We start from the raw sequence: 141,131 nt of genomic DNA, 5'->3' as shown, positions 1-141,131 counted from the left end.
AAACTAAAAACTTAGACTTCAAAAATCATTTTGGAGGAAATTACCCAAATTGTAACATCCCAAAATCCGACCTAGAAGTTTAGACCGAATCCTGGAGGTTACATTGGCCACCAAATGTGGCGGAAACAAAAACTTTAATTCAAATCAAGAAAACCTTTTTGTTCATTATATTTGAAACAATATTAAACCGACGTCAAACATTCGGAAATAAAATCCACAGCTTCTAAAGTTCAGTCCAAATAACATCTTATGAAAGTCCACCATAAAAACTTATACCACAGTTTATATAATCGTTTTGCAAACCGACTTATAATTAACCGTATAAAACTTATGAGATTTTACTTAAACCGAATTAAATCATATCTTTATGAAACCTCCAGTATGTTGAGTCTAACTCCAAAACACAGAATGTACGTGATAGGAAAAACACTATAGAGATAAGTTATGCGAGCTCAATGTGAGTCCAAAACATGAACAGATGGCAAAAGACAGAGTGACACAATAAATACTTCAGACAAGCATATGTATAAAAATATCACTTACGAAAGTCTCAATCGGTATGTCAAATACAATATTAAACCACAGAAATGATATTCCAATCATAAGCAATAATCAGAACATATTACATAACATTAACTATATTGTCAATAACCAAAAGTTCACACAAATAGACAAAATGTTCTGGCAAACAGACATATATTCAAATGCGAATGGATGCACAAGTCAAAATCTCACCCCACCAACCATACACCACTTCGTCCATCCAACGCACCACATAAGGGCTATGGTAGGCTCGTCCACCATGCACACCACATAGAACCATAATAGGTTGATCCACCCTACACACCACAACGTGGAACTATGCCACTTGAGTAACTGTATACAGCTGAGTTGATATACGTATAGGATAGTGCGGTAAACTGCTATAAAAAAGTATTACAGTTAAAACTGTTAATTTTGTCTTCCTTCTCTTCATAGTCAAATCCCAAAATTTTCATGCTATGAAACAATACACACATTATGCAGACAACATACAGAAATGAACATTAACATTTCCAGTTGAACAGATTCAGATTTGATTACACTTGTATTCTAATATTCAGTTACGATAATAATAATAAACTCATACTTATTTATCACATAAACGAGCAACAAAATTAAAGTCTATAAACGCACATATATACACGAACCAAACTAAATCGAGTCCCAAACACACTTACCGAGGCTTGACCGAGGGTTGGATTATACAGAAACATAAAACAGATAGTTTATGACTCAAAACAAAAACTCTGCAAAATAGGGCCACATGGCCGTGTGCCCCAACCGTGTAGAGGCCTACACGCCCATGTGGAGCAGACACACGCCTGTATGACCAAGTTACACGGCCATATGAGTACCCCGTGTAACTCACTATCCAAAAGTGCCAAAAAGAAAGAGCAAAGGAGACACGGCTGTATGGAGATCTCACACGCCCGTATGGGGACACAAGCACATATGGCCAGGTCGTGTGGAACCAAAAACCATCAAAAACCCTAATTTCCCAATAGCACATGGTTGTATGGACCTCCCGTGTACAGTACACGCCTGTGTGGCCACCCTGTAGTCATGAAACCACACCAAAATAGACTAAAATTTATGTTTTTGACATCGAAACAATCCCCATCCTTTAGTAACCCAGAAATACACCGAAATATGCAGAATATCATGCAATCCATTAATAACTCAACACTTAAAATCAACAGTTTCGGAGATACACCTTAAATCCAAATTGCAAACAATAAGGATTAATCGTTTCGCCTCCACAATTCTATTCTGACTCACATCCGATTACATGACACACACAAGAGTAATCACCTTTGATAGAACGATAGATAATAAATGCGTAAAACAGAAGAAGCAAGAAATATATGAAATTGAAATTTGGAAAGAACCCTAATTTCCCAATTGCACATGGCTATATGGACCGCCCATGTGCAGCACACGCCTGTATGGCCACCCTGTAGTCACGAAACCACACCAAAATAGACTAAAATTCATGTTTTTGACATCGAAACAATCCCCATCCTTTAGTAACCTAGAAATATACCGAAATATGCAGAATATCATGCAATCCATCAATAACTCAACACTTAAAATCAACAGTTTCGGAGATACACCTTAAATCCGATTACATAAAACACACAAGAGTAATCACCTTTGACGGAACGATAGATAACAAATGCGTAAAACAGAAGAAGCAAGAAACATACGAAATTGAAATTTGGAAAGAACAGAAAAAAGAGGAACAATAGGGAAGAAAAAAAAAGAAGAAGAACGTGAAACTTTATTTTTAAAAAAAATAACTTCCCCTTTTAAAATAAAATAAAAAAATAAATATAAAAAACACTCAAAAGAATTTGAACACAATACCCAAAGATAAGTTAAAACACTCACAACCATTGAACCAGTAAATTCATTTCTAACATTAAAACGCAAAACTAAACCCAAATGTTCAACCCACTCACTAACCCTAACTACAAACCTAAAAACTTCTAACCCCAAATTCCTGGATATTACACAAATAATATGAAATATATATAGTTTTACTAAAGGTGAAAATTTAATTACCCAAATAATATGTTTTCTACGTAAAAAAAATTTTCTTAATGGAGGCCCAAATCAGAATTAGTGATTTCGATTTGTGCCTTAAATTAATTACCCAAATAATTTCCGAACATGGGAAGGGTAGGGCATCCAAATATATGCTCTTCAATTCTGGTAGACCACCTAAATAAAGCCCTTTAAGTTCGAAGATTTGGGCATTTAGGAGTTTTTTTGAGAACTTCAATCTGAGTTTTCATAGCTGACATTCTTTCTGCACCTTCTCATGCCCTAACATTTGGTTCTTCGAATAATTGAACCCCGACTTTGACAAAAATTTTCCTTCTCTTTTGCTTCAAGTTTGTAACGACGTAAAAAAAATTTGGTTTGGGGTCGCTAATTGTGGTGATTTATTGGAAATTTGATAATGGAATCTAGGTTTTATAAAAAGGAGGAGTCGCCACCGATCCTTTTTCTAGGTGTGACCAGACACCTAATAAATTTATATTTTAAAACAAAAAGAAGGCTAAGTTTAGGTCTACGTCAAAATCCAGAGACAAAATTAGGGTTCGGGAGTCGGTTACGCGCGAGGAAGGTATTAGCACCCTCGCGGCGCCCAAAATTGGTAACTTATAAACATGTGTTGTCTTGATTTTCAAAAATACAAGTTCAGCATAAGATTTAATTGTGATCCGATTGAAAAGACGAGAAATTTTAAAATTTCGGTTTTTGAGGAAGATGTTCCACCTTTAACATAAGCCAACAAATTTCATCCAACATAGCGATGAAATTCGATGACTTAATGTTGAATCAGTACATTGCCTCGATTATTGAAATTAATTAGAAAACAAGACTATGATTTTCGAAGTAATATAAAACAAAATTGAGATGAAATAGATGACAGAGCTAGAAATATATTGAAGTGAATATAAGTGTGACAAGTATATTAAAAATCAATGATGATATATGCACAATATATACATATTAAAGATAATAATAAAAAGAAATATTGATAATACTTCACAAATATATATATACATATATATAATATATAAAATTTAACATTAAGAACACATGTATATAATATATGAAATATATATGGATATAATATAATATTGAAATATTTACATAACTTATACATTTTAAAAAAATGACTAATAATGATACTACGTAAGTATATACATAAATATATTAAATATATATACGTATTATAGATATATACATAAATAATGAAACATATACTAATATTCGTATGGTAAGGATAAAATATATATACGTAGATAGTTTGAGAAGAAAAAGAATATATATGCATATATATATAAATATAATGGTATTTAACAACATATACATGAAATAATAAAAGAAATATATAACAAATAATATAAAGATATATGTAATAAATAACATAAAAATATATGAATAGTACGATATTTACAAATATATACATAATATAATTATTTAAAAATAATATAATGAAATATACGAAAATAAGACTATATACACATAAATATATATACATGTATAGTGAGATATATATACTAATATTAATAATAAATAGGAATAAAAATAATATAATAATATATACTCGATACGGTATTAAAAAAATTCGTATATACATATAATAGTATGTACATGAGACAATACAAAATATATACATGGAAGATTATAAGAAAATATAACTAATAATATTGAAAAAATATATATATATAACATAATATTTAAAACACATATATATATATGATATATAAAAATTATATATATAATACACTATATGAGTATATTACATGCGCATACATACATATAATATTATACATTAAGACATATAATAAATATATTTAGTATAATAAATATAAATATTAAAATTAATAAATAACAGAAAATGAAAACAAGTAAATTGAAAATAAAACAGTAAATTAACAAAGAGGACTAAATCGAATTAAAGAATAAAGTTTGGGGTAAATTTTAAAAGAAATAAATGGAAAAGGACTAAATTGCACGTGCAAACAAGCCGAAGGGACCAAATTGGACAATAAACCATCTTCCCAAAACGCAGCGCATGGCAGAGGACCACATCACAAAGCGCAACAAATTTAAGGGCTAGATTAAAAATAAAAATAACTTAATTGTAAAATCATGAGAAAGCGGAGGGGCTGAAAGCGCAATTAGCCCCTCCAATTAAAAACACGCGAATCCTAGCGGTTAGGGTCGCGTTGCGCCAATCCAAGGTGAAACGGCACCATTTCAGCCCTGAATTTTTAATGCCAAAACGGCACCGTTTTGAAAGGCTATAAATAGCCTAAAAATACTTTAAAAAAAACCATTTGAGAGGGGAGAAAGAAAAAAAAAGAAGAGAGAGGGGGAGAGAAAAGAGATCCGGCCAGGGGGGTCGCTCACCGGCCGATCGTCAGCCCGTCGCCAGCGCCGGCGCCGGCCACCGTGCACGGTGGCCGAAGAAGGTAAAAAGTTTAAAATTTTTTATGTATTTTTTAGTTTATAATATGTATATAAATGGAAAAATAGGTTTAAAAATGAAATAAAAAAATAGAAATAAAAATCACCTTGAATACTCGATGTTTGTGTATTTTGGTTGCTGGATTGATGGGGTTTTCAATATTCTTTATGTTTTCTCGGATCTGTTTATATGTATTGAAAATATTCTTTGTTTTTTATTCTGATATCCAACCCTTTTACACGATTTTGAATGGCCTTTTATAGCCCTCTTTTACATGTTGTTTTTCCATTTTATTGTTGATGTTGTGTGCTTTATTTGTTCTGCAGGTATGGCCGGTGCTGGTGGAGCAGGTGGGCATGGCAGACGTGACCGGTGGCAGAAGTAAGTGGGGGATTAGGGGCAGGTGGCTGCTGAGGTGTTCGGGTTAGGGTTAGGGTTTGCTAATGTATGGGTTTGGGCCTCTCGGTTATTGGGTTTATTCTAGGTGGGCTCGGGTTGTAAATGGGTTATTTGGGGTGGTTATTTGGGGTGGTGAGCTGATGGGTTTAGTGGTATATGGGTCTGGTGGGTTTAGTGGTATATGGGTTAGTAGGTATTAGGTCTGATGGAATGTAAGTGGGCTAAATTGGCCTATAACAGCTGCCCCTCTTTGCTCATTGTCGTATAACGAGAATAGAGTAAAGACACAAAGAAAGGCCAATTTTGCCCAGTCTTAACTTCTTTGGTGCTCTTCTTATTCAGATAGTCTCCTTCCAGCCCACTGTATCTTGTAGCTTTGGTTCAATCCACTGCATCTTCTGACATATGCCTTGTAGCTTCAATCTACTCCGATGTAACTTTAAGGATATGAGATTTGTGGCTTTGATCTGCTTCCATGCAGCTTCATAAAGATAAGATTTACAGCTTCAATCTTCTCTAATGTAACTTCAAGGATATGAGATTTGTGGCTTCGATCCACTTCACTTGTAACTTCAGAAAGATAAGATTTGATATCCTTGATCAGCTCCACTGCAACTTCAGGGAGACAAGATTTGTAACTTTGACCTGCTCTACTGCAACTTCAGAGAGACAAGATTTGCAACTTTGACCTGCTCCACTGCAACTTCAGAGAGGCCAAATCTAGTGTCTCTCATCAGCTCCAATCTTTATTCTTTACTTAGCATGTGATCTTGAGCTCAACTCATTTCTTGCAATATGAATTGACTCTTAAAATACAGACATTAAAAACAGAAATTGAAAATAGCTCGAGCACGTGAGCCAAGGCGCAACTCACCTCTAGCAATATGAGTTTTTTTTTTGAAAAATATAAATTGAAAAACATAAATTAAAAGGTTCAACTCACCTCTCGCAATCTGAGTTGATTTTTGAAAAACATAATTTGAAAACATAATTTGAAAATACCTCGGCATGTGACCTGAGGCTCAACTCACCTCTCGCAATATGAGTTGATTTTTGAAAAACAGAAATTTGAAAAACAGAAACTGAAAATACCTCAGCATGTGAGCCAAGCCCAACTCACCTCTCGCAATATAAGTTGATTTTTTTGAAAAGCAGAAATTGAGAAACAGAAATTCAAATTACCTCAGCGTGTCCTGAGGCTTAACTCACCTCTCGCAATATGAGTTGATTTTGGAAAAGTAGAAATTAAAAACAAAATTTGAGCAACAGAATTTGAAAATACCTTGGTATGTGGCCCAAGGCTCAACTTACCTCTCGCAATATGAGTTGATTTTTTTGAAAACATGCATTAAAAAAAACAGGAATTGAAAATACCTCAGCTTGCCCTGAAGCTCAACTCACCTCTCGCAATATGAGTTGATTTTTTGAAAAATAGAAATTGAAAATACCTCAACGTACCTCGAGGCCCAACTCACCTCTCGAACATGAGTTGATTTTTTTGAAAAATATAAATTGAACAGAAATTGAAAATACCTCAGCGCGTCCTGAGGCTCAACTCACCTATCGTAATATGAGTCGATTTTTTAAAACAGAAATGAAACATCCTAATACCAAAACCTGCCATTTGGTAGAACTCAGGTGTCTTTTCCCTTGATTCAGTACAGCTATCATCACATCTTCTTGCGCTGCTGGAGTACCTATATATGGCATGCATGATGTTGTCATGATATGCACATGTTGGTCTTAAATGCCTTTATGCCTACATGATTATGCTATGCGCCTTAAGCATGTTAGTCGTATGTCCTTTTCGTCATGATTTTTGAGGATCTGCGTTCGTTGCTTCGATTCTCAACTTTCTCTTCAAGCCTCGTACCCGTCTCCAAGCTCCACGAGTAATCAACATTTCTCAAATATCACCCTTTTATCCCTAGTTGAACTTTGTCCTTGCTTTGAGGCTCTTGTACTAATCAAATTCTTATTCGGGTGATTCCTAACATTTCTTTTGTTTAGAGTATGTCATTTCACTATTTATCATGTAAATAAACACATAATGAAATGCATGAAAATGGTTAGGTAGGGGCAAAAAGGCTACCTCACAGTTATTTATTTCAAATGTAGCAAACAAAGAAAGTTAATCAATGATAGTAAAAAGTGTCATAAAGAGAAAAGGGATCGCATTCAACGGATACAAATGCCCTAGATATTCAACACATGAACTCTTCCACGTTCCTTCATCAAGAATCTTTTCGAACATGGCTTCTTGCGTAGAAGATTTCGAGCTTTCATAACTGCTTCAAATACTGTAGTCTCGCTGTTTGACCCACCGTTCGAAATGCCTTATTCTTTAAGCCCGAGTTTGCTTCATTAGAATGCCCTTTCGGGTTTTCATCCTAATCTTTTATGTTTAATCAAGACGCCCTTTTTCGGGTTTTCACCTTGATCCCCTTTTTTTTTCTTTTTTTTAAGATGCCCTTTTCGGGTTTTCATCTTGGTTTCCTTTTTCAAGCATAATATTTCTTTACAGCATCTGAGTTCACTGGATTCGGTAACTCCTTCCCATCCATCTCGGTGAGAATCAAAGCTCTGCCCGAGAATGCCTTCTTTACGATGTATGGACCTTCCCAATTTGGTACTCATTTTCCTCAAAAGTCTTTTTGTATTGGGAGAATCTTTCTCAGCACGAGTTCTCCTTCGTGGAATTCTCTTAGCCGTACTTTCTTGTCCTGGGCTGCGATCATTCTCTTCTGGTACATCTGTCCATGGCAGATTGCCTTTAGACGTTTTTCTTCAATAAGGTTTAACTGGTCATATCAAGCTCGAACCCATTCTGCTTATTCTAGTTTTGATTCCATTAATACTCGTAGAGAGGGGATCTCAACTTCGATGGGTAGCACAGCTTCCATTCCATAGACCAGAGAGAAAGGAGTTGCTCCCATAGATGTCCGCACAGATGTGCGATATGCATACAAAGCAAATGGTAGCTTCTCGTGCCAATCTTTATATGTCTCGGTCATTTTCTAAATAATCTTCTTAATATTCTTATTAGTTGCTTCAACAGCCCCGTTCATTTTCGGACGATAGGGTGATGAGTTATGATGCTTTATTTGGAATTGTTCACACACCTCCTTCATCATCTTGTTGTTCAAATTCATGGCGTTATCTGAAATGATTTTTTCAGGCAAACCATATCGACAAATGATTTCCTTTTTCAAAAATCTGCAAACTGCAGTCTTCGTCACATTGCCAAACGAAGCGGCTTCTATCCATTTTGTGAAGTAATCAATAACCACAAAAATGAACTGGTGTCCATTAGAAGCTTTTGGGGAAATTGGCCCTATAACATCCATGCCCCACATAGAAAAAGGCCACAGAGAAGTCATGACATGAAGGGGCGAAGGGGCTACATGAATCTTATCACCATAAATTTGACATTTGTGGCATTTTCTTGCAAAACTAATGCAGTTGCTTTCCATCATCAACCAGTAATAACCGAGTCTCATAATCTTCATGGCCATAGTGAAACCATTGGCATGTGTCCCGGAAACTCCTTCATGGACATCTTCAAGTATTTTTCTAGCTTCAACAGCATCTACGCATCTCAAGAGCACTTGATCTTTTCCTCTTTTATACAGGATGTCCCCGTTAAGAACAAATCCCGTTGCCATTTTTCTGATTGTTCTTTTGTCGTTCTCATTTACTTGCTCGGGATACCTCTGATTTTTTATGTATTCTAAGATATTATGGAACCATGGCTGCCCATCTGGCTCTTTCTCAATGCTGAAACAATGTGCAGGGACTTCATATATGCTCATTTGGAGAGGCATTATTTCTGTTTCTCTGTTTGCTTTGAACATTGAAGCCAAAGTGGTCAGGGCATCAGCCAGTTGGTTTTCTTCTCGTGGGAAGTAATTAAAAGTTATTTCTTTGAATTCTTTGATCAGTCCTACCACTAGATCGCTGTATTTAACTAATTTCGAATCTCTCACTTCCCAATCTCCACGGATTTGGTAAATCACCAATACTGAGTCTCCGTATACCTCTAAAGTTTGTATGTTTCGTTCAATTGCTGCACGAAGTCCCATGATACAGGCCTCATATTTCAGCTATGTTATTGGTACAGAAGAAATTCAGCCTGGAAGTGAATGGATAATGGTTCCCTTCTGGTGATACTAAGACTGCTCCAATCCCGTGCCCCAATGCATTCGACGTACCATCAAAGCTCATCTTCCATGACTTCTCTTTTGGTGATTCGCATTCTTTTTTCGTGATGCGCATCAAGTCTTCATCTGGGAAATCAAATCTCAATGGCTCGTAATCCTCCGTTGTTCGAGTTGCCAAGAAGTCAGCTATTGCACTTCCTTTTATCGACTTTTGGCTCATATAGACGATGTCATATTCTGACAGTAAGATCTGTCATCGTGCCATTCTTCCTGAGAGTGCAGGTGATTCCATCATGTACTTTATTGGATCTAGCTTTGAAATTAACCATGTCGTATGATACAACATATATTGCCTGAGTCTCTGAGCTACCCAAACCAGAGCGCAACAGTATTTTTCTATGGACGAATACTTTGCCTCATATTCAGTGAACTTTTTACTGAGGTAGTAGATCGCCTTTTCTTTCTTTCCTGACTCGTCATGTTGCCCCAGTACGCAACCCATTGAATTTTTGAACACTGTCAGATACAAAATTAATGGTCTGCCTAGAACTGGCGGTACTAGTACCGGGGGATTAGACAAATACTGCTTTATCTTGTCAAAAGCCTCTTGGCATTCCTCGTTCCATTCTCCGGGATTATGTTTTCGGAAGAGTCAAAAAATTGGGTCGCACTGGTTAGTGAGTTGAGCAATGAACCGAGCGATATAGTTCAACCTTCCTAAACATCCTCTAACTTCTTTTTGTGTACGCGGAGGTGGTAACTCTTGAATGGCTTTTATTTTATCTGGATCAACTTCAATGCCTCTTTCGTTGACAATAAAGCCCAGCAATTTTCCCGAGGTAACCCCAAACGTATATTTGGCCGGATTGAGCTTTAGCTAGAACTTTCTCAGTTTGTCGAACAACTTTTTCAAGTTCATTACATGCTCTTCTTCCCATCGGGATTTAGCAATCATATCGTTGACATAGACCTCTATTTCTTTATGCATCATGTCATGGAATAATGTCACCATAGCCCTCTGATATGTTGCCCCAGTATTCTTTAATCCGAACGGTATTACCTTGTAGTAGAATATTCCCCACATTGTTATAAAAGTAGTTTTCTTCATATCCTCGGGGGCCATCTTGATCTGATTATACCCCGAGAATCCATCCATGAAAGAAAACAATGAATGCTTTGCTGTGTTATCCACCAACGTATCAATGTGTGACAAGGGAAAATTATCTTTAGGACTTGCTCGATTTAGGTCACGATAATCCACGCACATTCGTACTTTTCCGTCTTTCTTTGGTACCGGGACTATATTGGCCACCCCCTCTGGATATTTGGAGGCTTGTAGGAAACCAACATCAAATTGCTTCTTGACTTCCTCTTTTATTTTCAATAACATTTCAGGCCTCATTCGTCTTAGCTTTTGTTGAATGGGTTTGCATTCTGGCTTTAATGGGAGCTTATGGACCACTACATCTTCATCCAATCCTGGCATGTCTTGATATAACCATGCGAATACATCTTTGTACTCAAGGAGCAAAGCAATCAAATTATGCCTGGTACCCCCTGAAATGGAGGTCACAATCTTCACCTCTTGCTTCCTTTCTTCAGTTCCCAAATTTATTGTTTCAACAGATTCTTGATGAGGCAAAACCTGTTTATCCTCTTGTTCCACCATTCTTAGCAAGTCAGGAGACGAGACATAGTCTTCAGTATTTTCTTCGGCTTCAAATTCTCCTAAACAAATAGCCTTCTCAAAATCGATTTCAGGACTCGTAACGGGTTTGTTCATGCCATTGATATCTGAGCACCTGAAAGTTGAATGGAAGAGGAAACTATAGAGGGGCATCTAAGTATTGGAATCAACAAACGAAATGCTATGGCATGGCATGAGGCAAATGTAAGGATAGGATATGAAATGAGAAAATGATTATGAAATTAGTGATAATGCGAAAGATAGTGACAAAATGCATTTTCATTGATGTTCATTTAAATGATAAAGAGCAAATCATAAGCTCTTACAAAAGAATCCCTACTATTGCTTAGGGGCACACAAAAAGAATAGTATTTATATTGAGCATTACTCTGGAGAAGATTTAGAAACTACAAGGAGCTCCACAACAGTCCAATTGTTCAAAACAAATCCAGGAAGACAAGGGCGTATCGTTGAAACATCCTTAATTGCATCACTTCCTTTGTCAATGGCATTTATACTGACATTCTGAAGACCCCTTTCAATGATTAACAGTGTGCTTCGTGGATTGTCTTGCTTGGGGTATATCATTCCTACAGATGTAAATGTTTTTGACAAAAGAGGGTACGTCATGGGCTCCCATTCTATTTCTCAGCCTAAGGTTCTTGCGATCCTTCTTTCCTGATCTTTCTTCCACTGTTTTCTTCTTTGGCGCACACCTGGTTGGAACCCTAAACTGTATCGAGCTTTGTGATGTACCGGCTTTAAGGCCCTGACTATTCCGTGCAGATACCTTCCCAAAGCTTTCCTTGCTCGGGCTCCTCTTCCCACAGTGATCTGATACCCATCCTGGTATTTCTTGACAGTTTTGGCGCGGGAATTCTGTTTCCCTCAGTGACAAATATGGCATTGACAAATTCAAGGGATCGGAAGGAACATTCAATAGCATCTTTACTCACTTCAATGTATGGCGCATCAGTAGAGATAGATGCGACAATGTCTTCTTCTCTCTCGACGGTGACCAAACAGCCATCCATGATAAATTTCACCTTTTGATGGAGGGATGATGGGACTGCTCCAGCAGAATGGATCCAAGGTCTTCCCAAGAGACAATTGTATGATGGTGTAATATCCATGACTTGAAATTCAACATCGTATATGTAGGGACCTACTTCTATAGGGATCTCGATTTTACCCATGACTTCACGTCTTGTTCCATCAAATGCACTTACTGTGGAATGACAAGGCCTTAGATAGGACAAATCCATCGGAATTCTAGAAAGTGTGGCCAAAGGCATGACGTTGAGTATCGGTCCATTTTCGATGAGCACGTTCGGTATTATATAGCCCTTACAACAGGTTGTGATATGCAATACTTTCACTGAACCTCTACTATTAGGCTGTATTTCATCATCGCTAAAAGAAATAAAATTATCCGCGTTTAGGTTATTCACCCATCTGTCAAGCTTCTCAACGGATATATTGTTTGCCACGTAAGCTTGATTCAACACCTTTAACAAGGCGTTCCGATGTGGTTCTGAATTTAACAGCAGAGATAATACCGAGATTCGTGTTGGCTGCTTACTCAATTGTTCCACCACGTTGTACTTACTGTGCTTAATAAATTTTAAGAATTCCTGTGCTTCCTCCTCGTCCACAGGCTTTTTAGCTTCTTGCTCAGGCACAGTTTCATGCTCATCTTTGATCACACGCATTAGTGCCTTTCCTTTATGTTTCAAGTCACTATTTTTCTTTGTCGGCTCAATCTCTTTCGAATAACATCTTCCACTACGAGTGAAATGACCTACTTCCCCAACACTTCCAGTCATGGCTTTGGGTTTTTCATCTTCAGGTGTAACGATATTGACGTCGTATTTCCATGGTACTACTTTATTGTCCTTGTAGGGGAAATGAGATGGTACCTCGATTATCACTTTTAGTTTCACCGGCTCTTTCTTCGTATCATAATAAATTATTAACGGTCAGTCGACGCTATACGGGAAACTTGATGATTGATGGTCAGAGGCGCATATTTCTCATCTATCGGCCTCTTCGCCTTTATAAAAAATCCCAATCTCCTTATTGTCCATCATATTTTGCAGTAATCTCCTGAACTCTTCGCAGGATTGAATGTCGTGCTCCTCAATACCATGGAATTCGCAAAAACTTTGATCTTTTGTATTCCTTCCCTCGAATACTCTGTTAAGATGACAGAGCAACCCCTTTTCAACTAGCACCTCCCAGATTTTCTGCAGAGGTGTTCTTATTTCAGAAACCCATATTCTACTTTGTCGTTTGTCCTCCTCTCCCACTGCGCTCATATTCCCTTAGGCGTAGTTTGGGAATGGGTTCCCAGATGTACCACCAGTGCTGTCAAATCGCAAAATACCCACATCGATGAGTCCTTGAACTCTCCTTTTGAAGGCCAGGTAGTTTTTCGTAGAGTGCCCCTGATTCCCGGCATGGTATGCACAACTAGCATTTGGATCGTACCATTTTGGGTATGGAGGCTTAAGGGATGCAATGTAATGGGGAGATATTAATTGCTTCTCCAAGAGTTTTGGGTACAGTTTCCCATACGACCTAGGGATAGGGGTAAATTACGGTCTCTCGGGATTGGGCCTTGTTGGTCTTGGTTCATTCCTTGGTTAGCTTTGAGAGGGTAGAATGTTTTGTGGGAATGTGGTGATGGGCCTTTGGTTGTTTGTGGCGTATACGGGATAGGAAGGAGGTGGTGCTTAGTAGTAAGGGGTCTGAGAAGGATAATAGAAATTCGGAGGTGGATAATTTTGAGGTCAGGGTTGGTTTGGATATGGATTAGGGGTATAACGGCTTCCCATTCCCACCATATGGGTTTCTGGTTCTTTCTTCTTCATGGGCGAAGCCCTTTTTGAACTTTCTGAACCTTCCATCCTCCCACTTTTGATGACATTCTCAATAAGTTCTCTGGATATTACGATATCCGAAAAATCCTTCGTAGCACTTCCCACCAGCTTGTCATAGAATGGTGCTCTCAGAGTATTGATAAAAATGACTGTTATCTCAGTCTTAGTCAGTGGAGGCTCCACTTGGGCTGAAATATCTCTCTACCTTTGCGCGTACTGTCTAAAGGTTTCTGCTGGTTTCTTTTCCATCATTTGTAGGGTCATTCGATCAGGCACCATATCCGATACATGCTTGTACTGCTCACAGAAGGCTGACGTCAAGTCCTTCCAAGATCGAATCTTTTCCCTACTAAGCTGGTTGTACCACCGAAGAGTCGATCTTACTAGACTATCCTGAAAATAATGTATGAGTAGCTTGTCTTCATTCACGTAACCAGTCATTTTTCGGTAAAACATGACAAGATGCGCCTTTGGACATCTCGTGCCATCGTATTTTTCGAAATCTGGTACTTTAAATTTCAGAGGCAGAACCAGATCGGGCACCAAACTGAGCTCTTTGGCACTCAGTGCAGAGAAGGTTTCAGTACCCTCTATTGCTTTAAGTCTTTCCTCTAAGCTCCTATACTTCTCTTGAACCTCGTGATCACCGATTTTTAATTTGGCTATTTCTGCTGAATCGTCCAAATCTAGAACTAGTGGATCAGCAAGACTAGCCCCCGGGTTTGATACAAATATTCCTTGCCCTATGTGAGCAGGTGGCACCACCCGTTGCTCCAGGTCTGTGGGTTCCCATTGGGTGTACCCTCTTTGTGTTGCGTGGGCGTGCGACAGAGTGAATCTTGGGGGATAGAGCGGATCTTGACTGTGATTAACACTTGACTGAGGTTCCTCGACGTCAAGGCTCTGCATGGGTCCCTTTCCCTTAACTAAAGCTGACATCATTTCCATCATCTTAGCCATTTGATCCTTCTGTTCGAGTGATTCTTTTCGAGATCTCACCATTAAATCTCTTGTCTCTTGTTGCGACTTGGCCAACTGCTCTTGTAATTCCCTTTGGACTCTTTCCATTCTTTCGATTCTTTCATTGAATTCAGCCTCCATTGCCCTAGCTTGTCGACGCGTTCTATATGAATGACGTGGTTCCAGGCTTGTGGTATTACAATTGTGAATTGTATATTTTAACCTTAGCGAATGATTATGGGATATGCAATGAATGAATGAATGAATGCATAAATGAATGCCAATCATGAAGGAAATGCAAGAAATTGGTGTTGATTTCAAGATTCATTCATCAAAAGAGTTCATTACAAAACATTTTGCCATTTTCGATTCAGCCATTACACAAACTTCCTAGTTATATCGCCGTATTTCTTTACTCATGCTAAGAACTCTGATATGTTTGATTTTCGACTTGGAGGGAATTGGCAAATGAGAATTTCAGCTTCTTCCGATAATTGTACCACGTACATGGCTACCCCACGAACTTCATTGATCAAATAGCTAAGTTACATTTCTTTTTCTTGGAGGCCCTCTTCGTAAGCACAAACGTCTCTATCATACTGACTATCTTTTTCTTCCAAAGCCTTCAAGAGAGTATCTAGCTGTTGTTGACGATCTTGCAGCATATCTTCTAACTTTCGTATCCTCTCTTTTAGTTCTTGACGTTTAGATCGACTAGTCATTACCTCGGCAGACGCAGCTTCATATTCGGCGTTCTTTTTCCTCAGTTCTATCATAGCCCGCGCAGCCTTTTCCTCCTCTTTCTTCGCTTTTCCTTCCAAAATTCCATCCCGCCTTTAATGTTGCTTATTTCTTCTTTCCATCTGCCGACGACTTGCCCAGCCCACTATTTTTTATTGTGCCTCTTAACTTTTTATTTTCCAAATGGAGGTCCCTTAAGTCATTTCTCACGACTTCAACTTCTTTTTGCACTTTCTCGGTTCTAGATCTTTCAATCTGAACGTCGATCTTCAATTGGTAGTTTTCCTCTTGAAGAGCACTAAGGTCCCGAGACATCTTGGCCTTTTCTCGTTCAAATTCTTGTCTTGCCAGTCTAGCTCAGACGGTATTTCCTCCAAGAAAGGATTCTGGACGGTGTAGTTCATTGACGAGATTTGCTGACTGCTCACCCGTTGCTTTCTCCATATGTCGTAATCTTGAGTAAGGGTATCAACATATAAAGCTAATTCCATGAGATGAATTTTCTTCCAAGACTTTGCAATATCTCGGATCCTCTTTATATACCCTTCACCAGCGAAAGCGAACTCGGACTGTGCTAATCCTCCAGTTGCGGGTATGAATTGTCGCGAAAAAAATTACCTTTGGACTAATAGCGGGACGTATCCAACTCCTCCCCATAACCCGAGTAGTGGTACCCAATCTTGATTTCCAACCTTGTATAATAGAACCGAAGAACGGATCCACGGTGCTCTCTAAGTTACATCTTCTGCTCGAAGGTTCTGAAAAACTGAAGCCCAATGTTATTCGGTGACATCCTTTGGCTATTCTTTCTCAATATAGGCTTCCAATGGGGCGAAAGTTTTTGAAAACATGTGGTACGGTGTGCGCTCTACTTTCTAGAAATGGCTCAAAATCCAAACGTTTAGCAACTGTGCGTATCTGATAATCGTCCTTCCCTTTTTTTTCTGACAACTACTCAGGGATCTGAAGGTCTCGGCTAGGATAGTCGGGACAGGGTTGATTCCTTGCTTTAATTTTTTGAAGAAATCCACCACCGCAACTTCCATGTGTCCAAGGACTTTCGAGAAGATGATCAAACCGTAAATGGCCAAAGCAAATAGATTTACTCTTTTCAACATGGTTCAGAACCAGATCTCGTAGGGAAGACCATGGGATGCAAATGGTTTCATTCTTCTTCTTTATCTGTTTTTCGGCCCATGCGTCAGTCATGTCTGTCAATCTTACTAACTTTTTCTTGAAGGTCATCGGCTTAGGTTCTTTCACATATATCTTATAGGGTTGTACATTATCGACACGAAGTAAAGCAGCGTACTCTTCTATAGTCGGGGTCATATATTCTCGATTGAAGGTAAAATATTGGTAGGCCGGATCCTAAAATCTGATCATGACTTGAATCAAAAGCTCGTCTATGTTGACAGCAATCAAATTGGCTATATCCTCATACCTTTCAGTGAAGATACCCCTAGTGTCTGAGTCCCACTGATTCCAAACCCGAACCAAAACTTCAAGGCTATTCTGGCAAACATTCACAGTTACGTGTTCGGGCAGATTAGTAATACATCCCTCCACTAGACTATCCCCTTTTCCTTTCTGAGTTTTTAGAGACCAGTCTCAAACCACGACATTCTTCTCGGTTGTTTGTATAATTAACTCTTTCATTAGAAACCCGTTTTTTGGCAACCAAATCTCTAGTCAACACATTCCTAATATGATGCTTATAATGCATGATGTAAAATAAGAATGAAAACAAACAAACTTGGTTAGTAACCACAACAATTATAAATTGAGAAACAAATTAAGTTACCCGATTCAGTTCTTTTGCATAAACAGTGTAAATGTAAAGAAAATGAGAGACAAGAGGCGTTTCTCCCGTGTACTTATTTTGGTGACCATTAACGGACGGAGGTTCGGCATGGCTCTAATTAGGTGGCCCGTACGGTTCACTATATGCAGTTTCGATTCTAGATAGGTACTCGAATTGTCCGTACCGTCATCTACTAAGATTAGTACTAAGCCTCGATCGTAGCCCATCACAGGCTCATGAGTTCAATTCGAGGGATTACATTTACTTATGCCTATGCGGAGGGACAAGTTAACTCACGAAAGCATAAGTTATATGTAACCCGAAAGTATTCACTAGCCTGTACGGAGGGACGAGTTAACTCACGAAGGCGTAGCGTTTACTTTCACTTAAACGGACGGAGCCCGGGTATAGAGCTCATGTTATGCAAGAATGCACGTGCACGGTGTGTGGGGAGAAACTCACCAACCTTTACGTTTTATTTAAAAAAACTACAAAACTAAAACCATGAAAGTTAAAGCTGAAAAACAAAAGATAAAACAAATTAGGAGATATTTACAACATAATGCGCATGTATGATTTTTCGAAAACAAAACTTGAGGATCATGATTAAATATTAATTTGAACAAGGAACTTTGAAAATTTTGACAACACGAGTTTAATTCCAGACACGACTCTCAAAAGGTTCCCTAGTGGAGTCGCCAGCTGTAGGGACGTAAAAAAATTTGGTTTGGGGACGCTAATTGTGGCGATTTATTGAAAATTTGAGAATGGAATCTAGGTTTTATAAAAAGGAGGAGTCGCCACCGATCCTTTTTCTAGGTGTGACTGGACACCTAATAAATTTATATTTTAAAACAAAAAGAAGGCTAAGTTTAGGTCTACGTCAAAATCCAGAGACAAAATTAGGGTTCGGGAGTCGGTTACGCGCGAGGAAGGTATTAGCACCCTCGCGACGCCCAAAATTGGTATCTTATAAACATGTGTTGTCTTGATTTTCAAAAATACAAGTTCAGTATAATATTTAATCGTGATCCGATTGAAAAGACGAGAAATTTTAAATTTTCAGTTTTTGAGGAGGATGTTCCGCCTTTAACATAAGCCAACAAATTACATCCAACATAGCGATGAAATTCGATGACTTAATGTTGAATCGGTACATTGCCTCGATTATTGAAATTAATTGGAAAACAAGACTATAATTTTCGAAGTAATATAAAACAAAATTGAAATGAAACAGATGACAGGTGAATATAAGTATGACAAGTATATTAAAAATCAATGATGATATATGCACAATATATACATATTAAAGATAATAATAAAAAGAAATATTGATAATACTTCACAAATATATATATACATATATATAATATATAAAATTTAACATTAAGAACACATGTATATAATATATAAAATATATATGGATATAATATAATATTGAAATATTTACATAACTTATACATTTTAAAAAAATGACTAATAATGATACTACGTAAGTATATACATAAATATATTAAATATATATACGTATTATAGATATATACATAAATAATGAAACATATATTAATATTCGCATGGTAAGGATAAAATATATATACGTAAGATAGTTCGAGAAGAAAAAGAATATATATGCATATATATATATAAATATTATGGTATTTAACAACATATACATGAAATAATAAAAGAAATATATAACAAATAATATAAAGATATATATACGAAATAACATAAAAATATATGAATAGTACGATATTTACAAATATATACATAATATAATTATTTAAAAATAATATAATGAAATATACGAAAATAAGACTATATACACATAAATATATATACATGTATAGTGAAAAATATATACTAATATTAATAATAAATAGGAATAAAAATAATATAATAATATATACTCGATACGGTATTAAAAAAATACGTATATACATATAATAGTATGTACATGAGACAATACAAAATATATACATGGAAGATTATAAGAAAATATAACTAATAATATTGAAAATATATATATAACATAATATTTAAAACACATATATAGATGATATATAAAAATTATATATATAATACACTATATGAGTATATTACATGCGCATACATACATATAATATTATACATTAAGACATATAATAAATATATTTAATATAATAAATATAAATATTAAAATTAATAAATAACAGAAAATGAAAACAAGTAAATTGAAAATAAAGCAGTAAATTAACAAAGAGGACTAAATCGAATTAAAGAATAAAGTTTGGGGTAAATTTTAAAAGAAATAAATGGAAAAGGACTAAATTGCACGTGCAAACAAGCCGAAAGGACCAAATCGGACAATAAACCATCTTCCTAAAATGCAACGCATGGCAGAGGACCACATCACAAAGCGCAACAAATTTAAGGGCTAGATTAAAAATAAAAATAACTTAATTGTAAAATCATGAGAAAGCGGAGGGGCTAAAAGCGCAATTAGCCCCTCCAATTAAAAACACGCGGATCCTAGCGGGTAGGGTCGGGTCGACCCGATCCAAGGTGAAACGGCGCCATTTCAGCCCTGAATTTTTAATGCCAAAACGGCACCGTCTTGAAAGGCTATAAATAGCCTAAAAATCCGAAAAAAAATCATTTGAGAGGGGAGAAAAAAAAAGAAGAGAGAGGGGGAGAGAAAAGAGATCCGGCCAGGGGGGCCGGTCACCGGCCGATCGTCGGCCAGTCGCCGGCGCCGGCTTATTTTATTTTTTATGTATTTTTTAGTTTATAATATGTATATAAATGGAATAATAGGTTTAAAAATGAAATAAAAAAATAGAAATAAAAATCACCTTGAATACTCGATGTTTGTGTATTTTGGTTGCTGGATTGATGGGGTTTTCAATATTCTTTATGTTTTCTCGGATCTGTTTATATGTATTGAAAATATTCTCTGTTTTTGATTCTGATATCCAACCCTTTTACACGATTTTGAATGGCCTTTTATAGTCCTCTTTTACATGTTGTTTTTCCATTTTTTTGTTGATGTTGCGTGTTTTATTTGTTCTGCAGGTATGGCCGGTGCTGGTGGAGCAGGTGGGCATGGCAGACGTGACTGGTGGCAGAAGCAAGTGGGGGGTCAGGGGCAGGTGGCTGCTGAGGTGTTCGGGTTAGGGTTAGGGTTTGCTAATGTATGGGTTTAGGCCTCTCGATTATTGGATTTATTCTAGGTGGGCTCGGGTTGTAAATGGGTTATTTGGGGTGGTTATTTGGGGTGGTGAACTGATGGGTTTAGTGGTATATGGGCCTGGTGGGTTTAGTGGTATATGGGTTAGTAGGTATTAGGTCTGATGGAATGTAAGTGGGCTAAATTGGCCTATAACAAAGTTCACTTACCATCCATAAAGTCGTGTTACGGATCATGTTATATATCTTCGCACAAACTTCTCCATCCCTTTCACCAACTCTTTCCATTAAACATGCACTAAGAAGAGAATTGATAATGTGGTCTCCTTGCATTTAAGCTTCATTAATTCTATCAAATTCATTCAACAACCCTTCACAAAACCAATATTTTACTAATCTCTTTCTAGGAATATAATAATCTTCAATATAAAAGAGAAGATTTCATTATTGTAAGCAAATTATGATAACTAAATTTTTGGGCTAATAATTGAAAATATATCTAACATAAAGTAAACTAATTTTTGGAGAACTTGGCACATAATAATATTTAAATCAAAATAATTAATATGAGAGTAAAAGTAACATTAAAACTTCAAGACCCCATCCTCCGTCAACCCTATTAAAAATAGAAAATGGTGATTAAAGACAAAGTATAGATATGAATCTCGTACCATATAAGGGCTTGGATCATGATCATTTTTAAATTTCTTTAAAACAATACTAATTTGTCAAGTTTATTTCCTCTATTATTTTTATGTTTTTTTATTTTATTTATAAATTTAATCACCATTCAAAAAAATATATAAATTGTAATTATTAGTTGATTGGAATTAATGGAAATTAAAGATCCTTTGTGTTGTATAGGAAGAAAATTACAAAGTTAAGTATACAACTTTTTTTTTTAATCTTTTAGTATATTTTATTTCAGAGCATTGGGCAAAGGTGTTGATTGATAAAGGTGTTGAGTAAATTGTGGAGTTGTGTTGGGTAGCTAAGTGGTGTTTTAGTTTATTTATGATTAATCGGAAATAGGTAGTGAAATGTTTTGTAAAGTTAAAAAAGCTTACCTTTTACTTTATTTAATTTAGCTTTTGTTAATTTGTATTTTATGGTCTTTTTCTTTTGAATGATGGAGACACTATTTCACTACTCCTCATCATTATATTTATATTACCTTGATATATTTTAAATAATCCTTTGGAGTTATCCTTTAAAGTTCAATGAAAAGTATCCTAATATCTAACAATTGGTAAAGTCTTGCCTCTAGGGTTTCTTTCTTTTATAGAGTGCAAGTTATTGTGATGCCATTGTGCATATATAGCAAAGGTTTTAATTGTTTGTTTTCATATTTGCATTGTATTGAGGAAAAAAGAATAGGTCACTCCTGAGGATCTCAAAGGATTATTAACTTTACAATTTTGTTTTCTCTTTGGAGGCCTCTTGAGTGAATGAACATAACAAGCTAATCGGTGTTTTCGATAAATATCCAGGATTTTGACCTTTCAACAACTGTATTTTACTCTTTTGTTAAGATTAAAAATAAATAAATTTTCATAAAATATGAGGATGAATCACAAAACTAATTTCTAAATTTCAAAAGAAGTTAAAAAGGTTAAAGAAGCAAAATTAGGGCGAAACTGGCGGCTCAATCAAAACAGGAAAGAAAAGGGAGTCCCAACATGCAAAGTCTACCAACTTATTATTCCCTTGGCTGATTGAGAAATAGTATGAAATATAGTGTCAAGACTTGTCTCTAAATTTCCAGGAAAGACTGAAACAGACTTGGAAAAATGAAAAAACGTGTCAAAGCTGTCGTCCCCAAGCCACACGTGAGGGGCCAATTTAATTAATTTTCTATCCAAGACTTTGAGTGGAACTTGTATTCATTTGGAAACTGATCAAAGAAGATTTTCATTGAAATTTCTCTGCGGAACTGTGTTTTGCTTGTTTTGATGGAAAAGAATGGGGCTATAGTTTATTGCGACCACCACTGCTTGAAAGTGATATGCCCACGAAATTTAAGACTTTAAGAAATGTTCAATTTTATATCAACATAAACCATAAGAATAAACTATTTACCAATGAGTAAAAAATAAAATGAATTTTCCCAGGTATTTACAGGCGCTACTCTGCTTCTATAGTTTTAATTATTACTTTTCTGGAAACTAAAGTATGTTTCAGAACAATTATTAATTTTTCAAAATAAAAAAATTTTACTTACTCTTGTTATTATCTTAGTAATAAAAGTCTATTCTGGGCTTTTTTATTTGTCTAATAATAAATTTAACCTCTAATATTTACGCATTCTATCAATTTGATCTTGATTCTAAAAAATTCAACATATTTAGCCCACAATATGTTTACAAAAATTGTTATTTTAGAAAGTTATAAAATGAATTTAAAATTATTTTTATATTTACTTTTTCTCATTAACCAAACATGTGAAAATCCCATAAATAAAGCTATTTTTTAGTCTCTTTTGATTTAGTCCCTTTTCCTTTTGCTACATTATTCGTATCAAATGTTTAATTAAAACTCAAAAAGAAACAAATTTATAAACTCAGAAAAATAGTTGTTGACAACACCAGCTTCGACAACGTTACTCTTTGTTACAAAGTTTGCAAGTAAAGGCGACGACATTTGATTTTTTCAATTTAATCAATTGAATGAAATAAAGAACAAAAATCTTAAAAATATTTAACTAATTTTGTTGGAAATTAATTTTGGTACAAAAATCTTAAAAATATTTTTATATTTACTTTTTAAAATTTTAAGATTTTTATATATTTTTTATAATTAAGACTAAAATGATAAATCTTGTAAATAGTAAGAGTTAAATTTGTTATTTTTTTAGATTTAAGATAATATTGCTAAAATACATAAACATTGGAGAACTAAATTTCTTATTAGGTAAATAAAAAAAAAAAGGCCAACGTTAAACTTTCATCATTACTTAAATAAGATAATAACAAAGTTGACTAAAATATTTAATTTTAAAAAATTAAATAATTAAATTAATAATAATAATAATTAAGTGAGTAAAATAAAATAAATAAATTATTGGATCATATTCTTTTACTTTATCCTAAACTATATTCGAAAATAATAATTGATATAATAATCACTTTGGACATTAAAATGATGTTTCAGGAATCCCATTCTAGAATGATGCAAACTTTTTATGGAAGCTTGAATCATTCAATACAGTCAGATTGACCATCGCTATATATTATTTTATTGGCTGATTACAACTTAAATAAATAATAAACGAGCTTTCAATTTTGAGATATGAGTTTATGAAAAGGATACGTCTAATTTATAGTAAAAGTTTACTCAGACAATTAAATATTTTAAAATTATTGACAATAGAAAAAAATAAAAATATTGAATAATAAAATATTAAATAATTAAATAAAATAACTTATCATTTAAATCGGAGTTAAAATTCTACCTAGCTTTTGATATAATATTTCAAAATATAATGGTAAAATTTATTTACAATTATTAAAATATAATAATAGTAAAACTATCTCCTATCAAATTAATAATTAAAAAAACTAGTAATAATCATACTTCTTTTTGTGATGGAAACAAAATCTATTAAATAATATTAAAATATAATTTTTGTTTTCGATAATTCTTTAGATGTTACTTGAATTAAAATAGCTTATTAATGCATATACTAAATATTAGTTTTAATCGGTATATAATTATAACACTAATTAATTAATCTTTAATCTAAAATAATTATAATTATAATTAAGTCTAATTATATTAATAAAGTCTAACTAAGTGATAACAACTGTCACATCCCGAAAATCGGGTTAGGAGGATCGGGTAAGTAAATCGGGGGTTAGTGAAACAAAAATCATAATTAGATTATATAATTAAATAATTGAGAATTAATTATATAAAATATTAGAATAATTAGAATTAATAATTTTAGGTTAGGAAACTAAAATTAGGTGTCCAGGAATTTATTTGATGAAGAATGATTTTTTTTAAAAAAACAAGGTTTGATTTGAAAATAATTTTGAAATTAGTTTTAATTGAAAAGTAAGGACATATTTGAAAAAGGGAAGAAACTGAATGTGATTAAATGGGTAATGGCCCAATTTTTAAAAATGAGTTGGCTATTTAACAACCTCCACGTCTCTTTTTTTTCATCTTCTTCAGAAATTTTTCAAATACCAAATCAAAGCTTTTATCCCGAAATTAGTTTATCCTTTTTGATTCTTAAGCTCTCTAAACACAAAATCTCTTTTCAATTTTAAAGAAAACTCATGTTTTCATCCTTAAAATTCTCAAGAGATCTTCACATGTTTTAGCTCGAATTAGCTCCATACCTTGTCAATTTTGCAAAATTGAAGTAAGATTCTAACTTTTTATGATAAAACTGAGTTGTTATTTCAATTCGAGATTTAAATGATTTAATCAAGATCTCAATATATCACTTGATTTTAAGTTGATTTTTGGCTTGAAAATGGTAGATCTCGTAATTCTTGGCTAAGCTTTGGTTTTAAAGTTATTTCTAACTCATTTTGATCTAATTAAAAGGTATTTCATCTTAATTTAACAAATCCTTGATGAATTTAAGCAAATTGAACATTTTCCCCTTTTTAAAAGATCACACAAGCTTGATTTTTCTGGAAAAATTAAATCCATAAAATTGGGTAAAATTGATGGTTTAGATTTGTAATTAGATGGTATTTAGGATGTATGAAGTTGAAATTTAAGTTTAGAAGTAAGATTTGAGTGGTCAAACACCTATTTCGACAAAACTAGTTAAAATTTCAATATAAAGGTTAATTGGCTTTGATCTAAGATTTTGGAATGATTTAATGGAGTTTGTTGATGTTAGTAATACCTTTGTAATGTGTTCGATGTGTATGAAAAGTGTCAATTCATTTGGGAGCCTCTACAACCATGGACAAAGGCAAATAGAAGCTTACTTAAGCATGGTAGTTGAAGCCATGGTTGCTAAGGTGAGTGGTTTGATGTACTACATTTAAACTCTAGTACACACGCTAAGGTAACATATGCAAACCCCACTTATGGTATACGAACCTTGACATCTTCATTGTGCAAATCCTTACAATTTTGGTTGAATCGTTGAGTAAATACACTATACAATTTTAATGGTGAAAAAAATGCATGAACTTATGATATATATACATGGGCTTTATTTTATATATAGTATATATATTAATGGGTTTTGGCAATATACATATATATAAGTGTGTGGGGTTGTATATATATATTATATGTGTGTTTATAGTTTTTGTATTATCTAATATATATAAATATGAAACTTTTAATGTATGCTAAAATTTGACGAGACAAAGGCCACTAAATAGATATGTATCTATATGTAATATATATTAGTATATGGTTTTGTAATGCTTGCAAACAGATATAAAAAAATAAATAATATAATATAAACTTCTATAATATGCGAATTTTAATGATAATGCACATTTATGCATCCACGAACCGTAAGTGAATTATAAGTTTTACGATATTGCGAGCTTTGATTAGTGCAAAATTATATTATCGTGAAATGCTAAGTGCAAGCTCAACTGTAATGCAAGCCAATTATATTTTTGTATTGTGTTATATTATGAACTATGTTAACTTGGTGAATTATATTATTATGGTGAACTGTGTTAATTTGGTGATTTGTATTAATATGGTGAGATGTATTAATTTGTCAAACTGTGTATTATGAGATTTTGAGTTGTATTGAATGTGAGCTAAGCTATTGCGTGCCCTATGCTAAATAAAATACGCGAACAATGATTTATGTGAGCTATGTCATAAATGATATGTGAACTGTGATTATGAGTGCAATATATGTTGCATGGAAATGATATTATTTGAGAACCATGCTCTATGGCGAATTGTGAATTGCAAACTGTGTTATAATGTGTGAGCTCCGCTTAATTGCGAGTCCTATTATACTGAATATTGTGAATGTGTTAAAGAGATATTTTGACAATGTGACCTTATGGAACCATTGGATATAGTTGGCATGCCATAGGATTGTGAGTACTCACCCTTTTTATTGCGATAGGCATTGTGGCCTAGAGATGCGTTGGAGAGATAAAGGAATGTTGAGCATAGCTCCATTCATCGGAGATAGTGTGGTGTGTTTGGAGAGTGTGAGCATACGTGCTACACTTACATGGAGATAGCGTATGACTTTATGAGTTATGTGGTTTGTTATTTCATATGAACATGTGTTTGGTGCTAATTTGTAACACCCCAAACCCGGCCTAGACTTTATGGCCGTATCTGGCAATGTCACACGATAGTGTTTTTGAAACCTCGTTGTTACGATGAAAACATTCCATGTTATTATCTTTAGTAAACCTTTGTTAGAAATTAGGAAGTCGTCTTTATTCATTTAAAACATTTGTTTTGAAACATCCCTAGTTGCGGAAGCTTTAATAAAACAGTCTAAGTGATTATGCGTTTAGAAAATGCTTTAACTTTTTGAAAACTGAATTTCCTATGACCAGCAGGTATAAATCCATAAAGTAAAATAAATAAATTAAAACCAAATTCCTAGAGGGTCCTTAAATTATAACCCAAATAATCAATAATAATCAAATTATAAATCGTAAATTGAAAACCATGAAGTCCAAGAATTACTGTGATCACCGCTAAGTCCTCCGTCACACTGACCTGTCTAAGTCTGGGGACTACCTGTGCACATTAAACAAAAAGGGTGAGTTTATGTAAACTCAGTGTGTAGTCCACAGAAACAAACAAATAATCAGTATTCACAGTGCACAATTGAACAGTCTTGGGCCTAACCCTTTTTAGTATCAGTGACAGTTTGGGACTTAGCCCATCTCAGTACAGTGTAAAAAATGCAATAGGGCCTTAGCCCATCACAGTATCAATAGCAGTAACAGTTATGCAGTAGCAAAATCCTACCCAACCAGCCTCTATACACCATCTTCGTCCAACCTTACACTCTATATGGGGATATAATCAACCCACCTATCCCTACACTCTAAGTAGTACCGAATGCGGCACAAAACAGTAGTTTGCAGCTGAGCTGCCAATAAATTAGGCTTAAAGCCTTTCAACACACTTCTTCAGAATAACAACCCCTAACCCAATGCAATGCAACATATAATGGATGATATGCTATTATGCAATTTCAGTACATATATTCAGTTCAGATATTAACATGCTCAGTACAAATATCATTCAGTCAATTTCACACATTTAGGGTCTAAGTAATGCTTACTGACCTTACAGTAGGTTCATAGTCGACTTGGGCGACCCGTGCAACCTTAAAAATATTTCGGTAAAAATGGGCTCACACACCCATGTGATATGCCCGTGTGGCCCACTCGGCTCAAAATTGGCCTTGGTTATGTGATCCATTTTTAATGTAACCTATGCTATCTAAATATTCATATATGTTTTCACTATTTACTTATATGTTCATTCAAAGTTGTCTACTTGAGTCATTGTCACTAAATTATTTTTATCTTGAGCTATAGAATTCCAAATTAGATCCGCTTGATGTTTTTGAAACTAGACTCAAATACCTTTCTACCATAAAATTTTCAAAATTTATAGTTTATCAAATAAGTACAGTAAAATCTTCAAATTTATCTCTATTCTACTGTTTGACAGCTTCAACCTTTCCTTACAAAAAATTATTTATCTCTTAGTATGAAATTTGGATGATGTTTCTGTTTGTTTCTATTTAAAATAAACTCATTAAGAATTTAAAAATATGAATTTAAGTGCCTAATGATTTTTTTACAATTTTTTATGATTTTCCAAAGTCAGAACAGAGGAACCCAAAATCATTCTGACCTTGTCTCACAAAATTTATTATATCTTATAATTTACAATTCCATTGCTTACACTGTTTCTTCCATGAAAAAAATAGATTCAATAAACTTTAATTTCATATTTTATTCAACCTCTAACTCATTTTTTAAAATTTTTGATGATTTTTCAAAGTTATACTACTACTGCTGTCTAAAACCATGTTAGTGCAAATGTTAATTTCCAAGTTTATAACACCCTTATTTCCTTTCTCTACAATTTTCTTTGCATCATTTTCTCTTATTTCTCTTATTTCTCAATAGCAAGCAATTTCAGATTTTCGCTGAATCCCGTTTTCTACATTTCGGGTACACACCTGGTATCGTTTCTGATGCGTAAGCACTCATGAGCCTCCAAAACCTAAAAATCGACCAACGTATCTCCAGATTAATCACTTAATTCATTTTTAATCAACCAATTTCAGAAAAAACTTGACTAGAAACCTAACAAAACCTTTACATCACTTGAGTAACCACGACTTCGCATAATCACAGCGTCAATTCAAAACCACCAGCCCCTTGATTAACTTCTAAACATCATTAATCAAAAAAGATTAACAATAGACAAAACTGTTACTTACCGAACACTTGCATCCAACGATGAATAACCGAATCAATTAGAAAAAAAAAAGAAAGAAACGGAAGGGGAAAAACTAATGGAAATTTCGGCAGCAGCTAGGGGAAAGAATCGGCAGAGAAGAGAAAAAAGAAGAAGAAAAAATCAGAAAAAGTTTGGGAAATTGGAGAGAAAATCGAAACTCTATTTTTTTTTGCAACAAAAAGATAATCAGATTATTTTCTGATAACCTCTTCCCAATTATCTCCTAAAATCACTCCATATTAACCCACTAAAACACAACTAATCAAAATTTTTCCCCAACACAATTCTTAGACGAAATTGGAGCAAAAATACTATCTTCACGCCATCACAAAGAATTGAACACAAGACCTCCAACACTCCACTTAACCACCAAATCAGCAAGCCCATTTTGATATAACCTTACCAACAATTAAACTTAAGTCCTTCGCACAAGGTTAAGGCTTTATTTATAAAAATGCCAAAATTTGCCCAAGTAGGGCTTGAACTTAGGACCTCTTACACACACCCAAAACACTTAACCACTGATGCAGACACACTTGTGTGTCACACATACACAAAATCAAAAATTAAAATTTTAGGGCGTTACATAATTGATAATTTATGTTATCTACCCATTTTATGCAAATTACTTATTATATATGCACTTCTTATTACATGAGTAATGTTCTGTTGTGTGAGTTACTATTTTGTGTAGATTGCAATAATATGTGAATCGTTATTGTTTGTCACCTTTTAACCTAATTGATATGTTTATTTGTAGTATGTTTGAGCACTTACTGAGCTTTCATAAGCTCACCCACTCTTTTAATATTTCAATGACTTATCTTGTGAATAGGTGTAGGAGTGAGTCATCCAAGTGATCCAAATCGAGGTTATACCTGGGTATGTCGTTGTGTTCTCAAACCCAGTAAGGAAGGCAATGTGGAACCAAGTTATGGGATTTAGTATTAGACTTATAATTTTCATGTTGTAATTGAACACTACAGACTACTTAATTGTTTGGTTTAAAACTTTTATCATTACGTTAGATAGATGATTGAATGATGGATTATGATTGTTTGACAATTGGTTTTAATAACTATTCGACTAACTGTTCAACTAACTTGTAAGTGCAGGTTGAAGAGTCGCTCGACATCAAGGTAAGCGTTAGATGTTTTATGTGTGATTTTGATATAAACATGTGCTTGGTATGCATGAGATGTAACACAGAATTTGTTTAAGTCATGTAAATTGTTAAATGTCTGCTAACTAATTAATTAATAATGTTATGAGGTTGTGCGAGATGCTTTAATAAAATTTCCAAAATAAGACTTACACGTTAAATCTTACAATACTAATGTTAAACTTTGTGAATTGGAGTTTTTTCCCAACATATTACTATATATTATGTTTTAAATCTAACTATATGTTTTTAAACTAAATGGTTTTTCAAGTCCCTACAAATATAGCCTTTTTAAAAATACCCTACTGCATGTTTGTATGTTTAACTAAAGTTTTTGAGGTAATTGTCTGTTAAATATTAAATTGTGAATTAGTTTTATTATAGATTGTTGATAAGAGTAGCACAACGGAAGCATGGTATTATGTTTTTATTAAATATTCCATGATTAATTTTGTGGTGTAATTGGTCGGTTGGTGTGTTTTATGGTGGTTTAAATGGAGAGTCATTTTGGTGGCTAATGTGACATTTGAAATTCGGGTCGGACCGCCCAACCGAGTTTGGGCACCACAACAATTGTAGCACTTAGTGTTGTTTGATAAACTGAAAAATTAGGTGCTAAAAAAGTAAATGTTAAAAAATTAAGTATTGAAAAATTAAGTACTAAACTTAAGTTATAAAATTTGTTTGTGGTAAGTGTTAAAAGTAATATATTTTATCCTCATTCTTAGTGTAATTTTGGATGATTATGTGGCATTAACTGTGAAATATATACTCCTAATCATTTATATTCATGTTTTGATGCTTAATAGGGTACTTGGAAGCAATCAGAGTGAAAAACTGTGGAAATTAAAACATTGGAGCATTTCAGAAGTTGTACACATGCAGCAGATTCTCACACAGGCAATCTACACAGTCGTGTCAGGGTGTGTTGATCTCAAGAATTGTGTGTGCTAACAGCTGAAAGTTACAATTTTAAGAGTTTTTAGCACTTTAAAAGAATATAAATAAGGAATTAAAATGGAAAAGAAGCAGCCACCAAAAGAAAGCATAAAATTACCTTGAGAACACCATTGAAGCCAATTTTCAAGCAATTTTCCACCAAGATTCTAGAGTTAAAGTTGATTTCCAAGGGAGTTATCATGGATTTCTTTTATTTTAGTGGTTATATTGTATTTTTGGTGTTTACTCTTGCCATTATGATCCATCTCTTAATACTTAGGGGAGATAAACCCTAGGATGAATTCTAGTGTTTGATTTCTATTTTTTTGTAATAAAACTTTAGTCTCCTCATTTTCAATTATGAATGCTTTATTATTCTTGGGTTAGCAATTATAGAGTGTTAATTCATATTTGATATACATAAGTCTAAGGTTGAATAGACCTTTTTGGTGATTAAATCTTGTATAATTGAATGGAGTTGCACGTAATCCTAGAAATAAGACAAGATAAATCGGTCGAATTAGAGTCAAATCTAATAGAGGATCCATAAAATGAATTAATGCAATAATAGATATTTTAATTTAAAATAAAATTCAATTAATCAACGTAGAATTAGTTGCTCTTATGCTTGAAAGAGATATTAGTATAAATTAAAGATATTCTACAGATCAAAGAGCTCAGAAAATAAAATGCATAAATTTTATTAAGAATTATAGATGAAATCTAGGTGGAGTCTTACCTAGCTATTGCTTTGTTACTTGGTTAATACCTAATTGTTTTTGTATTTCATTTTTTGGTGCATTAATTAGTTAATTTATCTAGTTTGATTTAATTTTAATCAATCATTTGAATTTTTAGGTTAAATAATAAAAATGTGATAATTACTAGTAATTGTAATCCTGAGGGAACGATATATGTCCTCATCATAGCTATACTATTAGTATTAATTGATAAGTGCACTTGCCTAAGTCAATTTATTAATTAGTTTAGTGGAGATCAGTTTGATATATTACTTAAAAATAATTACTGAATATAATTATATTGTTTGATAAATATAAATTTTAAATTGTAAAAAAAATATTTTGCATTTTATCCTTATTTTTTAAACATTTCATTTTATTCTAAACAAAAATTAAAATTTTAAATGCAAAATTTCTATAGGATAATATAAAATTAAAATAAAGAAAGTAAAATTGAAATAATTGAATACATTCTCCGTAAAGTGATAAATGGTTGTTATCTACTTATTATTTTTGACACTTTTTTTTAAAAAAATTTCTACCTGTAGCGATGTAAAAATGTTGCTTTTCGGTCGCTAATGGAGATGACTTATTGGAAATTTGAAAATTTATTAAAAATGGGGAGTCGCCACCGATCTTTTTTTAGGTGTGATCGGACACCTAATAAATCATCTTCTTTTTTTTGAAAGAAGATTGATTCTTGAACAAAAATGAAGGCAGAGTTTAGGTCTATCTTAAAAGCCAGAGAAAAAATAGGGTTCGGGAGTCGGTTACGCGCGAGGAAGGTATTAGCACCCTCGCGACGCCCAAAATTGGTATATTGTTAAACACATGTTGTCTTGATTTTCAAAAATACGAGTTCAATGTAACATTTAAACGTAATCCGATTGAAAGAAACGAGAAATCTTATATTTTGGTTTTTTAGAAGGACGTCCCGTTTTTAACACGAGCCGACGAATTTCACCCAACATAACAATGAAATCGATGCCTTAATGTTAAAATCGGCACGTTGCCTCGTTTATTAGAAAATGTTTTTTTTAAATAATAATGATAAAAAAATTGATGATATTATTGTATCAAAAATTCATAAATAAGTAAATGATGCTAGTAATGATATGATTAATGAAAAAGTATTGAAATAAAATATTAGGATATTAGAACAATAATATTTAAAATAAAAAAGGAAAGTAGCAAAAAATAATGTACATAATAATAAATAATAAATAAAAAATATATATATTTACAACAATAATATGATAATAAGTATATAAAAATGTCTACATGTATGTATATGTAAATAATAATAACATTAAAAATAAATAATAGTAGTGAAAATAATAAGTATAATATGATAATGAAAGTATTTATAGAACATATGTACAAATATAATATTGAAAATATATAAACATAAGATAAAGTTAAAAAATGTATACATAGTAATGTTTAAATATACGTAATATATACATATATTAGAAGTAAAAAAGAGCTGTTAATACACTACATAAATTCTTACATATATATATACACATATAAATATTAAGGGATAATTAATACTAATAATAATAATAGTAAAATACTAATAATAATAATGATAATAATAATAGTAGAAAATAAAATAATAATAATAATAATAATAATATTAATAGTGGTAAATATAATAATAGAATACGAAAGGTAAATATGATGTAATAATATTAAAAAGAAATAAATAATGCTGATCAGTATATCGAAAATAATAAATATAATAGTAGATATCATGGCAAAAATATGATATCAACAATAATACTAGTATAATATAATAACAATAATATAAAATAACAATAGTAATAATAATACTAATATGATAAAGATAATATAATTAAGTGCTAAAAATATCTATATATATAGTAGAAAATAATAGCCAGTATAATAATAATATATATAATATTTACCAATATTTAAAATTAAATAAAGTAGCAAAAATAATATAAAACTCAAACAAAAAGGATTAAAATCGAAGTGAAAACGAAGTTTTGGGGCAAAATAAAAGTAAAAAAAAGGAAGAAGGGCCCATTTGCATTCGCGCTGAAAATATTAGGGGTTGAATGAGAAAATTCCCCAGGCATATAAAACGCACAGCATTGAACGGGGTTAAGTTACGAAACGCTATAAACTTTAGGGCCAATTTATAAATAAATATGAACTAAATTGTAAAACTCTTAAAAATCGGAAGGGTCATTCGCGAAATTAGACCCTTCCGCAAAAACACGCGGATCCTAGTCCCAATGGGTCGGGTAATTGGGCTACCCCAAAACGACGCCGTTTTGGGCGCGTTTGGGGGTCTTTTAAAACGGCGCCGTTTTCTTTGTTTATAAAATCAAAAAAAAAAATTTGCTTTTATTAGTTACACTATTTTTAAAAAAAAAAAAGAAAGGAGAATGCTCATTTTTCTCTCTGGGCAAACCTAGAACTCGGCCAGGATGGCCACCGCACACCACCACCGGCGCCGTCGCCGGCCACCGCGAAAGGTAAAAATTTTCTCTTTTTTTTAAAAAAATATGTATATATGTATAACTAGAGAGCAAAAAGAGGAAAAAAAAAGAAAATAAATCCGGTTGAAAAACTAAAAAAATCACCTTGAGTTTCTAACTTTTTTCGGTATTTTGATATTTTAGTTTGGTTTGTTCTTCTGTTTTTGATGTTGTGAAGATCTCTGCCTTTTTGTTTTCAATGTCTAGGTTTATTTCAATAGAAAGAAAAAAGAAAAACCCCCCTCTTTAGTTTCGGTTTTGGCTTTTTAAAGCCAAGTTACAAACTGTTTTTTTTTCTTTCTCTCTTTCTTGCTTGTTTGCTTTGTCTTTGCAAGGTATGGCCGGTAGAGCAGGTGGCGGTGGGTGGTGGCAGAGGCATCAGAGGAGTTGGTGGTGGCGGCTTGACTTAGGAAGATTAGGGTTTCTTTCTTTTTTGTTTTGTTTTTTCTGATGTTGGGCTAGGTCTAGGTTTAGTTGGGTGTTGGGCTAGGTTTAGTTATAATATATTTGGGCTGACGGGTTGGGGTTTTGGTTTGTAAGGGTTTGAGTTTAATTTTTTTGGGGTTATTTGGGTTATTGGTTTAATTTTGGTGGGTTAGTAGGGCTAAATTGGGCTTCTAACACTACCAGATTGCTTTGATTTTGGATTATCAAACACGAGTGAAAAATTAAATCATTGAAAAAAATTAATTTTCAATGAATTTAATTTTTTCAGTAGTTAATCAAACAAGGCCTAATAATGAAAACATAATTAATAAAATAATTAGAATTATTATAATTATTTTATCTATACTATTATTTAAGCTTATAATTGAGTTGGTGTCATGAGTTAACTGAGCACCAACTTGGTTATGGAAATTATAGAAATGCCCTTTCACAATAAAATAAGTTATATTATTCAAGAGTATTTTAGTCTTTTTATTTTAAAAACCAATAAAAATGAAACTGGTGAGATTTGAATCCACCTCAATAAATTATATTAGTAAAAATTTTAATTTACCACTCAACTAAAGCATTAATTTGACGTTTTTATACATTTTAATTTTATTACACACTTTATCACCTCCGTCAATTGTATATTTATATTTACTATTATTTAATCTCTTGATTGAGTTGGTGTCATGAGTTAACCAGGTACCAACTCAGTTATGAGAAATATAGAAATACCTATTCGTAATAAAAGATAAGTTATATTATTCGAGGGTATTTTAATTCTTTTATTTTAAAAAATCAATAAAAATATGAAACTAGTGAGATTTAAACCCACATTCAATCAATTACATTAGCAAAACATTTACTTTATCATTCCGCTAATGCTTCAAGTTGATATTTTTGTAAATTTTAATTTTATTATACATTTTATTATTTTCATCAATTGTATATCTATACTTACAATTATTTAAGCTCTTAAATGATTTGGTGCCTGGTTAAAAGTAAATTACGGAAATGCTATTCTATAATAAAAATAAATTATATTATTCAAGGATACTTTAGTTTTTTTATTTTTAAAAACCAATAAAATTATGAAAATGATAGGATTTAAACCCACCTCAATTGCATTATTAAAACTTTTAATTTACCACTCAACTAATGCTTTATTAATTGATATTTAAAATAATAAAAACTAAATAAATAAAACAACTCTGCTTGTGAAATTAAAATAAATTGACTATCATTGTATCAAATAATTACCCACGTATATAAGTTTATATATGTGGGTAATTATTTGATACATAACTTATGGAGTTTTTAGACTCCACTAACATGGTTGAAAATATGGCAAGTGTCCCATCTAATTATATAATTAAAATTTTTTATTGTTTACTGTATTCCATAAGATACTTGTTATACCTTCAACCCGATTGTGGAACCTAAAAAACTCCACAAGCTGTGTATGGAATGATTTTCCACTTAATATACCATGTATCATGTTTTGACACTTTTCTCTAATATGGTACTTAGATTTTTTTGGCTCAATGTGATACATATATTTGAAAAAAGTTATGTATTTTGGTAGCCAAAGATAATAATGTTATTTTTTTAATGTTTAATTTGAGTTTCAGGGTTAATTTGATATAAGTTAATTGTTAATATTATTAGGGTTTGAAGTTTAATAATTTTGTTAATAGAATAAACTTAGTGTTAATTGTGAATTTATTTAATTTGTTAAATATAAATTAATGGTTGATATTCTTTTTTCGAGTTTTGGTATTGATTCGATAAAAATAAATTCCTATTATTATTAATTAATTATGAACTTTTATCTAAATAATTCTGAAACTCGAATTTAAACACTAAAAATTTGATATTATTACTTTCGGATATTAAAAAAATATATTTTTATTAATTACATGTAAGATATTGAAAATAATTGTAAAAATGGAGTAACCATATATGTATAACACTCATAAACTATATACCCTATTCTTTTCCACAATGTTGCTAAATTTATCATTGGGTCTTCGGCTTCTTACTCTTTGCCTTTCGGAGGACATCTTTGGGTTTCAATTGATGGCTACTTGACGAGACTCTGCTACTTAATATTGGGCCTTGATTGGATTTATGCGCTCTTTGGGTCTAAATATGAACCATGCGAACACCAAGCTTTCATATGCTCGATTGTCTACTAAAGCCACCAACAAGTGAATGTAAATAGAACAACTTTCACTCCGCACCAACATTAAACATTACCACCTTTATGTTACACTTTTTTTTTCCCAATAAAACATCATTTGAAGAAAATCTCAACCTATCAACTCAAAACGTAAATGCAACGGCAATGTCCGTATAAGAAACTCCCATCCATTTCATACAAACTACCAAAATTTTGCACAAAAATATGAATAAAAAACTTACCAAGTCCTTGCATTTTGTTATACTTGCATATTTCACCAACTGCCTGTCCTCAAATTAATCACTCGGTTAAGGAAGATTTGCCTGCACAAAAACTGTAAAATTAATCACTCACTTAATTAAGAGTTCCCATGTTAAGCTATCATAAGGTCATATTAAGATTCCCTTAAAAATTATTCCATCACATTTAGTAAAATTCCACCGCTCTACCATTAGTTATATAATTAGAGTTGGATCATATCCAATCACATTCAAATAAAGCACTCCTTACATCTACCATAGTAGGGTACTTGTTGTGAAGGGTCGATGGCCCCTCATTTATATCCTCCCTCCAAAAAGGCTAAGCCTCTTTACTTCTATCAAAGCAAAAATACATTTTTAGAGAAATAGTTTGAATATCCAAATGCAACTTTATTATTTTATTAATTTAAAACTTGTACAAAAATTAAAAAAAGAAAGTTACACAAGTCTTAAAGTTCAATTTTAGGCCCATGGACATGATGGGCTTGGTTTCCCTCAAGGCCGAGTTGCAAGATTCAAATCTAAGTAATTGAAGTCAAAACTTAACTTATTCGTTCAAGACTCTATCACAAAAAAAATTTCGAGAAGAAATTTTGAAGACCCAAGACGATGGACTTTAGAGTTCAATATGGAGCGAGGATGAATTAAAAGAGACCAATTTTATTCATAGGCTTAAAATCTCAATCCATAATAATAAGCCCATGTGGAAGATGTTAACAAGCTTAGGCGTTACACTTCAAGAATCCCAACCAAGCCCACACGCCTAGCCATGTTATAATCAGTTGACTTGCGGTGCATTTTTGGAAGGGGTCTAAGCATTTTTGGGTCAATATGTCTACTTATCAATTGAAGATTTGTCTATTAGCTTTTTAATGTACTTTAAATCACTCAATTTCGAGTTCAAGAACTCAAGTTATGACCGTTTTAGTAAAGACTGTGTGAGCATAATTTTTGAACAAGCTTCAGGCTTTTTATTCGAGTTTAAATCAGATTGGGTTCGAGTTTTATTATTTTATTATTTATTTATTCCGAATTTTAGATAATTTTTTTTAGTATTTTAAGTTATCTACGAGCTTTATGTCAACAAAAATGTTTAGTTTAAAATTACTTGTTGTTTAGATTAAGTACTTTCAATAAACTTCGGAGTTTTATTTAGATGTACTTAGTTAGCCTATATAAAGGTCTATTCATTTATTATTTATTTTGAGTTAATAAAGTTCTTTTTAAAATTTTTTTAAAGAATTTCTTTGGAGTTTTCTTTTATAAGAATTTTAACAATCTTTTTAGATTGTGGAATCATTTTCAAGCTTTTTCTTACCAAATTTTCTTTCTTAAAAGGAAAATTAAAGCTGTTCGAAAAGGGTTATGAATTTATTAGGTTTCCAAGGCTTTTTAGAACTTCTACGGGCCACTTTCTATCTTTTTCATTTATCTTCTTTATTCTACCTTATTTGTGTTTAATTGTTCAAATATTTAATTTATTTAATTGTTCTTGTTTCTTTTCATCTTAATTATTTATTTTAATTATTGTTTTTTTAATTTGTAGATTTGACTTGGATTTATTTGCGTTTTAAGTTGTGTCAAATTCCAAGTTTTTCTTTCCTTCTTTTAGAGCCTTAAGCCAAATCTGCGACTCAAACAAACTTACAATCTTGTTCCACACATATCTGTATAAAAAAATCTACCACAAAGTCCCTACCTAAACTTTTCCTATATGTCACTAAATTCTCCCTCGTAACTTCACCTAATAATTTTCAACTCCTTTTTGTAAACCATTTGTAGCCTTCTTTACCACATTTTGCATCAACACATCTTTTTTATTTTTTGATTTATTTCTTTTTATGTAAGTATAGTATCACAATTCTTAATCTTTATTTTTTTGATATAATGCCTAAAATTATTTATAATTCCTCCTTAATCCTTAAAAAATAAAATACGCTTCAGTGCACTTAAAGTCACATCGTACTATACTAACCACACATCTTTTTGAATTTTCTATATAATCTAAATTAACAATTTAATTTCTTACCCCTGGTAAGCTTTCCTTTCACTCAAATACTTCAAACTTGAATTTGCTACTTTATATTTGCAAAATCACCAAACCTTTTTTTTTCTTTCTCTAAACTCTCTTAGCTCATAACAAATTGTAACCAAAATATTATTTTGAAAACTAGATTCAAGCACAATGTTGAGCAGGAATGAATGATTCATGCTATGCTCCCCATGATGAAGCTATGCATTTTGTTACATGGAAAGAAGGAGCGCTCATGAGTCAAGTTGAAATGGATTTGGGTTAGATCATTACGTATAATCTATATTTGCTTAGGTCGAATTCCAAAATATAACCTCAAAATTTGTCAAAATTTGTTTATTGTAGAATTAATTTAATCTTATTTTAGGCTCACCTATAATTTTGATAAAAGTTATGCTATCTTTAATTTAATGTTCAATAATTTTATATCTTTTTCTTTTATTAATTAATAAACATAAGTTTTATTTTTTACATTGTAGTATTATATCTTATTATGGATTTAATTTTTAAATAATATAAAATACATAAATTAAAATAATATGTTACAATATAAAAACGAGTTAAACCTATACCTTGAATGTTAGATCTCTAAGCCTAGCCTATATTTGAAATGAGCTTAATTTTTTTTGTCAAACTCATATATTAATTCTTAATAATTTTATCTAAACATTCTCAAATATCGAATTAGATGTTACTCCTAAAATTTTAATTTAAATGAAACAAAATAAAATGATTAAGTTTTAATTTCTGATTTTGTAGCTTGGGGTCATGATGTCCATTTAATCTTTGGATAGAGATAGAAAAGTCATTGGATCATAACAAAACAAGGTTATTGTATGACCACTCTACGTTTCCCACTACTTTTTTCAACCCAAAATGTCAACCGGGAATTTAGAATTAATTGCCTTTGAATACCTTAGGATTTCAAACAACGAAGTTTCGAATTGCATAATAAAATACATTTTAAATCTATCCATTTATTTAATGAAAATTTAGAAATAATCATATGAACTTCATTTTTTATTTAATTTTTTTTTCTAAACACAACTTAATGATGACATGGTGGTGCAAAATGCAAATAAGATAGGACCAAAAGAAAAAGAAGATGGGAAAGTAGGACCAAATATAACAATTTGGGTTGGCTTGACTTCTCTCTAGCCACCCAGCCCCCAATTATGGCCAATCAAATAATATATTTTTATATAATAAAAACTAAAATCAAATAAAAAAATGGGATGTAAATAAAAATAAATATCCACATAATTCATATCAAAATAATAAGTTTGATATATAAAAAAGGAGTTATTAATTTCTCCAACATGTACACGCCTTTGAATCTAGAAATTTCCAAGATAAAAGTCAAAATAGGAAATCCTGTAAAATAAATAAATTGTTTAAGCTTAGATTAAGATATGGTTCACAACCCTTAATTTGTTTTCAGTGACCGACCCACCTTTAATTATTTAGATTTATTTATTCTAATTTGTTTAAACCCTTAATTTGCATTAAAACTAATTGATTTTTCATAATTGTTGACTCAAATAAAATATTATATATTATTTTATTCTCATAAAACTTGGAATATGTTTTATTTAACCAATTTTCTCGTGAGATGGATTAATATTAATGGTTTGGTCACCCAAACCATCATCACAGCCTGTCACAAGGAATTCTTTTTAGGTTTTAACTTAAAAAAACCATTGAAAATTCAGCCTAACCCCTTTCTTCTCCTTCTTCTTCTTCTTCTTCTTCTTCTTCTTCTTTTCTTTTTACTTCTTTCCACAAAATTGACATTAAAAAAAAAAAAACCTAAAGTAAATAAAAAAAGAACAAGTCCAATTTGATTCCAACATGTAGTGACTACCCAATGCCTGACGCAAAGCCAAAATTGAAAAAAGAAAAAAAAAAAAAGCAAAGAAAAATTATCAAAACAAAATAAAAAAGCCTCACGAAAACAAAAGCTGAAAGGTCTTCAACAACGTCCCACGGAAAACGCAGACTAGTTTAAGCTTACTATTAACCCAATTTCTCTCTCTCTCTCTCTCTCTCCCTTCTTCTTATTGGTCGGTTTAGTCAGGCAAAAACCTCAATCCATACCCTTCAAGGATTTCTTTGTTATTTAATTCTTTTTCGGGGTGAAGTGGGTTTTATTGGTTTGATCACTTGGGGTAAGTTAATGTTATTCAAGCTTACTATTTTATTGCAACTACTATCAAATTTGTTGATTTCCTTTCTGGGTTTTTTTTTATTTTTTATTTACTGTCCTGGGTTTTTCTATGATTTGTGGCTTTTAAGGATATATGGATAATTTTGGGGATTCAATTCTTGGTATCCTTTTTATCTACTTTTAAGAAATTTTTTTTCTATACGGACTGTTATTATTCTTTAGAGAGAGTTAGCTATAGTTTCTTTTAATTGCAAAATTGGGTTTATTGATGACCATCGTCTAGAGCTGATTTTGGTGAGCGTTTACCTAGAAATGCGTCTGATCTGCTGTTCATGTTGTTAAACTCGTAATTTTAATTTTCATATTCATGATATTGAATGGTTTTGTGATTGACTTTTTTGTAGGCTGTGCTTATACAATAAACAGGGATTTGTTACTTCACAAGAGAGGCAGATAACATGGCTCATACCGCGGCAGCATGTGCTGAGAGGGCAACCAATGATATGTTGATTGGTCCAGATTGGGCTCTAAACATTGAGCTATGTGACATTATAAACATGGACCCAGGGTATGATTCCTTTTATTTCTATGTTTGGCGGCGTTTTTTTTATCTACTTTCATAATTTCTGTTGTATGATGCATTCTGGTACCTATAATTGTTATTTTGGAATTTTTGTTTGGTTTACTCGGAAGCAGGAGTACTTCTACCTATGCAAATTGTGGTATGAATACTGCAATGGGGATACTTTAATGATTTTTGAACTTGCAATCCTTGTTTGCCGAGAGTACTGTAATCACTATTTAAATTATTTTAGGCCAAATTTTTTATGCCATCCATCTTTGCCTAGTATAATATATCATTAGAAGAGATTGTGATGCACTTTTGGGGGACACTTCAATTTAGTTCAGATGTTCTCCAATAAGGAAAGAGGCAGAGCTTGGAGGGAGATTGCTTGGTTATCTTGATTTGCTCTGCCATTGATGTCGATAAGAGCTAAGCTTTCCAACTTCGATCAAGAGGAGTTTGGCCTGATAATGATAATGGCAAGTTGTCTTGACTTGATTTTTCCAAGAGAGTGTTGAAGGGAGGGAAGGTGGAAGGGAAAGAATTTTGGATCTTTCAAGTATGGCATCCTGTGGGTCTTGTAAGAGTAGAGAGAAAATTTATGCAAGATTTACATGCCATGAATAAGGGGTGAAAGGAGAGATTTTTGTGACTTTGACAAAGGAAGAAGAGGAATTTTAAGGCACATGCATGCTTGTACTCTACTCTTGGATTCCTTTAGCTTGACTGTGTAAGTTAAAATTTTGGAATGTCTGTGAGCAAGATATGAAGACATATCCCGGTTAGAATGTACACTTGACTCCATATTATATTGTAGAATGCCATATGCTACAGACTTGCTATTCTTGAGTTCTGTTGGAAGTATATTGTTTGGTATACATGTCTATGTGTCTCTATTAACTTATCGATCTTTCCTTGGATACTCTCCCCTTTTCTATTATATGTACATATATACACATATGTACATAAGTATATCAGTATATGTACAACATATAGCGATCGCTTTATCTGGCTTCAATGTCTTTCATATGTGTTTTGTATAACTGGGTAGTTTCCTGGGGTTGTATTTATCTCTTTTCTTAGGAAAAGCATTGAAGGATTTGAAGTCTGAATAAGAGTTGAAAATGTTTGAATAAGAAGAAAGATCTATTTAATTGTTTGAAGTATGATTATTGTGTTCCAAGGTTTCGATAGAACCGGAGCACCATCTGTTATGAAAGTTGCATGGTTGTCCTGTGCTTAGGTGTAGTTCATTGCTGCCTTGTTATAACTCCCTAGCCTCTTATTTACATTGCCTGATGCATGGCAGAATCCTAACGTATTTGATTGACATTCTTTATTTTTCTATTGCAGGCAGGCTAAGGATGCGTTGAAAATCATCAAGAAGCGGCTGGGCAGTAAAAATCCAAAAATACAGCTATTAGCTCTTTTTGTGAGTTACATGTTTCCCCATGTTCATATGTCATACATATAGATATCTCTTTTAATTATTTTACTTGAAATCTACTCTATTGGTGTAATAACATTTATAAGTTAGTTTTTGATAACTTACTTTAATCATGTGTTCCCAAGTGACTATTAACTTGGTACTATCCCCCCTTCTCTTAGTGGTGCATGATGATAAGGAGGTAACAGACACAATATATCTGATATCTTGGTTCAGGTATTGGATTCTCTCAGCAAAAATTGTGGCGAGCATGTTTTTCAGCAGATTGTTGAGCGCGATATCTTGCGTGAAATGGTTAAAATAGTAAAGAAGAAGGTGAGTTATCTTCACCTGACTTTTGATACCTGATTTTTCTTGTTAGTTTTCCCCCTTTCTGGTATTTAATACTTGTATTCTTCCTTCTGGATTACTGTGCAGCCTGACTTGAATGTTAGGGAAAAAATACTTATTTTGATAGACACATGGCAAGAAGCCCTTGGAGGATCTAGTGGAAGGTATCCTCAATATTTTGCCGCATATAATGAACTACAGGTAAATGTTTTCTCATGCCTCTGTGTGCCTCTCCCTTCTTTTGTTGGCCCTTCATAAGCTTCTAATTTTCCAAGCATAAATATTATCAAGTCTGTTCTTGTTATTCCTAAATGCATTAGGTTCAAGGGTCGCTGCACTTTGATCCGTGTAATACATCACTTTAATTTCTTCTATATTATGTTTTGAGAGAAACGACTGCTTTTATTGTTTAGTTTTGTTAGTGTGTGATGGAAGACTGGAGGATCGTACTTTTCTCCTTTACCTTGCATTTTCCCTAGATTATCTTTTCTCTAGAGTTGAACCAAATAAGTTTGTTTGCCTAGGGTTCTAGTGACTGCAGGCTATGCTTAACACTCACACACACATCTCTCCATAATTTCTTAAACTTTTCTTTTTTCTTTTTGGTATTTATCAGGCTGCTGGAGTTGAATTTCCTCCTAGAGAAGAGAATACTGTACCATTATTTACTCCACCTCAGACCCACCCAGTAAGTCACCACCCTGCTTCTACATATGAGGATGCTGCTATTGAGGCCTCTCTACAGTCTGATGCTTCTGGCCTCAGGTATTATATGTGCTAAAACTGTTATGTTCTGGTTGTGGATTAGATAGCTGTCTTTGACTTAAAACATGTTTGACAGGATGAGGATTTTGGAACTATTGCTTCACTGAATAGTCCCTTAGATTGAAAGAAGAAGACTTGTTTTGGCTGTCTGCAAAATTGTCATGTTTACTTTTATGTTAGATATATATTGTAAATTATGCTAAATAATAATCATTATAATTTGCATTATTATCTCACAATTTCTATCGCATTTTCCTTGGAATATTTCAGTATATGTATTTTTTATATAAAATCTACAATAATGTATAAATGAAATGTTTGAATTTATTTTCTTTAATAACCCTAAAAATGAAGCAGGGCATTTTCTGAAAACCTTTCTTTAAACCCATTTTCTTCTTTAATAGTTAAGTAAATTGTTCAAGATAATTGGAAGTTAGAAAATTTACTAGATTTTAACTCACTGCGATGATAAAAAAGATCACTTCAGGTTTTACTTCTGATAGATTGTTGTGACCAGCTTATCTTTGCTTCGAAGATAATATTTCCAATTTTAGGACATAAAGTGTAAGCTGTATTTTCTCTTTCCACTTGGTTAAACCATAATAAACCACTGCAAAGTTACTATGTTGCATCTCTCTTCCACCTTTGCTTCTGACGTGTAAACTTCCTGCATAAACCTGCATTGTTTCTGTTACCATAGCCTCTAGAGATTGAAGTTGAAACTCGTGTTTTTCCAGCTTGCCGGAGATTCAAAATGCTTCTGGACTAGCAGAAATATTAATGGAAATGCTTAGTGCATTGGATCCCAAGACTCCTGAGGTAAAAATGTTGCCCTTCAAATGGATCATTATGCTTGTCATTGTGGTCTATGTGTTTTAATTTTCTGCTTGTTTGATTGCTGATAAACATACTGCTTTCACCTTTTTTTTTTTTAGTACAGGGGAAGGTTATTTTTCTAAAAGTTAAGGTGTGCTTGGTTGGGTGGAAAAGTGGAGGGATGGGAGGAGGGAGTGGAAAAGTGCAAAGAAAATGTATTTGGAGTGTGCTTGGTAGTGAAAAACTAATCCTTCCAAATTTGAATGATGAGAGGAGAGAATATGAGAGAGAGGTGTATGTTAGTTCAAAATTATGCATTTTTCAAATGTTTTAGTTTCTTTCCTTACAATTTTCAACTCTACCAAGCACCAGATAGAAAGAAAAAGTAAGATTCCCCCCCCCCCAACAAATTTTTCCCTCTTTCTTATCAAGCTCACAAATGGAAAGATAAATTATATTTTCCAGTTTTCTATTTTTCTATCCCTTCAATCTTCCATCTTTACAATTTTCTTTCCACTCTACCAAGCAATGCTTTAATCTGTTTATATGCGATTAGCTTAATTAATCTTCTTTTTCTGTTGCGCTTTGTGCAATGTGCTTTCTTAAATCTGTGGCAACAGTACCTGTTTGGTTCTTCGTATTATTTTTCTGCCTTCCATTATGATGAATAATTCCTTAATTTCAATTGAATCCAAGTTATCTAACACCCTTGTTAGGTGGTGTTATCCAAGGTCTATTTAAGCATAGGGTTTATATGGTCTTGTATTCAAGTTAGACCCTTTCGCCTGCCAATTAGTGTTAGGTCGGATTAGCATCTTATTGGAGCCCAGGTGTGTTTTGTTGCCTAACTCCATTTGAGGTTTATGACCTTCATGGAGGTTGTCCACTGGTAAGACCTTGTTGAGCTACATGTGTTGGGAGTGTAAGTGGTGTTATACCACATCTATTGAGTATTGGTTTTTCATGTGGTCCTATAGATTCAAGTTGGGTTTAATTGGTTTTAAGTTGATGCATAACACCTCTGCTGCAGACTCTTAAATGGGTTCTCTTTGTTTATTTCTGAAATTATTAGATAAATCTGATTAATTTATGTTCTGCACTCTTTTTTTACACTGGATATTTGTGTCTGTCTGTAGGATCATTCTGTTTCTGAACTTCATTACTTATTCTTCTCTGATTATAGTTTGTAACTGAACAATCCTAATGCATGCGAGGTGATTAAATTAATAACTATTTTTAGCCTGATGCAAGTCAAATGATTACTTCTTCACTGTTTTTGATGTTATACAGGCTGTGAAGCAAGAAGTCATTGTTGACCTTGTTGATCAATGCCGTTCTTACCAAAAGCGTGTGATGCTTCTTGTTAATAATACCACGTGAGAATCTGCTTGTATCTTCACTTGATTTCCTCCTGTTAGAATGATGCTGATGATTGATTTTTCTTTTTCAGAGATGAGGAACTTTTGTGTCAGGGGTTAGCACTAAATGACAGCTTGCAACGTGTTCTTTGCCGGCATGATGACATTCTGAAAGGAAATACTGTTCCGACTGGAGCAGTAGCAGAGACTCCTGTTGTGCCATTTGTTAATATTAACCATGAGGATGATGAGTCGGAAGATGAATTTGCTCAGCTATCTCATAGGTGACTCCATTGTGTTATTCTTCCTCACTCCCTTCTATGTTTGCTTTAAAACATTTTTCTGCTAGTTTTGCCTTAAATATTTCTAGTCCACCAGATTAGCCTTGCGCTTGGAAACCATGAAAGGCCCAAATAAGTTTTACCAGTTGTAATTTATCTACTTAGCACATGGAAATGAACCATGGGCGATTAACCAACTTGTGTCCATGTGTTGCATTCCCTGATCTTCATTGGGATTTTTGTTTCCACTGGAGGAACCCATTATTTATATAATTGAACTTAAGCTTGAAGTTATAGCTGGATTTTATGGATGAAAGTGTAGCAGTTGTCTACTTATTCTCTCTATGCATCCCGTCTTGTTAAACATGCATAAAGACTACTTATTTCTTGCCTATGCTATTTTCGCTTTTGATCTAAATTTAATGAATCTCTGTATTCGCTTATTACAGATCATCAAGGGATAATTCTCAAGGACATGGCAGGAGAGCGCCTAAAAGTGAGACTGGGCGAGTTGATCCATTTCTTCCTCCTCCACCCCCGTCAAAAAGTCTGGTTGCTACAAATTCCGGCATGGTTGATTACCTTAGTGGTGATACCTACAAATCTGAGAATTCCCCTGAAACAAGAGAACCTGCAGCTCATTCTGTTCGCACTCGTACATCATCACCTCCTTACCCTTCAGGTGACTCTGGTTCCTCACCGATGCTCAGTGGGCAGCCTATATACGACAAACCGGCTTCCCTGAGCAAATCTGCTGATTCTGAGTTGCTGCCTCCAGCACCCTGGGACACTGCTGCAGGAAACCTTCCACCACCGCCTTCGAAGTTTAATCAGAGACAGCAGTTCTTTGAACAACAACATGGTTATCCTGGTGGTTCTTCTAACTCCAGTAACGGATCAGGTTCCTCCTATGATGGCTTGGTTGGACAAACTCAAAATCTTTCCCTTAACTCAACGACCCCAACCAAACAAGAAAAACCAGAAGATGCTCTCTTCAAAGACCTGGTTGATTTTGCCAAAGCCAAGTCATCTTCATCATCCAAGCCCAATAACAGGTCATTTTGATCATCTCCAGTAGTCAGCTTGGTTCCAGATGGTACAGCTTGTGAGCAGTTATAGATTATCAGTTTTTGTAGAAGGTTATGAGGTCTCATGTTATTAAATAAACACGGGTTTATACATTGCTTATGCTTTTTCTTTGCTGTTTATTGGTTTAGTTTGTGAGAAACTGCTTATTGGGTATATTCAATGTATTTTGCATATATTAATACTGGGTGCATCATTTCTTCAGTTTGATCTTGCATATATTTTGATGCAAGCAAGCACTTGATTATCATACTTACAAATTGATGCGCATCTTGTCATTTTATTACTGCTAAATTATTTTAGATTCCACAGCAGATGTCTCCATGGTCCGGTCCAGACGAAGTTATCTGATAATAGCTTTACTGTTGATTTACAGAGGAGCAAAGAAAATAGCCTGTCGAAACCATCCCCCGATTTAAAAAAATTTTAAATTAAAAAAAAAAGGAGGGAAATCGACTTTTTGGAAAATAGAAATATGGAGTCGTCACCGATCTTTTTGGTGTGACCGGATCACCTAAGAATGAGGTTAGTTCAATAAAACATTTTTGGTTTATTAATACAGCGATTTTGGTCTACGAACTTTTGAGAAAAAGGATTTGGGAGTCGGTTATGCATGAGGAAGGATTAGCACCCTCACTACGCCCAAAATTGGTACCAAATCGATTAAATACTGTCCTTATGTCTAAATTAAAAGTTTTTTTGAAATGTGGTTCCTTTTATAACGTTTGAGTAATCCGAGTTGGTTGCCAAAATTTCTTGTTTTAATGTCCGAAAGTATATAATTTGAGAATTACAGAAGGATGCTCAACTATTTAGTCTAACGAAAACTCGAAACCCAGTACAGTAGGGTACGATTCTTCGAATTTCTAAATATTGACCATTGCCTTACTTTATAAAATACGTGTGAAAATTTCGAGGAGATATTCGATTATTTTGGGCAAATGAAAAAGCGCAACCCAGCACGATAGGGCTTGATTCTCAAATCGCCAAACATCGAACATCGCCTTCATTTTGAAGGATTTTAAAAAATGTGAGTGAAATTCTGTAGGGATGTTCAATTGTTTCGAACCAATGAAAAAGCGCAACCCAGCACGATAGGGCACGATTCTCAAATCGCCAAACATTGAACATCGTCTTCGTTGTTAAGTAAATTTTTTATAAACATGAATGAAAATATAAATGAATGTTCGATCGTTTTGAGCAAACGAGAAATCACAACCCAGCACGATAGGGCATGATTCTCGAATTGTCAAACGCCAAATATTGCCTTTGTTTTAAATAATTTTTAGAAGATATGAATGAAATTTTGAAGGGATACTCGATTATTTTGAGCAAACGTGAAATTGCAACCCAACACGTTAGGGCACGATTCCGCGAATTGCTAAATATCGAATCTCGTCTTCGTTTTGAAGAATTTTAAAAGACGCGAGTGAAATTTCGAAGTGATATTCGATTATTTTGAGCAAACGCGAAATTACAACCCAACACGTTAGGGCACGATTTCGCGAATTGCCAAACATCGAATCTCGTCTTCGTTTTGAAGAACTTTTGGATGAATACTTAAAAACATATTAATTCGATTTGAAATAAGATGACGTTAATCGTAAAAAAGTTTGAATTTTATAAAAAGAACCATATTTCGCAAACTAAGTGAGGAATGATGGTATAGGATAAAGGGTGTGTACGAGACATGGTCCACTAATAAACTAATAATTAAGCGGGACTAATTTAAAAAGTAATACAATTACAATAAAGCATGGGGAATAAAATGATTAATACAATGACGAAAATGATAACAATCACACAAGCAAAACAATACATACAATAATATGCCACGATAATGTACATAGCGTGATATAGGATAACCAATGCAAGATATAAAAACAACATAACAATTAGAAGCCAATGTGCTATAAAACTGTTTTGAAATAATAACGAATAAATGGACCCATATATATAGGTTGACAAACTTGCACGAAAACTAGGGATAGCTATATGATTTTTGGAATAGATATTATAGAATAAAAGTTTGAATCGACTTGCATGTAAATTTTTTTTAAAAACACAAACATATTTTAAAGTTGACAAACTACATGACGATCTTGAATAATATGTCTAATATAAAAAGGAATAATGAAGACATATGACAAAATATAGTACACAAAGTACGTTCATAAAACGTATGTATATATAGATAGCTTTAAAAATAATCATTAGATTAATAAAAAACTTTAACTTAGTCTAAAAAGTATATACATGCGTTTATATCAAAACGTTTAAATAAGGGACTATATAAAACACAAAGTGGTTTAATACAAAGGAACATCCAAAAATAATAATTACAAAAAAAGTTTCTAAAATTCTTCCATATACATGCATAAAGAAAATACTTGATAACTCATATATCAAAAAAGTTGTAAGTAGGAAAACCTATTAAAGTAATGATATCAATATATATATGTATGTATATATAACTTTTGAAAATAATTACATGTAAAACTACATAAAAGAGATAATATTCATAGAGCTAAATTAATTTTATAATAAATTAACAATAGATAAAAAAACATGCTTTTGTGTAAAGAGAGTGTATATATAAACGTATAGATTTAGAAATATATAGAATATGTGTACTAATATAAATGAGTATAAAAATAATTTAAACTTTACGCAAAATATATGTACAAAACGTGTTAAAATAGTAAAAAAATATACACCAAAATACATGAATAGAGTCAAGTATCATTACATACATGCAAATACATTAACTTTGTTATAACATATGTGTATGTATAATAGTATAAAGGAAATAAATATTTAAAGAGTGTGAAACATGATAATAATATTACACAAAAAAAGAATTTACGAGAACGGAGAAGTAATTACCAAGATTAATTAAAAATGTATAAATAAAATAAAATAAAATAAAAAGGAGATAAAATAAAAGGACTCGATTAAAATTAAACTAGAATACATGAGGTAAGTAGAAAATAAGACTAATAATAAGAAGACCAACACCCAACGCACAAAACATCTAGGGACTAAAGCTGGCAAAATACCAGATCCCCAAAACGTTGTGTTTAGGAGTGGGTCAGATTGCAAACGGATGCAAGTTACAGGGGCAAATTAAAACAAACAAGGTAAGAGCATGGGCTGATTTGAAAATGGCACGAAGGGAGGAGGACTGTGTTGGAAATACGCCATCCACGACCAGATATGCAGACCTTGAGTGTGTATGGGCCAGATTATTGGGTATAGGGCTGCTCCAAAGGGTGTTGTTTTAAGACCATTGACATTGGCCCAAACGTCTTCACCTAATACCCCCCATAAGAGCCTAAACTAGCCTTAGGAAAATGCTCAGCCGCTTATTTTGAAGAAAACAAAAAGAAAAGGGTCAAAACTCCTCCCTCCAACATTCGGCTGACCGATGGTTACCCACGTCCGTTCCTCTGCCCCTCCTTTCAACTTCTAGAACGGTCGATCAAGGCTTCGTGGAACCAAAGAGATTCGTAGGTCTTGCTTACCATTCCCAGATCACCACTGTGTTTCGATAGTGGCGAAACCAGCGAGGACTCGAAGGCCTCGGAACGCAGGTGAGTTCCTTCACTTTCATTTTTCTGATGATAAAATAACAAAGGACTCGAGTAGATAAAAAAAAAGGAAGAGCAGAGAGTTAAAAAAAACGAAGGGAAAATCACCTTATTTCGTCTATTGCCTTTTTGCTTTGCTATTGCATATGTTTTCTGTATATTTTCAAAAGGGGAACCCCTTTACAATCAGAATCCGTAGGCTTTATAGCCAAATGCTAATAAAAATACAATGTTTTTTTTTCTTTCTTTCTATTTGATGTTGTGTCTGTTGTCGTTTTGTCCATTTCTTTACAGGTACAGGTGCGTGGCTGATGTGATCCGGCTCGGGATGATGAGTCGAATTCACTTAGTTGCTCGATCGTCGTTCGAGAGAGTCGTTCGTGCTTCGGGTTTTAGAACTAGAAATGAATGAAAAGATACGGGTAAGCGAAAGGTTTCAAAGTAGGGTGAATTTAGTAATAGGTTCGATTTAGTAGCAAAGATGGATGATGGTTAAATGGCTCGGTTTGGAATAACAAGAAAATAATTCGAAGGATGGGAATGGAAAACGAACTTAACGTCAGGAATGATTCAACACTAAGAAGTGTCACCCCGGTTCCTATATTGTTAAGGTGAAAAGATGGATAGATGGATAGATGAACGCCACACCAAGATTGGTGATAAGTTCAAACAAGACGATTGACGCCACTAGCATATGCCAGATAAGTCTTTCGAAACTTGTACGAGATATGAGAGGAAGCAACCTCACAAGAACAAATGTTCATTAACAATTTTGGCAAAAGTCCTTTACAAATGAAATCAACAAACTATTTATACTAGTTTCTTATGTTAACCGAATAGTCCATTCATGAACTTAACGATTAAGTAATGAACCTAATTAAGACATGAACCTTCTAGAAAAATGACCAATGGTGTCCTTGTCCATGTTCGGCCGAATGGGAGATGAATGGGCAGCTTCATGTATGAGCAAGCTTTGGAAGCCAATGGGATTGTCTAGGTTCGGCCATAGGATGCATAAAACTCCCAAAAGGTGTCTCTTGGCCGAATAGGTGCTTAGGAAACTCCAAGGGTCCTCCCACATGCATCGGTTGTACATGGAACTTGGAAGGGGCCTTGAACCTAGCCGTACATGCACTTGCATTGATTACCCCCCATTCATGCATGTGTGCCGTCCAAGGGAGATGTACCTTTCAATATGCATTAACCTTCCATGTACATGAATGTATGTCCTCCAAACATTGAACCGGTCCATGCATATATCCTCCCGTTCAATGAACTTTCTCGTTCATGCACCTTGCATTAAATGCCATGAATGTATCTTCCAAATTCGGCTAACCTACAAAATTAAATAACATAATTAAATAACACACAACTATTCATATAATTATAATTTAAAATAATAACTAAATAACTTAATATCACTAACTAAATTTGAACACAATAATTATAAGTCAACTTATAATAAATTCAGCTAGCTCAAATAGTCAAAAACACTTAGTGAGCTAAATTGAGCTAGGGAATTCGGCATGAGCTGTAACAAACTTAGTTATAAGCTAGATTAATACTTAATTTATTGAAATGAAAAAGGAATGAGCTGAAACGAGCTAAATTCGAGCTCAAACGAGCTAAAACGAGCTCAAGTGAGCTGATGGGAACTGAATGGTGCATTGGGGAGCTGAAGAGGAGCTGAGGTCAGATTGCAAAATGGTGCATGGAGTCTTCAAGGAGTTATTCTTAGCTCCTCAAACGTTATAGAGCTGGTTATCATCCCAAATGCGCATCACAAAGGTTGATATAGCATCTTGAAGTTGCTTGGTTCGAGCTCGGGTCATGGGACCTTTTGGCAGCTCAATAGATCCTTGGTGTGCATTCGAGGATGCCCCGGGTGTGCTCACATCATTCCCCTCGTCTTCAAAGTGACTTGTCCTCAAGTCGAGCCATTTTTCCGCTGGAAAATACTTTCTCTCACGCGGCTTTCCTCGGTCAAATGGGACAAAGGCTATCACGCAAACTTTTCTGCATTTACTCACCAAATTTGACAATAAAAAGTGCAACGAACTCAAATTCAAATAACACACATAAAATCCAGTCCAAAGATCATATGGTAAAAATTTTATTCGTTCATAACATGGATGCTTCATATTATCGCACAATTTCAATATGCCATCAATATGAACAATTGAACAGAATGAAAACAGGGAATAATTAATCATGCAATTTAGCAAACAAGAATGCATTCCTCGTTTCAACCACAACATTCCAAATGGATCAAAACAAAGGACATATTCACTTGGCTTTTTGATTTGAACAATCTCACCTTGTCGTATTCGATTAAATGGACTTACAGTGGTAGGATGAACAATATGACCACCTTCCACAAAGCCATCATAAAAAACACCGTTTTCTCGTTTGCGCAAAACAAACCTTCGCTCCTTAGCAAGGTAATGTAATCGATACTTTGAACTCGAATAAACCTGAAAAGGTGAAAAATCAAATAAGTAACTCGCGCTCTTCAAAATGAAATTACCACAAAGATGGGAGATGTCAAGGTCACCATGGATAATGTACTTAAAAGGACAAATTGATATGCTATTCACAAGTTGATCGCATGAATCAATGCTGGGTTTAAAAATAAAATTTCCAGAATCAAAGGCTTGATTTTGACTTTGTAAACTAACCACAAGATTTATTTTCAGAAATGAAGATAAAATTCGCAATGGATGAAAAGGTACAACAAATTTATCTACATGGGAATTAGGATGCTTACCTTCTTTTGGTAACAACTTAAAGTGGCTAGCTCCAGGCTTAAACACTCGATTTTGATCACTTATCCCAAAATACAGCAAGAATTTTAATTTCTCAAATAAATCACAAAAATAGATCAAAGAAGGTTTAGGCAGACGAACATGCAAACATTCATACTTCACAAAACTCAATCGAATAGGCAGATCAATACATGGAAACTTCGTACAAAAATTTAAAGATTTCTCTTGAATGACAAAATCAAACGGATTATTCATTGTATGCGAAAACCTTTGAACACATATGTTGAACAAAGAAGTTGTGTACATGTCTCCTTTCAAAAGTTCAAAATCATCACAGACCAATTGAATAGGCATGTTTAAGAAAAAAGGTTTAGTACATATATTCAAAGAGTTTAAGAATTCAAACACATCAAAATTTTTATGTGCTAAACTTTTATCACACACCGCCACGATTTGCATAGGCAAAACCAACTCAATAGAAAGGTTAAACATTCCATAAGACAAATTTTTCGTGGTTCTTCTTGTGACAAGGTCATTAACATCAAAATTTGAACAGTAACTAACCAAATCAAAATTTTGAAACCTTTCAAAAATTGAACCATCAAAACCTTTATTAGCAGTTTTTAAGTCAAATGGTCGTGACTCAATAATCATAGAGTCCTTACCTCTCTTACCTTCGGACAAAAGTGGGCGGTTGTCTTTCTCATTCTTACCTTTCTTATAGAACAAAAATCGCCCCTCGTTGGGAAGGTATTGAAGCTGGAAGTGGTCACACGAATTTTCAAAAACCTGGGAAGAGAAATCGCAAGAAAAACTAATAAGTGGGTTAGTGGAAACAATCCTCACTTACTCACTAACATCTTTTCCACTCGAATCTTTTTCTTTGGAAACTCGTTTCTTTTGTTTCAATTTCTTTCTCTTTAATCTCTTTTTCAATTTCTTTTTCACTCTCAAATTTCTTTTCGTTCTCTTTTTCAATCTCAATCTCATTTTCTTTTCTTTGTTTTTCTCTCTTTTCTTTGTTTCTTCTCTCGATTTCATTCAAAATCCTCTCATTTTCTCTCATAATCTTTTCTTGCCTCTCTTTTCTTTTGATCTCTTTTTGCTTCTCGTCTTCTTATTTTCTCGCTTGCTTTTTACAAGAGGTTACAAAAGATTTAGGAGAAAAATCATTTTGTTCAAAAGAAGAAAAATCATTTACATATGATTCACGAACAATCCTTCGTGAAGATATCTCCGTGGCTATTTTCTTTGGAGCTCTTGAAGAGATGTATCTTTCATCTCCCACATCTTCTCGGAAGGATTCAAAATCAAAATCGGCTTCTCTTCGTCTTGAATTCCTTGATGAAAAAGAATCTCTATCGTAATCTCTTCTTGAGTAGTGTTGGATGTGTATCTCCATGATGCTCTCGAATCCACTTTTTGACTTGATAACATTCGTGCCCGCTGGTCTCTTTTCTCCACACGATCTAATCTCTCGTGCAATTTGTCAAACTTAGTTGTCACCATTCTTCTCATTTCTTGCACCAAATATTGATATTCTGATTCAGCAAATTCTTCGCGAGACATGATGTTATCGCTGAAAGGAAAATTGTTAAGTAAAATAGACACAAAGTCCTCACTACAAAATCCTCACGAGTTCACTCGGAAAGAAAGAATGATGGCACTCACACTCGTGTTTTCGCTCGTTTTTGGCTTTTCAACTCTCGAATGTTCTCACACACTCTAGCCTTTTACCACTCAAGCTTACTCTCGTAACCTCGTATTTTGTTTCTTTCGACTTGTCTGGGTGCCGTGGGGTCGATTTCAAGGTGGTTACAAAGGTTAGAATGTCACGGTGTACGGGTAGGCTAAAAGAAAAATAGTCTTTGGTGTAGTGTGGTGTTTTGGGGGGGTAAAAGTTGCTGGAAAGAAAGATTGAAGGTCGGAACAAAAATGTAAACAAAAGAATAGATCTTGATCACACACTTTTCTTCTTTTTTTTTTTAATTTCGTATATTTTTTTGTCTCTTTTTTTAATACTTCACAATATCACTATTACAAGAGAGAGAACGAAAATTACAACTTGAATTTTTTTTTAATTCGAATTTTTTTTAACTACGAACCTATTTTGATCTTGTTACGAACGTCGGCTCCTCTCGATTTACAAGCTCTGATACCAAATGATGTGATCCAGCTCGGGATGATGAGTCGAATTCACTTAGTTGCCCAATCGTCGTTCGAGAGAGTCGTTCGTGCTTCGGGTTTTAGAACTAGAAGTGAATGAAAAGATACGGGTAAGCGGAATGTTTCAAAGTAAGGTGAATTTAGTAATAGGTTCGATTTAGTAGCAAAGATGGATGATGGTTAAATGGCTCGATTTGGAATAACAAGAAAATAATTCGAAGGATGGGAATGGAAAACGAACTTAACGTCAGGAATGATTCAACACTAAGAAGTGTCACCCTGGTTCCTATATTGCTAAGGTGAAAAGATGGATAGATGGATAGATGAACGCCACACCAAGATTGGTGATAAGTTCAAACAAGACGATTGACGCCACTAGCACAAGCCAGATAAGTCTTTCGAAACTTGTACGAGATATGAGAGGAAGCAACCTCACAAGAACAAATGTTCATTAACAATTTTGGCAAAAGTCCTTTACAAATGAAATCAACAAACTATTTATACTAGTTTCTTATGCTAACCGAATAGTCCATTCATGAACTTAACGATTAAGTAATAAACCTAATTAAGACATGAACCTTCTAGAAAAATGACCAATGGTGTCCTTGTCCATGTTCGGCTGAATGGGAGATGAATGGGCAGCTTCATGTATGAGCAAGCTTTGGAAGCCAATGGGATTGTCTAGGTTCGGCCATGGGATGTATGAAACTCCCAAAGGGTGTCTCTTGGCCGAATAGGTGCTTAGGAAACTCCAAGGGTCCTCCCACATGCATCGGTTGTACATGGAACTTGGAAGGGGCCTTGAACCTAGCCGTACATGCACTTGCATTGATTACCCCCCATTCATGCATGTATGCCGTCCAAGGGAGATGCACCTTTCAATATGTATTAACCTTCTATGTACATGAATGTATGTCCTCCAAACATTGAACCAGTCCATGCATGTATCCTCCCGTTCAATGAACTTTCTCGTTCATGCACCTTGCATTAAATGCCATGAATGTATCTTCCAAATTCGGCTAACCTAAAAAATTAAATAATATAATTAAATAACACACAAATATTCATATAATTATAATTTAAAATAATAACTAAATAACTTAATATCACTAACTAAATTTGAACACAATAATTATAAGTCAACTTATAATAAATTCAGCAAGCTCAAATAGTCAAAAACACTTAGTAAGCTAAATTGAGCTAGGGAATTCGGCATGAGCTGTAACAAACTTAGTTATAAGCTAGATTAATACTTAATTTATTGAAATAAAAAAGGAATGAGCTGAAACAAGGTAAATTCGAGCTCAAACGAGCTAAAACGAGCTCAAGTAAGCTGATGGGAACTGAATGGCGTATTGGGGAGCTGAAGAGGAGCTGAGGTCGGATTGCAAAATGGTGCATGGAGTCTTCAAGGAGTTATTCTTAGCTCCTCCAACGTTATAGAGCTGGTTATCATCCCAAATGCGCATCACAAAGGCTGATATAGCATCTTGAAGTTGCTTGGTTCGAGCTCGGGTCATGGGACCTTTTGGCAGCTCAATAGATCCTTAGTGTGCATTCGAGGATGCCCCGGGTGTGCTCACATCAGTGGCGCTCGGGTACGGGATTGTGTTGGCGTACGGAGGCTGTGCTGGACGATACGGAGGCCAGGGTTGGCGTGGACGGAGGCGCTAAGGGGCTTGGACTGCTGCGGCGCAAGCAGACAGCTAGGGCTCTGTCTAATTTTAGTTTTTTGGGCCTATCGGGCCTTGTAAGTGTGGGTTAGGTTTAGTTGTTGGGTTGGGGTTATGTAACTGGTTTGGGGTTGCTAGTTTGGGCTATTAGTTTCTGTAATTGGACTGTGGTTTTTTATTATTTATTTTATATATAGGTTTGAGATTTTTTAGCGGACCCGGACCAAAATTGGTCACTACAGCTGCCCCTCTTTGCTCATTGTCGTGTAACGAGAATAGAGCAAAGACTATAAATAGGCCAATTTTGCTGAGACCTGCTGAGCCTCGTCTTCTTGGCGCTTCTTTTCTTCAAGTAGCTTCAATATGCTCCACTGCAACTTCAGGGAGACATGGTCCGTGTGTTTTTATCCTGCTCTACTGAAACTTCAGAGAGATAAGGATCGTGACTTTGATTTTGCTCCACTGCAACTTCAGGGAGACAAAATCTTGCAATCTTCAGCCTGTTGCCCTACTACTTAAGGGGTTTAAGGCTTATTTTCTCCGATCTGCTCCACTGGAGACGAGATCTACAATCGTCAGCCTACTCCACTACAACTTTAGGGAGCTAGGACGATAGTCTAAATCTGCTTCACTGTAACATCAGGAAGCCTAGATTCACCGTCTTTGATCTGTTCCACTGCAATCTCAAAGAAACAAAATCTATATTTCTCAGCCTACTCCTCTACAACTTTAGGGAGCTAGGTTAGTGGCTTAAATCTGCCTCATTGCAACTTCAGGAAGCCTAGAGCCGTCGTCTTTGATCTGCTCCACTGCAACTTCAGGGAAACGATATCTATATTTCTTAGCTTACTCCACTACAACTTTAGAGAGCTAGGTTAGTGGCTTAAATCTACCTCACTGCAACTTCAGGAAGTCTAGATTCGCCGTCTTCAATCTGCTCCACTGCAACTTCAGGGAAACGAGACCTAAAATTTTAGCCTACTCCACTACAACTTTAGGGAGCTAGGTTAGTGACTTAAATCTGCTTCACTGCAACTTCCGGGAGTTAAAATTCGTCGTCTTTGATCTGTTCCACTGTAACTTCAGGGAAACGAGATCTATATTTTAGCCTACTCTACTACAACTTTAGGGAGCTAGGTTAGTGACATAAATCTGCTTCACTGCAACTTCAGGAAGTCAAGATTCGTCGTTTTTGATCTGCTCCACTGCAACTTCAGGGAAACGAGATCTAAAATTTCAACCTACTCCACTACAACTTTAGGGAGCTAGGTTAGTGACTTAAATTTGCTTCACTGTAACTTCAGGAAGTCAAGATTCGTCGTCTTCGATCTGCTCTACTGCAACTTCAGGGAAGCAGGATCTGTAGGATTCGCCAATGTCACTACACCGTCTTCCAAAGACATGATTTGTAGAATTGGTTTCCTGTATCAAGTAATTAGGATGCTAGGATCGAGATGAATCAAGTGCTCCTAACTAAATGAATGATTATGAATGTAGAAGTGTTATGAGAATAATTCCTCTTTAAACGCTTAAGGTATCATTGCTCATGATTCATTCGGGTTCTATCTTTGATGTGCTATCGCGTCTTCTTGCTTAGCCGTTATCTTTGACAGAAAATTTGAAGAAATAATCCTAATTTGGGACTACTCTTTTTCCAATGTTTTCCAACTTTGAACCTGGTTAGTTCTAACTAGTGGCCCTGTTTCAGGTCCTTGTACTATTTAGAGACTTTTCCAGTGTAATATGCATAACATCTTGTGTGTAGATATTACATGTTCAAAAATCGTGATTTCAACAAAAATACTCGAAAGAGATTATCATAATGGACAAATGGCATTTTATTAAGCAAAATTTTGATGTGAATACATAGGAATACGAATCTGATAAGGTGCAAAAAATGAGAAAATGTGCCCCAGATATCGCAGCACGAGTTTCACTATTCTAATTTCTCAAAGGCTCCTTTGAACCAAATGTGTATTCAAGAGATCCTGCGCATTTTGTTGATGCTCCAAGGTGTACTGTTCTTCTGTCTTGTTGATTTTGGAAGGACAAGATTACCATATGGCCCATATTCAAAATTTGAGCTGCCTGTTTTCGGGTTTTCAACTCAAAAGCCCATTTGGTTCCAAAGTGCCCTTTGCGGGTTTTCACCTTGGCCTCTCCGGTTTTTTTTTATTTCAGAGCGCCTTTTACGGGTTTTCACTCTGGCCTCTAATTCTTCAGGTAAAATACTTCTTGATCAAATCCGAGTTCACAGGATTGGGCAAGTTTTTACCGTCCATCTTGGCTAGAATCAATGCTCCTCCAAAAAAAGTTTTCTTCACCACGTAAGGCCCTTCCCAATTAGGCATCCATTTCCCTCGAAAATCCTTCTGTATGGGAAGGATCTTTTTCAAAACTAAGTTTCCTTCGTGGAATTCTCTAGGGCGAACCTTTTTGTCATAAGCCCGTATCATTCGCTTTTGGTACATCTGACCATGACGGATCGCTCTTAACCTCTTTTCCTCAATTAGGTTCAATTGATCATATCAAGACTAGATCCACTCGGCTTCTTCTAACTTTAACTCCGACAACACTCGAAGAGACGAGATATCGACTTCGATTTCTGTAGACCAGGGAGAAAGGGGTTACCCCGGTTGAGGTTCTAACTGACGTTCGATAAACAAATAGGGCAAATGGTAATTTCTCATGCCAATCTCTGTAGGTTTCGGTCATCTTTCCTACAATCTTCTTAATGTTTTTATTGGCCGCTTCCACTGCCCCATTCATTTTCGGGCGATATGGTGACGAGTTGTGATGTCTGATCTTAAATTGACTACAGACATCCGCTATCGTACTGTTGTTCAAGTTTAATGCATTGTCAGATATGATCCTCTCCGGCATTCCATATCGACATATAATCTCCTTTTTCAGAAACTTGCTCACTGCCGACTTCGTCACACTAGCATACGAAGCGACTTCTACCCACTTGGTGAAGTAGTCGATAACCATAAAAATGAACCGATGCCTATTGGAAGCTTTCGGCGATATTGGTCCAATCACATCCATGCCCCACATAGAGAATGGCCATGGAGAAATCATGACATGTAGCGGTGAAGGAGGCACATGAATTTTGTCTCCGTAGATTTGGCACTTATAACATCTTTTAGCGTAGTTGACACAGTCTCCTTCCATGGTGGACCAATAGTTCCCGAATCTCATAATTTGCCTGGCCATTGTAAAGCCATTAGCGTGTGTCCCACAGACGCCTTCATGGATTTCTTCCAAGATTTTCTTAGCCTCTACAGTGTCTACACATCTTAGTAGCACTTGATCCTTTCTTCTTTTGTATAGGATATCTCCATCTAAGACATAGTCGATGGCCAATCTTCTTAATGTTTTTTTGTCATTCTCGCTCGCCTAGTCCGAGTACTCACGATTCTTCACGTATTGCAATATATCGTGATACCAAGGGTGATCATCTTTCTCTTCATCTTCTTCAATATTGTAACAGTGGGACAGAATTTCATAAATGCTCATTCGGATGGGTTTGACATCTTCTTGTTTGTTCACCTTGATCATGGAGGCTAAGGTAGCCAAAGCGTCAGCCATCTGATTTTCGTCTCGTAGAAGGTAGTGAAAGGTAATTCCATCAAACTCTTTAACCAATTCCAAGACCAGCTTCCGATAATCGATTAACTTGGGGTCTCTGGTCTCCCATTCTCCTTTGTGTTGATAAATCACTAGCGCAGAATCCCCATACACCTCTAGCACTTTAATCTTGCGTTCTATGACTGCGCGGATACCTATGATGCACGCTTCGTATTCCGCCATATTATTCGTACAATCAAAATCCAATTTACTAGTGAATGGATAATGATCTCCATTTGGGGATACCAAGACGGCCCCGACTCCATTGCCCACAGCATTTGATACCCCATTGAAGTTCAATTTCCAAGGAAGTTCTTCCAGAGCACCTTCTTTAGTGGTAGCAACACACATTGGTCTTCATTCAGGAAGTCGAAGTTCAAAGGCTCGCAGTCTTCCAAAGCTCTACTGGCTAGAAAGTCTGCTATTGCACTTCTTTTTTACTGCTTTCTGGTTCACATAGACTATGTCGAATTCAGAAAGCAGAATCTGCTATCGGGCCATCCTTCCATTCAAGGCTGTTGACTCCATCATGTACTTTAAAGGGTCCAACTTTGATATGAGCCAAGTGGTGTGATACAACATATACTGCCTCAGTCTTCGGGTTGTCCAAATTAGGGCACAACACAACTTCTCTATCGGCGGATACCTTGCCTCACATTCCGTAAACTTTTTACTAAGATAGTAAATGGCTTTCTCTTTCCTTCCTGACTCCTCATGCTGACCCAATATGCATCCCATGGAGTTTTCGAATACTGCCAAATACAGTATCAACAGTTTATCAAGGTTAGGTGGCATCAGCACCGGGGCATTGGATAAGTACTGTTTTACCTTGTCGAAAACCCTTTGGTATTTTTCATCCCATTCACTTGGGTTATGTTTCTTGAGGAGGCGAAAGACAGAGTCACATTTCTCAGTCAGTTGTGAAATGAACCGAGCAATGTAATTTAATCTTCCTAGAAAGCCTCGAACTTCTTTTTGAGTGCGCAGCGGGGATAACTCTTGTATGGCTTTAACTTTGCCTGGATCGATCTCAATCCCTTTCTCACTAACCACGAATCCGAGCAACTTTCTAGACTTAGCTCCGAAGGTACATTTGGCTGGGTTGAGTTTTAGCTGGAACTTCCTCAACCTCAAGAACAATTTCCTCAGGACTTGAATGTGCTCCTTCTCTGTTCGAGAATTTGCGATCATGTCATCGATATAAACCTCGATCTCTTTATGCATCATGTTGTGAAAAAGGGTTACCATGGCTCTTTGATAAGTTGCCCCCGCATTCTTCAGTCCAAACGGCATTACCTTGTAACAGAACGTGCCCCACATGGTTACAAACGTGGTTTTCTCCATATCTTCAAGATGCATCTTGATCTGGTTGTATCCCAAAAAATCGTCCATGAATGAAAACAGTGAATGTCCCGCTGTGTTGTCCACTAGGGCGTCGATATGAGGTAGTGGGAAATTATCTTTTGGGCTGGCTTTATTCAAATCTCTGTAATCCACACACATTCGCACTTTTCCATCTTTCTTAGGGACAGGGACGATGTTGGCTACCCAATCTGAGTATTTTACCACCTTCAGAAATCCAGCGTCAAACTGCTTTCAAACCTCTTCCTTTATTTTTAGCAAGACATCGGGCCTCATTCTTCGGAGTTTTTGCTGAACTGGCTTACATTTTTCTTTTATGGGGAGTCGGTGCACCACGATGTCAGTATCTAACCTGGGCATATCTTGGTATGACTATGCGAAGACATCTTTAAATTCTTGAAGCAATTCAATGAGGTCTCGCTTCATTTCCGCAGTGATACATGTTCCGATCTTCACCTCTTGTCCTTCTCCTAAGCTCACAATTTCAACTAATTCTTTGTGAGGTAGGATTTGTTTCTCGTCTTGTTCTACCATCCTCAACAAATTAGGAGATAGGTTATAGCCTTGGTCATCTTCAAAATCCCGAGAACCCTCCATACACACATCTTGCTCGAAAGGAAATTCTGAGTCGCTAGTAGCGTCACTCGTATCATTAATATCTGGGGACCTGTTGTGAGGACGAAGGCAGATACAAAGAATCAAAAGAATTCAAAACATTTGTTTGCATGATATGATTATGAATGACGAATGAAAGAATATTTAGAAGAATGTTTCAAGAATAAAAGAATTCGAAAGTAATCATTTGTATGGTTATGAATGAAATTGAAAGGACGAGATAACATTTGCTCAAAAATGATAATAACCGTGCATTTTATTGAAGAAACGTTTTTAAACATCGGCCTATTTCACAAAAGATCCTTATCACTCCTAGGCCTAGAGCAATAAGTGTGTTTTGGACATTACTCTGAATTCGTTCTAAAAACTACAGGGATCTCTTCCGTAGTCCAGTTGTCCAGAACACTTCCAGGTGTGTAGGGGCCAATGTCCAATAAACTTTCTCTTCCAGTCTCCTCTTCATACATGACGTTGATGTCCAAGCTTTCCAGCCTTTCTTCTATAGCTCCCGTCATTGGCGTGTCTCTCTCGGGATGAATGATTCCCCCAAACACAAATGTGTTCGATATATGGGGGAATATCATTGGTTCTCACTTGATTTCCTCCCCCGTTAATCGAGCTCTCCTTCTTTCTTACTTCTTTTCCAACTCCCTTCTCCTTTGTTTCACATCCGGCTTAAATCCTAAGCTGAAGCGGTCTCTCTTTTCTTTCAGCATTGGCGTTTCGATCCTTCCTTGTAGGTGTCTCTCAAGTCCCCTTCCGGGTAGGGCCCCTTTTCCAATCGTCAACTGGAGGCTCATCCTCGTGGTTTTGGACAATTTCGGCACCAGAATTTTGCTTTCCTCAGCGATGAACGTCGCGTTAACAAATTCCAAAGATCGAAATGAGCATTCGATTGCTTCGTCATCTGTCTCCAAATAGGGTGCATTATTGCTCACAGTTGCAATAATATCTTCTTCAGCCTTGATCGTTATCAACCTCCCCTCCGATACTAGTTTCAACTTTTGATGCAACGAGGAAGGCACTGCCCCAGCTGAATGTATCCAGGGCCTCCCCAACAAGCAATTGTATGAGGGCTTGATGTCCATTACGAGGAAATCCACCTCATATGTATTTGGCCCAATCTAAAGAGGTACATCGATTCTGCCCATCACCTTTCTCTCCGTGCCATCGAATGCCTTCACGATGCTCTGGCACTCTTTCATGTGAGAGCTGTCTATAGGTAATCTGTTTAGCGTGGTCAACGGCAGGAGCCGATCCATTGTCAATCAGTACGCCTGGCAACGTATACCCTTTACAGCGTGTGGTGATATGCAGAGCTTTAGTTGACCCCATGCCCCCGGGAGATATCTCATCGTTATTAAAGAAGATATAGTTATCGGTACTGATGATGTTAACCAAGCGGTCTAACTTGTTAACGAAAATATCATTGGCAACATACGTTTCATTCAAGACCTTCATTAGCGCGCTACGATGGACTTCTGAGCTCAGAAGCAAGGCCAGCACTGAAATGCGAGCTGGTTGTTTACGTAGCTATTCCACCACACTGTATTCGCTATGCTTTAGGAACTTTAAAAACTCCTTGGTCTCCTCTTCGTTAACTAGCTCATTAACAAGTTTGGTTGCTTTTCCCTTCATTTCCTCGACCACCTGGGCTTTTCCTTTTGTGGGTTGTTCCTCCTTATTCACCGTATTGTAACGCCTCTCGCTACGTGTATAGGAACCTCTATCTTGATCCCCTCTTGAAGCACCAACCAGGCTCTCTTTTCCCGGCATCGTCACACTGCAATCATAATTCCATGAGACCTTTTTGTTGTCTTTGTAAGGGAAAACTGCAGGTTTTTGGATTATAACCCTCGGTGGCATTTGTACTCCAGCTTCATTATTTTTGGGTCTCAAAATAATCACCACGGGATAATTAGGTGTTTGATTCTGTGCCTTTGATTCTCCCTCGGATGCGCATACATTTCCCTCTATGGGGCTTTTAGCTTCTTCATAGAATTCCATTTCTTTGTTATCTATCATGTTCTGCACGAGGGCCCTGAATTCCACACATTCTTGGATTTCATGCCCCACCTCGTCATGAAACTCACAGTAGTTTCTCTCTTCTTCGGGTTCTTCCCTTGGATCCAATGCTATCAATCCTCTCTTGGCCATCTCTTTCCATACCCGCCTCAACGGGGTCCTGATTTCTGCCACCTCATACTTGGTCTTCCTATTCAAGCCTTCATTTATCCCATTCACTCCTTGGTCGGTATGATTGGGGAGTGGGTTTCCTGCTACATTGGGCGTGGCTGGGTCATCAAATCTCACGATTCCCATCTTAATGAGTCTTTCGACCACTTTCTTGAACGCAGTACAATTTTCGATTGAGTGACCGGTAATTCCTACGTGGTATTCACATTGGGCGTTTGTATCATACCATTTAGGATACGGGGGCTGCAGTGGCTCCAGGTAGAAAGGGGAGACCACATGAGCGTTGAACAGGTTCTGGTACAACTCCCTATACGTCATGGGTATAGGGGTGTATTGTGGCCTTTCTGTGTTCTTCCTCGCATTGGATTCTTGCCTTACAGAGCTTTGTTGATTGGTAGTCACCGTTTTGGGTTGATTTACGGTAATTAACTTGGGCTGCCCCTTGTTGAATGTACTCGTGTTGTTCACTTCATTGTCTATTTTCCTCGGGGCTGACTTCCTAGCACTCGCTTCCGATTCTATCTTGCCGCTTCTTACAGTATTTTTGATCATTTCTCCCGTCATCACTATGTCAGAGAAGCTCTTGGTGGCGCTTCCCAACATATGAGTGATAAAAGGAGCTTTCAAGGTATTTATAAATAGCATCGTTGTCTCCTTTTTTAAAAGTGACGGCTCAACTTCTATGGCCACCTCCCTCCATCTTTGTGCGTACTGCCTGAAGCTTTCATTTGACTTTTTCTCCATATTCTAGAGAGTGATTCTATTAGGGGTCATGTCCGCCACATGATTGTATTGCTTCATAAAAGCCTGAGCCAGGTCCTTCTATGAATTAATTTTAGCTCGGCATAATTGGTTGTACCACTTAGACGCCGCCCCGACCAGACTATCTTGAAAACAGTGGATTAATAGCTGGTCATTGTTAACATATCCCGTCATTCGCCTGCAGAACATAGTGATGTGGGCTTCAGGATAGCTCGTTCCATTGTATTTCTCGAATTCAGGCATTTTGAATTTAGGGGGAAGGACTAAGTCTGGGACTAGACTCAGGTCTTTGGCATCAATCCCTTGATGATGATCCGCGCTCTTCATGGCTTTGAATTTTTCCTCAAGCCATCTACACCGTTCTTTCAATTGTTTTTGCGAATCCATCCTCGCTTTTTCTTCTTCAACAATTTCATCCAGGTCGGGAACGGGCAGATAGTTCGGGTTGTTGACAAAGTTAGAGCCTGAGCCGGTTTAGAAATTCATCGGTATTGAAGCTCCGGCCTGAACCTGTTGGGGCATGATCGTGACAGATGGTTTTGGTAGATTAATCTCGGGCTTCACTGGTACATATGTCGGAGTGAAGCCAGGGGGTATTGAGGATCCTCATTAGCTTCTTCAACTTTGTCCATGGGGCCCTTTCCCTTATTCGTTCCTCCCAACAGCAATTGGGATAACTGACTCATCATTTCCCTCTGGGACTCCATCATTTGCTCTTTCATCTCTCGCTGAATCTTGGCTAGCTGCTCTTGCATCTGAGACTGCATTTGTTCTTGCATGTCTTTTTGCATTTGCTCTAATTTCTCGAGTCTCTTATCTATTGATTTTTTCCTTGTACCGTAGGGGTGTGTGGTTGGTTGGTTTTCGTTGGTTTCCAGGTTACTGAAATAATTTTTAATTAATTAATTAGAAAACTCTTATGGCCCTTAATGCATAATGATATGATGTAATGCAAATGCATGAATGCAAAGGAGGTATCAATTTTTGATTTAATTGCCCTTAGAAAATTTTACTTGAAAATAAAATCTTTTACATAAAGTTGAGTTACAAATAGAATTTCGCTCTAACGCTCAAAGTCCTAATTTTTCTAAGCAATGAGGCCAACTCTTGTCCGCGCTCCGACTCTAACTCATATTTCACGCTCAGTGTGTCCGCCTGAACAGCTAAAGTTTGCAAGTAGTCCGCTACTTTTCGAATTTGGGTTATGGCCTCCCCTATAAGGTAATCTCTGTTTCTGACTTGGTCTTGCGCATGGTGAAGCTACTCCTTCCAACGATCCTCATTTGCCTCGAAAAATTGGATCTGCATCTCACAATTTTGCAGAGACGCCTCTAACTCTTCTATTCTTCCTTTCATTTCTTCTATCTTGCTCAAGCTCACCCTCAATTCTAATGCGGTGTTGCGGTTTCAGTACTGATGTAGAGACTTCTCAAGTTCTGCCACTCTAGCCCTTAATTCCCTTCGCTCATTTTCTATTTTCCAACAGACTTTTCTCTAAATCTTCGTTTCGTGCCTAAGCTTCTCGGAATTTCCTTTCCCACCAGTCGGTATTGGCCTTTTTTTCTCGAATTTCATGGCGCCATTGTTCAGAAGTCTTACCTAAACCCGCAGTCTTCATAGATAGGCGTAACTTCTTGTAGTCCATTTTTAAACTGTCTAGATCTTCTTCAGCCTTAGTTTTTTCCTTTCTCCATTTCTCAGCCTCTGACCTCTGGACATCAGCCTCTAATCTTAGGTGCATCTTTTCTTCCTCCAATTGTTCGATCTTCTTCCCAAGCTCCAAACTCTTCTTCTCGAAATCTTGTCTTATAATCTCCAATTCTGATGGGGCGACTTGTAATTGTTCCCCGACAGGTCGAGCACTCTCCAAGCTTGGCTTAGGAATATTGTCATTAATCCTCTTCTTAAACCACTCGCTGTACTCGGGCGTTACCATGAAACCGACAGCTAACCTCTTCATCCAACAAGTTTGCTTCCAAGCATCCGATAACTCCCGAACTCTCTTCTTATAGTGAGAACCTTTAAACGATAATTCACTCTGAGCAAGTCCATAGGTCGTGGGTACAAACTATCTCGACTTGTATTGCCTCAAGGCTATCAACGGAGTATACCCGATAGCTCCCCAGATTCCTAACAATGGCACCCAATCAAAGTTACCATATCGGTACATGATCCCATCAGGAACCATCCAATAAGCTCTCCACTCGATATCCTCCTCCTTGAGGTTCTGAAAAATATCCATCCACTTCTCCTCTAAGATATCCTCTCTCCTTTGTATAGCTGTCTTTTCTTTCAAAGGGGAATAACCTTCGGAAAAGACTTGATAGGAAACCTTGTCTACCTTCCAAAAGTGCCCATGAAACCATACCATAAATAGTTGAGCACATTCAATAAATCGCCCCTAGCCCGTCTTCCGACATGAGCTCAAAGATCTGAACGTTTCTACCAATTTTGCCGGTACCGGTGTGATTCCCTTTTTAAGACGATCAAACAAGTCAATGACCACTTTGTCCACATGCCTCAAAGTCTTAGGAAAGATCACTAATCCGTAGATGCTTAAGGTAAATATATCGACCCTCTTTCTTTCTTCTGGATGAGTCAAGATCAAATCTCGCAAATTCTCCCAAGGGACACATTTGCTATCTCCTTTTTGTTGAATCTGAGCAGTGACCCAAGGCTCGCTCATCCCAGAAATGCTCATCAGTTTCTTCGCGAAATCTTGATTACTAAAAACTCGGGCATAAGTCTTCCGGACCTAAATCTTTGGACATCTAAGCAGCATAGTGTATTCCTCCATGGTAGGTACCAAATCCACTTCTCCAAAAGTGAAACACTTGTACGCAGAATTCCAAAACTGTACCAAGGCTTGGAACAAATGCTTATCCACTCTAATATCTAGCAGGTAGGATATGTCACCATAGCTTTGGTAAAACAACTGCTTGATCCCTTCATCCCAACTAGCCCAAATGTCTTTCAACTCTTGCAGCTCATTCTGTACTACATTGACGCGAGTGAAATCCTGCAGCTCCGACACATGCCCTTCTGCCAAGCTATCCCCTCTCTCAGATTGTAGCCTCTCTGACCATGCACGAATGGCCGCATTATCCTCGATTTTATTAAAAAATTCATTCCCCATGTCAAATTTTCTAACTTAGTAATTGAATATGGATTAACGCCTCCTTTAGTATGCAATGTCATGCAAAAAGACAATCAAAATAAAACACCGGTTAGTATCAAATAATAGAAATAGAGTGCAAGCACATAAACGATAATTATAACGCATATACGGGTAAGTACTAAGGCTCGACGCAGCTTCACCCAAGGATAGCTCCTAAGGTCCACTATATGTGGTTTAGTTCTAGGAAAAGAGGTACCCGAACCAGTAGATTCCTCAATCCTCACCCATTATAGGCTCATATAGATCAAGTTCGGTTCGGGGGGATACATTTCCCTATGACCATGGGAAGATGAAAATCTCACGAAATCATAGGTACGGATGTACCCCGGAAGCAATCCACTAGCCCATGCGGAGGTGAAAACCTCACGAAAGCGTAGCTTCTTACTCCCACTTAGAAGGTGTGACCACAGTGGTCATGCAATAAAATGCAGTGCTATTCTACAATACCCGCACCAAAACAAACATACAATCAAATGCAATCGAAAGATACATGATTTCTAAAACAGATTTTTAATTTTTGACAAAAGGACAGCAAATAATCGATTTTTATGGCTCAACTCAAGTTCACTCCCCAGCGGAGTCGCCAAGCTGTCGAAACCATCCCTCGATTTAAAAAAATTTTAAATTAAAAAAAAAAGAGGGAAATCGACTTTTTGGAAAATAGAAATATGGAGTCGCCACTGATCTTTTTGGTGTGACCGGATCACCTAAGAATGAGGTTAGTTCAATAAAACATTTTTGGTTTATTAAAACAGCGATTTTGGTCTACGAACTTTTGAGAAAAAGGGTTCGGGAGTCGGTTACGCATGAGGAAGGATTAGCACCCTCACTACGCCCAAAATTGGTACCAAATCGATTAAATACTGTCCTTATGTCTAAATTAAAAGTTTTTTTGAAATGTGGTTCCTTTTATAACGTTTGAGTAATCCGAGTTGGTTGCCAAAATTTCTTGTTTCGATGTTCGAAAGTATATAATTTGAGAATTACAGAAGGACGCTCAACTATTTAGTCCAACGAAAACTCGAAACCCAGCACAGTAGGGTACAATTCTTCGAATTTCCAAATATTGACCATTGCCTTACTTTATAAAATACGTGTGAAAATTTCGAGGAGATAATCGATTATTTTGGGCAAATGAAAAAGCACAACCCAGCACGATGGGGCTTGATTCTCAAATCGCCAAACATTGAACATCGCCTTCATTTTGAAGGATTTTAGAAAATGTGAGTGAAATTCTGTAGGGATGTTCAATTGTTTCGAACCAATGAAAAAGCGCAACCCAGCACGATAGGGCACGATTCTCAAATCACCAAATATTGAACATCGTCTTCGTTGTTAAGTAAATTTTTTATAAACATGAATGAAAATATAAAGGAATGTTCGATCGTTTTGAGCAAACGAGAAATCACAACCCAGCACGATAGGGCATGATTTTTGAATTGTCAAACGCCAAATATTGCCTTCGTTTTAAATAATTTTTAGAAGATATGAATGAAATTTTGAAGGGATACTCGATTATTTTGAGCAAACACGAAATTGCAACCTAACACGTTAGGGCACGATTCCGCGAATTGCTAAATATCGAATCTCGTCTTCGTTTTGAAGAATTTTAAAAGACGCGAGTGAAATTTCGAAGTGATATTCTATTATTTTGAGCAAACGCGAAATTGCAACCCAACACGTTAGGGCACGATTCCGTGAATTGCCAAACATCGAATCTCGTCTTCGTTTTGAAGAACTTTTGGATGAATACTTAAAAACATATTAATTCATTTGAAATAAGATGACGTTAATCGTAAGAAGTTTGAATTTTATAAAAAGAACCATATTTCGCAAACTAAGTGAGAAATGATGATATAGGATAAAGGGTGTGTACGAGACATGGTCCACTAATAAGCTAATAATTAAGCTGGACTAATCTAAAAAGTAATACAATTACAATAATGCATGGGGAATAAAATGATTAATACAGTGACGAAAATGATAACAATCACACAAGCAAAACAATACATGCAATAATATGCCACGATAATGTACATAGCGTGATATAGGATAACCAATGCGAGATATAAAAACAACATAACAATTAGAAGCCAATGTGCTATAAAACGGTTTTGAATTAATAACGAATAAATGGACCCATATATATAGGTTGACAAACTTGCACAAAAACTAAGGATAGCTATATGATTTTTGGAATAGATATTATAGAATAAAAGTTTGAATCGAATTGCATGTAAAATTTTTTTAAAAACACAAACGTATTTTAAAGTTGACAAACTACATGACGATCTTGAATAATATGTCTAATATAAAAAGGAATAATGAAGACATATGGCAAAATATAGTACACAAAGTACGTTCATAAAACGTATGTATATATAGATAGCTTTAAAAATAATCATTAGATTAATAAAAAACTTTAACTTAGTCTAAAAAGTATATACATGCGTTTATATCAAAACGTTTAAATAAGGGACTATATAAAACACAAAGTGGTTTAATACAAAGGAACATCCAAAAATAATAATTACAAAAAAAGTTTCTAAAATTCTTCCATATACATGCATAAAGAAAATACTTGATAACTCATATAGCAAAAAAGTTGTAAGTAGGAAAACCTATTAAAGTAATGATATCAATATATATATGTATGTATATATAACTTTTGAAAATAATTACATGTAAAACTACATAAAAGAGATAATATTCATAGAGCTAAATTAATTTTATAATAAATTAACAATAGATAAAAAAACATGCTTTTGTGTAAAGAGAGTGTATATATAAACGTATAGATTTAGAAATATATAGAATATGTGTACTAATATAAATGAGTATAAAAATAATTTAAACTTTACGCAAAATATATGTACAAAACGTGTTAAAATAGTAAAAAAAATATACACCAAAATACATGAATAGAGTCAAGCATCATTACATACATGCAAATACATTAACTTTGTTATAACATATGTGTATGTATAATAGTATAAAGGAAATAAATATTTAAAGAGTGCGAAACATGATAATAATATTACACAAAAAAAGAATTTACGAGGACGGAGAAGTAATTACCAAGATTAATTAAAAATGTATAAATAAAATAAAATAAAATAAAAAGGAGATAAAATAAAAGGACTCGATTAAAATTAAACTAGAATACATGAGGTAAGTAGAAAATAAGACAATAATAATAAGAAGACCAACACCCAACGCACAAAAACATCTAGGGACTAAAGCTGGCAAAATACCAGATCCCCAAAACGTTGTGTTTAGGAGTGAGTCAGATTGCAAACGGATGCAAGTTACAGGGGCAAATTAAAACAAACAAGGTAAGAGCATGGGCTGATTTGAAAATGGCACGAAGGGAGGAGGACTGTGTTGGAAATACCCCATCCACGACCAGATATGCAGACCTTGAGTGTGTATGGGCCAGATTATTGGGTATAGGGTTGCTCCAAAGGGTGTTGTTTTAAGACCATTGACATTGGCCCAAACGTCTTCACCCAATACCCCCCCATAAGAGCCTAAACTAGCCCTAGGAAAATGCTCAGCCGCTTATTTTGAAGAAAACAAAAAGAAAAGGGTCAAAACTCCTCCCTCCAACATTCGGCTGACCGATGGTTACCCACGTCCGTTCCTCTGCCCGTCCTTTCAACCTCTAGAACGGTCGATCAAGGCTTCGTGGAACCAAAGAGATTCGTAGGTCTTGCTTACCATTCCCAGATCACCACTGTGTTTTGATGGTGGCGAAACCAGCGAGGACTCGAAGGCCTCGGAACGCAGGTGAGTTCCTTCACTTTCTTTTTTCTGATGATAAAATAACAAGGGACTCGAGTAGATAAAAAAAAAAGGAAGAGCAGAGAGTTTAAAAAAAACGAAGGGAAAATCACCTTATTTCGTCTATTGCCTTTTTGTTTTGCTATTGCATATGTTTTCTGTATATTTTCAAAAGGGGAACCCCTTTACAATCAGAATCCGTAGGCTTTATAGCCAAATGCTAATAAAAAATACAATGTTTTTTTCTTTCTTTCTTTCTATTTGTTGTTGGGTCTGTTGTCGTTTTGTCCATTTCTTTGCAGGTACAGGTGCGTGGCGCTCGGGTACGGGACTGTGTTGGCGTACGGAGGCTGTGCTGGACGGTACGGAGGCCAAGGTTGGCGTGGACGGAGGCGCTGGGAGGCTCGGACTGCTGCGGCGCAAGCAGACAGCTAGGTCTCTGTCTAATTTTAGTATTTTGGGCCTATCGGGCCTTGTAAGTGTGGGTTAGGTTTAGTTGTTGGGCTGGGGTTATGTAACTGGTTGGCGGTTGCTAGTTTGGGCTATTGGTTTCTGTAATTGGACTGTGATTTTTTATTATTTATTTATTTATTTTATATATAGGTTTGGGATTTTTTAGCGGACCCGGACCAAAATTGATCACTACATAGCCAATTAGTCAGTGAATGAAGGAAATGGGCTCAGTTGAATAAGAAAATATGCATTTACATTTCTTAATCAATCAATCACAAACAGAACTGGAAGAAAAATCCTTTAATGAAATGGACCCCTTGTTTCGAGTCACGGATTAAAGAAGGAAGGTCAACAGTGCTTGAAAGATGGACTTTGAACTTCTTCCCCACTTTGCTGTTAGAGAGGAACTTTCTGCAGTTAACTTGGAACAAGGGTACTTTCCAATAATGTTGCTTCAAATAATGCTACGATATCTGAGATTAAAAAAAAGAAGACCTTGGTTCAATAATCGAGTTTAATCATCCAGCGTTCGTTAGCTCCAGGTGATTTGCGAACAGGACTGAATCTCCATGCAGCACAGCTTTATGTACCTGGTTTATGTTGCAACACAACATTGCCATGAAAATGTAGCTAGCACTGTCAAAACACAGCTTGCCGAAAGAAAAAGAAAATCTGTCTATGATATGGCTAAATGAAGGAGCAAGTTCATATTGAGATCACAAATATGACATATTTAAGACTCCAAGTCGAAAACGTCAAAGCCGATTTCTAAAATTTCCTAATCATCGTTTAGTCCTATTCTTTTCCTGATTCAATAGAGGAAAACTTAGCAAAGGCAGTTCCTTGGAGAAAATGTGGTTATCTAAACTAAGCAGCAAGAGATTCGGACCGCCTACGTTACAGTGCACGTTCAGAAACGTGGTCTCTTTCACTTTCTTCCACTCAGCAGCCACATCATCCTTGTTATACCAACCTTTCAACTGAGCACTGAATGCAAATAGCTCACTCCATGAAATATGTTACTGTTTATACCACCATCATGCTTTTAGGTAAATAAAAAGAGTGTGCAAAGTTCAAATCCTAAGATAGAAACTAATGGAATTCGTACCTGATGAAGGTTGATGACATTAGAGATTGTGAATGTTAAGTTGGCTGTGAAGTCACAGTGGGAAAGGATGTAGGTTCTTGGGATTACTGCAGAATAGTTTGGTAGTTCCTTTCCCATGAACACAACTTTCAGTTTGGAAGCTTGGAAACTTGTTGGAGGACCCAAGAGCCTTACAACCTAGAAATTGAAAACTGCTATTCGTTTGAGCAATGTGGCAGAGTAAGCATAATTTGCAATACAGCTCTTTGAAGCTATTCAATGCTTAAGAATGAATATTTTATCTTTCTCATAAATTCACAAGTATGGCTATAGTATACCCAGAAGAGCTGAAAGGGCTGAGAGGGTATCGTTAATATACTTTTTTTTTGGGCTGCTATAGTCTCTGTATCTCTTAATTTTGGCAAAGACTAGACGAATTTTGAGTTTATAATATTTTGATTTCAGTTTTCATAAATTATATCATATTAACATTTACATATTGAATATAAAAATAGTTATATTTATCAAATATGAAAATAAAGTTGATACATTTATTTTTTTAATTGAATATAATTGAATTAAAATAATTTTTTTATATAATTGAATTAAAATTAAAATTAAAGTTTTATATTTATATTTATTTTAAATTAAATTTCATGTTTGCATTATAAAAAATTTAAAATTCATTTGTTAATTTAATATTTATTTCTTTAATTTATCATAGTTTTGCTACTATTACTAATGTTATTTCTTAATCTAAATCACGAATACCGTTAAAATTTTTTATTAACCAGCCGGTCTAGTATTTTACTAAAATATCAAAACTCAAAATTCCTTTTGAAATTATAAACATCAAAATACTTATTTTTTTTTATAATTTATAATTTTGATAAAAATAAACTTTACCTCTTTATTTGAAATTTTTTTATTTAATTTCAAGCCAACAACTAATAATTTTTTTTAACAATTTCAGATCAATAGTCAATTGCATCGGTTTGTGTGCATTGTTTTAGTAATAAAGTAAAACATTCACTTCTCTTTTTTTGTATCCATGTAAATTTTGGTCTGTATCAGTTGGACGATTCATTCTGGTAAATTTGGGTTACACCGACTAAAACATTGGCACTAGTCAATGAATGAATAATGTTAAAAATAGATAAAATTATTATTTTTTACGAACTTTAAAATTTTTTTATTACCTAAATTTAAAATTTAAACTTTTAAACTTTTACCGAAGTAAATGAGCTAACTTTAAATTTTAAAATAGAAAATTAATAAAAAAATAAAAAATTTATATAACAATCAAAATAAAAAAAAGACAATTTTTAGAAGCTTCACCAACACAACTTTATATTTATGTTTTTAGTAAACTTTCATTTTATATATTTAGTATGAGATAATTTTATTATAAATATATTTAAAGTAATGTTATAGATATATGTTTATGTTTTTTTTTCCTTTGTTTATTTATTTATTTATTTTTAAAACTTATATTCGAATGGAACCTAATCAGCAAAATCAACAATTAATAGGGAGAAACATTAAGATCCGAGTCAATATATTCACCCAAACACCCATAAGACGATACAAAAAAATTGTTATCATTCAAAATATCAAAAAATGAAGACAATAAAGTAGACTCTTCAGTGTGAGTTACTTTATTGGTCGATCGACACACTTAACTAAATGATAAGTGCTGAAATAAAAAACTCAACATTAAGTAATTTAAAATTAAACAACCAAACTCCGAATTGTCAATAATGGATCGATTCTATGCACCATTCATTACTGACACGCAATCCGACTCAATAATGATGTGATCATGTTGAAGTATAGAACAAACTGAATCAAAACAACTTCTTTCATTCTCTGTTGCTTAAGAGATAGGAATACTCACGTATTTAATACATGCAGTCCCTTAACCACCTTTAACACCTAACAGATAATCCTAACTACTTTTAACAGACTTTAACTACAAAACCGTTTCTTAAATTCCCATAACATTCTCCATACACTTCTAACTTTCATATGAAGCAACTTGAAGCTGCCTCCTGAACTTGGTGAACAGTAATGCAGACAATGGTTTTGTCAAAACATCAGCAACCTAACCCTCACTGGGCACGTGACCAACTTGAAGCACACCCGATGCTACCTTCTCTCTTACAAAGAACACGTCCAGCTCTACGTGCTTAAATTTTGAATGCAGGACTGGATTGCCTGCTACAGCAACTGCAGCAGAGCTATCTGTTGTTCCAATAGGGTCGGAAGCGTGTAAATTATTGTACTAAAAAATCACACAAAGTTCAATTCCCAGGGAAGAGAGGTGGATCACAAGGATCTCTTAAATACCAAGTCTTTCCTTAGTCAGAATATTCCTTCTAACGTAATTTAATAGCACAATTAAATACTACTATTATACCCTCAAATATTGAAAGAAAAATAGGACAAAAAGAACACAAGAGTTTTAACGAGGTTCGGTAAATTATACCTACGTCCTCGGGCACTAACACCAGATGATAACTTTACTATCTCCAAAATATTACAAACAAATAGAATTCCTTAAGAATTCTCAAATGGGAGAAGAGAGAAAACTAAGAGAGAAAGATTGGTTGGGATGGTTGAAATGAAAAATGAAAAGGCCTATTTATAGTTGAGGTTCAGGGACTAACTTGCAAATGGCCTAAAAAATTAGGGACCAAAATTGCAATTATCCCATTCAACTTTTCAACATTCGGTGCAACTTGCTCAACCTTTTTAACAAGTTGCTTCCTACCTTTGTTGACTTTTCAACAATCTCCACCTTGAAGATTTGATTAGGATAATCACATCTTCACATACTTCCTTCAACTCCCCAAATTCGATAAAGCTATCTTTTGTAGTGCCTCCAAATGCGCTCTCGAGCGCCATACACCTAAAGGTGCTCAAATTCTCAGGATGTTAATCAAGTTCAAACAATGATTAAACTTGATTGTTGTTACCACCTTGGTCATCATATCTGCGGGATTATCTGCTGTCGGAATCTTCTGAAGTAGAATTTTTCCTTTTTCAAAGACTTCCCGCACAAAGTGATATCTTACGTCGATATGCTTGGTTCTTGAATGATAGACTTGATTTTTCGCTAAATGAATAGCACTCTGACTGTCACAATATAGACTAATGTGACTTTGAACAACTCCCAAGTCTTTCAATAATCCATTAAGCCAAATAGCCTCCTTAACAGCTTCTGTAACTGCCATATATTCTGCCTCTGTAGTAGACACAGCTACTGTAGACTGTAAGGTAGACTTCCAACTCACTGGGGCTTTCGCAAGAGTAAACAGATACCCCGTAGTTGAACGACGTTTATCTAAATCACCAGCAAAGTCGGAATCAACATATCCAACTACAAACTGACCAAGTGCTTCATCCTGTTCAAAAATTAAACCAACATCTACGGTTTTTCGAAGATACCGTAGAATCCATTTCACAGCTTGCCAATGTCCTTTTCCAGGATCATGCATATACCTGCTCACAACTCCAACAGCTTGTGAAATGTCAGGCCTCGTACACACCATCGCATACATCAAACTCCCAACTGCATTAGCATATGGGACTTTTGCCATATATTCTCTTTCTTCTTCAGTTTTCGGAGATAATTGAGCACTAAGTTTCAAATGAGAAGCAAGTGGGGTACTTACATGTTTTTGTGTTTTCATTTACACCAAAACATTGTAATACCTTTTTCAGATATTGCTTCTGATTCAAACAAAGCTTGCCTCTCTGTCTATCTCTACTTATCTCCATGCCGAGAATCTTCTTGGCCTCACCTAGATCTTTCATCTCGAACTCTTGATTCAACTGAGCCTTCAGCTTATCTATCTCATTTTGGCTCTTCGAAGCGATTAACATATCATCAACATACAAGAGTAGATAAATGAAAGATCCGTCATGCAGCTTCTGCAAATACACACAATTGTCATATTTGCTTCTTGTGTACTTCTGCCTTCTCATAAAGCTATCAAATCGCTTGTACCACTGCCTCGGGGATTGCTTCAATCCATATAGCGATTTGTTAAGCTTACAAACCCAATTTCTACCACCAGCATCTGTGTATCCTTCTGGCTGAGTCATATAGATCTCCTCTTCTAACTCACCATGCAAGAAAGCCGTCTTAACATCAAGTTGAGCTAGCTCCAAATTCAACTGTGCTACCAAGGCCAACAAAATTCTAATGGAGGAATGCTTCACAACAGGGGAAAATACATCATTGTAGTCAATTCCCTCCTTCTGAGCGTAGCCTTTAGCTACCAATCTTGCCTTGTAGCGAATATCCTTCTTGCTAGGAGATCCATCTTTCTTTGCGAATACCCACTTGCATCCGATTGCCCTTTTACCTTTCGGTAATTGTGCCAACTCCCAAGTATTGTTCTTCCGGAGAGACTGCATTTCTTCATCCATGGCGCTTTTCCATTTATCACTTTCTAAGCTTTGCATTGCTTCTTGATAAGTGATAGGAATATCATCAACAACGGGAAGGGCGTAGGCCACCATATCAGTAAATCGAGCAGGTTTACGAATTTCTCTCCGTGGCCTTGCAACTGCAACTGGTTCTGGTGTACTTAGTGGTTCTTGGGTCAGAACCTCTTCAACCTCTAATTCCTCCATTGTGGCTGGAGAATTAGACTTATTAACTGGGCAAATCCCCATCTGCTCAAACTCCACCTGTTTTGGAGTACACTCCACCTGCTGTGGAGTATTGCTCGTCTGAATATCTTTATCTGCTACCTTTTTCAATGTGGCAGATTCATCAAAGGTAACATCTCTGCTACAGATCATTTTCTTTGTGCTTAAGCACCAAAGACGAAATCCCTTCACTCCAGAAGTGATTCCCATAAAGAGAGCTTTCTTTGCCCTCGGATCTAACTTTGACTCCTTCACATGGTAATATGCAGTGGATCCAAACACATGTAAGGAATCATAATCTGTAGCCGGTTTTCCAGACCATACCTCCATAGGAGTTTTTCTTTCTAATGCAGATGATGGCAAACGATTAACAAGATGGCCAGCGTATGTCACAGCCTCAGCCCAAAATTGCTTGCCCAACCCAGCATTGGACAACATACATCGAACTTTCTCCAGCAATGTTCGATTCATACGCTCTGCCACTCCATTCTGTTGTGGTGTATCCCTAACTGTGAAGTGTCGAACAATACCATACTCTTGGCACACATCGAAGAACGGATCACTTTTATATTCCCCTCCATTGTCCGTCCTAAGCCGCTTGATTTTCTTGCCAGTCTGGTTTTCGATCATAGTTTTCCATTTAAGAAAAACTCCAAGCACTTCATCTTTAGTTTTCATGGTATACACCCAAACTCTTCTGGAAAAGTCATCAACAAAAGTAACAAAGTAGTGTTTTCCTCCTAACGAAGGTGTTTTGGAAGGCCCCCACACATCTGAGTGAATATATTCCAAAATACCTTTTGTATTATGGATAGCAGTGCCGAATTTCACTCTCTTTTGCTTTCCCAGAACACAATGCTCACAAAATTTTAATTTGCAAGCCTTTGCACCTTTCAACAATCCTTGCTTTGCCAGAATTTGCAAGGATTTTTCGCTGGCATGTCCCAACTTCATATGCCACAACTGCATTGAGTCCAAGTCTTTGTTACCGGAAGCTGCAGCGACTGCTCCAATAACTGTACTACCTTGGTAGTAATACAAGTTATTTTTCCTGATGCCCTTCAATATCACAAGTGCGCCAGATGTCACTTTCAAAATCCCATCTCTCATAGTAACAACTGAACCATTGGATTCCAAGGCTCCCAATGAGATGAGATTTTTCTTCAAACTGGGCACGTACTGAACATCAGTCAGAACTCTGGTTGATCCATCTTGATTCTTTAATTGGATTGAACCTATCCCAACAGTTTTACAGGCATTGTCATTGCCCATATAAACAACTCCTCCATTTAGTTCTACTAAATCAGAGAACCACTCCCGGTTAGGGGACATATGATAGGTACAACCCGAATCCAATATCCACTCATCTGAATGGAGCGACGATGATGATGCAACCAGTGATAGTTCAGAGTCACTAGTATCATGCTTAGCAACACAAGCATCTACAGCAGCTTTTCCCTTATTCTTCAGCTTTGGACAATTTTTCTTCCAGTGGCCTTTCTCATGACAAAAAGCACATTCATCTTTCCCGAGTCTGGACTTTGACTTTGATCTCCCCTTTTGAGTTTTCTTTCGAGTGTATGAACGACCTCGGACTACTAAAGCTTCTGTATCTCTGATTGAGTTTTTCTGTTTGTCCTTCTTTCTCTGTTCATAACTGTATAAGGCCGCACAGACTTCGCTCAGAGATATATCACTCCTGCCATGAAGTAGAGTAGTTTCTAGGAACTCAAACTCCTCAGGAAGTGACCCCAACAGCATCAAAGCCAAATCTTCATCTTTGAATGTCTCATCCATATTCAGCAAATCAGTGACTAACTGATTAAATTTGGTGATGTGATCATTCATTGTGGTACTTGGGACGTATGTGAAGCGAAACAGTCTTTTCTTCAAGTGGAGCTTATTTTGACTGTTTTTCTTCAAAAATTTTTCTTCAAGTGCCACCCACAACTTATTTGCAGAAGTCTCCTTTGAAAAAGCATACCTCTGCTCTCGAGAAAGGCATGATCGAATTGTGCCACATGCCAACCGATTGATCGCCTTCCAATCTTTCTCCTGTACATCATCTGGTTTCTCTTCATCAATGGCAATGTCTAGACCCTGCTGAAAAAGGGCATCTAGAACCTCACTTTGCCACATACCAAAATGGCCGGTGCCATCAAAGATCTCCACGGCCAATCTTGTATTTGCAATTGTCGGTCTTGCCCACATGGACGATGTTGAAGCTCCTACACCGACCGTTTTCTCCATAATCTTTCAATATACCTAAGGAAATCTTTTCTGATGTGGAAGATCAGTTTAAACTGCAACCACAGAGCATACTACGATTAACCTTCGGCTCTTGATACCACTTGTTGTTCCAATAGGGTCGGAAGCGTGTAAATTATTGTACTAAAAAATCACACAAAGTTCAATTCCCAGGGAAGAGAGGTGGATCACAAGGATCTCTTAAATACCAAGTCTTTCCTTAGTCAGAATATTCATTCTAATGTAATTTAATAGCACAATTAAATACTACTATTATACCCTCAAATATTGAAACAAAAATAGGACAAAAAGAACACAAGAGTTTTAACGAGGTTCGGTAAATTATACCTACGTCCTCGGGCACTAACACCAGATGATAACTTTACTATCTCCAAAATATTACAAACAAATAGAATTCCTTAAGAATTCTCAAATGGGAGAAGAGAGAAAACTAAGAGAGAAAGATTGGTTGGGATGGTTGAAATGAAAAATGAAAAGGCCTATTTATAGTTGAGGTTCAGGGACTAACTTGCAAATGGCCTAAAAAATTAGGGACCAAAATTGCAATTATCCCATTCAACTTTTCAACATTCGGTGCAACTTGCTCAACCTTTTTAACAAGTTGCTTCCTACCTTTGTTGACTTTTCAACACTATCACACCAAACCAATGACTTCTTCTGAACCGAGACACTTAATTTAGCCAACAACGACTGAAGCCAGATCAATTCGGCTATGACATTCGCCAAACTCCTATATTCTGCTTCGGCAGTCGAACGGGACACAACTTGCTGTTTGCGAGAGTTCTAGGAGATTGGATTCCCTCCAAGAAAAATACAATAACTCGAGGTGGATCTCCGGTCATCAACATCAGACCCCCAGCTTGAATCTGAGTAACCTTCAAGAATAAACTTAGATGTTCGATGAAAATGCAGACCATAGTCTAGTGTACCTTGCAAATACCTCAAAATTCTCTTCACTGCTTTAAAATGCGTATCTAAGGGTCGGTCCATATACTGGCAGATTTTGTTTACTGAAAAAGCAATATCCGGTCGAGTGATTACCACATACTGGAGGGCCCCCACTAAACTTCGAAAAAGGGTCTCATCGTCAACCGGCCTTCCTTCATGAGCTGACAGTCGACAAGTAGACACCATTGGTGTAGGAGAGCTGTTAGACTTTTCCATAGAAGCCTTCTTAAGAAGATCTTGAATATATTTCTTTTGATTGAGAACCAGCCCATCTGAGGTATAATGAACCTTAATGCCTAAAAAATAACTCAACTTCCCTAAATCCTTTAAAGAAAACTGTCAATCAAGATCCTTGACAAACTGGTTTATAGCACCTGAATCAGACCCTGTGACTATGATGTCGTCTACATACACCAGTACGTACAACAGCTGATCCCCAGACTTTCTGATAAAAAGAGAATTATCAGCCTTTGATATGTCAAACTGACTAGTTAAGAGAAACTCCCTCAGCTTGTGAAACCAAGCTCGAGGAGCTTGCTTAAGCCCATACAACGCTTTCTTTAATTTGCACACCAGCTGCTGGCCATTAACCCCTACTTGTTCAAAACTTGGTGGTTGCACTATGTATATGTCCTCATTTAAATCACCATTAAGGAACGCGTTATTGAATCTACTTGCCTTAGAAACCATCCCATGGATAATGCTACTGACAGAACCACCTGAATTGTTGTAGGCTTCACCACCGGATTAAAAGTCTTATGAAAATCAATACGGCTTCTTGGAGATAGCCTTTTACCACTAACCGACCCTTGTATTGTGCTATGGAACCATCAGTATTCTTCTTCACTTTGAATATCCACTTACACCCTACTGCTCTTCTGCCTGCAGGTAAGGGCATATGGTCCTATGTACGATTCGCAAGCAAGGCTTGATATTCAGCTTGGGCAGCAGCTGACCACTCAGGACTCTGAAAAGCTTCATGTATGGAAGCTGGTTCCTTCACAGCCACCATTGATGAGAACACTTTCGGTTTATAAATGCCACATTTAGAACGAGTCTGCACTGGGTGATTATTCACAGCTGGCCTAATGGGAGAAGAAGAAGGTGAGGATTCAGAAGCTGGAGGAGAGGAAGACACACATCAACATGAGAACTGTAGTTAGAAGGAACTGATGTAGGAGGTGCGATTGAAGATGAGGTGGTTGGGCTAGCTTCAGAACCAAAAATGAGAGTTAGAAGCTGGCGCTGTAACAACAAGAATATGAGACTGCTGACGAGGTTGCTCCTTGGGACAAACTAGAGTTCGAGAAGAACACCCTTGCTGAAACGGGAACTGAGTCTCATCGAAGACAACATGGTGAGACACAAACACACGACCAGTGTCATCGAGGCACTTATAGCCTTTGTGATTACGTCCAAAACCAAGAAACGTACAACACTTGGACCTAAACTGAAGTTTGTGTTGATTATATGGCCGCAAGTAAGGAAAACAGGCACAACCAAAAACTCGCAAACGAGAGTAGTCAGGCAGCTCTTTATACAGTTTTTCATAGGGACTAATGCCTTGGAGAACAAGTGTAGGTAGCCTGTTGATTACATGGACTGCATGAGAAAATGAAGAAGACCAGAATTCTAGAGGCATTGATGTTTGAGCCAGAAGAGTTAAACCCATGTCAACAACTTGTCGGTGTCTCCGTTCAGCCACACCATTTTGTTCCGAGGTGTGGGGATATGTAATTCTGTGTTGGATACCACGTTTGAACAATTCAGTGGTCAGAAGGCGATATTCACCCCCCAATCGGTCTGAAGCATTTTTATAGAGTAACCAAACTGTGCTTGAATCATTTGTTGAAAATGAAGAAAGCAGTTCAACACTTCAGACTTAACCTTTATGAAATACAACCAGGTATATCTACTGTGCATATCAACAAAAGACACATAGTAGCAGAAACCATTTGACTTGAATGAGCGGGTCCCCAAACATCAGACACAACAAGTTCAAATGGAACAGAATAGACTGTTTTTGACGCGCTAAATGGAAGTCTATGAGATTTGCCGAGTTGACAAGCTGCACACACACTTGGCAAACCATTATGCTGAAAAGAAATATTACAATTCTTTAATACTCGAACAATGGTGTTATTGCACGGATGACTGAGCCGATTATGCCACAGCAAAGGTGTGGAAAAGAGCTGAGCTTGATACACAGACATAGAGTTGGGTAGCACCATCTTGGAAGAACCATCTTGGGAGACATCAAACCGGTAGAGGCCTTTATGCATATGGCCCACGAGAAGAATCATCCCTGTCTGAATATCCTTCACAAAACACATATAGGGGTGAAATTCAAAATAAACTGAATTTTCCCTAGCAAACTGTCCAACAAACAATAGGTTATTGCAAACAGTAGGCACATGAAGCACATTTTTAAGATGTAAAACCCTTGAACCAGCCAACATAGAAGAAAAGCCTACATGCGCTATAGAAACATGCTCACCATTGCCCATAAAGACCCGATTCGTACCTGTGTAAGGAGAGACAGTCGAGAGATTGGTTACATCAGGAGTGATGTGATTTGTGACTCCAGAATCAGGATACCAAGCTTGAGCTGAAGAATCTGAAAAAGATCGGGAAGGCTGTGGAACTGAGGAAGGAGATGGTTGTGAATGGGAGTTGCAACAAGAAGAAGAAGACTGCTGCTCATAACGATGGTAATTGACAGTTTTTGAGTCGTTAGACTCCACTCCAGAAAAATTCTCATCAAATCGGTGATAGCATGATTGCACCACATGTCCAACTTTACCACATAGTTGACACTGGGGTTTGGAACGCGACCACCCCCTACCATTGCCACGATACCTACCACGAGACTAACTCCTATCATGTCCTCTACTGCCCTATCTAAAATCTTGAGGATAACCATTTGAATCACTATTATTTTTCGAGTGATGAGGATTCTTGGAATAGGAAGACACATTAGCCTGCATAGGTACGTCTGCTAACAATTCTATCTGTCGTGTCTCACAATCAAGAATCATTTCAGTCAGAAGATCGAGAGACATAGGACTAGCTGAAGCAATCACGCGAATAGACTCAAACTCTAGCGAGCGTCCAGCCAAGATAATGCTAACTTGCTCTTGCTCAGTAACTACACTTCCAGCAGCAGCAAGACTGTCACTCAACCGTTTTACCTTTGCCAAATATTCATTAACTGTGAGATTCGCCTTCTTGAGAGAATACAAATCATGACGCATTCTTGAAACTTTTAGATTAGATTTAACTCCAAACCGTTTCTCAATAGTAGACCAAATATCAAAACTAGTTTTAGCTGTTGTAAGATGAACTAGAACCTCATCCGAAACTGTGGACAGTAGCCAAGAAGAAAGAAATTTTTCTTGTTTCTTATGAGCAAGAAACAATGGGTTATCAATTAACTGACCATCGACTCCAGCAACAAGAGGAGAGGGAATTGGAAGAGTACCTTGGACAAATCCTTCAAGATCATAACCTTCAAGAATGAACAAAAGTTGATGTTTCCAGAGAAGAAAATTAGCCTCAGTAAGTTTGATGGTGTCATGCTTGGAAAAGGAGTGAATCATGGGTGACACAACTCTGCCAAAACCAGGTGAAGGAGCAGCATTCCGAGAATCAGCAGACGGGCAGGACGTATCAACCCCAGGCACAGGATCAGTAGCCATGAAAAAAAGAAAGCAGAGAAGAAAAGAAAAGAAAAACTACACCAGAAGTTTCTTGGCTCTTGATACCATGTTGAAGTATAGAACAAACTGAATCGAAACAACTTCTTTCATTCTCTGTTGCTTAAGAGATAGGAATACTCACGTATTTAATACATGCAGTCCCTTAACCACCTTTAACACCTAACAGATAATCCTAACTACTTTTAACAGACTTTAACTACAAAACCATTTCTTAAATTCCCATAACAGATCATAATGATTGGAAACATTTGCAAACATTTGCCATAACAACCCAATCCTGCTGAGCCTCGTTGTTCGACTAAGTCAGCAATCCCGACGAGAAATCCGAAAAAGTAATCCCATCCGTAGGTATTGTTGCTGTAGTCCAAACAACTTGCACCTTACAGCAGCTCAACAAGGCATGCTCAATGTCCTCATTCCCATCCTCCTCCCTACATACTTGTATAACGGGAATACCCCTTTCAGAAGCCAACTTTTAATCGGAAGAAAGAAGTGCAAACAACGCCAAATAAGCTCCTTCACATGAGGAGGGATATGCAAATGCCAAACTTGTCTGTCCCGAATTAAAATATTTACATTTGAGCATAAATTTATTGTCCATCTATGACTTGACTTTACACTATACTTACCATCAAGACCAAAGTGCCATATAATTTTCCTTTATTTACTTAATGATAAAATTTTATACAATTAATTAATACTTATATATTTAAATATATTTAATCTAAACTATTTGATATATTTAAATATTAGATTTTAAAAAAACATTAATAAATAAAAAAAGTAACAGATTGATTTGGATAGATATATCTATTTTGGATAGGACCAAATTATAATAAATAAAAATGAAATATAAAAACTAAAATCATTGTCCATCGAACATCTAGCAAAATAGTTATATTTTAGTTAGGAAGAAATATCTCTAATGAAATAGAGATTAGATTAAAAAAGAATAATATAAAATCATGATTAACGTCTCAATTTTTAATAAAAATTTGATATGTGAGAAATTAATTACTTACATTGAATAATTCTAACTTAATAATTAATTACAGTCATTTAATCATTTATTTTCTTATTAAAATGTTAGATATTTATCTTGAGAGTAGTTGTTTTTTTTATATAAAAAATAGTAATAATAAATGTTTTATAAAATCATTTGAGTAATAATTTTTATAGAGAAATTTCCCAAAGTTGAGTCAGGTGCATGTGAAATCATAATGAGTCAATTTTGCCAAGTAATGAGTACACAATATTCAAGATCATTTCTAATGTTTCCAAATGTTACGGTTTCCATGGTAACTTTGGAATCCAGCCAACTACAATATACTAATCATCTGCCGTCAAATACCGTTGGAATGGACTTCCTCCGCTTTGCATAAAGAAATCAAGTCAGTAGCAGCTTCTGCTTCATTTCACCCCTCTATCATTCATCCCCACTCTTTTTAATTATGAGAGTAAAAAAATTGGCATAACCACCTATATTTCTCCAAGCCCAGATCCCTTCAACAACCCTTCACCAAAGGTACAGTCTTGAACATATTACTCTTGCTTCTTCTTCTTTTTCTTTTTTTTTTTTAAATAAAAAAATGTTCTCCTTTGTTGTTCATGTTTTCAAGTTAGATATCATTTGGTTGTGTAGCTGAGTTCTTTCCTTATCAATTAAGGGATTGTCTTGGTTATGGTTTTTTTTCGTGGAATTGAAGCGCTTCTAATGGTGTTTTTAAGTTACTGTTTCTTTTTCTTTTTTTGCTGATCAGGGTTTCTGTAAGTTGAACTTTTAATGGCTAAAGATTAAAAATCACATTCTAGTGGACTTTTGGGAACTGGGTTTCTTTCGTAAATTTAAAAAAAAAAAGGATTTCATTTTGAGTATGAAGTTTTAATCTTTATTTGGAAGATTGTATTCAGAAAAAAATGCAGTATCTATCTGATTTATTGTTACCTAGGCTATGACGTTTCTCGTTTACTGGTAAGAGTAGCTTTTACTTACTCTAGGGTTTAACTCTTTAATAGCAACATTTAATGGTCATTTCTGCGGGAGGTTTTGGCTTTAATATTTTCAGCTATTGGTTTTCCTTAGAAAAATGAATGGATCGGTAGAAGTTTGTGATACTAATTGCTAGTTGTTATTGCCCTTCCAGTTGTATATAGCAAGAAAATCCAATAGAAAGAAGCATGGCTACCGGAAAGTATTCCAGAGTAGATGGGAGGAAGTCATCGAGTTACTGCTCGATAGCTACTATAGTTGTGTTTCTTATTTTTTGTTTAGTTGGGATTTGGATGTTCATGTCTTCATCAATTGTTCCAGTTAAGAATTCAGAATTTTTATCTATGGAGACCGGAAATGAGATGAAACAAACATTGTCAAAAAGTGTTTCTAAGCAATTTGATGATACCTCAGGTGATCTATCCGGGGCTGAAACAAGAGAATATGGCAGTGGTCTGTCTAGTAAAGAATTGGGGATCACTAATGAGGATAATTCATTGGACACCCTAGTGGTTGAGAGTAATAATGAGGAAAAGGAGTCTCAGAATTCAGCTGAGAAAAACCTGGGAGAAAATCATGCAAATGAGAGTTCTGATGAGAAAACCGAGTCAGAAAGTGGACAAAAAATGTTGGATGAAGATGATGGGAAAGATAGGGAGACAAATTCAAGAGACAGAGAATCAAATCTAGAGACTGGAGAAGCAGAGAATGAAGGTGGTGAAATGAAAAACAAGTTGCACACTGAATCAGAGGAGAGCTCAGGTGAAAACGGATCTGAGTCTGCTGAGAGTGGGAAGAATTATGGGGTAGATGGAACTGCAGATAAATTAAAACATGTTGGTAAAGAGGCAAATTTGACCGAGGAGAAGAATGGTAAAAATCAAGATGAACATTTGGAGCTAAGTGCTGATCACAATATTGTGGAAAGCAAGGAAAACAATCAAGCTTCAAATGAGATTCTCCCTGCTGGTGCTCAGTCAGAAATTTTGACCGAAACTACTACTCAAAATGGAGCTTGGTCTACTCAAGCAGTAGAATCCCAGAATGAGAAGAAATCACAACAGTCTTCTACATCCAGTAAAAATAATGATCACCATTGGAAACTCTGTAAGTCAACTGCTGGGCCAGACTACATACCTTGCCTAGACAATTGGCAAGTTATCAGAAAGCTTCCAAGCACAATGCACTATGAACATCGTGAGAGACACTGTCCTGATGAAGCTCCTACATGTCTTGTCCCTCTGCCTGAAGGATACAAGCGCTCGGTAAAGTGGCCTAAGAGTAGAGATAAAGTAAGCACCTATTTACTGCATGAACAAGTGCTTTCGTTTTGTGTATTTATTTTGATTGAAATTTCTTTGGTGCTTGGTGCAGATATGGTACTACAATGTCCCCCACACCAAGCTTGCAGAGGTTAAGGGGCATCAAAATTGGGTTAAGGTTACTGGTGAATACCTTACCTTTCCTGGTGGTGGAACTCAGTTTGTGAATGGTGCTCTTCATTATATCGATTTTATTCAAGAGGTAAGTCCTTTTCGTTATATATATTTTCTGTCTACTGACATAGCCTGTCTGGATATATTATTCTTTTTAGTTTGCCTTGGTGCTTGCTGATATGAGATTACCGGCTACTTTTATTACACGTTCAAAGGAAAAAGCAGCATGTAATTGAGAAGAACAACTTTAAGAATTTCCCTTTCCTTTTTCCTAGATAGTTTACTATTGACATGATTAAAATCATTGGGTCTATGATCTTCTTAAATCCATGCATCAGTACAGTTCTTGTATTTAGAAATGCTGCATAAATGACCATATGCAGGCCAATCATATACAAGGTATCCAAATGAGGTATTTCTTAAGCTTCAGCTTGTATACACATGGATATACATAAGTCTAATAAGCTGACTCTCACTCTCTGTACATGTGTACTTGTATACAATCATACATAGACGTGCTTGAGCACAAACTTAATTCTTTCTAATAAGCAAATTGGCTATAGCCTATTTTTAGTTACTAGGGTTTTCTTTCTCTTTGATATGTCATTTCATCAATGAAGCAGAAGTCTATCTGGTTACACGTCTCTGATTATTTATAATTGTGTAACCAGTGCCTCCCCAAAGAACTTGAAGTTATTTCAAGACATTGACATTATTTTTTTTCTTCAAAAACTTATACTCAAACCATCATCCCCTGCTAGTTAATGTTGTTTCTGCTCCTTTTTATACATGTATCCCTCATGTATCCCTTTAACTTTTATTTTGCTCCTTTCTTCTACTTGTGTAATATTTTAGTCATGTAAGCTAACTGTTTTAGGATTCAGTTTGTATGGCTTTTATTCTTTTTCCTGACTATTATCTGACTATGTAAATTTGAATGCATATTTGCTTCAATAATGCAGTCTGTTCCTGAAATTGCTTGGGGAAAAAGAACCCGTGTTGTATTGGATGTTGGGTGTGGGGTGGCTAGCTTTGGAGGCTATCTTTTCGAAAGAAACGTTCTTGCAATGTCATTTGCACCTAAGGATGAGCATGAAGCCCAAGTGCAGTTTGCACTTGAACGGGGAATTCCTGCCATATTAAATGTGATGGGTACCAAAAGGTTACCTTTTCCTAGTTCTGTCTTTGATCTTGTGCACTGTGCACGTTGCAGGGTACCCTGGCATGTCGAAGGTGGGATCTCATTTTCTCATATTTATAGTCATTTAGTTATATAGTGTTATATTATTTCTAATACAGAGACACATTTTGAGGCATATATTAGGTGGCAAACTTCTGTTAGAGCTCAACCGTGTCCTGCGACCTGGTGGTTACTTTGTTTGGTCTGCTACACCAGTTTATAGGAAGGGCCCTGAAGATGTTGGCATTTGGCAAGGTAAAATGCTTTTACCCCAGTCATATATTTCTGAAGATAGTAATATTTTGGTTTAGCTTTACATATCCTCCTTTCCATTTTGTAAGCTGTGGTTACTGATGGCAGAAATGTCTCGGCTAACAAAGTCAATGTGCTGGGAACTGGTGGTTGTTAAAAAGGACAAGTTGAACAATGTTGGAGCTGCAATATATCGAAAGCCAACTTCCAATGATTGTTACAATAAAAGATCTAGAAATGCACCTCCACTTTGTGAAGAATCTGATGACCCCAATGCAGCCTGGTAATTTTACCATCAGTATATTTTTCCTTGACTGGAAGTAATTTGTCCAATTCCATTATAAGTGTAAATTATGCCTAAATACGTTATGAGATAAAGTTCATAATCAATTGGAAACTTCTCTAGATTAAAGGAGCATTTCAAATACTCCCTACCTTTTTGACAAATAATGTTTTGCAATACTTTAATTGGACAATATTTTCTGGTTTATGCCATCAGGGATGTACCCCTTCAGGCCTGCATGCACAAAGTGCCAGTAGATTCAACAAAGCGTGGTTCCTTTTGGCCTGCACAGTGGCCGGAACGGTTGGAGAAGCCACCATATTGGTTGAATTCTCAGGTTGGCGTTTATGGTAAAGCTGCACAGAGTGATCTCACTGCAGACTACAGTCACTGGAAAAAAGTGGTCTCCCAGTCCTATTTGAGTGGGATGGGAATCGACTGGTCTTCTGTGAGAAATGTCATGGATATGAAAGCCGTTTATGGAGGGTATTTTGTTTGACCTCTTGCTAGCTATGACAGATTTCATTTAGCCCTTCCTAATCAAGACCGAAACTACCCTAACTGAAATCTAAAAGCTCAGCTTAATTGTAAACTTACGTTTACATTCTCTTGGGGCTTATTCTTCCCATATGCTTGTTTGCTTCTGTGTACAGGTTTGCTGCGGCCCTGAAATACCTGAAAGTTTGGGTTATGAATGTAGTTCCAATCGACTCTCCCGATACACTTCCAATAATCTATGAACGGGGCTTGTTCGGAATGTATCATGATTGGTGTGAGTCATTTAATACATACCCTAGAACGTATGATGTTGTTCATGCTGATCATCTCTTCTCTAGTATCAAAAAGAGGTTTGCTCTCTTCCCTGTTATATTTCTTGCAGATGTCATTCTCAACCAAGATTACTTCCCTAATAGATTTGATGTTGTTTTCCTGGCCACAGGTGCAAGTTGGTTGCGGTAATTGTTGAAGTTGATCGGATTCTGAGGCCAGAAGGAAAGCTGATCGTACGAGACAATCTTGAAACAATAAGCGAGGTGGAGAGCATGGCTAAATCACTACAATGGGAGATCCGAATGATATATTCCAAGGACAACGAGGGATTGCTTTGTGTTCGTAAGACATTTTGGCGTCCCACGGAAGAAGAACCTATAAAGTCTGCTATTGTTTGAACATGATGCTCACATAACTGTAACATTCCATGGCCCTAGAATATAATCTGAGATGTTATAGTTTACCGTAGATCTAGTCATCCTTCTAATGCAAAATCATACCTACTTATGACAATTTCAATTTTTGGGCCAAAATTTCCAGATTGAATTAAAATGCATAATTTCGATAATATGGATTGTAAGAGATCAAATTCATGCTTCATGGTTATTTCTACGGTTAGGGATTGATTTTCTTTTTCCAAAAATATTTTATGCATTTTAACATCATTTTCAGAGAAAAAGGGATAAATTTTGTTGATCATATTAATTTTCACATCGAAAATATTAGACTTGGGTTTAGAAGTGCTAAAACTAGTACTAATAATTAAATCCAAAATATAAAAACTTCGAGCAATCTAATTTTTTTATAAAAACACACTAATAACATTACGTACTTCAATGAAAAGAAAAGGATATCATAGCGAATATAGGATTTAGTGTCCGTCCATTTTAGTGGCTTCTTTTATACCAAAGGAAAATTAAAGAATCACCGTGCACCATCAATGTCAAATGGGACCTGGTTTTTCATGCTGTCAGGGCCCACAGAGAAGCTAGTTGAGCCATCATAGCTAGTGCCACAATCATAAGAGCCATGAAGCAAGTATTCAGTCTCTTCATCAGGTAAGTCGTGTATTCCCCATGGATGTTTCTGCGTTGTTCGTAATCCTTCTAACTCAGACGCAACTTCTTTCATAGTTGGCCTTTCCTCTCCCTTCAATCTCACACATCTCCTAGCTAAATTTGCCGCTTCCTTAAGCTGCTCAATGCTCTTATCGTTCAACACTCGTTTATCAATAATATCTAGCAAGCGTTCCTCTTTCATAACAGAAACAAAATACAGAGACAAATTTCTCTCATGTTCCGGTCTTTCAAAAGAAATTGCTTCCAAACCTGTCAGTAGTTCTATGAGAACAACCCCAAAACTATAAACATCACTCTTCTCAGTCAATTGACTTGTATGGAAGTATTCAGGATCCAAGTAGCCCAGTGTTCCTTGCACAAGCGTGGTTATTTGTGCCTTATTTGAAGGGACCAATCTTGAAGCACCAAAATCAGAGACTTTAGCAATGTAGTTTTCATCTAAAAGTATGTTGGTCAACTTGACATCGCGATGAATAATCGGGGGAGAAGCAGCAGAGTGCAAGTAAGAAAGGGCTTCTGCTGCTTCTGTGGCTATTTTCAAACGAGCTTCCCATGATATGATAGATGAATGAGCGGCATTGTGCAAGTGATGGAAGAGGGTTCCATTCCTTACATATTCATAGACAAGCAAAGGGACTTGTGTCTCCAAACAACATCCCAAGAGTTTCACCACATTTCTGTGGTTGATTTGGGATAACACAATAACTTCATTGATGAATTGTTGAACTTGGTTTTGATCTCCAATGATGGACTTTTTTATGGCAACACTGCGACCATCAGACAGTATTCCTTTGTAAACAGTACCTTGACCTCCTCGTCCAACGATTCTACTGTCATGGTAGTTGTTGGTTGCATTTTTTAGTTCTTCGGCTGTAAAGATTTTAGCTGTTTCGCCACACTCTTCACGTTTCGAAAGTTGTTCCCGCAACAAAGTCCCACCATTTTGCTGAAAATTTTGCTGTTTCAGTTTGGTGAGCTTCCTTTGCTTGAGCCCCAAGTACACCCATGAGGAGAACAAAAGCGAAGATAAAAGGCTTACTCCTATACCTGTAATTAAGGAGACAATACATTTGTATATGATTATTAGTTGGGTAATTAGAAACATTAAGATTATATGATTATTATTTTTAAAATAACTGCAAAATTTATGATTTTAATAAAATAAAGGATTTATATCTAAAAAATTAAACTTAGCTAATTTGTGTACATTTATACCAAATTTGGCTATTAAAAAGTGTATACTCATATTTTTACATCTTTGATCAACTTGATCCTTATTATTTTTTTTAAAGTTAAATTTGATTATTAATCTTGTAAAAAAAGTCAAATTATTTTTTAACAAAAATGTTAACTAAAATATTATTTTTTAATGATATTGGTCTGGTGACTCGTGTGGTAGTCCATGTATACATGACATTATTTATTCTACATGCGTAATACAAATTATTCAAAAATTATAAAAATATTCAAAACTAAAAAAATTCAAAATTCAAAATTCAAAATTCAAAATTCAATAAAAAAACTCATAAAAATTAAAAATATAGTATAAAGTACATGTGGATTATTCATCTGGGTTACGATATTTAAAAATTTAATGTTTTAGTTAATATTTTTGTTAAATATAATATTTGGACACTTTTTGAAAGACCAATAGTTAAATTTAATTTTTTGAAAAGCTGTGGGTCAAATTTGGGCTTTTTAAAAATGTGGACTGCAAAATTTGACTAAAAAAATAAGGATGAAACTGAAAAAAGATATAAATATTATCAATTTGAAAAAAAAATAAGGTTAAAGTTATTATTATCCCTTAACTTATATAATAGCTTTTATGTTTACCAACCTAGTGCAACGACAAGAACCGGAAAACTCTGGCTCTGGGTAACGACTTTAGGACGGCATCCTGTTCCGTTTTTCCAGTCATCACCCTCAAACCCCTCCGGGCACGAACAATAATAACTTCCAGGCGTATTATGACATGTTCCACTGCAAGGCTTCAGTTTATCACATTCATTAATATCTACATAATTCAAACATTTCCAAAGAACAAAAATTAGTATATCGGGCACAAAGCTATATCATCAAAATGAATCCATAATGAAGAAGTTGATGTCTTTACCTTGGCAGCCGTGGAGGAGGTAAGGGTTACCTTGAAAACCATAAACACACTTGCACAAATATCCAGGGCCATTTTCTGCATCTATGCAAGCACTGTTTTCCTTGCAAGCATAATTAAGTGGATGCATTTTGGCTTCTTTACAAGTTTGATTCCCGATTGTCCAATCAAGTATGATTGGGAATGTCTTGTTGCTAAAACTATTGTCGGCAAGATGTGAGACAGAGAAGTTATAGGCCCCATCTTCCACAACAAATCCATAGCTACAAGGATTGAAGTCTAATACATAAGAATGATTGTAAGAACTAGACAACCTTACACTATAACCCCTTACTCCTTTGGGGATAACCGTCTGGCAGCAACCAATGCCAGAGCAAGATCCATTTATTCCATCAGAAGTGTTATAACAAAATGTTAAACACCCGGTTGAATAGGTATGTCCCAAGGAACCTTGGACGTAAGCATAGGTATCACAACCAATGGCAGTAAACTTGTTTTTGGTATGAGATATGGGGAATTTTGCAAGATGGATCCCTCTAATTTGATAGGAACTACGTCCTGATGAATTATAACAGTCATAACCTGCTGCAGTTTGGATGCGCAAATAACCGTCCAGGGAGATGTAGAGAACTTCAAGATCACCTGTTGTTAAGAATGCTTTTGGGGGATTGAAAGTAGTGTTGCATGTGATAAAGAAGTTGATGCTGATGTTGCAACCATTACCTGTTCCAAAAGGGTATGGGATGCTTAGATTTCCGCACTTGCTTTGGCACCCTGGTTTTGCATGACCTGCTACGCAAGTTGCTAAAATTGTTAAGTTAACTGCAAACGTAGCAATCTCCTTAAGCAGACAACGGAGGTCCATCGCACTCTCTCTTTCTTTTTTGGAAAAAGAAAAGCTCTTTTTCCGCTAGGAGAATTTGTTGGGTAACATCTAACTATTGGTTGGTAATTTATAGGAATAGCATGTATGAAGTTTCAAACCCACTGTAACATACTAATTAAAGTGAGCCCATGATTCATTAGTCTTGTGTTGACTCATTCACAAAGGCGTAAAGGAACCTTCCTTCCAAATTAAATTTATCTTTCCATGGATGAACAGTGCATAAGTAATTGTTTTTACATACATTAACATGTTTTACACGGTAAGTTTAATAGTGTACTTGAGGACAGCTAACCCCTCGACATGAAAATGACTGCAAGTCTTGGTCGTTTAAACCATTCTTTTTATTACATATCCCCAGGATATTTACGGGAGTAGTTGACTCGACTTTTAAGTCTTTGTCGTTTTCTAGTCTGAAATTTAACATTTCTTCGTTCAATCCACTATTAACTTTTTTATTTATCATTTGTTGCATTTCTTATTTTCTTGATTATTCATTTTAAGGGAAAGATCTACCGACACCATACATAATTTTCTAACTATCAGATCAGACTAAATTAATACAAACCTTTTTAAATTTTCCTAGTTTTCTTTAATAATAAAACACAAAAACTTTCCTTATATAAAAAACATTATGTACTACATTTTAGAGTTATCTCTTCCATGACACTGCAAAACTTTCATCAAACTGAGATTTTTTCTTTTTAGATGCATTGCATTACAGATTCTTTTAATGAAATGATTCCAACATAGATGCAAAAATTTGAACTTATGTTAATAAGTTAGAATTTAAAAATGCTTTTGTTTGTGATTTGTGTTGGGAAGAAAACGAACAACCGAAACAAAGCGAAAGCACAACCGGTGTTCTTTCTCTCCCAATAACTCCTGTCAAAAATTATGGCAAGCACAATAGCACAAAATATGTTCTCTAGGAACCTTAATCAACCACAAATCAACTAATGCAACCACAACAAAAATAAATAGAAACACTGATATTTTTACGTGGAAAACCCCTCTAAATCAAGGGTAAAAACCACGGGACTTTAGAGTCCGATAAAGAGCTCCACTATCATCAAATGTTCGACTACAAGATCACAATATCAAGCCTACAACAAGCATTCAACTCCGACAAGGCTAACAATATGTAATTTTTAGCAAAAGAGAGAAATTTGAGAGAACATCACCAAAAACGTAGCTGCTGAAAAATGGGTATTTCCGACGCTACAAGACTCGGATGAAAAATCTGACCGTACAAAGTCAAAAACACCTTATCGCCTAGCTGCTGTCCAAAAATCAGCTCAATCGAACCACGGATGGACATTTAATTGAAGAGTTGATCACTACTGCACCAAGCTTAAAAAACTGATTTTTCTATTCTCTCTTTTTCTCCAACGAGCTTCAATCTCACTCTCTATAATAATAATAGAAAGTCTCTCACACTTTCTACCCACACCACCCATAAAAGCCAAAATGACTGGCTCTCTTTTTTTTTTTGACAAATCCAAGAAGACAAAGACACTAAATATGTGGCAGAAAATATGGATTTCCCACATAGTGAGACCCACACCTAACAATTTGTACTCTGATGAGAAACCAGAATAATACTCTAATCTAAGTTCGCAAAATCCAGCAATCTGATATTAATCTCTATCTCTTAAAATTATTGTTCCTCTTTAAAATAGTTGACGTTTTGACAAGCAATGGTCAAGACTCTAAATTTCTCTTGTTTCAATCTAATATTTTTGAAGGAGATTTATTATACATAATAAGAAGGCTGCAGGCAGATATGATTGATTGGTCATCCTCGTCAACATTAATTGGATTTCGATTTACTATACATAATAAAAAATTGCAAGCAAATACTATTGATCGGTCATACTCATCAAGGAAGATCTAGGAAAGAGGGCAACAAAAGCACTTGCCAAATTAATTGAGAACATGAATGAGTAAATAAAATGGGTAAAAGAATATCTCAACAATTTACTGGATTTAAAAAAAAAATTGCAGTGCATTACTTTTCTTAAAAAAAGGAGGAGGAAAGTTTGTGTAACATTTTTTTTTGAAAAGGAAAAGTTTATGTTTTATCATTAAAGAAAACTAAGAAAGACCATTGATTTAATAGTTAGAAAATTATGAAGGTATCTGTATTATACATAACATTATCTCTACTTTTTTATATAATCCCATAAAAAAATCACTGTTTTTCAAATGTTCACTGGAATCAGTACTATAACAAGAGTCAACTCCAAGTCTTCGTGGCTTTAGTTTGTGATGCTAGATTTTTTGAATTTATAGTTATGTGTTCAAGTTTAGTGTTTATGATTTTTGGCTTTTGATTTTAGCGTTTGGGCTTCTTAATTTTGAGTTTAGTGTTTGAGATTCTAATTTTATAATTTAGGATTTAGGGTTATGTGTTTGAGTTTATGGTTTGAGCGTCAAGGTTTTTAATTTAAGATTCGAGATTCTAGTTTTATTGTTTAGGGTAAAAAAGAATTTATGTTTCAAAATTATTTATCATAACTTTGTTAAATTTTTTACCCTAAACCTAGTATACAAGCTGTAATTTGTGCGGTGGGATGTGGTCTTAATGTATTTTGGTTGTGTGGGAATATTCGAAGTGTATTAATGGGGGCTGGGTGTTAATTCTTTTGGTATTTATCAGCTTGGTCATTGCAAGAACATCATTTCTAAGCTGGTAAAGAAAAGGGATATTGAGCACTGAGAAATTATGTTGTAGCTTGCTAGAGAATTTGGTGCCTTTGGAAACAAATTTTAATTAAGCGGGAGCTACTCTTGATTTTAGTAAGGTACAAGATCGGTGTCGGGGATTACTTGGATAATTTTAGTGGTGGCGCGACACAGCTTAGACACTGTCGGCTTGGTGACTATTACTCCATCTAGGTGACTTCCCCAATTGTTCTATTGTTGAAATTAAATGTAGTTGCTGGAAGGGAGAGTATGGGTGATGCGATAGGTAAAGCCAAAACATCATTTATAGTAAAAATCAAGGGATTATTGATTAAACATTTATAGTAAAAATCAAGGGATTATTGATTAAAGTTGGCAAGAAATGCCCTGTAACATTTTTTTGTACGTTTAGAAGGTTAATATTTTAGTCTCTACAATGATTATTGATTTCACATTAAAATAAATATTATATCAAATTAAAAATTTATTTATTTTGAAAGTAAATGAAATAGTATGATGTTGCGGAAAGGATCGATTCGAGAACTCCGATATGACTACAAGTAAATTGACCGGAACGAAAAATAAAGTGAACACAAGGATTTACGTGGTTCGGCTTTAATGCCTACGTCCACGGGCAGAGGCGAAAAGAAATTTCACTATAACAAGATGAAGATTACAAGTGTTTTACACTCAAGACACAACCCGAGAACCTCACAACTCTCAACCCCTATAGAAAACCCGAAAGCTAAAATCCTAGCTTTCAAAGAACAAGCTTTGCTCTCTCTTGGTTTGGGATGATGAATATGGCTAATGAACCTCTCTATTTATAAGAGAGTTCAAGGACATAATTGTCCAAAACTTTGGCAAAGATTTGTGGTTGAAAATAGACACCAACAACCATCCACTAATCCACTACCACCAACAACCCACTACCAACAACAACAATCCACTACCAATTTTAAGTCATTTCTTAACAAATCTCCACCTTGGCTTGAAATTTACCAAGCTGAACATCATAGTGAATTCCTCGAACTGGATCACCTCTTCCAAACGCCTCTCTGGCGCTAATCAATCCCGAATACCTATCAAGTCCAAGCAATGCTTGAACTTATATGCAGGGATCACCTTAGTTAACATATCTGCAGGATTCTTCTCGGTAGCAACCTTGCTGATAACAATGTCACCTTGCGTAACATGTTCCCGAACAAAATGATATCTGACATCAATGTGTTTGGTCCGTTCATGAAACATCTGATTTTTAGTCAGATGTATGGTACTCTGGCTATCGCAAAATACAACAGTGAAATCCTGTTGTAAACCCAAACTGCTTACTAGACCTTTCATCCACAATGCTTCTTTCACTGCTTCTGCTAACGCCATATATTCCGCCTCAGTCGTAGATAAGGCTACGGTAGACTGTAACACAACTTTCCAACTAATGGCTCCTCCAGAATAAGTGAAAACATAACCCGTCAGAGATCTTCTTTTGTCCAGATCTCCAGCATAATCAGAGTCCACATAGCCCGTGACATTGCTAGTGCAGTCACTCTGATCATATACCAAGCATAAATCTGCAGAACCTCTCAAGTACCTGAGAATCCATTTCACGGCCTGCCAGTGTTCCTTGCCAGGACAACTCATGTATCTGCTGACCACACTAACTGCATGTGAAATGTCTGGACGAGTGCAAACCATTGCATACATCACGCTTCCAACTGCACTCGAGTATGGAATGTGAGACATTTGCTGCTTTTCTTCATCAGATTGTGGTGACAACTCTGCAGAGAGTTTGAAATGTGGTGCCAACGGAGTACTCACAGTTTTCGCTTTATCCATGCCGAAGCGTTGAAGAACCTTTTCAATGTAGTTCTTCTGCGACACACGAAGCTTGCCCGCCTTGCGATCTCTGTGAATATCCATGCCCAAAATTTTCTTGGCAGCACCCAGATCCTTCATCTCGAACTCACCACTCAACTGCGACTTTAACTTGTTGATTTCCGACATGTTTTTGGAAGCAATTAACATGTCATCAACATACAGCAACAAATAAATGTGCGAACCATCTGAGAGCTTCCGATGATAGACACAAGCATCATAGTCACATCTTGTGTAACCATGCTGAATCATGAAGCTATCAAACCGCTTGTACCACTGCCTTGGGGATTGTTTCAATCCATATAAAGACTTCTTTAATAGACAGACATGGTCTTCTTTACCAGGAACTGTAAAACCCTCTGGTTGACGCATGTAGATTGTTTCCTCGAGCTCACCATGCAAGAACGCCGTTTTTACGTCAAGCTGCTCAAGTTCTAGATCAGACTTGGCCACCATGGCAAGTAATACACGAATGGAAGAATGCTTTACGACTGGGGAGAAAACTTCATTGTAGTCAATCCCCTCTTTCTGAGTGAAGCCTTTAGCAACCAATCGTGCCTTGAATCTAGTTGCTTCAACCCCTAGGATGCCTTCCTTTTTCTTGAAGACCCATTTGCAACCAACTATCTTCTGGTTACTTGGCGGCTTAACCAACTCCCAAGTATGGTTCTTGTGAAGAGATTCTATCTCCTCACTCATAGCAATTGCCCACTGTGCCGACTCATCACACGTGACAGCCTCATTATAACTGGAAGGTTCTATACCAATGGACTCCGCCACACTGAGCGCGAAAGACACCAGATTAGCGTAACGCGGATTTGGTTTGATTTGTCTCTTCGTTCTTCCAGTGGCAATGCTATATGGTTTTCTTGAGGTGACTCATCTTCATCGGAATCTTGCACCTCAACTTGATCATCCTGGACTGAAGTACCTTCCGTAGGAATTGGAGCGTCCACCTGACACTCCACCTGCTTCTCAACACCGTGATCTCCCATTCTATCTGACTCCTCCTTTTCCCGGGAATTTGTGGTGGATCGAAGCATGGATGACTCATCAAAAGTCACATCTCTGCTGATGATGAACTTGGACGAAACCGGATCAGGACACCACAACCTGTATCCTTTCACCCCTTGGCCGTATCCAAGAAATATGCATTTCTTCGCCCTCGGTTTGAGTTTTCCCTCATTTACATGAGCATACGCAGGGCAGCCAAACACTCTTAAACCAGAGTAATCAGCAGGAGAACCAGACCATACTTCCTCAGGAGTCTTCAGCTCAATAGCTGTTGATGGAGATCTGTTAACCAAATAACAAGCAGTATTAACAGCTTCAGCCCAAAATTCTTCACCGAGCCCAGCATTTGATCGCATGCAACGAGCTCGCTCCAAGAGAGTTCTATTCATGCGTTCTGCAACTCCATTTTGTTGTGGTGTTCGACGAACAGTGCGGTGTCTCACTATTCCTTCATTTTTGCAGAACTCATTGAATTCACCTGAGCAAAACTCCAAGCCATTATCCGTCCGGAATCGCTTGATCTTCTTTCCTGTTTGATTTTCGATCAAAGCTTTAAATTGCTTGAAGTTGATGAGAACCTCATACTTGCTCTTCAGAAAATACACCCAAACCTTTCTCGAGTAATCATCGATAAAGGTAAGCAGATATCTGTAACCACCTTTAGAAATTGTCGGAGAAGCCCCCCAAAGGTCAGAATGGAAGTAATCCACTGTGCCTTTTGTCTTGTGAATCCCAGTGCTGAACTTTACCCGAGTCTGCTTACCGAAGACGCAGTGCTCACAGAAATTCAACTTTCCTGTACACTGCCCAGACAATAATCCTCGTTTGCTTAGCACCAATAAGCCTCTCTCGCTCATATGCCCGAGCCGCATATGCCATAACTTCGTGGTGTCAGAATCTAGATCATCTGATGATGACACTCCCGCAACACCTGTAACCGAGGAACCATCGAGGAAGTAAAGGCCCCGCTCCAAATTACCACGTATCACAGTCAAAGCACCCGAGAATACCTTGAGAACTCCACCTTCAGCAGAGTACCGAAAGCCTTTCTTGTCCAACGTACTCAAAGAGATCAAATTTTTCTTCATTTCTGGAATGTGCCGAACATCAGTTAGAGTTCTAACAATACCGTCAAACATCTTTATACGAACTGTGCCAATCCCCATGACTTGACATGCGTGGTCATTTCCCATTAGTACTGAACCAGAATGCTTCTCGTATGTTGAGAATGCATCTTTCGAAGTACTTATATGAAATGTAGCTCCCGTATCAAGAATCCATCTCCCACCAGCGTAAGAGTCGGATACTGCAAGAACGATCTCGGCATCACTTGAAGAATCTGCATCAGCTACATTCGCACGATCATTTTGTTGCTCCTGTGATTCTGATTTCTCCTTCCTTTTCGGACAATCTACCTTCATGTGCCCGTACTTCTTACAGTAGTAGCACTGTATTCTCTTCTTGGACTGCGATCTAGGATGGCTTTTACTTGAACTTCCACCCTTTGCCTTGGATCTTCCTCGAGCAACCAAGCCTTCGCCTTCATTGTTTTCGACCACCTTACCAGTGATTTTCTTCCTCAACTCACTGGAACTTAAGGCATTTTTCACCTCCTCTAGAGTCAGGTCATCACGACCGTACATCATTGTATCAACAAAATTCTCATACGAGGGAGGCAAAGAACACAAAACAATTATTGCTTGGTCCTCATCATCGATTTTGTTATCGATATTATTCAAATCCATGATAATGGAATTGAATTTATCCAGGTGCTGGGAAACAGGTGTACCTTCCTCCATCTTCAGGGCATAGAGTCTTTGCTTGAGGTAGAGCCGGTTCGTCAATGACTTCGTCATGTACTTGCTCTCTAACCGGAGCCACAAACCGGACGCGGTTTTCTCATCCGCTACTTCTCGTAGCACTTCATCTCCTAGACATAGCAGAATAGCACTATGTGCTCTTTCTAGCATGTCATCCTTTTGCTCTTCCGAAAGCGTGCTTGGTAATTTATCTTTACCAGACAATGCTTTTAGCAATCCTTGTTGAACCAGCACTGCCCGCATCTTGATGCGCCATAAACTGAAACTATTTTTCCCGGTAAATTTCTCGACATCATACTTAGTCGATGAAACACTTGTAGCCATAATTTGGAACCTTTGAATGAATGATAATATTTTCTTCCTGATGTGAAAGATCAGACAAAGCTGCAGTCACAGGGCAATTCAGAAAATATTATCACTCCTTCAACTACGCTCTGGTACCAATTTGTTGCGGAAAGGATCGATTCGAGAACTCCGATATGACTACAAGTAAATTGACCGGAACGAAAAATAAAGTGAACACAAGGATTTACGTGGTTCGGCTTTAATGCCTACGTCCACGGGCAGAGGCGAAAAGAAATTTCACTATAACAAGATGAAGATTACAAGTGTTTTACACTCAAGACACAACCCGAGAACCTCACAACTCTCAACCCCTATAGAAAACCCGAAAGCTAAAATCCTAGCTTTCAAAGAACAAGCTTTGCTCTCTCTTGGTTTGGGATGATGAATATGGCTAATGAACCTCTCTATTTATAAGAGAGTTCAAGGACATAATTGTCCAAAACTTTGGCAAAGATTTGTGGTTGAAAATGGACACCAACAACCATCCACTAATCCACTACCACCAACAACCCACTACCAACAACAACAATCCACTACCAATTTTAAGTCATTTCTTAACATATGATTTAATGATGATTAATGTGGAGCAAACTATAAATAATATACATAACAATTATGTACGAAAAAAATAAATAAAATCAAAAGCAATTTGAATAAAAGCAAAATCAATCTCCCATCTCTACTCATTGTTTAAAATTATTATTAACCTTTAATTTAATTTAATATTTAATCTAATGCCACATTAGTTATCATTAACTCATGTGATTCTATTAACAATAAAATTAACATGTAAGCATTAAAATATCATCTTTTTAAATTTATAGAGATTAAAATATTCTTTTTAATAGTAGAAGGATTAAAATAAATTTTATGATATCGTACATGAATTTATAGCAAACTTCAATCGAGATTATGATGGAACTTTTGACTCTGAATTTATGAGAAAATCACTAGAGATGTAGTTTTGAATCTAATTTGTTACACACATCAAGCTTAGAGAAAATATACAAGGCAGCTAAAGGAAATCATTGCGATACCAAAAGAAAATAAAAATCATTGTGCACCATCGATTTTAATGCTATCTGGCCCTATCGAGATGCTAGTTGAGCCAAGAAATCCAATGTCATAGTTATACATGTCATGAAGCAAGTATCCAGTCTCTTCCACATGTAAATCGTGTCTTCTCCATGAAAGTTTCTATTGCTCGCAATCCTTGTAATTCAGACACAACTTCCTTCATAGTTGGTCTTTCCTCTCCTTTTAGCCTCACGCATCTCCTAGCTAAAGTTGCCACTTCCTTAAGCTGCTCAATGTTTTTATCGTTCAACACGCGCCCATCAACAATATCTAGTAAGCGTTCCTCTTTCATAACAGAAACAAAGTACAGAGATAAATTTCTTTCATGTTCAGGTCTTTCAAAAGAAACCGCTTTTAGACCTGTTAGTAATTCTATGAGAACAACCCCAAAGCTATAAACATCACTCTTCTCAGTCAATTGACTTGAATGAAAATATTCAGGATCCAAGTAGCCTAAAGTTCCCTGGACAAGCGTTGTTACCTGTTCTTTATTTGAAGGGACCAATCTTGAAGCACCAAAATCAGATACTTTAGCATTGTAGTTCTCATCTAAAAGTATGTTGGTCAACTTGACATCGCGATGAATAATGGGCGGAGAAGCAGCAGAGTGCAAATAGGAAAGGGCTTCTGCTGTTTCTGTCGCTATTTTCAAACGAGCTTCCCATGACATGACGGATGGATGAGTGGCATTGTGCAAGTAATCGAAGAGGGTTCCATTTCTGACATATTCATAGACTAGCAAAGGGACTTGAGTCTCCAAACAACATCCCAAGAGTTTCACCACATTTCTGTGGTTGATTTGGGATAACACAATAACTTCGTTAACGAATGGTTGAACTTCGCTTTGATTTCCAATGAGGGATTTTTTAATGGCAACACTGCGGCCGTCAGGCAACAATCCTTTGTAAACGGTACCCTGACCTCCTCGTCCAAGGATTCTACTTTCATGGTAGTTGTTCGTCGCCTTCTTGAGTTCTTCGAGGGTAAAAATTTTAGCTATCTCACCATACTCTTCACGTTTTGAAAGCTGTTCTCGCAGCAAAACTCCACCATTTTGCTTAAAGTTCTGTTGCTTTAATTTGTTGAGCTTTCTCTGCCTGAGCCCCAAATACACCCATGAGGAGCATAAGAGGGAAAATAGAAGACTCATGCCTATACCTGTAATTATGGCAATAGATTTGTTGATGATGAGACGCCTATTATGCATATTTAAACTATATTAGTTTTGCCATTATGCATATTTAAACTATTCTTCAACTTATTGCACAAATAATTTAAATCTATGTTTTAGAAAAATAAAAAAGAAAAAAAATTAATAACGTTATTTTTTTAAAATATTATTTTTAAGTGGTTGATATAATAAGTTTATATATATTCAAAACACATAAGAATTTATTGTAATGGTAGTTCGAATCGCACATGTTAAAAAATTAACTCTCATAAATTTTAATAAAACTGTTAATAAAAAATATTAAATCCCTAATGACAAGTACACATGTTTTTAGATGTGTTATGCACGATATTCAAACTCACATTTAACATCTAAATTTACAATTAAATTAACAAAAAATTTTAACTTGATACTTTTTAAATTTAATTATAATATTTTCAAATTTGAAAGTGATTTAAGATTTGAGTGGTTTACTACAACTGACCCAAGCAGGTAATATTTTGAATTCAAGTATAACAAAAAAAAAACAGACAACACGAATAAATAAATTAAAATTGAGAGATATTTTATAGTGTTATAGGATAGATGTTAGGAGTAAATTTGTATTTGAATAATCAAGCACGATTAATTATGATAGTGTAAAACTAGAGAAAGGACAAATAAAAATGTAGTAAAGTATATTAACAATAACAAACTTCAATGGATTTTAATCCAAAAGATTTTACTTAAAAATACTCATTTTAACTCATTATGTTTATATAATTTTGTTTTGTTATGAGTGTTTTTAAGAGAAAAATTATGTTAATATTTTAATTGCAACTATTAATTGTGTTAATTATTTGGACTCTACTAATGACATTATGAAAGTAACGGGGTTAAATTATGTCAAACTGAAGTATAAATACTAAATTTTAAATTTAAGCATAATAGAGGGACCAAAATTATAATTTAACCTTTAAACTATAAATTTGCCTCTGATACTTATACTTCATGCAAGTTTGAGAATTAATCCATGTACTTAAAAAAGTTAAAATTTAAGTTTTTTTTAAATTATTTATTTAAAAATAATTCTAATTTAATCATTGATATTGTTAGTATATTTTGAAAATTTTTGTTAACATCATGTCTATTTATTGAGCTCATAATGGTTTAGTTGTGAGGTTAGCATGATTGTATGTTTATATTTATGAAAATTTTTGATGAAATAGTAAGGGTGTCTAACAATTCAACATTAATTTTTAAATCGAAAAAGTAAGAAAGATGTAATGTTTTGTACGAAGGTTTTTAAAAATATTTATTAATAATTTTGCATAAATTTTATTCGAATGAGTGATTACCAAATAGAACTAGGTGTTATATGTACTAACCTAGTGTGCCAACAAGAATGGGAAAATGCGGCTTGACTTTAGGATTGCAGCCTGTTCCTTTTTTCCGGCCATCACCTTCAAAACCCTTGGGGCATGAACAATTATAGCTTCCAGGTAGATTATGACATGTTCCACTGCAAGGCTTCAGTGTCTCGCATTCATTAATATCTACAAAAATTTTCAGACGTTTTTAAAGAAAGAAAAAAAAAAACAGTATATTGGTCACAAAATTAAAGTGTCCATCAAAATGAATCCTGTATTCTTCACCTTGGCAGCCGTAGGAGAGATAAGGGTTACCCTGAAAACCATGAAGACAGTTGCACAAATATCCGCGGCCGTTTTCTGGATCTATGCAATCGCTATTTTGCTTGCAAGCATAATTATCTACATCCATTTTAGCTTCCATGCAACTTCGGTTCCCAATTGTCCAATCAAGAATAATTGGAAACTTCTTTTTGCTGAAATTAATATTGGAAAGATCTGAAACAGAGAAGCTATAGGCGCCATCTTCCACGGCAAATCCATAACTACAAGGATTGAAGCTTAATAGTTTGGAATGCTTCCAATAGCTATCAAAACTCAATTCATAATCCGTCACACCTTTAGGGAGAGCCGTCTGGCAGCAGCCGATGCCAGAGCAAGATCCATTTACCAAATCGGCCACGTCGTAACAAAAGGATACACATCCGGTAGAATATGTCCGTCCCGTGAAACCCTCAACGTAGGCGTAGGTGTCACAACCAATGGCTGTGAACTTGTTTCTAGTATGAGATATGAGGAATTTTGAAAGCCTGAACCTTGCATCAAAATAATAAGCACTTCCTGATGAATTATAACAGTCATAACCTACCGGATATTGGATGCGCAAATAACCATTGAGAGAGATGTGGAGAACTTCAATATCACTGGTGGTTAGGAATGCTTTAGGAGGGTTGAAACTAGTGTTACAACGAATGAAAAATCTCCTACTCATATTACAATCAGTACTGCCTGTTCCAAAAGGGTATGGGATGCTGATATGCCCGCAGTTGCTTTGGCACCCTGCTTTTGCTTGACCTGCTACTGAGGTTGCTGTAACTGTTAACGTAACTGCAAACAGAGCAAGCGCCTTAAACATACAGCGGAAGCCCATGTCTCTGTTTTTTTTAATCTCTCTCGGCTGTAACTAGGATTACTCATTGGTTAGTAATTTATAGGAATAGCATGCGGAAAGATTCAAAGCCATTTTAATTGGGCAACAGCAAACATATTTATTAGCTAGGTTAGTGTAACCCAAAGTAAGGTGTCAACGTATGTCAGTAGTACTGATCTTTATTGCATCGTAGACTTTGTCCTTTCTTTTTTGAATATAGAGGGTTCATGGACGAATTGGCAACCATGGACCAACTATATTTTGGAAATTGAAATTGGTAAGCATTGAACATTGATGTATCATTTTCTAATTATTCATATTTCAGTTTTTTCCCCCTATGACCAGATTCTTCTCCAAATCAAATTGAATTAAACGTTCACTTGACGGGTTGAATTATAGATAAGAACAAGTACGCATTTCTGTTGTTAAAATTTATTGCGAAATTACTAGTATGGTTGGTAGATTGCATTGTTTCATCACAACTAATTTTTAATATTACATATGCTGTATAAAATTTTACGAATTTAATTTTCAAATAAAATAATATTTATTATTTGTAGTGTTAAATATAATTCAAATATATTAATTTATTTATTAATTTAAAAATTATAACAAATCAAATAATAAATAAAATATTTTTAATATATTCAATATATAATATAATTTTACTTCATTAATTAAAGCAAAACAACATTACTCAAAATAAAACTATCAACATAATTAATATATAAAAATTATTTTGGTAATTCAAATATAATGCTAATACAAAATTAATTTTTATGAAAACATTTGTAAAAAGTATTAAAAATTGAATATTGTGATTATTTTACCTATAAAGGCTCATTTCCAATTTTATTTACGGAAATAGGTCAAATTTTTCATTATTTACTAAAAAGGGCTGAAAATGACAAAACACGTCCATGTAGGAGTATTTTTGGGTGAAATTTTAGCAAAACGCGCTAACGTGAGTGCACTTTTGCCCGTTCTCATATTAAATTTTCAAAAAGGTCATTTTCTAAAAAATATTATAAAAATAGACCAATTTTTTAAAAAATTTATGAGAATAAGCCTTTATAAAGATGTGACAACACCATTTTTTTTTAATTTTAAGGTGTCACTAACTAATATGAAAATAAAACTTACAAAATAGATCTTTATATAGACCCAAAGTTTCATTTTTCTTATTTTCTTAAGCAATGCAAGATATGAGACATGTATATATATAGACTCATGAATAGGTTTGCAGCTTGTTTCTAAACAATGTGGGGTTCCTTCATCTTTTAACTAACAACATAAGATTAAAGGCTACACTATAATTAATATAAATATAGTTAATTTCATAAATTGTTAAAATTTACTATTTAAAAAATTAATGTAATTTTTATTTTTATTTTTAATGAAAAATAATAATTTTAATATAAATTTTGAATTTTTATTTATTATACAAATTTATTTAATAAAATTATTTTAATAAAATGAGAATTCTTATTTATAAGTATGATAAAATCACTTATCAAGTTAATTTTTTAATAAATTATTTTAGTAAAATTAAAATTCATATTTATAAACGTGATAAATCTTATAAATGATAAAAAAAATATTTAAAATGGTAAAGTGAGTAATATAATGGATAAGCTATAATTGTTGGTTGAAATGTTTTCCTTATATATATATGTATAACTAGTTGTTTATTTTTTAAATTATTAAATAATATAATCTTAAAATATATATTTTAAAATTACATATTTACTAAATAAATGAGGGTCGATCTAATTTAAGTATAAGTATAAGTCTACTAATTTTGATAAATAGTTGAGAGAATAAAATATTTTAAAAATATTGAAAAAATGGGAAACATTCAATTATAAATATTAAGTAATTAGATAAAATAACCTATCATTCGAATATGATCCAAAATTTCATCTACAAACAACCATTACTTAATATTAGGTAAAATATTAATGTTATCAAACTCTTAATTATTAAAACTATATATAAATTTTTATTTTGTGCAATTTTATACATCCAATTTTGATTTAATTTAAATTTCACAAATTACTAACAACATTATCGAATTACTATCATTTTGCATTGATATTTTGCATCTACAAACAATTATATTAATTAAATTTGAAAATAAATATATTTATTCATTTTTTAAATATATATAATTTAATCAAAATTCAAGTTTCATATATACATATAATTCATAATTCAAGTTTCACATGTATAATTGCACCAAATCAAAATCTGTATATCAAATTACATATTAAATAAAAATTTATATATAAATTTGATATTTATCCATATTTTAATTTATTTGATGAATTTGAATTTTTATTTTTTTATAATCTGATGTGATATTTAACCTATATATAATAATTTATTAAAAAACGACTTTTCTTGCAATTTTGGTTGCTACGCTAACTATCAATGACCTGCTTCCTCTTTCTTCCTTTTTTTTCTTTTTCTTTTTTTATTGTTTGGGGGGTACATAACTACATATCAATGACCTGTTCTACATTGCAAAATTAAGTAGTTTAGTTGAAGAGAGCTATCAACGGTCCAGGCTCGGATGGAAAAAGCTAGTTAGTTCCACTTGTTCTCTCATTTTCTTCTTGGATAGACTATATAAATCATCACCCAATTATAAAAGTGTTTTGTTTTGGTCATCTAATTTAATTTTTCTTTAATTTAATTATTAAAGTTTTTAAAATTAGATTTTTCATTTTGTATGTGTTAATGGTTCAATTTATTGAATTTTTTAGAAGGGTGACTAAAAAATTTAATTTTAAAAAATTTAGTGACTAAAATAAAAAATTTCATAATTGGATGACCAAAATAAAAACACTTTCATTGTTAAGTGATAATTTGCATAATTTACCTTAAAAGAAAAACAGTATTAATAAAAACCATTTGTATCTTCCGAGATCTATCTCTAGTTATACATGTCTACTAAAATTTAAGGTAAATTGAAACAACAGTCACGTAATTATGTACTTAGTTTTATTTTCTAATTATTAATTCTTTTTATTTACACTCAATTTTTTGAAATTAAATATTTTAATTTTTTTTTCAATAGTTGAAATTAACTTGATAACAAAAGTCTAACATGTATTTTTTTATTGATCTAATAATAATTTAGTCCTCTAAGACCCACAGCTATGAAATTACATGGACAATTGTCTTGCTGACGTGGATTAATGATGATAGGAAAATTTTAAAAAGAAATTATATGTATTTTTTGTTTTATCTTTGATGAGTTTGAATAAAATAAAATAAAAATTTGGTTCAAAATAGATTAAAAATTTTGAGTTAAAATAAAATAGTATTATTAAATCTCCTTAAAATTCATCGGATAAAATACAAAAATTAAAATTTGGTTATGGGTTTGGATGGGTTTAGACCAACTCATAGTGTTCTACTGTTTAAATAATATCTGAATTACTTTACATTCACGCTTGATCTTATTTTTAATAGGTATAAAAAGAAAGTAGAAGATAAAATGACGAAAATTAAGTTTCATTTTCTTGTTTTTAAAAAAAATTAACAAAATTGAATCTTGGTCCAATTATGTGATTTTGGAAGATTTTAAGAAAAAAAAACAATATTTCAAAATTTGGAATTCTTGATACAAGAAATTGAAACTTGAAATTGATGCACAATGTATTACATGTATGAGCTTAAATGAGTTAATTTCAGGAGCGAATAGGTCACAAGTAAAAATTCTTGAAAATTGACCCACTAAAATGTCCACAAGCCTAAAATGAAGTTTAGGAATAATAGGAGGCTAAATTGTTAAAGTGGCCTAATCTGTAAACATTTTATTTTTTCTATTTAGTTTTACTTAATTATTAGATTAACATGTAAAAATTCAACTTAAGGAGCCCATTAACACCCTTGGACAAAATTTCCATTCAATTCCATACCTAGATTTACTTTCACATGTTAATTAGTTAATTAGCTATCATGCTTAATTGGCAAACTTGTCACATTTCTTAAATTTAAAAGATTAGCTAGGGTTTGAAGGGTTAAAGTTAGGGTGTGCCCCCTTGTATTCATTCATTGATTATTTGTTTTTAAGGGTTAAAGTTGACTATAATAAATCTAAAACGATAAACTAAAACAAATCAATACTAATACTACAAGTTTTAATTTAAAAAAAATGATGTGTTCACCGATACAATATTGAATATCTTGATTAAACCCCAAAAAATCACTTTCTTTCTATTGTTCACCACAATCCTAGCTAACAAGGACTTGCTGGACACTGCAAATTGAATTGTAACAAAAACGACCGGGCTTGGAGTTGGAGACAGAAATGGACTCGAAAACGACCTAAAAATACCTTAATCATAAAAAAGGTAAAATATGCCATCAACCCTTGTACTTTTCCAAAATTTGGAATTTATTTCTATATTTTTTTTTCACAAATTTAGTTCCTTACTTTTAAAATTTTAAAATTCTGGCTTAGTTTTAACATTGTTAAATTTTTTTTCTTGTGTGAAATTTTGAAATTAAAAAAAAAACTCATTTAGTGATTATGTAATTAAAAAAATAGTGTTATAATAAATTTAAATTTAATAAAATGTTTTTAACAAGATTAACAATTAGATTTTATTTTTAAAATTTTAAAAAGTAAAAAAATAAAATTTTGAAAATAAAAATAAAAAAAACTAAATTTCATATTTATAAAAAGGCAAAAGATTAATCGCATAGTCTAACCTTAAAAAAATTATTTTGTAGCGCAAATTCAAGTAGTGCACTTGAGGATAGCTATCCACCCCCACGACTTGGAAATGACTAGTCGACTCTACTCCGCAAGTCTTGGTCGTTTGTCTTTTTATCTTTCTAATTAATTATGTGTTTAATCTTTAAATTATTTTTAACTATTAGTGTAAAAATAATATTATAATTTATTTAATAATCTACATATTTTAATAAAAATTAAATTATATTTAACATATACCAATGATTTTGATAGTTTAAATATAGTGTTAATAAAAAAATTCTAATAGTTATTAAAATATTTCTAAAACTATAAAAAGTTGAAGCATTGTAAATTAGAATTTTTATTTTTTAACTCTCAATAAATTGATGATTGCATGTAACTTAAATATTCTTCTCTAAATTAAATTTACCCGATCAAAAGTACTTATAACATATTTTTAATTTTCTACTGATAAAATATATTAATGTAAAATTACTCTTGATATTTTGACTAATTATTACTTTTTATCTCGTTAAAAATTCAAGCAGTTGAGGTATTGATTAAAGTGAATTTATGTAAATTCGAAATTAGGGTTTGAACCATAAACTCTTCTATATGATAGGGTAATGTATGGATAAATATATGAGTTTGAACTTATAGTATATATATAACTTCATTTCATTAGAAGGAAAAAAAATATTGAATCCATGTATCAACTTAACCGGTAATACAACCATTTATATCCTGTTAAAAGGTAGCATTCAATGTTATATTTTAAATTATAATTTTTTTATATTTATTAATTTGTTTAGTTTATCTTTTGACCATTTACTACAATCACTATCAATGACTTGCTCCACACAGCAAATTTTAAATGTGGAGTAATTGAATGAGAGCTGCCACCGGAAACGACAATTGACTCCAAGTCAACGTCGTTTTACTCATATTATTTTATTTATTTATATTATATAAATGATTTTCATTGAGGTTTTTTTTATCCAAAGTTATTTTTACACTAATTCATTTTAAAAATTATTTAAAAATCATCTTTTAATAAAGTAATGAATATTAATTCAATGGTGTTTGTAGAGGCTCAAATTGCCCGGGCCCAGTTTTAAAACTATACATAAAACTCAAAATCCAAATATTTAACCCAAACCCAAGTCCTAACAGCCCAAATACTAAAACCCAAAACCTAAAATTAACCTAGCCCAATAACCAAACCCAATCCCAAAACCCTAGCTCCCCACTTGCCTCTACCACCACCTGCCCACTGCAACCCCATCCCCTGGCGCCACCTGCCCCATAGTCACCTCCACCAGCCATCAACCGACCTGCAAAATCAAGCAAGCACGCAAGCAATAGGATTTAGGGTATTGTAAAGGGTTATAAAAAGCAAAAATCTAAAATATGTTTGCTTCTTCTTCTTCTTCGGCAACTTCTGATAAAAAAGAAAAATATTCGATTCAAAAAAATAAAAAATAAAAACAGAATAGCAATTCCAGTGATACCAAAGCACAAGTCTAATACCAAATCAGAAGACCAAAGATACCAAAATCGAAAAGAAAATACCTAAGGTGATTTTGTGTTCTTTTATTATTTTATTTTTATTTTTTCGAATCTACGGATTTGTATATATATACATACATCATACATACATAAAAGAAATAAATAAAAAAAAGAGAAAAAAATTTCTACCTTCACGCGGTGGCCGGTGGTGGACTGTGGCGGTGACCGATCAGGGGATCTCGTCGGATTCTGGGCAATCCCAGAGAAAAGAGAGAAATGAAAATTTTTTTTAACTCAAATGAGGAAAATGATTTAAAAAAAACTTTGGTTTTATATAGAGATGTAATACAGCGCCGTTTTGGGCCTTAGCTATCGGTGCCAAAACGACGCCGTTTCAAGCTTCAACCCGTGAGCGACCCGACCCTCTAAAAGGATCCGCGTGTTTTTTGTTATTGGGGAAATTGCGCACGCAGCCCCTCCGCATTTTTATTATGTTTTAATCTAGTCATTCCCTGTTTCTTAATTTTGTCTTTTAATTTTAATTTCGCTTCAATTTGATCCTTTGACCATTTGGGGAGGGACATTGGAGTGACGTCGTTTTAGGGATAAGACATATTTGAGCAATCGGTCCCTCAACTTCGTTCGCGTGTTCTATTTGGTCCTCTCCTTTTATTTTTATTTTAAGTTGGCCCTGCACTTTCGCTTTATGTTCAATTTAACCCCTTTTTTAGTTATTTTTACTATTTTATGACTAAAATTAATTGATTATTGTTATTATTAATATTAGTGTATAATGTTATTATATATGTATATATATATTTAATGTATATATGTGTATATATCTAATGTATATGTGTATATATTTCTGTAGTATTATTAATAATTGTCTTGTAACATTATATTTATCTCTAATAAGTATATATTATGCCTATATTTTAATACTATATTATATATATTTTTTTATATATGTTATGTACACATGTCTTCTAATATTTTTTTTATATACATTATTATGTATATATTTTAATGTCATTAGTTATATATCTTTTATACTATTTTATGTATATACTTCTAATACCATTATTATTTATATATGTACGTACTTATGTATTGTATTATAATTTTTTATTGCTAATGTATGTATATACTGTTTCTTTATATCTATTTATGTATCATTATTAATGGTTGTTTTTACTATTATTATTATTCCTAGCATATATACTATGTATACATTCTTTAAATACTATATCATATATATATTTTAATATCATATTATGTATATATTATTATATCTATGTTACCTCTATTATATTTATTATTAATATTAGTATATATTTCATTATACGTGTGTTACAGGCCAATTTTGGCCCACATCCCCAAACCCGAAGCCCAAACTTTCAACCCACTTAAACCCATTTACATTAAACCCCAGCATAACCCACAACCCAAACCCATCAAACTAACAGCCCATCAGCCAACCCAACACCCTATTAGCCCAACTAATGCCTAAACTAACCTAAACACTTAAAGCCCAACATTAGCCCAAACCCAATTGAAACCCCAAACCCAAAACAGAAAAATACCTAACCCTAGCCACTTGCACTGACTGCGGCGCCGAACCAACTCCACTGGCCACCAGCCACCTGCCCTCTGACGCCTCTGACGCTGCAGCCACCGCCCAAGGTCATGTCCACCATCTATCCTCAGCACCTGCAACCAATAAAGAAGACAAGACAGAAAACAATAGAAAATGACAATGTAGTGGCTATAAAGCCAGTCGAATTTCTCATTGTAAGGGTTCGGATTTTTGATCAATACAAAAAAATTAGATTTCAACATATACACAAGCAGTGATTTGGGAGAATATAAGAAAATACAAGAATAACACCAATCGGAGCAACCAAAATACCGACATCAAAAACCTAAAGTAATTTTAATTTCATTTTAGCTTCTGTTTTTGGGTCCATTTTCACACATATATATATATTAAAAACAAGTAAAAAATATAACAAAAAAAAGCTTACCTTTTGGGATTCTGGCCACCGCGTGCGCCGGCGTCGGCGAAGGTCTGATGACCAGGCGGTGACCGGCAAATGGCCAGAAATCGCTCAGCCCTCCCTCTCACCCCCCTTTTTTTTCTGATCTGGGTTTCAAATGAATTTTTTTTTTGATTTTTAGGCTATTTTATACGGATTAAAAACGGCGCCGTTTTGGCATTAAGACCCAGGGCACAAAACGACGTCGTTTTGCCCTGGGTCGGGTCGGGTCGACCCGACCCTACCCACTCAAGATCTACGCGTTTTCACTCTTAGGGGTTAATTGCGCGCGCGGTCCTTCCGCTTTTTCAATACTTTGCAATCAGGTTATTATTTCTTCTAAATTGGCCCTGTAATTTATCATGCTTTACGATTTGGTCCTCCCTTCAACGACATCGTTTTAAGTGTTCGGGTAAATTACTTATTTGACCCTCTGTAGTTGCACACGCCTTCAAATGGGTCCTCTTGTTTATCTTTTATTTTAAATTCGCCCCAAAACTTTGATTTTAACTCAATTTTAGTCCTTTTTCATTTTATTTATTTATTTATTTATTTTTGTTTTTTAAATATTGTTATTATCATTCCTAATATTATTAATACTATTAGTTCTCTTATTATTATTGTTATTATTAATATTTTGGTTATTAACATATTATTATTTTTAATGTATTATTATTACTAGTTATTATTATTTCTAGTATTATTATTGTATATAATATTAGTGTATGTTTTATATATGTATGTATGTATATATATATAGTATTATCTTAATTACTTTATTTTAATATTACTATTGTATTATATTTACTTTTTATATTTCATCATTATTTCTAGTATTATTATATATAATATTAGTGTATGTTTTATTATATATGTATATATATATTTATACATGGTATTATTTTTAATTACTTCATTTTAATACTTTTATTATATTATATTTGCTTTTTTTTGTTAATAATATTATTACTATATTTATTATTATTAATAATAGTGTATATTTTTTATATGTATATGTCTATATTTGTGTACATAGTATTATTTTCTAATTACTTTATTTTAATATTTTTTTATTATGTTTATGTATATATAGCGTTACTAATTTTCTTTTATTATTTTCCCTTGTACATATTGCCGTTTATACGTTCTTATTATTACTATATTTATTATTTATTAGTATTTTACTGTTACTATTATTAGTATTATTTTTTAAAAATCAATACTTATATGTATATATTATGTTTTTTTAATACTATATTTTTAAATACCATATGCATTGTGTATATTCTTAATACTATATATTGTATGTATTTTCTTAATAACTATATTATATGTATATCTATTATGTACGTATTTTTAATATTACTATGTATTTCTTAATATATGTATATATGTGTATATTTATGTAATATTATTAATAGTTGTTTCTTAATATTATTATTATTTCTCATATGTATATATTACGTAAATATATTAATACTATATTATATATATTACGTATACATATCTTTTTAATATTATATCTTTATACATCTCATGTATATATTTTTAATGCTATGTATATACTTTTTATTTTAATAATATTTTAGTACATACATATATTTATATATTATTATCATTGGTTATTTTTATTATTCCTGCTTTCAATACATATTGTATGTACTTTTAATCTAGTATTATATGTTTTTATATATATGTTCATTACCATTTTATGTTTACATTATTACTATTATTATCATGTTTAATATCATATGCATTATTATTGTTTTATACCATTATTATAGCATATACATTGTTAATGTTTTACATATTATTTGATTCGTATATTCTTAACCTTTTATTATTATTTGTCTGTTCCGAATTTAGCCTATTTGTTTACATCTTATTTCAACATCAATATAGTTTCCTTTTACTTTCTTTATCTAGAAATATTTTCATTCTTGTTTTTAACTAATTTCAATAAATAAGGCAACGCGCCGATTTAATATTAAGCCATTGATTTCATCGCTATGTTGGGTGAATATCATCGGCTCATGTTAAAAACGGAACGCCCTTCTCAAAAGGAAATTGAAACTTTTAAAAAATTTCTCGTGTTTTGATCGGATCACGATTAAATGTCAAATTGAACTTGTAATGGCCAAAATTCAAGGTTATCGGAACAATGGTTTCGTAACCATAGATCCGATTTAAAGAGAAATTTATTTCAATATTTTTGCTTGAAAATTGATATGATAGGAAAATCGTATGAAAATATTGATAGAAAAATTTTACCAATTTAGTGATTAGATAGAAAAAGAAATTATTGAAGAAATTGGGTAAAAACAAGGTATCGAGACCTCTATCTCGTAAAACCGAGTCAAAAATAATTTTATAAATATTTATGAAATGTTATTAATGTGGTATTAAAATTTCGTTAGGAAATTTTAATGTTTGGGTAGTCAATTAAATGAAAAGGACTAAATTGTAATAGGTGTAAAAGTTGCTAGAATGATTAAATAGCTTAAGAGTCTAATGACAAAGGATTTAAAAGGCAATTAGACCCAAAAGTTATTTGGGCTGGACGGCAAGGGTATGAAATCAGCAGAAAAATTGATAAATTAAGGGTAAAATTGGAATATTGCAAAATTAACTAAATAAAGCTAGGACTAAATAGGAAATATCTAGATTTCTCTTCATTTCTCTTCAATTCCAGCAGCTAAAAACGCCATAGGAGGGTTCTATAAGCTGATATTTCATAATTTTTGCACCAAGTGAGTTAATCCTTGCCTTTTTCTTGTAATTTTTGTGTTTCTAAGACTTTTACAACTAGGTTCTACTATTAAATTCATTAGTTTTTGATTTCATGGATGAAATTGAAAGTAAAAATGGTTGAGTTCTGTAATTTTATGATGAAATAGAATTAAATTAAAGCTTTAATTTGTTTATGAGATGATTTTATTAGGTAATTTCAATAGAAATTGATTTTTAGGACCTAATAGTAAAAATGCTTGGAATTAAAGTCTATTGCTGAAATTCTGATTCCTAAAGGTTGTAAACTAGTTTAAGGTGATATAATAAAATGTTAATTGAGAAAAATCAGCTCAATTGAGAGGCTAATTGAGTAGGGACGAAATTATCATTTATTAAAAGCTTAGGGGAAAAATGGTAATAAACAGCTTGCACAAAAACAGTTTGGACAGCAGCAGTAGACTAACTTTGAAAAATCAAAATAAATTTTATAAATCGAATTAGAAGATAAAAAAAATATGTAATTAAAGCTTATTGAGTCTAGTTTCTCATAGAATAAATAGTGTAAGCAATGGATTTGTAAATTTTGAGATATAATGAATTTTGTGAGACAAGGTCAGAATGAATTCAGGTTCCCCTGTTCTGACTTTGAAAAATCATAAAAAATTTAAGAAAAACAATTATGGGCTTAAATTTATATGTATAGAATCCTTAATGAGTCTATTTTTAATAGAAACAAACGAGAACATTATTTGAGTTCTGTATGAAGAGATAATTAATTTTTAGTGAAGAAGGGTCAGAACTGTCGACAGCAGAAAAGGGGTGAATTTAAAGAATAAACTGTACTTATTGGCTAAACCAAAATTCTTAAAATTTTATGGTAAAAATATATATGAGTCTAGTTTCAGGAAAAATTAACGGATCTTAATTTTGAGTTCCGTAGCTCAAGTTATAAATAATTTAGTGACTATGACTCAAGTAGACAGCTTTGAATAAACTATAAATAATAGTTGAATTATAGAGAATGTTGCATATATATGAACATGAAATGTATTAAATTGATATTAAATTTATTTATTTAGATCCGGAAGATTCAAATACGAAGCTAGATCGAGGAAAGGAAAAAGTTCGGGATTAGTAGATTTTTATTGTTTACAAACAAGTATCAATGTAAGTTCGTGTAACTTGAATTATATTCTTAAATGCTTTAAATGCATGTTTTTGATATGAATATGATTTGAATGTTCATTATATGGAAATTTATGAAACATTGATATATTTGATAAAATGGGAAGAAATCCCGTTTGAATGAAAGGAAAATTCGATGGATCTCTGAAAAAGAATTGACGGTAAAAAGGATCTAGCCCGGACGGGTGATCCTATCCTGATATAGCCCTCCCGAAGAATATGTGTAAAATGGATTTATCCCGGACGGGTAATCCGAATTAGGGTCTGAATTTAGCCTGGACTGATAATTCAGATCCAAGCTCATTAGAGTAATTGTCGTTGCAGGGGATTTAGCCTGAATTGGTAATCCCGACAATACTCTATGAGTTTATATTGCAGGGGATTTAGCCTGGACTGGTAATCCCGCTGCAAGGTTGAGGTTCGCGGGAGTGTGCTCTCTGAAATGGATATGTGCGCACATGAATATGAATTGACGGACCCAGAATTGTACAATAAATGTGTACCTCTGAAAATCCATTGATATGTCGATAAATTCAACGGGATAAATATGGAAAAATAACAAGGAAATGGAAATCATGGTATTGACGAGCTCATCAATCATGGTATATATATTATTGATACATGGAAATTATTGTACTAACTTGAATGTTGACTTTGTGCATGTTAGGGTAATAATGCATTGAATGGATATATGAATGTTTATTATATTGTATTGAAAATATTAGGTAAGTATAATTCTTGTTACATGAGCTTACTAAGCACAAAGTGCTTACCCCATTTCCTTTTTCCCTGTTTTGTAGTGTTAAGAGCTCGGAGGTCGGATTTGGTAGGAGACACATCACACTGTCAACCTCAGGATTTCGGTATATAAAGAAACTTTATTTTGGAAATCAATGGCATGTATAAGCTAACAAAGTAAATGTTAACGTGAAATGAATGTAAAGTTAGACATTAGTATAGTTAACAAACCTGGTTTTAGATATGTGATGACGTTATCTTATAAATATGCATGAATTTATCTTGAAAATATGTTGAATTGATTTGGTTGATGTAGATTGGTCTCGATTTAATATTGCAGGGAAGGTTAGATATTTATAAAGGGGTTATATTGAATATAAAAAAAAATTAATTCGTAAACTCCGGTAATGCCTCGTACCCTATTCCGGCAATGAATACGGGTAGGGGTATTACAGAACTCGTATTTTTGAAAAATAAGACAACACATGTTCAACAAGATACCAATTTTGGGCGTCGCGAGGGTGCTAATACCTTCCTCGTGCGTAACCGACTCCCAAACCCTATTTTTTCTTTGGCTTTTAACGTAAACCTAAACTCTGCCTTCATTTTTGTTCAAGAATCAATTTTCTTTCAAAAAAAAAGATGATTTATTAGGTGTCCGATCACACCTAGAAAAAAGATCGGTGGCGACTCCCTTTTTTAATAAAATCGAAAGTCGGTTTTCAAATTTCCAACAAATCACCTCAATTAGCGATCGAAACCAAAATTTTTACGTCGCTACAACGTGTATATATATATTTTATATATATAGTATTATTTTTATATATCATTATATTTATTATTATACTTATTATTTTCACTATTGCCACTTATTATTTTATTTTAATGATATTATGTATTTATTTTCAATATATATGTACATATTTATTAATATATTTTTATGTTATTAATATTTATAATATATATTGTATACGTTCATTTTATATATTATGTATATATATTATGTATATATTTTAGTATTATTATGTATACACTTTTCATTCCCATTTTTTTCATATACTTTAATATATATATATCTAGCACTATTAGTATTTTTAATATTACGTTTACGTAACTTTACTTATTATTATTGTATGTTTATATATACTTTCATCCTTATTTCGCGGTTAATACTATTGTTATCACGTTTAATATCACATATATTATCATTGTTTTTAATATTATTGTCGTATTTATTATTTGCCTCGATGTATTTCTAACTCTTTTATTTTTGTTGTTTCCCGCCCATTTTTATATTATTTTGTTATTCACTACTTTAAAGATTTTTTATAAATAAGGTAATGAACCGATTTAACATTAAGTCATCGATTTCATCGCTATGTTGGGTGAAATTCGTTGGCTCGTGTTAAAACGGAACACCCTTCTAAACCGAAAACTAGAAAGTCTCATTTTTTTGATCGAATCACGATTAAATGTTACATTGAACTCGCATTTTTGAAAATTAAGACAACACATGTTTAATGAGATATCGATTTTGGGCGTCGCGAGGGTGCTAATACCTTCCTCGTGCGTAACCGACTCCCGAACCCTATTCTCCTCTGGCTTTTGTCGTAGACCTAAACTCGGCCTTCTTTTTGTTAAAAAAATAAATTTTCTTTTAAGAAAGAGGATTTATTAGGTGTCCGATCTCGCCTAAGAAAGAGGATCGGTGGCGACTCCCTTTTTTAATAAAATCAAAAGTCGGTTTTTAAATTTCCAATAAGTCACCTCAATTAGCGATCGAAAGCAAAAAATTTTCGTCGCTACAGTGTTTTCATCTTTCACTATTTTTATATGAAATGTTTAAATAAAAACAATTAAAATTTATTGACACCAAGTGTCAACAAAGAGGAAAAGGAAGGGGATGCAAGGTTCAGTTCGCTCATATGCCTACACTTCTATAATAGATCATCCTTTGTCCCATAGAGCTATGGTTGTGCAGATGAGTCAGATGTCAAGTGCTCAACGAGCACTGCTATTGTAGGTTAGTTGTTATTATGGTATGCTTTGCTTGCTTTACCCTGTTATAAATATTGTGATATAAGAAAAAAAAACCTAAAATTAAGGAAAAAAGAAATAACCTTGAAGCATGATTCACAGTTGTTAAAGTTTTAATTTTGCCTCTATGATACAACAAGTCTTAAATCAATAAAATGGAATAGTAAAAAAACATTATTGAGTTTTATATACAAACACTTAGTACATAACTTGTGGCACAAGTTAAGCTTTTCTATAAAATAAGAACTTTTCAAAAAAATTGTCTTTTCATTATGATTTTTTTTAAAGTTATGTGTGACACCCCCTATCCGACTTGATCGCTGGGTCCAAGTTACGGAATGTCACATTTATTGTTGTAGCAACTATGATTCAATTTAACCACTTAAACATGTTATTAATTGTAATACTCATTCACAATATGTTATACATTCATTTATGGGTCCTTACAAGCTTATGAAAGCTCTTAAGGTGACTCGAGGCTAAATAATGACCAAATTGTAAAGTTTTCAAAATATCAGGAGTTTCTTGTCATGACGCAACTCACTGATTTGATCTCGTCGCAACATTAAGGGATTGACGTCTCGACATGATCATCTGTTTCCAAATGGTCCAAATAGTACAAATTTTGAAACACCCAAAACAAAGTCTATACATCTCAATTTAAGTCATTTCAATGATATACCAAAATATTGATCATTTCAATGATATACCAATTCCATATATGCCAAAATATTGATTCAAATTAACATCAATCAACAAGCTTTCAAAATAACCATTTATAATACAAAACTAACTTAAATCCTAATTACATGTTATTGTTCGAAACAAAAGGAACTATTCTATCAATAAACCATACCTAGAAAAAAAATACTGTAGCTAAATATAAATACGGGAGCTTCAATTTCTCACTACATATATTTATGAGAATTAACATTTGCTAAACACATGCATATATGCAGGGCTACTGCTCGCGTGGAACCTATTAATGGGAGCTCACATATTTGGGGTTTATCTATATAGAAAGTTATATGCAGCTTGCAAGATATAATTGGAGCTCACACAATAATTTTCTTAAACAACATATACAGGTAGCCGACAAGGTGGAGAACTAGCCATCTCTATTGAGATACCCGACCTTAGTATTAGATAGAAGGGTGCCATTTCGACTAATTTTCAATATTTAGAGTGTTTTATGTTTATTGCACCAATATCAAATATCAACAAACAGACAAAAAAAATCAGAAATTCAATTTGTTCATACAAAGCGTAGAGATATTTTAGTTTCGCTTCAAATCTACGCAGGAACCAAACAATGAAAATGAGTAGTTTACTCTATTTTATATCTATTTGGTTAATTGTACGTTAGGTTTTGTTTTGTAATAAAATTACAGGAATGTAAGATTACGGGTAGAATGCAAGGTTACTTGATTGATTTATTTGATTGGAATATGAGATTCAAATGTTTGGTTGATAAAATGTAAATTTATATAGAAGCATATTTTACTCAACTGTCTGCTATTATAGAATTTGTTTTTAATAAGTTTAGTTCATTTAGTATTTTTTTAGTCTTAATTTTCATGAAATTATAATAAATTATTACAATTTTTTTATTATAATTTATATATTAATAAATAAATGATGTTGAAATAAATTTATAAATTATAACTATAATAATTCATGAAAAATTTATTTCAACACCAACCATAATTATAATAATAACCATAGTTAATATATTAATAAATTAATTAATAACTAAAATATAATAATTGTAATTGTAATGTATGATATCTACTTATTCACTACTAAGAAAAAATATAATTTTGTTTTTAATTAGTCTTTAATTTTATTTTTAAAAAAACCTAAATTGATTAAAATAACAAAAGTAAAGGACAAATTTATCCAAAATTGAATATTGTGGTTATAATTTAAGATAACCTAAAGAATGAACCATAATGCGATATTTTAATATTATTTGATCGGGATAACTAAAATGTTAACAAATTAAATACCGTAATTTAATTTAATTTCGAAATGTAAAATTATGTTGCATATCGACAAACTAAACATTCTCGTAATCTTAATTACACTTAAATTCTAAATTCTACACGGTAACCCAAAAATGGAAATGAGTAGTTTACTCTATTCCATATCTTTGAATTTCAACAGTTTTTTTTTTAAAGAATACTCATCCGGTAAAAAAATTTAATTTTTAGTTTTGAAAAATCAATCTTTCCCCAAATTAAAAAACTTGTTTTATGCGGCTAATTTAAGGAGTGGAGTTGAGGACAGCTACCCAACCAACCCCCTAGACTTGGCAATGAGCAGACTCCAAGTCTTCGTCTTTGTTTTTTTAGGACTTGAAATAGTGGTTTTGATGATTGAATTTATCTTGAAGGGGAATGGAATTGGATGATTAGTTTTTTAATTGTGAGGCATTCGTTTTTATCATGTTTTGCGATTTGACAACGAGGGATTGCTTTGTGTTCTCAAGAAGTTTTGACCTCCCACAAAAGAACCCATCAGAAGTCTGCCATTTTTTCACCATGATGCTTACATGACATGATGTTATAGTCTACCATAGATCTAATCATCCATCTGCTAATGCAATATTTTATAGATATCATTACATTCTAGACCAACTTATGTCAATTACAATTTTTGTGCCATTTTTTTTTTCCAGTTTTAACTCAAATGCATAATTTCATTATAGTGAATCATAACGAAATTCAAAGTTGTTATACAAACACTAATTAAGATAATAAGATTACATTTGTTACAACACAATGAGAAGAGAAGAGCATATATATCTAAGAGAAGACTAGCACCTAAAAGGGAATTATAAAAAAATTAAGGTTTTAGTAAATTTTAAGCTCTTTTTTTGGACGGGCCTAGTAAACCGGTATAAAATTTTGGTTGGACTTGAATCCGACTCAGTTTATGGACACCTCTAATCTTCACCAAACAATAATTGTTAAATTCACTAAATTCTATTATTAAAGTATAAAATTAAATTTAAAACTTTCACAAAATACATAGATTAATAGTAGAATTTAACTTAAGGGAATCAAGGTAGTTAATATGGATTTCCTTTTTTATTTAGTGGCTACTTTTGTACATAAAGAAAAATAAAAATCATCTTGCACCACTGATTACCAATGGAGCCTGTTTTTCTATGCTGTCCGACCCCATAGAGAAGCTATTTGATCCATCATAGCCAATGCCACTGATGTACGAGCCATCAAGTAAGTATTCAGTCTCTTCCTCCTGTAAGTCGTGTGATCCCCATGGATGTTTCTCCATTGCTCGCAATCCTTCTAATTCAGATGCAACTTCCTTCATAGTTGGCCTTTCCTCTCCCTTTAGTCTCACACATCTCCTAGCTAAATTTGCCACTTCCTTAAGCTGCTCAATGTTCTTATCCTCCAACACTCGTCTATCAACAATATCTAGCAAGCGTTCCTCTTTCATAACAGAAACAAAGTACAAAGTCAGATTTCTCTCATGTTCCAGTCTTTCGAAAGAGATCACTTCCAAACCTGATAGTAGTTCTATTAGAACAACCCCAAAGCTATAAACATCACTCTTTTCAGTCAATTGACTTGAGTGAAAGTATTCAGGATCCAAATAGCCTAGAGTTCCTTGCACAAGCGTTGTTATCTGTGCTTTATTTGAAGGGACCAATCTTGAAGCACCGAAATCAGATACTTTAGCATTGTAGTTCTCATCTAAAAGTATGTTGGTCAACTTGACATCACGATGGATAATCGGCGGAGATGCAGCAAAATGCAAATAGGAAAGGGCTTCTGCCGCTTCCGTGGCCATTCTCAAACGAGCTTCCCATGACATGACAGATGCATGATCGACATTGTACAAATAATCAAAGAGGGTTCCATTCCTGACATATTCATAGACTAGCAAAGGGACTGATGTCTCCAAACAACATCCCAAGAGTTTCACCACATTTCTGTGGTTGATTTGGGATAACACAATAACTTCATTAACAAATTGTTGAACTTGACTTTGATCTCCAATGATGGACTTTTTAATGGCAACACTGCGACCATCAGGCAATATTCCTTTGTAAACAGTACCCTGACCTCCTTTTCCAAGGATTCTACTCTCATGGTAGTTGTTCGTTGCTTTCTTGAGTTCTTCGACCGTAAAGATTTTAGTTGTTACGCCGCACTCTTCATGTTTTGAAAGTTGTTCCAGCAACAAAATCCCACCATTTTGCTGGAAGTTTTGCTGTTTCCGTTTGCTGAGCTTTCTCTGCTTGAGCCCCAAATACACCCATGAGGAGCATAAGAGCGAAGATAAAAGGCTGATGCCTATACCTATAATTAAGAGACAATACATTTGTTGAGGATTACTAGTTGGGTATTTCGAAAATCTAACATCGTATCATGATTGTTTTTAGAATTAGTGCCAACTTTAAATTTTTAATAAAATTATACTAATAAAAAAAATATGGATTTACACCAGAAAAAATAGATTCAACAATTTATGAAAGACAGCTCCTGTTGGCAAGTTTTTTTTCTAGAGGAGATATGAGTTGGAGTTGAGGAAACTTTTGAAGCTTCCTGAATACTATAGTAGTAAGAGGCAATATGGCATATGTTAACTTGATCTAAAGCTTATGGCAGAGAAAAAAAATTCAAAACGTTATAACCTTATTAGTTTCTATCAGTTTGATATTAATATCGTTGCACAAAAGCTTGTTCTAATTAGTATTTACAAAATAAAATGAAATTTACATTATATTCTAGCTTTTATATATACCAACCTAGTGCAACAAGGAGAATGGGAAAACTCTGACGATGTTGCTTACTGCATCCTGTTCCATTTTTCCAGCCATCGCCTTCAAATCCTTCAGGGCATGAACAATTGTAGCTTCCGGGTGTATTATGACAGGTTCCAGTTTCATTGCAAGGCTTTAGTGTCTCGCATTCATCAATATCTACAAATTTTCAAACAATTTAAACCAGAAAAGAAATTGTATATTGGGAACAAAATTAAAGTATTGATAAAATTGAATATACATAAGAAAAGTTGACGTTATCTTTACCTTGGCAGCTATAGGAGAGATAAGGGTTACCCTGAAAACCATCAAGACAGTTGCACCTATATCCAGGGCCATTTTCTGGATCTATACAAACGCTATTTTCCTTACAAGCATAAGTTTCTGGATCCAGTTTAGCGTCACTGCATGTTTGCTTCCCAATTGTCCAATCAATTATCACTGGGAGTTCCTTCTTCCTGAAACTATAGTCGTACAGATCTGAAACAGAGAAGTTATAGGCTCCATCTTCCACAACAAATCCATAGCTGCAAGGATTGAATCCCAATACATCTGAATGGTTGTTAGAACTACGAAACGTTACATGATAATTCCTCACTCCTTTAGGGATAGCCGTCTGGCAACAACCGATGCCGGCGCAAGATCCATTTATCACATCGACAATGTTATCACAGAACGTTAAACGTCCGGTTGAATATGTATGTCCTAAAGAACCGTTCACGTAAGCATAAGTATCACAACCAACGGCTGTGAACTTGTTTCTAGTATGAGATACGGGAAATTTTGAAAGCTCGACCCACATATCGAAATATGAAGTACGTTGGTATGAGTCGTAACAGTCATGACCAACCTCTAAACTGATGCGCATATAACCCTCCAGAGAGATATGGACAACTTCGATATCACTGGTGGTTAAGAACGCTTTCGGGGGGGTCGAAGCTGGTGTTACATGTGATGAAAAAGTTGCTGGTGATGTTACAACCATTGCCTGTGCCAAAAGGGTATGGGATGCTGATATTCCCGCAGTTGCTTTCACACCCAGGTTTTGCTTCAGCTGCTACAACTGTTAACGTAACTGCAAACACAGCAAGAACATTAAACATACAGTGAAAGCCCATCTCTCGAACTTTCGGCTGTATCTAGGATTAACTGTTTGGTTACTAATTTATAGGAATTGCATGTATGAAAATTCAAAGCCATTTTAGTTGGGAAGCACCAATCATATTAAGTAGTTAGCGTAACCCATACGAAGGAGTAGAATAATGAAGTCATACGGTCAACGTATGTCTATATAGTACCCATCTTTATTAAGATGCTGACCATTTTTTTTTAATAATCACAAGTATCCTTTATATTAAGATTAAACAAAAAAGTAAAACTCCACTTATATATTGGTTTTTAACCATACCATTACTTTCTTTTCACAAACTAATATTATTATTATTCTATTAATTCACTAGTAGTTTTGTCGCTCATAAAATTTATTAATAAAATTAAATTACATAAGAGTTGAATAATAAATTTACTCATATTTTCAAAATATAATATCAAATATCAATAAAAATATAGTATAGTGATAAATTTCAATATTCATCTATAGTGTGTGATGATAAATTTGCACTTTAACTCTTTTAAATTTATTAAATGATGAATTTTTATTTGTTAAATTTATTTATAAAAAAATAGTCTTTTAAATATTAATAAATCTAAAATCCTACAAATTCCAATAAAACTTATGTGTCCATAAATACAAGATTGAGTACCTTCTATTGCTTATCACAACCATAACTATCAATGATTTTTTCAACATAACCGGCTTAAAAGAAAGAAATGACTTGTAACAAAAATGACATATCTATCAATTTAAATCTCTCTTCTTCCTTATTATAGCATCCATTAAAAATGTAACAAATTTATTTCTTAAATTTCTAAGTACCAATCTACATCATAATATTAGTTCCAAAAAAAAAAAGAACTACAGTCATAATAGTTTAACTGTCATAAATTTTAGAAAAGAATAATTACATGGAAATTTCAAGTAGACCATAAAGGGTCAATTTATCGGTTTAACTCAATAAATTGAATAAATAATTTTAGGATTGATTTTATTATTTAATTATAAAAAAAATATTTTAAAATTTTAATAATAAATAAAAGGTGAATCTAATGGATGCTAGAAGATGATGGATTGAGCAAATAAAATAAAAATTTCCTCAACCATAACTCTACTCAACATATGGATAACGGATAGGTGTAGGCACAACAGGCCTAACACTCATTCTTTTTCAAAACTGAGGCTATTTGTGTCATTAATTAACTCTCCATTTCATATCTCGTTAAATCAACCGTTGGTTCACCCAATATGGTTATAGCAGAAGCGGTGGGTATATTCTGCTAGCAGCTGATCAGATGGAGGATGTAAGATGGCCCAAAGTTCATGAGATTAATCTCAGAGATCATTAACTTTCATTCCTCCTTTTTGAGTTATATATGTATAATGTTGATAATCCTGGCCATGCTAATATTGGAGGTATTCTCAGGAAAAATATAACTTGCATGTGGAGGAGCTCTTTTTTTCCTTTCAAGTCTATTGGCCATGCTAATTCAAAACTCGCTCAATTGAAGAGGCACTCTCCATCTATGATGCTTTTAAATGGGCTAAATCTCATACAATATTCTCATTGTGATCATAGTCTAGACGTGATCAAGTGAATAAAAGAATTACAAAAGATCGTTTCTAAATGTTGAAAGTATATATGTTTTTAAATCGGTAAAACCTGAACAAATTACTCACAAAAGAATGGATTTACGTGCACAAATTTGAATAAATTAAAGCTTAATGTTGCGGCTACAACTTTCAAAGTGCATGAACTTAAAAATGAATTTTACTCGTTTTTCTTGTACAATGAAGTCACTATAATTGTTAAACTACAAACAGAACAGGCTCCTTAAATTTTGTTGGGAATACATAAAACCTAAGATAACTTTTTGCAAGGAAATATTGGTTTCAAATTTATAGGAAAACATGTCTGGAAGATTCAAACTTATTTTTTAATTGGGAAGCACTGATCATGGTTGTAGTTAGGAAAATGAAGAGATTCCAATCTTGGGCTCTTAGGTCGTAAGCATTTCAGCCCGTTTTGGAAGCTGTTCTCGCATTAACATCCCGCCATTTTGCTGAAGGTTTTCCGATTTCTCTGCGGTGAGCTTTCTTTGCCTAAGCCCCATATAAACCCATGACAAGCACAAGAGTGAAAACAAAACACCAACGCCTATACCTGTTTTCATGACAGAATATATATTAGTTAGTAGTTACATTATTTTAAAACATTATTTTACTATAGTAGCGTTTTTATGTATCAACCTAATGCAACTACGGCAATAGAAAAGCTCTGACGGTGGAGCATGACTACTTTAGGACTACAGCCTGTTCCATTTCTCAAGCCGTCACCCTCAAACCCATCAGGGCATGAACAATTATAACTTCCAGGCGCATTGTTACATGTTCCATTGCAAGGCTTCAACGTATCGCACTCGTTAATATCTGAAATTTCTCACACATTGGGTAAAACTGAAATATTAAATTAGACACAGTATAATATATTGGCTCGAATTTAACTGACCATGTATTAATATAACATAAATTCATCAAACTTGAATTCGTAATGGAGAAGATGGTAATTTTACCTTGGCAGCCTTGGGAGAGATAAGGGTTACCCTGAAAACCATCAAGACACTTGCACAAATATCCAGGACCATTTTCCGGATCTATGCAGTCGCTATTTTCCTTGCAAGCATAATTTTCTTGATCCATTTTAGCTTCTGCGCAGGTTTGATTCCCGATTGTCCAATCAAGTATCATTGGGAATTCTTTGTCGCTGAAATTTTCGTCGTAAAGATCTGAAATAGAGAAGTTATAGGCTCCATCTTCCGCAACAAATCCATAGCTGCAAGGATTGAAGCTCAACACATTGGAATGGTTGTTAGAACTATCAAACGTTACATGATAACTCCTCACTCCTTTAGGGATAGCCGTCTGGCAGCAGCCGATGCCAGAGCAAGATCCCTTCACCACATTGGTAATATTATCACAAAACGTTAAACATCCGGTTGAATACGTATCTCCCAAATAATCCTTTACGTGAGCATAAGTATCACAACCAATGGCTGTGAACTTATTTCTGGTATGAGATATGGGGAATTTTGAAAGCTGCAACCATATATCAAAACATAAAGTACGCCCGACTTCGTTGTAACAGTCATAACCTATGGATTCACTTATGCGCAAATAACCGTCCAGAGAGATGTCGAGAATCTCAATATTACTGGTGGTTAAGAATGCTTTTGGAGGATTGAAAGTGGTGTTACAAGTAATGAAAAAGTTGCTGCTAATATTGCAACCATCGCCTGTACCGACAGGATAAGGAATGCTGATATTCCCGCAGCTGCTTTCACAACCTGGTTGTGTTTGAGCTGCCACTGAAGTTGCTGCAAGTGTCAACGTTACTGCAACCAGAGCAAGCTTCTTAAATATAAAACTCAAACCCATGACCTTTGCTTCTTTTTTTCTATCGGCCATTACTAGAATAAGATATTGAGGAAGATCTAAATATTGGTTACAATTTTACAGGAAAGCTTGTTTGAAGATTCAAAGCTGTGTCAATTGGGAAGCACCGAATCACATCTATGAGTTAGGTTACCGTAACCCTGACGTAGCTGTCGTCCACCAACGTCTCTAGTACTCATCTTCACCGTAGCTTATTCTATACTTATCCTTTTTTCCTTTTTTTTTAATTATTCATAACTCAATTTCTTTCTTGATAAATGTCTTCCCCAAATTTAATTAACCCTGGATGGATGAAGAGTACTGGTAACACATTTCTGATTTTCTATTATCAATGTTCTCAAGATTAACAGAACTATCAGTCGAAGCAATCGCTTCGTACTCCGTCTTCTTCTCCTTTAGTTTCTCCTAATAAATTAATTAAAGAGTTAGAAACGAAATATATAATAAAAAGGAATGCAACATAACTTAACATTATTTAAAACTACTAACAACGAATTAAACCGGTATAATTAAATATTATAAATATTTATAATAAATCAAATTTTATTAAGTAAATATACCATAATTTCTCCAGCTTCGGATGTCATAGGAGATCCATCTTTCTTCCTATGCGTAATCTCAAAAAGCTGAAGGCGACCAACTTTTTGACCTGACGAGACTTTCTACAATATAGTAGTAAAAATATTATTTAATAGTAGAAAGTCATTAATATTTGATAGGATTAATAAATTCATAATACCTCGGCCTCAGCTACAGAAGCAAAACTTCTCTACCCTGTCGTGTGCGTGAATTTTTGTTTTTGCCTGCTACTTGTTCCAACTCGCTCACGGTCCTACATAATGAAATTATTATTACGTATATAGTAAACACTATATATAAGAATTTGGAAATGCGTAATACCTCTCCTTTCTTTGAATTCCAGAATCTAACCGCATCTTTCCATTGGTACCTCAGCATTCTCGACGGAACATTTCTTAATTTTTCCTCGAGGCTTATGTCTTTCTTAAAATATAGTTTTTTCAAAGTGCTTTTATGGTCTCTCCATTTTTTACCCAATGCCTTCTTGATATAGTCATCGGAGACCTCTAAAGCAAATCTCTCCTAAAAAACACAAGTTTAGAATGTAAATATAAATGAAAGTTAAATCGAAATATTATAAATTACTTTAACGTTTTGTTACCTTAATATTATCGAGAGCCTGATTTTTGTTGCTATCAAGCATGTGATGCCATGATTCGTAGTTGATTGGCTACATATTAGCATTTCGTGCTATAATGCCCAAATAGCCTGCTAAACTAGTATTGAAATCCTTCAAACATATGGAAAAACTTCGAAAATATTGAACACAAACTAGTATTTGACACGCGATTATACGCATTTGAGATCAAACATGACAGGAATCGTTCTTTGCATGTATAAATGCAAGGTAGCAGCAATGCCTATTCGGATCAAAATTACAATTATCAAATAAAACAATTGCTGGCGATCATTTAAAATAGTAATAATTCAGGTATGGTAGCTTCTGCTGCTTTTCCCAAATTCAAACTAGCAAAAAATATCTCTTCGCATATTACAGCTCAAAGAGAAAATAATTGGGCAAAAACATGAAATCCAGGTTAAATTAGGCATAAATTCAGCATAACTACTACAAAGGAATGAACATTCCATAGTTCCAAAAAAGGAAGAGAAAATTAACATAGTCAATTGCTTGCCGAGAAACATAAAACTCCAAACATAAAATTTAATAGGAGCAGGAAGTAGTAACTGTAACATTTCTTTTTCCAAATCACTATGTTTTATGTTATAGACATACATAAATCAAATACAGCATGGGATTAAAAATAAGTAAAAAGAAATACCTGCAGGAAAATATCTATCAAGCATTTATAAAGCTTTTTAAACCCAATATTGGAAAGCTATTAACCTGCAAATAAAGTAACAAAAAATTACATTGAATTTGTAATCAAAGTAAAAAACGATAAAGGTAGTATTCACGAGGAGAACCATAATTTTAATAACGCTAATCAAACGTAAAACTACAAAAACCAACATTTTAACAACACATTTGACGAATAAATTAAACAAAAAAATTACATGGAAAATGACAAAATGGTTTCGGGGAGTAAAGAAATTTGTCCCCAAATTACAAGATTGTAGTAGAGAATTTTTCAACTGCTTCCAAAGTCAATATCGCACAAACGCAATGGTTTCGGGGAATCACAGCAAGCGAAACGAGGGGAAAGGGAAAAGAGTTAGGGATTTCGGGGACGGGGGAACAGATTTAGGGAAAAAAGTATGAGGAAAAGAGGGGATTTGTAACGCCCTAATTTTCGGGAATCCTGTGAATGTTGGCATAGGTTTAATTATGTTAGTGGGCTTCTAGAAAGCCCAAACTTAAGATAGAACCCGACAATTTTAATTAATTTTTGTTCCATAAGAAAAAAGGGGGTGAAATTATGAAATAGAACCTATGTGAAAATGTTTGAAAATGCTATAGGCTAAATTGAAGTGGCCAAATAAATAGGAGTGAAAAATAGGAGGATTTGCATGACAAACCTCCCATTTTACATGAAGTAGCCAGCCACCATGTTGTTGTAGACAAAATGTGCACTTGATATCCATAATTTATGGAACAAATTGATACAAATTGATAATAGGTTAGGTAAATGTTCCATGATAATAGGTTAGGTAAATGTTCCATGATAATGGGTTAGGTAAATGTTTCATGATAATGGGTTAGGTAAATGTTTCATGATAAGAATTTTATGTCTTTTGTATTAAAGAATTAAATGGATGAAATATGAAGTTTTATTAAAAGAAAAATGGGTGAAAAGAACAAAGTTTTGTCCATCTTTGTTCATCATAGCTGAAAGTTAGAGAAGAGAAAGGAGAGGAGAAAGCTCTTGAGTATTCGGTCATTAGGAGGAGGAAAATTGAAGGTAAGTTCTTGGTACCTTGCTTCTATTTTGAGGTTCATGAGTTCTTCTTGATTCTACCTTAACTCTTGAAGCATATTTTGGTTTTTGGTTGTGTTGTGAGCATTTGGTCATGAATTAAAATGAAGGGAATGGTTGTTGTTTCATGTTCTTTTGATGAAAAATGGAAGATAGGTGAAGTTGAGCCAAACAAATGAGCATGCATGTGCCTTAGATGCTAAGGGGAAAAATCGGCTAACATGTTGTGCTTTAAAATGATGAAATGGAGACTATACTTAAGTAAACTCATAGATATGTGATGATTGATTGGTGATATACATGTTTAAATAACATGCATGCAAGTTATGTGTGAAAGAGTGATTTGGTAATAAATCTGCTTGGGACAGCAGCAGTAACGTGACTTTGGAAAATCACCATAAATTTTGGGAGATGAGTTAGAAGCTGCATAAATTATGTAATTAAAGCTTAATGAGTCTAGTTTCAAATGGAATAAACGAGAATATATTTTGAATTCTGTACAACGAGAAATTTGATTTGTAATGAAGTGTGGTCAGATTAGTCAAACAGTGAAACATGGGAAACTTTAAGAAAAATATGGTATTGATTGGCCAAACCAAAAATTCTGAAAATTTTATGGATATAAGATATATGAGTCTATTTTCAGGGAAAATTAACGGAACTTGATTTGGAGTTTCGTAGCTCCAGTTATAAATGATTTAGTAACTGTTGCTCAGGAAGACAGCTTGCAGTGAAATTATGATTATGTGGTAAACATTGACAAAAATTTGTTAATGAGTTGCTTATTGATTTCTTATAAGCTTACTATGATCTGTAGGTGTGGTTGGTCGAATATTGTAAGGGGTTAATACGTAGTTCATATTTGAATAGTTAGATTAACGTGTTAGTAATCCAATTGTAGGCGGTTCGTGTGTGGATCTCGTCAGCATATCGTCACAAACTGTGTGTAACTAACACCCTCTTTCTTAGTCTAGATCGGCAAAAGTCGAAAATTCGAAATGCCGAAAACCGGTATTTTGTAGATTTGCGAGTGTGCGAATGCTAGTGAGGTAATTCGATTAATGTTTTTGGTAAGCTGCAATGTTTGGACTGCAAAGTGCATGATTTCTGTGCCCTCGATATTTTTGGGCTTAATGGGCCAAAATTGGAATGATGGGCCAACGGGCCCAATTCAATAAGAACCCTCGGTACGTGATTCTGTAATACGTGAAAGGTAGGAATATGCATGAAAAACCCTAAAATAGATAAATTACTGAAATACCTTTAAAAGTGGAAAATTTACAGTTTTACCCCTAGGAGATAAATTACCGAAATACCCCTAGGGTTAAATTGACTTAAATGCATGTTTGACTGTTGTTATTTACTGCATGCCATGTTGTTATTATCTGATGCATGGGATTGGGATACTGACGGAGGAAGTACTGAAAGTGGCTTGTCCACGTACTGGAGGCTTTGCCTCAATTTACTGTTAACTGAGCAGCAATGCTGCAACTGTGGAGTGTTGGGCTGGGTGGGTTGAGCTATCCCCACATGGAGTGTATGGCTGGTACGGGTGGAGTGTAGTGGTTGGTGGGTTGAGTAGTCTCCCTAAATGGGCTTGCATATGTTTACTGATGTTGCATGTATTTTGAAATGGGCCTATGGGCCATACTGTTATCTGAATAAGGGGCTAAGGCCCAGTTTATTGTAATCTGAAAAGGGCTTTGGTCCAGTACCACTGTTACCTGAATGGGCTTAGGCCCAATAGGCTTAAGCTGACTTGGGCTTTGAATGGGTTTTCCTTACACACTGAGTTTCCCCAAACTCACCCCTTTTATTTTCATCCACGCAAGAAATCCCCAACCATAGTGGGTTGGAGCTGTGAGGGAATTCGGAGTGGCCACCCGTTCTGAAAGTTTGATTTTCTTCTGGTGAACTGGACATCCTTTTAATTACGTTTGAGATTTTGGGCTTTTAAATGTAATAAGGTCGCTTATTTATTTTTTGATGGTTTTTAATATGTATTACTAAGATAGGTAATACTTATTTTAACTGTTGAAATTGGATAGCTTTAGGGCGCGTTTTCAAAAACAACAGTTGATTTCAAAATAACACGACAACAAGCAAAGCTTCCGCAATGAAAGTATTTTCCAAAATTAATCACTTTTCCTAAAAATGACTTAATCAAATCGGTTTCTTAGAAATATCCATGACGTTAAGGTGTGGCAATGGCGGTATGCATGTCTAGGATTGGATCCGAAGAGAGCTTGGTACTTAAGCAGTCCGATGGACTCACCACCTCTTTTCCGGTTTCTTACCTGGTGCACAGCTTCCATTCACTTTAACCCTTAATGAATTAATCTTTTGAACATCAAGTACGATTTTCTGGACTTAGAATGGAATTTTTTTTTTACATTTTTGATGTGGCATGCCGGATCCGGCCATAACTTCTGGGTCGGGTTTGGGGTGCTACATTTAGCGGTATCAGAGCCTAGGTTGCAACAACTCGGCTATGGAATGGGTTTACAAAAACAATGATTTTCAAAAGCGAAAATTTTATAAAGAATGCGAAAAACTCGATTTTTAAAATTTAAATCTTTAGAAGGTGGCATTCTGAATTTCTGGCTCAAGTCTGTAAGTATTCTGAATTTTTCTGAATATTTTCCTGAATTATCTGTCTGTACTAAAATCCTGCTAGGATACTCTAGATAGGATGATACTGAAACCATAGAAAAATTTGATAAGAGACTGAAACTGTAGCTAGACTTCGATTCTGCGAAAACAAACTCTGAATTACTGTCTGATTCATAAAACATCCGTAATAAACACTGGAATATTGAATCAATGCATAAAAATTCGTAATCAAGATAATACGATATGAGTACAAGAGGCCGTGGACAGAGCCGACGAAGTGCTCGAGCAAGATCTTCGTCTTCGAGACATATGCTGGCGGTGGATGCACCGGTACCACCGGCAACAGAGATAAAGTCTCATAACCGTGGTGCTGAGGATGATGCCCTGTCATAGGCAATGCTTCATGTTCTGGAAAGGGTTGCCAGGGCAAGTACGGGCAATGGAGTTCGGGGATCTATTTCTGAATGACTTCGGGCTAACGGAGCGGAGATCTTTAGGGGCGTATCTAGTATAGCCCCGAATGTGGTAGAAAATTGGTTGGAGGCCACAGAACGGATTATGGACAACTTAGACTGCACTGAGGAGATTGTGAGTGGGGTATTTGTACTAAGTCCTTTGGGTCACTCGGTTAGGGTAGACAAACTGTATAGGGATATTCCCTTAGAAATTCAAGGTAGGATTTTCCCTGGAGATCTGATGGAGTTACCGTTCGGAGAGTTTGATCTCATTTTGGGAATGGACTGGCTTGTTAAGCATAAGGTGACCCTGGATTGTGCTACTAAACGAATGGTGTTAAGGACCACAAAGGATGAGGAGGTTATGGTGATAGGTGAGCAAAGGGATTATTTGTCCAATGTGGTGTCGGCATTAAGAGCCGAGAAGTGGATTCGGAAAGGTTGTGAGGCCTATTTGGCATTTGTAAGTCAGTCGAAAGAGGAGAGACTGACAATGGATAAGGTTAGGGCTATAAAGGAGCTCCAAGATGTTTTTCTGGAGGAGCTTTCAGGATTGCCTCCGAACTGAAAAGTTGAGTTTGAAATAGACTTGTTGCCTGGAACGGCCCGTGTCCATCGCACCGTATAGGATGGCACCGAAGGAGTTAGTGGAGTTAAAGGCTCAAATTCAAGAATTGTTGGATAGGGACTTCATTAGGCCAAGCGTGTCTTCATGGGGAGCACCGGTACTATTCGTGAAAAAGAAGGATGGTACGATGCGGATGTGCATTGATTATCTCCAGTTGAACAAACTGACGATTAAGAATAAGTATCCACTGCCAAGGATTGACAATCTGTTCGACCAGCTTAGAGGAGCTTCTATATTTTCCAAGATCGACCTCCGATCTGGATATCATCAATTAAGGGTCAAGGAGGCAGATATCCATAAGACAGCATTCAGGACTCGGTATGGTCATTACGAGTTTTTGGTTATGCCATTTGGACTGACGAACGCTCCTGCAGCATTTGTAGATCTGATGAATCGTGTGTTCCAACCATTTTTAGATCAGTTCGTAGTCGTCTTTATTGACGATATCCTGGTATATTCTGAAACTGAAGCGAAA

General features: G+C 34.6%; 6 protein-coding genes, 2 long non-coding RNA genes and 1 pseudogene across 10 annotated transcripts; 4 read left to right on the top strand and 5 right to left on the bottom strand.

The window, feature by feature from the left end:
- Positions 1–34,483: 34,483 nt before the first annotated feature.
- Positions 34,484–35,548, top strand: LOC107957716 (uncharacterized). The gene is made up of 2 exons (XR_001700522.2): positions 34,484–34,638; positions 34,977–35,548. It is a non-coding gene; the product is annotated as an uncharacterized lncRNA (long non-coding RNA).
- Positions 35,549–41,174: 5,626 nt separating this feature from the next.
- Positions 41,175–48,544, top strand: LOC107957717 (TOM1-like protein 4). Its single transcript, XM_016893279.2, has 10 exons — positions 41,175–41,715; positions 42,119–42,282; positions 43,633–43,711; positions 43,943–44,041; positions 44,144–44,257; positions 44,673–44,821; positions 45,559–45,640; positions 46,928–47,013; positions 47,088–47,279; positions 47,726–48,544. The coding sequence occupies exons 2-10, from the start codon at positions 42,173–42,175 to the stop codon at positions 48,339–48,341; spliced, it is 1,527 nt and encodes a 508-aa protein (XP_016748768.1). The 5' UTR covers positions 41,175–41,715; positions 42,119–42,172; the 3' UTR covers positions 48,342–48,544.
- Positions 48,545–65,696: 17,152 nt separating this feature from the next.
- LOC107960658 (uncharacterized) lies at positions 65,697–67,103 on the bottom strand. The gene has a single exon (XM_016896965.2). It carries the CDS (start codon positions 67,101–67,103, stop codon positions 65,697–65,699), a length of 1,407 nt encoding a protein of 468 aa, XP_016752454.2.
- Positions 67,104–73,384: 6,281 nt separating this feature from the next.
- Positions 73,385–74,724, top strand: LOC107957718 (uncharacterized). Its single transcript, XR_001700523.2, has 2 exons — positions 73,385–74,088; positions 74,385–74,724. It is a non-coding gene; the product is annotated as an uncharacterized lncRNA (long non-coding RNA).
- A 13,707-nt stretch (positions 74,725–88,431) lies between these two features.
- LOC107957719 (probable methyltransferase PMT25) lies at positions 88,432–93,699 on the top strand. 2 transcript variants are annotated; one of them, XM_016893281.2, is made up of 9 exons: positions 88,432–88,744; positions 89,624–90,501; positions 90,584–90,733; positions 91,608–91,878; positions 91,970–92,080; positions 92,186–92,360; positions 92,577–92,846; positions 93,014–93,208; positions 93,301–93,699. In XM_016893281.2, exons 2-9 carry the CDS (start codon positions 89,836–89,838, stop codon positions 93,527–93,529), a joined length of 2,067 nt encoding a protein of 688 aa, XP_016748770.1. In that variant the 5' UTR covers positions 88,432–88,744; positions 89,624–89,835; the 3' UTR covers positions 93,530–93,699. The 2 variants fall into 2 exon arrangements, with proteins under 2 accessions (XP_016748770.1, XP_016748769.1); XM_016893280.2 differs by having other exon boundaries at positions 89,364–90,501.
- Positions 93,700–93,907: 208 nt separating this feature from the next.
- On the bottom strand, positions 93,908–98,636 carry LOC107957720 (putative wall-associated receptor kinase-like 16). 2 transcript variants are annotated; one of them, XM_016893283.2, is made up of 3 exons: positions 96,327–98,636; positions 96,051–96,227; positions 93,908–95,251 (listed from the first exon to the last, which is right to left on the bottom strand). In XM_016893283.2, the coding sequence occupies exons 1-3, from the start codon at positions 97,186–97,188 to the stop codon at positions 94,056–94,058; spliced, it is 2,235 nt and encodes a 744-aa protein (XP_016748772.1). In that variant the 5' UTR covers positions 97,189–98,636; the 3' UTR covers positions 93,908–94,055. The 2 variants fall into 2 exon arrangements, with proteins under 2 accessions (XP_016748772.1, XP_016748771.1); XM_016893282.2 differs by having other exon boundaries at positions 93,908–95,257; positions 96,327–98,634.
- A 7,247-nt stretch (positions 98,637–105,883) lies between these two features.
- LOC107957721 (wall-associated receptor kinase 2-like) lies at positions 105,884–109,763 on the bottom strand (annotated as a pseudogene).
- Positions 109,764–127,711: 17,948 nt separating this feature from the next.
- On the bottom strand, positions 127,712–130,579 carry LOC107943162 (putative wall-associated receptor kinase-like 16). Its single transcript, XM_041114097.1, has 3 exons — positions 129,707–130,579; positions 129,425–129,598; positions 127,712–128,975 (listed from the first exon to the last, which is right to left on the bottom strand). The coding sequence occupies exons 1-3, from the start codon at positions 130,422–130,424 to the stop codon at positions 127,774–127,776; spliced, it is 2,094 nt and encodes a 697-aa protein (XP_040970031.1). The 5' UTR covers positions 130,425–130,579; the 3' UTR covers positions 127,712–127,773.
- A 1,648-nt stretch (positions 130,580–132,227) lies between these two features.
- Positions 132,228–134,375, bottom strand: LOC107943163 (wall-associated receptor kinase 2-like). The gene is made up of 3 exons (XM_016876906.2): positions 133,127–134,375; positions 132,804–132,983; positions 132,228–132,717 (listed from the first exon to the last, which is right to left on the bottom strand). The coding sequence occupies exons 1-3, from the start codon at positions 134,016–134,018 to the stop codon at positions 132,554–132,556; spliced, it is 1,236 nt and encodes a 411-aa protein (XP_016732395.2). The 5' UTR covers positions 134,019–134,375; the 3' UTR covers positions 132,228–132,553.
- Positions 134,376–141,131: the final 6,756 nt, after the last annotated feature.

This window comes from Gossypium hirsutum, chromosome A05, assembly GCF_007990345.1.
Source record: "Gossypium hirsutum isolate 1008001.06 chromosome A05, Gossypium_hirsutum_v2.1, whole genome shotgun sequence".
NCBI classification, from domain to species: Eukaryota; Viridiplantae; Streptophyta; class Magnoliopsida; order Malvales; family Malvaceae; genus Gossypium; species Gossypium hirsutum.
This window is presented reverse-complemented; position numbering and strand designations above follow the sequence as displayed.

Coding starts and splice junctions, on each gene's coding strand:
- LOC107943162 (XM_041114097.1), bottom strand. CDS start 130,424: ATGGTTGTAACATCACCAGCAACTTTTTCATCACATGTAACACCAGCT. Junction 129,599..129,706: donor TCTCTCCTATAGCTGCCAAG/GTAAAGATAACG, acceptor GAAAATTTGTAG/ATATTGATGAATGCGAGACA. Junction 128,976..129,424: donor CATTCTCCTTGTTGCACTAG/GTTGGTATATAT, acceptor TCTTAATTATAG/GTATAGGCATCAGCCTTTTA.
- LOC107957717 (XM_016893279.2), top strand. CDS start 42,173: ATGGCTCATACCGCGGCAGCATGTGCTGAGAGGGCAACCAATGATATG. Junction 43,712..43,942: donor TACAGCTATTAGCTCTTTTT/GTGAGTTACATG, acceptor ATCTTGGTTCAG/GTATTGGATTCTCTCAGCAA. Junction 44,258..44,672: donor CCGCATATAATGAACTACAG/GTAAATGTTTTC, acceptor GGTATTTATCAG/GCTGCTGGAGTTGAATTTCC.
- LOC107960658 (XM_016896965.2), bottom strand. CDS start 67,103: ATGGAGAAAAAGTCAAATGAAAGCTTCAGGCAGTACGCACAAAGATGG.
- LOC107943163 (XM_016876906.2), bottom strand. CDS start 134,018: ATGGCCGATAGAAAAAAAGAAGCAAAGGTCATGGGTTTGAGTTTTATA. Junction 132,984..133,126: donor TCTCTCCCAAGGCTGCCAAG/GTAAAATTACCA, acceptor GAGAAATTTCAG/ATATTAACGAGTGCGATACG. Junction 132,718..132,803: donor TATTGCCGTAGTTGCATTAG/GTTGATACATAA, acceptor TCATGAAAACAG/GTATAGGCGTTGGTGTTTTG.
- LOC107957720 (XM_016893282.2), bottom strand. CDS start 97,188: ATGGACCTCCGTTGTCTGCTTAAGGAGATTGCTACGTTTGCAGTTAAC. Junction 96,228..96,326: donor CCTCCTCCACGGCTGCCAAG/GTAAAGACATCA, acceptor TGAATTATGTAG/ATATTAATGAATGTGATAAA. Junction 95,258..96,050: donor GGTTCTTGTCGTTGCACTAG/GTTGGTAAACAT, acceptor CCTTAATTACAG/GTATAGGAGTAAGCCTTTTA.
- LOC107957719 (XM_016893280.2), top strand. CDS start 89,398: ATGGCTACCGGAAAGTATTCCAGAGTAGATGGGAGGAAGTCATCGAGT. Junction 90,734..91,607: donor ATATCGATTTTATTCAAGAG/GTAAGTCCTTTT, acceptor TCAATAATGCAG/TCTGTTCCTGAAATTGCTTG. Junction 92,081..92,185: donor AGATGTTGGCATTTGGCAAG/GTAAAATGCTTT, acceptor TACTGATGGCAG/AAATGTCTCGGCTAACAAAG.